The 139,438-nt window shown below is 38.6% G+C and overlaps 16 protein-coding genes and 2 long non-coding RNA genes across 49 annotated transcripts in view; 12 read left to right on the forward strand and 6 right to left on the reverse strand.

Annotated features, from left to right (window-relative positions):
* The first annotated feature begins 5,933 nt into the window (after nt 1-5,933).
* LOC140791648 (alcohol acyltransferase 9) lies at nt 5,934-8,673 on the forward strand. The gene is made up of 2 exons (XM_073142255.1): nt 5,934-6,594; nt 7,642-8,673. Exons 1-2 carry the CDS (start codon nt 6,157-6,159, stop codon nt 8,581-8,583), a joined length of 1,380 nt encoding a protein of 459 aa, XP_072998356.1. The 5' UTR covers nt 5,934-6,156; the 3' UTR covers nt 8,584-8,673.
* Nucleotides 8,674-10,147: 1,474 nt separating this feature from the next.
* On the forward strand, nt 10,148-18,704 carry LOC140792328 (uncharacterized). Of its 17 annotated transcripts, none has more exons than XM_073143253.1 (14): nt 10,148-10,373; nt 10,883-10,945; nt 11,032-11,336; nt 11,436-11,499; nt 11,662-11,864; nt 11,965-12,031; nt 12,805-13,052; nt 13,146-13,548; nt 13,668-13,768; nt 13,844-13,887; nt 16,454-16,649; nt 16,862-17,006; nt 18,084-18,202; nt 18,287-18,704. In XM_073143253.1, exons 2-14 carry the CDS (start codon nt 10,888-10,890, stop codon nt 18,467-18,469), a joined length of 2,136 nt encoding a protein of 711 aa, XP_072999354.1. In that variant the 5' UTR covers nt 10,148-10,373; nt 10,883-10,887; the 3' UTR covers nt 18,470-18,704. The 17 variants fall into 17 exon arrangements, with proteins under 17 accessions (XP_072999354.1, XP_072999357.1, XP_072999356.1 ...); XM_073143256.1 differs by having other exon boundaries at nt 16,457-16,649; XM_073143255.1 differs by having other exon boundaries at nt 10,188-10,498.
* Nucleotides 18,705-23,322: 4,618 nt separating this feature from the next.
* On the forward strand, nt 23,323-27,015 carry LOC140792431 (transcription factor bHLH110-like). Its single transcript, XM_073143430.1, has 7 exons — nt 23,323-23,855; nt 24,136-24,625; nt 25,312-25,434; nt 25,537-25,602; nt 25,831-25,896; nt 26,260-26,319; nt 26,618-27,015. The coding sequence occupies exons 1-7, from the start codon at nt 23,734-23,736 to the stop codon at nt 26,756-26,758; spliced, it is 1,068 nt and encodes a 355-aa protein (XP_072999531.1). The 5' UTR covers nt 23,323-23,733; the 3' UTR covers nt 26,759-27,015.
* A 589-nt stretch (nt 27,016-27,604) lies between these two features.
* On the forward strand, nt 27,605-28,630 carry LOC140792671 (uncharacterized). The gene is made up of 2 exons (XR_012109787.1): nt 27,605-27,880; nt 28,044-28,630. It is a non-coding gene; the product is annotated as an uncharacterized lncRNA (long non-coding RNA).
* A 2,569-nt stretch (nt 28,631-31,199) lies between these two features.
* LOC140791756 (uncharacterized) lies at nt 31,200-34,446 on the forward strand. The gene has a single exon (XM_073142402.1). The coding sequence runs from the start codon at nt 33,272-33,274 to the stop codon at nt 34,289-34,291; it is 1,020 nt and encodes a 339-aa protein (XP_072998503.1). The 5' UTR covers nt 31,200-33,271; the 3' UTR covers nt 34,292-34,446.
* Nucleotides 34,447-38,562: 4,116 nt separating this feature from the next.
* LOC140791690 (protein POOR HOMOLOGOUS SYNAPSIS 1) lies at nt 38,563-43,031 on the forward strand. The gene is made up of 10 exons (XM_073142303.1): nt 38,563-39,100; nt 39,536-39,652; nt 40,124-40,189; nt 41,586-41,689; nt 41,760-41,950; nt 42,059-42,105; nt 42,225-42,252; nt 42,350-42,405; nt 42,497-42,524; nt 42,773-43,031. Exons 1-10 carry the CDS (start codon nt 38,681-38,683, stop codon nt 42,829-42,831), a joined length of 1,116 nt encoding a protein of 371 aa, XP_072998404.1. The 5' UTR covers nt 38,563-38,680; the 3' UTR covers nt 42,832-43,031.
* A 6,189-nt stretch (nt 43,032-49,220) lies between these two features.
* Nucleotides 49,221-51,119, forward strand: LOC140792593 (LOB domain-containing protein 25). 2 transcript variants are annotated; one of them, XM_073143674.1, is made up of 3 exons: nt 49,221-49,269; nt 49,363-49,417; nt 50,092-51,119. In XM_073143674.1, the coding sequence occupies exon 3, from the start codon at nt 50,101-50,103 to the stop codon at nt 50,716-50,718; it is 618 nt and encodes a 205-aa protein (XP_072999775.1). In that variant the 5' UTR covers nt 49,221-49,269; nt 49,363-49,417; nt 50,092-50,100; the 3' UTR covers nt 50,719-51,119. The 2 variants fall into 2 exon arrangements, with proteins under 2 accessions (XP_072999775.1, XP_072999774.1); XM_073143673.1 differs by lacking the exon at nt 49,221-49,269 and having other exon boundaries at nt 49,279-49,417; nt 50,092-50,731; nt 50,934-51,119.
* Nucleotides 51,120-55,615: 4,496 nt separating this feature from the next.
* LOC140792592 (protein RST1) lies at nt 55,616-79,297 on the reverse strand. Of its 2 annotated transcripts, none has more exons than XM_073143672.1 (25): nt 78,609-79,297; nt 78,265-78,534; nt 78,096-78,179; nt 77,340-77,616; nt 74,838-75,073; nt 73,753-73,900; nt 73,425-73,612; nt 72,306-72,406; nt 70,583-70,658; nt 68,813-68,944; nt 68,653-68,734; nt 66,917-66,989; nt 65,199-65,367; nt 64,968-65,098; nt 64,793-64,884; nt 64,253-64,341; nt 63,928-64,143; nt 63,082-63,159; nt 62,253-62,435; nt 60,377-61,246; nt 59,755-60,048; nt 58,468-59,103; nt 58,193-58,343; nt 57,064-57,185; nt 55,616-56,107 (listed from the first exon to the last, which is right to left on the reverse strand). In XM_073143672.1, exons 1-25 carry the CDS (start codon nt 79,020-79,022, stop codon nt 55,745-55,747), a joined length of 5,475 nt encoding a protein of 1,824 aa, XP_072999773.1. In that variant the 5' UTR covers nt 79,023-79,297; the 3' UTR covers nt 55,616-55,744. The 2 variants fall into 2 exon arrangements, with proteins under 2 accessions (XP_072999773.1, XP_072999772.1); XM_073143671.1 differs by having other exon boundaries at nt 73,753-73,903.
* Nucleotides 79,298-81,105: 1,808 nt separating this feature from the next.
* Nucleotides 81,106-91,682, reverse strand: LOC140791831 (uncharacterized). The gene is made up of 7 exons (XM_073142494.1): nt 91,284-91,682; nt 89,276-89,554; nt 86,429-87,519; nt 82,963-83,266; nt 82,073-82,350; nt 81,676-81,983; nt 81,106-81,450 (listed from the first exon to the last, which is right to left on the reverse strand). The coding sequence occupies exons 1-7, from the start codon at nt 91,569-91,571 to the stop codon at nt 81,266-81,268; spliced, it is 2,733 nt and encodes a 910-aa protein (XP_072998595.1). The 5' UTR covers nt 91,572-91,682; the 3' UTR covers nt 81,106-81,265.
* A 651-nt stretch (nt 91,683-92,333) lies between these two features.
* LOC140792354 (galactinol--sucrose galactosyltransferase) lies at nt 92,334-95,476 on the reverse strand. Its single transcript, XM_073143305.1, has 3 exons — nt 94,099-95,476; nt 93,614-93,791; nt 92,334-93,513 (listed from the first exon to the last, which is right to left on the reverse strand). Exons 1-3 carry the CDS (start codon nt 95,317-95,319, stop codon nt 92,564-92,566), a joined length of 2,349 nt encoding a protein of 782 aa, XP_072999406.1. The 5' UTR covers nt 95,320-95,476; the 3' UTR covers nt 92,334-92,563.
* Nucleotides 95,477-98,686: 3,210 nt separating this feature from the next.
* Nucleotides 98,687-103,069, forward strand: LOC140791641 (uncharacterized). 5 transcript variants are annotated; one of them, XM_073142243.1, is made up of 11 exons: nt 98,687-98,861; nt 99,416-99,521; nt 99,634-99,700; nt 100,002-100,059; nt 100,138-100,229; nt 100,334-100,498; nt 100,664-100,936; nt 101,494-101,720; nt 101,913-102,137; nt 102,412-102,575; nt 102,660-103,069. In XM_073142243.1, the coding sequence occupies exons 1-10, from the start codon at nt 98,767-98,769 to the stop codon at nt 102,523-102,525; spliced, it is 1,422 nt and encodes a 473-aa protein (XP_072998344.1). In that variant the 5' UTR covers nt 98,687-98,766; the 3' UTR covers nt 102,526-102,575; nt 102,660-103,069. The 5 variants fall into 5 exon arrangements, with proteins under 5 accessions (XP_072998344.1, XP_072998348.1, XP_072998346.1 ...); XM_073142247.1 differs by having other exon boundaries at nt 98,694-98,861; nt 100,173-100,229; XM_073142245.1 differs by having other exon boundaries at nt 98,694-98,861; nt 99,634-99,696; nt 100,173-100,229.
* Nucleotides 103,070-106,548: 3,479 nt separating this feature from the next.
* Nucleotides 106,549-110,612, forward strand: LOC140792667 (uncharacterized). The gene is made up of 2 exons (XM_073143789.1): nt 106,549-109,632; nt 109,768-110,612. The coding sequence occupies exons 1-2, from the start codon at nt 106,767-106,769 to the stop codon at nt 110,187-110,189; spliced, it is 3,288 nt and encodes a 1,095-aa protein (XP_072999890.1). The 5' UTR covers nt 106,549-106,766; the 3' UTR covers nt 110,190-110,612.
* Nucleotides 110,613-111,890: 1,278 nt separating this feature from the next.
* LOC140791638 (protein neprosin-like) lies at nt 111,891-115,604 on the reverse strand. 2 transcript variants are annotated; one of them, XM_073142240.1, is made up of 8 exons: nt 115,474-115,604; nt 115,050-115,374; nt 114,863-114,949; nt 114,527-114,751; nt 113,704-113,865; nt 113,543-113,596; nt 113,292-113,438; nt 111,891-112,584 (listed from the first exon to the last, which is right to left on the reverse strand). In XM_073142240.1, the coding sequence occupies exons 2-8, from the start codon at nt 115,248-115,250 to the stop codon at nt 112,204-112,206; spliced, it is 1,257 nt and encodes a 418-aa protein (XP_072998341.1). In that variant the 5' UTR covers nt 115,251-115,374; nt 115,474-115,604; the 3' UTR covers nt 111,891-112,203. The 2 variants fall into 2 exon arrangements, with proteins under 2 accessions (XP_072998341.1, XP_072998339.1); XM_073142238.1 differs by having other exon boundaries at nt 115,050-115,573.
* A 3,580-nt stretch (nt 115,605-119,184) lies between these two features.
* Nucleotides 119,185-120,613, reverse strand: LOC140791899 (uncharacterized). Its single transcript, XR_012109648.1, has 2 exons — nt 120,481-120,613; nt 119,185-119,681 (listed from the first exon to the last, which is right to left on the reverse strand). It is a non-coding gene; the product is annotated as an uncharacterized lncRNA (long non-coding RNA).
* Nucleotides 120,402-125,648, forward strand: LOC140791896 (phosphatidylinositol transfer protein CSR1). 3 transcript variants are annotated; one of them, XM_073142616.1, is made up of 6 exons: nt 120,402-120,612; nt 123,754-123,906; nt 124,153-124,299; nt 124,716-124,868; nt 125,032-125,154; nt 125,260-125,648. In XM_073142616.1, exons 1-6 carry the CDS (start codon nt 120,484-120,486, stop codon nt 125,335-125,337), a joined length of 783 nt encoding a protein of 260 aa, XP_072998717.1. In that variant the 5' UTR covers nt 120,402-120,483; the 3' UTR covers nt 125,338-125,648. The 3 variants fall into 3 exon arrangements, 1 of the variants encoding a protein (XP_072998717.1); XR_012109646.1 differs by lacking the exons at nt 124,153-124,299; nt 124,716-124,868; nt 125,032-125,154; nt 125,260-125,648 and adding an exon at nt 120,763-123,208 and having other exon boundaries at nt 120,489-120,612; nt 123,754-123,892; XR_012109647.1 differs by lacking the exons at nt 124,153-124,299; nt 124,716-124,868; nt 125,032-125,154; nt 125,260-125,648 and adding an exon at nt 120,821-123,208 and having other exon boundaries at nt 120,492-120,612; nt 123,754-123,892.
* Nucleotides 125,649-125,874: 226 nt separating this feature from the next.
* On the forward strand, nt 125,875-128,062 carry LOC140791897 (uncharacterized). Its single transcript, XM_073142617.1, has one exon. The coding sequence runs from the start codon at nt 126,088-126,090 to the stop codon at nt 127,915-127,917; it is 1,830 nt and encodes a 609-aa protein (XP_072998718.1). The 5' UTR covers nt 125,875-126,087; the 3' UTR covers nt 127,918-128,062.
* Nucleotides 128,063-130,044: 1,982 nt separating this feature from the next.
* LOC140791900 (uncharacterized) lies at nt 130,045-133,500 on the forward strand. The gene is made up of 2 exons (XM_073142618.1): nt 130,045-130,187; nt 130,353-133,500. Exon 2 carries the CDS (start codon nt 130,433-130,435, stop codon nt 133,334-133,336), a length of 2,904 nt encoding a protein of 967 aa, XP_072998719.1. The 5' UTR covers nt 130,045-130,187; nt 130,353-130,432; the 3' UTR covers nt 133,337-133,500.
* A 102-nt stretch (nt 133,501-133,602) lies between these two features.
* The window catches only part of LOC140791901 (protein MICRORCHIDIA 6-like), a 10,991-nt gene continuing 5,155 nt past the window's right edge, over nt 133,603-139,438 (reverse strand). Inside the window, exons 8-20 of one of the 7 annotated variants that reach the window (XM_073142620.1) lie at nt 139,143-139,221; nt 138,882-139,016; nt 138,550-138,648; nt 138,042-138,143; nt 137,818-137,964; nt 136,667-136,759; nt 136,267-136,303; nt 136,021-136,132; nt 135,340-135,698; nt 135,142-135,254; nt 134,688-134,761; nt 134,294-134,336; nt 133,603-134,073 (exon numbers count right to left, since the gene is read on the reverse strand). In XM_073142620.1, the coding sequence (XP_072998721.1) occupies nt 133,963-134,073; nt 134,294-134,336; nt 134,688-134,761; nt 135,142-135,254; nt 135,340-135,698; nt 136,021-136,132; nt 136,267-136,303; nt 136,667-136,759; nt 137,818-137,964; nt 138,042-138,143; nt 138,550-138,648; nt 138,882-139,016; nt 139,143-139,221 (1,504 nt within the window). In that variant the 3' untranslated portion in view covers nt 133,603-133,962. Of the gene's footprint in view, nt 134,092-134,293; nt 134,337-134,687; nt 134,762-135,141; nt 135,255-135,339; nt 135,699-136,020; nt 136,148-136,266; nt 136,304-136,666; nt 136,760-137,817; nt 137,965-138,041; nt 138,144-138,549; nt 138,649-138,881; nt 139,017-139,142; nt 139,222-139,438 lie in introns of all 7 variants that reach the window. The other 6 variants (XM_073142619.1, XM_073142624.1, XM_073142623.1 and 3 more) reach the window with 6 other exon arrangements.

Genomic DNA, 139,438 nt, shown 5'->3' on the forward strand with positions numbered 1-139,438 from the left:
TCTCTTTTCTTATACTAGATGCATAATATTTATAAATATATTTTGCAGTTCGAATCATGCCCTGATATGAAGTTTTAAATAGCAGAGTCGAATTTTTCGATAATTTTTTTTTCTAAATTCGCCTTTTGTTGTTTCAGCTTTTTGTGTACTTAATACAAGTGCTGAATACATTTCGTGCTTACTACTCAAGAACAATATCTTCTAAGTCCACTACAGTAATCATCTAAAAGTGTTTATAAACCTCTTTATAATTTATCATCCTCGAATCTTTGTAACATTTGAAAGTAGATATATTTTCAGAGCAGGACAGTGAATCGAGGAAGTAATTATTGACCTATAATAAAAAAAAATATCATAGCCTGCACGGCTGGACCTGAACCATTGAATATTAAAACTTCTTTATGGAGTACTTGGTTCCATGTTAATGGTTATCAACAAAAGAAGCAACAAAAGAAGCACATCACAAGTACCTAAGACAATACACTATAACCAAAATCTTCCATGCTTGGGTTACCTATATCTGGCAATAAGCACTTACTTATTGTAATACATTAATCATAACAAGTACTAAAATTATGCTTTAGTATCTAAAACTTGTTGTTCAGATCAAAGTTCTCAAGTTAGTACTTTTAAGAAACTAATTAGATATAGGATCGTTAAGTAGTTTGATAACTTTTTACTCAATTGACCGACATCATCTAGTACTTTGTGTCACATATGGATGACAGTTTATAAAGTTTGCTAACTAAGCCATGCTATAATTTATTAGAACGTTGCCTAAACTTTTACAAAGTGATTCTCTGGCACATGTGATTAAGAAGCAAGCTATGAAGTACATATTGAAACATTGAGAGGCTTGGCTTTGCATCTAATGGAACAAAGTAACAAACTCATCTTTGGGAGACCAGTCATGGTAAAGGGGATGTTTCAAGATCAAATTTGAATTCTTCAATCAAACTGTAGTTGAATCTTACCAAGGTTACTCCAATAATCCAATTTGATTAGCTGGAGTGTACTATTAGATTATTTCATGCTTGGAATCTAAAGTTCAGTACTGAAAAGTGCAAGCCAATAGAAATTGGATCTAGTTGTCTGCCTGGCTAACCAGCACTCTCAAGAATGACAAGAAAGGAAGGAAACAGGATCTTATGGGCTTGTCCCTTTTGTAGTCAGTTCCCTCGTACAGAGGTGAAGAACATCTAGTGCTACAACAGCAAAGGACGTGAGCCATAAGTTTACAAAGGGGTAAAAAGTAGAGGACTGCCTAAGACTTGTGGGCTGTCCCAAAATTTGCACGTTTGCAATCCGCAGATATGCAGGGTTGCACTCATGACTGGTGAGCTGCAAATTACCCAAAGTTAAGGAAGGTTATACCCTCAATCTCCCAGTTGTCAAAGAAGGTTGCACACATAATCTCCCAGCTTTACTATAGTGCTCACAGCCCATATTCTAACAGCAAATCTGTAACAATCTAGCCCACAAAGGAGGAGTGTCTCTCTAAAACCTCTTGGGGTCTCTCAGGAGCAACTTAGTTACAACCAAGTTTATACTTTGACGCATCCAAAACACTTAGGTTTGGGTCAAAATTTGAAAGAGCCGTAACAAGCAGGGCGATAGACTATTCAGAGAAAACTTTATTTTGAAATTACTACATAATGGAAGAGAAATATTTGGGCAGAAATGAGCTAATAACCAATGTGTAGATATAGACTCGTACACTATCTAGTAGATCATGCAGGATTTCAACTCAAAGTCAGCATGTGTCAGTTGTCAACTTCATGTGATATTGCATTTATACTCTCTGAATTATTTCCTGAAGCACTACCCACCGCTACTACTCATTTGCTCTAGCTTCTCACCTACTGAAAGCAGTATCAGACAAGGCCCTTATTTGAAAAGGACTCAAAAACTCCTCCCCTTTCTCTTGCAGAGGAGAAAGACATGCATGGTATATAACATCAAGCCACACTCGTAAGATTTGGGTCTTAATATCTTTAAACTTTAGCAAGCACAACACATGTCCTAACCCCACTCCTCTTTCCATCTTCTACTGCCTTTCAAGTGGTGCAGTGGAGTTCATGTGACCAGACAGTGACTGAAGCCAGACTGGGATAGGAAACACTACTTTTATTACTCCCACAAAAGAAACTTAAAAGTCTCCTTGTGAGATGAGAAGACCTGGATGAAGAAAGGAAAGTATGATAGTGCAGTCTGATTATCTCAACTAGCAGCAGACGGATGAAGTAGGCCAGAAGCATAGGAAAGATAGAATTCATAAAGGCAATGAGACTGCAATAGGAAAGATAAAATTCATTGACAAACACATTGCCTGCTCAGATCTTCAATGCATGCCCTGGCCCTCCACACATGCTAGTGAGCAAAGGATAACATGGGAGAAAAAGAAGACACAAAGGAGTGGTCACAGCTCACAACCAGTCAATCTAACCCTGTAGAAGCAAATAGAATTTTCGATCAGATATTGGTGAAGTATTTTGTAGCAATAGCTCTGGATTTCTACTTTGATTAAAGTCACAGATTTTTACAAACTTAAATTTTTCAAACCAATAAAGTTCCAGAAACTAAACTCAAAGGCTAATGCCTCATAAAGGAAAAGTTAAATCCTTGTTGGTGGAGTTGCACATTAGGCTTGATCTCTCAAACTTGTTGGACCTGGCCCAAATTTAGACCCAGTCAGACCTCATTGGGCTCTCATTTCTTTTTCCTCCTGTATTGAAGAGGAGGGCTCTATTTCATTCTAATGTTTAGCTTTGAGTTGAATAAGATATGGAAAGAGTTTGCCTTCATATGTTCTTGATCCTTCAGGAACAAGAGTGATACTGTTTTTAAAATCTCTATAGGCTTAGCCTGATAGTCTTACCTTTGACCTGCTAGATTAATCTAAGGATGAAAGCAAAGGCAAGAAAATGGTTGCACGGATTGGGAGTAACACCAAGATACCATTTTGTGAATAGAATAACGCGACGAACAAGATTTAACCCTCATACCAAGTGACATGAAAGAAAATTTAAATTGTCTTGACCAACTCATTAATCTTTTCTGATATTAACTTTTATCTATCCATGACGCAGTAGGGAGAGAGATTGTTGAACAATTCTCTTCGAGGACAGGATAAGATAACCATATGGCATCTCATCAATCCAAATTCACACTTAAAATCTCTCTAAGTCAAGACACCTTATCTCAAATCTCTCACAATATGTAGGAAAAAAATTATTCAATAAAATTTGCATTTATCTCTAACACAAGGTTCTACATAGTTACAATTTCTCTCCATAGGTTATCAAATAAACAAAAAATAAACTCCTAATCTAAGACAACTCTAAATATATTTTCAACTTAGACTAAGAAAAATAAACCTGGCATAGACTTAAGAAGAAAAATCCAAACCCAATTTGTATGCGTCAATCCAATTCTAGCTAGCAAGCGAGTTTTGTCAAAGGAATAAATGCGTTACTTTGTCTCATTCAACCTGTTTACTTGGATCATCTTGACTAACTGCACATATCATTATTCGTTCTCTACCTAGACAGCCCTGCTCTTAAGTCTATTATAAGGACTAATCCAGGTCCCAGGTCCTCTAATTCTACCCTTGTGATGTCTCCCTAATCAGCATGTTCAGACAGAAATATAACTGAAAGTCTAGATTCCACGTAATAAGAGGATTGGACTAATTTTTCTTTGATCATGTGGTGAAGGACATGGTTCTTTCTTCGCTCAGAAGGATAGCTTGATAAGGTTGTAGTGCCAGTCCTGAGAGGAATCCAAAGACTAGCCTATAATGGTGACCTCAACTGAAATACTCGTTAGGCTTTTCTTTCTTGATACCATGACCATGAGAAGAGTAAATTATTTCTTGACAGGAATTAGATTCCATGTAAAAGTCAATCAATTTAGTAAGCTAACCTAGGCCAGTTATAAAACGTAGAGTGGCGCTTTGGCTTTGTTCATTAAAAAAAAAGTAAGATGCTTACCATATTATTTGGTAAAACTGCTCACTTTCTTGAGCCTATCTGAAGTCAAGAGGATTAAATACCATCTTTCTTTTTTCCCTCTCTCTTTCTCTCTCTTCTTCACAGTCCATTCCATAAGCCAAAGATGAAGTCGGCAGATGCCATTGTACTGGCCCTTTATGGTAGTAAATGGCTTATTGCACCCATTCTGAATTATTGCAGCAGTGCAGCAGTCAAGAGGAATAAAAGAAAGATTAGTGCTTCTAAGATTCAGCTTGTTGGCCAATTGCTGATTAAAAATAAACAAATGCCATATAACGATGGAATTAGGTATTCAACCCGATTGCTTGAATCTGGAAGGTTAGCTTTCCTCAAAAGCGTATGCGAATATACATTAAACTCCTGTTGATATGGCTCAAGTAATCAAGAGTCTTCTGATCGATAGGCATTTATATTCGTCCTATTTATGTACAGACAATTATGTTTAAAATAGTCTAACAGACATAAGAGCGCTTCGACTTGTCACTGTTATGTGGCTCAGATTTTATTTGCTACTTGCCAAACAGCATAATCTAGTGGGTATCCATTCGACAAGCAATAGATTTGAAGGGCTCTCATGCAACTACAAATACATAAGATGTGAAATGAAATGAAATGAAATGAACAACAAAGAGAGAGAGAGAGAGAGAGAGAGAGAGAGAGAGAGAGAGAGAGAGATAAGAGAGCAGTGCAACTGTGACATGGCTCCATTAATTTGGCTCCCAGAACTTTAGAGTGGTGACGAAAGGTGGATGTGTTGGTTTGCAAGAGAAGAGATCCTACGGGATATTTGCATGACGGGGAAAGGGAGGGTAGTGGCACGTGAAGCTTGAAAGACGACAAAAAGACATCACTGAGGAGTTATATAGATTTGATACCTCTGAAACGCATCCTTCTCCTCAGGTGATCATTGAATGAATGAAAGCAGATATCAACTTGGATTTTAGGAAGCTTTTTATCCTCCCCCCACCCTGCATCATGGCTTTTCTGAAAGTGGAATGTGGGCTATCTGGTCATTTGTTATATCTTTTACTTGCACAAACAAAAACGAGAAAAAAATTATTAAAAAAAATGTTATAACATCAAACGAGTTATTCGAGGCTCCTGCCAAGGTGGGCCAAATTTAATCCCATTATTGAAGAGGTTGTTTCAAATGCCGTACTTCTGGGGGCATGATTGCAATGAAACTTTTTATGGATGAAAGCTCTTGGATTGAGTGTCTTAAGCGCTAATGTGTTGGCCAGATTGAAGCTTGGAATAAGAGGGATGGTAAAATCACAGCTCACTCATTCTATAGGAGATGTGTACGAGCATGTGACATTAAACATGCGATGTTGCTTTCATTCAAAAGTCAAAAGATTCTTGCTGATATCATATATATTGAATGTCAATCCTTGTCATGGTTGTACTTGGTAACCATTGTAAGTTTGTAACCCATAAAATGTCTAGTCCATCTAATCCAATGCGTGCCATTTCTCTAACACCAATTTGAGTGGTCTAATACTCTATTTCTGCCATGGTAGGTTGAATCTCTTAACACCATAACCACATTTACTTCTTTTTTTCCTTCTTGTGGGTTCCTACGTGGCATGCAACAATTAAAGATTGGTAGATGTGATTCTATGCGTCTTTTCGATGGTCATCATATGAAAATTACAAGGTCTCAGAGCTACAAGGATGTCTGCTGGAATTACTCAATGAGCATTTATTAAGAAAAAAAAAAGCATATTCTGCTACATTTATTGTTAATGAGAATATGGTGAGGATAATAAAGATAATTTAATGTTAATTGTTCTTTTCCCAACTCGTTCTGAAGGCTTCAGCTCCTAATAAAAAGAACCACTGCTATCCACTGTCATCTTTCAACTTTCCCCAGGGAGGTAAAGAACTAGAATCTAATATTGCTGATCTCCAAATCCAACTGTCACTTACTCTCTCTCTCTCTCTCTCTCTCTCTCTCTCTCTCTCTCTCACACACACACACACACACACACACACACACACACACACACACACACACACACACATCTCTTTCTCGCCCACTTACCTTTCCTACCTCACCTCCCTCGCCTCTTTCTGAAACCTCTCCACTCTGGTTATCTCTTCCTATAAATATCACTCCCAGAGTCTATTTGGCCTCCAGTTTATGGAGGCCATGACAAAGTCTATAGAAATCCCGGACTGCTACTACCCAAAAGAGCCCACCTTGGTGTGTCCAAGCAGCAGCACACCAAGGCATACCCTCTACCTCTCCAACCTTGATGACCAAAAATTCCTGAGATTCTCCATCAAGTACCTTTATGTGTTCAAAAGACCAATTGTGGTGGAATCCTTGAAGGCTTCCCTCTCTAAGGCTCTGGTGGAGTACTACCCTCTTGCTGGGAGACTCAGAAGCAGTGAGGAGGATGAGGAGAAGCTTGAGGTGGACTGCAATGGTGAGGGTGCTCTTCTGGCAGAGGGCTATGTGGATCTCACTGCAGACGAGTTTCTTAAAGGTTCTGCAAAGCCCAACAGGTCTTGGAGGAAGCTCTTGTACAGGGTGGAAGCTCAGAACTTTGTGGGTGTCCCGCCTCTTATCATCCAAGTGAGCTCTCCTTCATGTCCATGCTTATGAACCCAAAAGGCTTGATGTTAATTAGATCATTTACATTTTTTATATTTCCTCTTGTTTTGTTCTGGTAGATTCTTTCAAATATTGGTATAATAATTTTAGAGAAGTAGGATTGATAAGGTTCAGCTAATTTCTTGGGCTTTGATTTGGACTGCTAGTATGCTTCCCAAAGATGGCAAAGTATATGTGATGGCTATGGATGTTGAACCTTGTGTCAAAAGCTTGTCTAGGGTGCATGCATATTGCTATATTCTTCTCTTATCCTACTCTTTTTAGGCGTGGTTTTGCTTTGTCTTGATATCATTCTTTCTTGGATTTAACTAAAGCATATGTCTGTACTCTCTGTATTCTTCCCCCTTTGTTTGCTTTTCTTTTTTCTCCATCACAATCCTCCCATCTTTAACAGCTAGAGCTAGGAGAAATTACACCTTTTGGCATTTTTATCTTCTTTAACTATTTATTCTTTTAATTTTCTCATTTAGATTATAAAATTTAGAGTTGCTTCCTTATTGTGATTTCTTGAACATGCCCAATTGTTTAGTGACACAAGTTTTGTTTCCCTTAACCTAGTATACCTAAAATTCTGATGACAGCGGTCTCGGTTGAAGATGACACTCACTTGTTATTTGGATACAAATTGCACCTATTGCTTTCGAGAAAATGACTCCTCCTCACCTTTTTCACTACTAGTTATCATGTTGGAGTTGGCTCTTTAACCACTGTCTCATGTTGGCCTACCAGTTGGGCTCTTCTATATCACAACGTTGACAGCATCGGTATCGATCAAATTATCGGGTTATCAATCTGAGTTGAATCAATTTCTTGTTTATGGCAATTTATTCAGAAATGCATGCGAGTTATAATTAAGGTTTCCAAATTTCTATGAGAAGTTATCTTATTCATGCGGTGCCTCATAGTATAGTATTTCTTTGAGATGATATAGATGATGCAGAGAGTGTAGGAATATGTAAGTTTAAAAGCAAAGCAATGCTTGATGATATCCTTTTTCCTTGTGCTCAGGTGACTCATCTAAGATGTGGAGGGATGATCCTCTGCACTGCCATCAACCACTGCCTCTGCGACGGGATTGGGACAGCTCAATTCCTCCATGCATGGGCACAGATCAACGCGAAGCCTAATTCGGACCTCATGATGATCACTCCTTTCCATGACCGGCATATGCTGAAACCTCGAATTCCACTCGAAATCAGCTTCTCCCATCCTGAATTTAATGGCCACCCAGCCCATGATCCCTCTTTCAATCTCCTCACACAGATCCTCCTCTCTCAACCTTTAGCCCCTGTCTCACTAACCTTCACACCCTCCCATGTACTCCACCTCAAGAAGCAATGTATCCCCTCACTAAAATGCACCTCCTTTGAGGCCCTCGCATCGCATGTTTGGCGTGCCTGGGTCAAGTCCTTGGACCTCCCTGCCTCTCTTCGAGTTAAGCTCCTATTTTCAGTTAATGTGCGCAAGAAGCTAAAGCCTGAGCTCCCGCGGGGCTACTATGGCAATGGCTTTGTTCTAGGATGCGCGGAGACGTCGGTGAACCAATTGGTCACGTCCAACGCGCACTATGGGGTGAAATTGGTGCAAGAGGCTAAAAATTGCATCGATGACAGTTACATACGGTCGATGATCGATCTCTTGGAGGAGAAGAGGATGAAACCGGACCTCTCCGCGAGCTTGGTGATCTCCTCGTGGTCGAAGCTTGGATTGGAAGACTTGGATTTTGGTGAAGGAAGGCCACTCCACATGGGCACTCTAGCGAGTGAGATCTACTGTCTGTTCTTGCCAGTGACCGGTGATCTGCATGCATTCAACGTGCTGATCTCGGTTCCTCAGGCTGTCGCAGAGCGGTTCGAGCATTATTGCCTCAAGGGTCTGGATAGCAGGGAAGAGAAGGAAGACATTGAGAAGGTGAATGGAGGAAGAGGCTATTGTTTAGATGTGGTGTAAAACTTTGAGATGATACTTTCTCTCTACTTTTCCCTCCAATGTTCAAAATTCAGTTATTAGTTTCTGAATGTTTTACCAGTTTACACAAAAGGCAGTGTCACTTTGATAGCCACAGAATTAGGACTTTAGGTTCAACCAACTCCACCAGAGAAAGATGGGTTAAAAAATAATTAAGTGCTCCAATTGCAACTCTAGTAACATTTTATTGGCCATCTACATTAATTATGGACATAGTAGAAATATCATCTCAAATATTTCAAAGCAGTCAAAAGAGTCCAGACAAGACTTTGCAAGTGTATGACAAACTAATATATCTGGTAATATTCCCATTCCTTGCCTCAAAAGATCGTGTTTGACTACAATCACGAGAGCTTTATTCTTGTGTAAATCTTGGATTATGCCATTTTGACCCTAATGAATGACGAGTTACATAACAAAAGAACTAAACTAGTAGGTGACGTACATTTAATCCTCAATTCCAGCGAAGCCACGTATATATATTTATATATTATTGTACAATAACGTGTTATCAAAATAAGGTAGTGGATGGCTCTTTACAACGACTAAGGTGCTCTTCTCTACTATTAGCAACTGATAAAGCTTCTTTATTATTATTATTATTTTTGTCAACCTATTAGTATAAACATAGATGGAGAAGATGACAGCGAGGAGGATAATAGGAAGAAGACGAATGATGATAATAATAATAAGTATAAAGAATACCAGTGCATTAGACATGCTGTCTCTAAATTAATCCAATCCTCTTTGTATCATATTCCGATTAGATTAGCTTAGCTTGCATGAATAAATAAATAAAATTATGGTTACCAAACATTTGGTCTCTCATGAATGGAATTCACTAGCTTTATTTTAAAAGCCCCAAATCTTCCATGCTCGCCCTTTGTTTATTGGCATGATCTCCCTCCCATATCTTCTTAGTTTTGCTCAAACCGTGGATCGTGCACGCTTGTCGGCGAGATGTTGCTTTATTTATGGGCGATCGAGTTTGGTTTTAATCTATTGCTCTACTCTACTCCCTGGTCAACTAAATAAATTGATTCTCATGTCTAGACAACATACACATTGCACATCAAGTATAAGTACATCTCTTTTTGGCTGGCAATGTTTGAGACTATGGGCTTTGGGATTATTATAAGTGTCATCGCCTTTTAATTCTTTTATTTAAATTCTAGGTAAATAGTGACATCTTGAAAGTTTATAACTTTGTGGGACCCGCATCCTACTAATCCTAGGTGAAGGTTTTTTTTTTTGTTATGATCATAGCAGCTCCATTTATAACTACAAAAATAGATTATTATTATTATTATCTATCTGAGATGGATGAAGTGCTTATTTAATGTTTATGATTCTAAATCATTAAATCGATCATTAAAGTCGAGCCGGCCCGGCCCGGCCCGGCCCGTTAGTTTATGGGTTCAGGCCAGGCCTGAAGCCCCGAACTGAGAGCGTTCCGGGTCGGGTCCTCGGCCCGAACTTAAAGCTTCGGATGTCGGATATAGTATCTTTGATATAAATCGGTCCGACCCGGATTCGATACCCAGTTACCCCAATTTAACCCTAACTCCTAGATAACATTTCCTTTTACCACTCCCAGGAGAGAGAGAGAGAGAGAGAGAGAGAGAGAGAGAGAGAGAGAGAGAGAGAGAAGAAGAAAACACACTACTTCCGTCACCTCGCCATCCGCTTCCATAGTCCGCTGCCTCCATCGCCGTCGTTCCACTTCTCCGTCGCCCCAATTTGGAATAAGAGGATTTCCGATTTGTTGGAAGGTGCATTGTTTTGGAGGAAGAATTAGGACTAGTATTTGGTTCGGAATAGGATTAGGAAAGGAACAGTCTGTCTCATCCCTCCCCTTAAACAATTCGCGGTTCTGCTACTTATCCCTCCTCGTCCAGTAATTTCTGGTCAACTTGATTTGCGCTTCCTTTTATGAGTAATTTTTCCTGATAATTCTAGCCGATTTCTGATTCCAATTTCTTGTGGCCTCATATATGTAATGTGATGTGTTGTTGCCCTACTATAGGTAGAGCTCTTCTTTGTTCTCCATATTTTTTAATCTTCTAGTTTTATTGCTTTGGTGGAGTTATCTTCTTTTTAATTATGTCTTGCAATCCCATGAACTAAATAAAGAAAGAGGAATTAGATTAAGTAGATCTGTGCTAGGATTGCTAAGAAATAGACAATAAAAGACTCAATTTGATTTTTTTTTTATTGTTGGATTCATTGTTTCATTGTGCCAAACTTATTCACCTATTTCTGATAATCTCTGTTTCTGCAGACTCCATGATCGATGATTTCGATTCCATCGATGATATCCTTCTCGGACCGAAGGAAACTACTGGTAATGGTCTACTAATTGCAAAATGATAATTTAGTTATATATTAATTGGCCATGAGGTTAACCACCATTGTTTTCTTCTTTGCCAGAACAAGCGCCGGGTCGGTTTCGACCCAAGTCACGTTCGAAAACCACTAAAATGATACCTGGGCCTTCCAAAGCTTCTGCTGCGGTGGAACCTCTTCCTCCCGCTGTCAAGCCTCAGAGTAGTGCTTCTGGTATTAAGCAGAAGGAGGAGGGGTCCAGTCTATCTTTTAGTGTTCTTGATTCCTGTACTATTGCCCCTGATCACCATGTAGTTCAAGAATCTGTTGATCAAACACAGAGCATTGATTCTGAATGTTTAACATCCACTGGTGACAATGAAAAAATTCTAGAGCCTCTCTCAAGTGAGGTATATGGAACAAGTAATTGTTTTTCACTTCTGTATGATTTACTTATCTTACTTTTGTATGAAGGCAAAGTCCTTTTAGTAAGTTGTTACAGTATTCAGGCTGCAGATGTGCTCTTTGGCGTGGACTCTGTTGATGATCTCATAAACCCTGTCTCAGCCCCTGGTAGTTCATGGATCAATGCACAATTGCTTCTAGCTTCCTTATTTTCTGATTTGTTTTCCTTTGCTTGTATAGTATCTAACTCATTGTAGGGTAGATTTAAGTCAAAAGCCAATATACAACCAAAAAGGAAAAAGCTTGTCACTCATCCTTCTTCTGTTTCAGGCGTAGTGGAATCAATGGAGGCTTCAACTATCAGTTCTAGTAGATCAGATCTGGATGTCATTTCCTCTGAACTTCATATAGCACATGCACCACAGCAACAAAAGGAAGAAGCGGTAATCCACATTGATGCTTCTCAGGATGGATTCCAAGTATCTGAGATCGACACTAAATTGCATCTAGATCCTGATAAGTTTGAAGCAGAGGTAATGATTTTTAGATCTCATTGGTTTGTGTATTATGTTTTCCTTTGGATATATTTTTTCTTCCATTTTTTCTTAATTTTATGAGAATGTCATTTATCAGGAAATATTGGAGTTTTGCAGCACAGAATCTCAGGAAGAGACACTTTTTCAGATTAGTGAAACCCAAGGTAAGTACTACTTTTATGACTATCTTTGCAGTAGAGTAGAACTTTGGGACAATTATGATTCAGTATTTATGACTATGTTCTGTTCACCCTCATATCATACTTTGGATTACCTGAAAAATGATTAATGTTGCAATTGTTTGAAGATTTTCCAATGCTATCACGTCTTTGATCTGATCACTTTGTACCTATGGGATTTGCTTCTTTATAGTTAACCATCCAACCTGAATCCAATTTTAGATCCCACTATTGATTTGGTTTCAGTTATATATTTAAGGTAACTGCATTTCATTTCAGTCCACTGCTACTGGTGGTGACTACCAAGTAGTGATGGCAACAAAATTGATTCCTTGTAATTATCTTCATTGCACTATGTGTGGATTATCATGGGAATTCTAATATGAATATACAAGAGGAGGTTATTCCTTTTTTATGCTTTTTCTGGGTTATTTGTAGGAAAAAAACTCTTAGATTTTACTAATAGCAAGATTAGACTCTTTAAACTGAATGCGTTCATTTTTATACTAAATGCATATTTTTTTATAATGAAATGCATATAATTTATACAAGAGATCAGCACAAGTGCGCACAAAGACCCATTTTTGCTATTTTAAAAACTAAAAGGCTTTTTTATGCATATACAAATACCCCGTTTTTTCTGCACTCTCTGTTTCCTGATTATTACTAGCATTTGATATCTGCAGTACCATATTTTAATTAATTTCTGTCAATAATCACATCTTTTGATATAAAGGGAATGTAAATTTTCTTAGCAGTTAAAAGCATTGGGAATTTCCAATGTAAACGACAGAAAGAGGGGAATGGTATCTCAGTATCTTTTGTTACTCCTGAAGCTTCTGAGGCTGCTTCTCCTGTGGAAACCTGCTCGCAGATGAGGGTTTCCAGTGGACTAGATCTTTCTGTCCAACCTATGACGAGTGATGAAAATTTGGACAACCCCCTGCAGTCATTGCCAACAATTGCTGATGGGAGTGGAAAACTCTGGCAGAGTTCAGGAGAACAGGTATTTTTACACCCACCATGTTAAGCTGAATGAATTATAAAATTTATGTTTATCTTATTGCATCCTTACTTTCTTGGTTTACTTTTGTTCCAGACTTTTCTTAGGGAAAGACAACATTTTAATGGAGGCAAAGATGTTGGTTGTGAAGTGCGGTCCCAAAATGTTGAAGATCTTGAAGATGTTGAAGATCTTGTAGGACCTAGGTCGGGAAACCTTGAAGATGTTGGAACTAGCAGACCATCCGATGATGATCTGGATATTGGAGACTCTAACATTTCTCAGATGGATGAAGACCTGAATGATGCTAGTGATGATGAATATAGGGCTGAAGATACAACCGAGCAGAAGAAAGTTCCTGGAAAGTCAAGGAAGAAAAAAAATGAAAATGAAAAACCAACTCAGAGGCACAAGAGAACCTCCAAGAAATCTGATATACCCCCGGAAGAATTACCTAAAGCCAAGTTTACCCACAGAGTACGTCGAAAGAGAAGGCTAGGTACTTCTGCAGCTGTTGTTTTCATCTATAGACAAGTTAATAGGCTTTATGTTTATTTCTAGACTGGACAAATGTACTTAATAAGTTAATATTGATAATTGTTGGGGCTCTAATTTCAGTGGACAAGATTTTGCTTGACACGCCTGAAAGCGAGATTGACCGCAGGCAAATTAGCATAAAGAATCTCATATTGCTAGCAGAGGCTAAGGAGCGAAATTGGGTAAGTTTGCTTCATTGCTGAGTAAAGTAATAGTCGGCCAATTCGTCTATCCTTATGTGTGCTAATATTTTGCAGAATAAAGAAGCAGAAGTATTGGGGAAACCCTCTTCCAATAAAAGGTATGGAAATTATGCAGGCAATTGTTAACAAGAAGAATAGTTTCTTATTTACGATTAGTATTATCGTCAACTTATGTAGGAATCTTTTAGCTTTTATGGCTTGATAATTTAGATGTTTTTCTAGAGAAGTTCTCTACCAAAATGTTGTTATTTGTCTCTTAGCATGCTTGGACTAATACACTGCAACTAATATTTTCTTATTAGAAGCCACATTGATGGATTAGGCTGAGTTATGCTTATTTAAATGGCATCTTTTCTCAGTATACTACAAGTACTATGGTTGAATCCACCAGAATCAAGTACGATACATTACAAAATTTTCTCCGATTTGAGCATTCCCCTCCAATTTTGCATGATATCCATATGAATTCCTTATTGCATGCAATTAAAAATTTTAAAGTTATTGAAGTTGCATTTAAATGTCTGAGGCCATTGGTTTCAAGTTTGTTTTGTATAATTCTAAATATCATTAATTAGTGCATGTCTAGACTTAGCTATAGTTTTTATTCAAATTTGAGGGATACATCATAATCATCTAAGAAAACTCAAGGCTTTATCTAATAGAACCATTTTTCTTTAATGTGGGGAGTATGAGCTATCAAGATGTCTCCGTAGCCCAAACTAAACTAGCCTTATTAAATTTAATGGTATGTCATAAGTATATAGGAATTAACATAACATCCTAACTTGCTTTATAAAAAGTCTACTTTCTAGGGGTAATATTGTGGACATTTAAGTTGTAGTTTGGCATATGGACTTTTTCAAGATCTTTTTTATTTTTTATGGATCATTCAAGAGCCTAAAGGCTAGATATAGACAAGGGTCAACCCTCTTAGGCCACACCAAGCTTTCACTAAGCTTTAGTCAATATACTAAGCCGCTTAGTTTAGGCTTCAAATCATATGCGTTGTTGAACTATTACTCCAAACTAACTATGGTCGTGCCACAGGCACGGATCGTGCTAACCACCGGCCGGCACGACACGTGCTGCGACACTTGCTGCCGTAAGAGAATGAGAGAAAGAGATACTCACATTTGCCATTGTAGTCGTTGTTGCCATCGCTCGCCGATCGCCGCCCGCTTTGTGCCCTAGCCCCCGAGAGAGAAGAGAGATCGAGACAGAGAGAGAGAGAGATCGGGAGAGGGTTAAAAACTTACTCTCTCTCGATCTCTTTGTCTCGATCTCTCTTCTCTCTTAGGGGCTAGGGCACGAAGCGGGCGGCAAGCAACGAGCGGCGGGTGGCGATTGGCGACGAGGTCGATGGTGAACGGCGATGCATTAGGAGGGGTGCCGTGCAGCACCCTCGTGCCACGTGCCGGTACGCTGCTGGCACGACAAGTGCCGACCGGCACGCCCCGTGCCGATTGGCACAGCCATTTTTGCTCCAAACTAAATGGTGCTGAGACATTGTTCCAAACCATCTCGTTATTGAGTTACTCCAAGCTAACCGCATCGTCAAGCTATCAACCGAGTAGAGTCTGAGCCAAGTCATTAAACCACTAAACAAATTTTTTTATAATAATTATTTGAGATTAGAGTCGATTCTACAATCTTCTTAGTCATAGGGAAGGGCACAACCAACTCTACTAGAGTTGGTTGATTCCTTTTCAAAATTTATCCAATATAATAATAAAAAGTGTAAAATGGGTGTTTCAAGATCTTCTATACTGTGAATTTTAGAATTTGTTGCATGATCCTTCCTCTCGTAATGATATGTTGTGCTTCAATGCCTAATTTTGATTTGTCACTTAAGCAATTTTTGTGTTCACTCTTTTAGATGAAAATGATGTATTATTTGTAAGTTCTTAATTTTATTTAATTCTCAATATAAAAGATGATCACAAAAATTTTAATGAAAGTAATTAGGGAATCGGTGAAAACAAGGTGGTCAGAATGATATCTTATTGACATGCAAAAGTACAGAACAAGAATGTATTCCAGTATTTGTTTATGTAGAATCTATAGTTTTTGTACATGTATGACTAATTGACTATATTCATATATTTACATGTAAGCATATGGATGGACAAGGAAATAAGTACCATGGAAGTAAATTGTCATCATGGTTTGTAATGCTTTTGTCGTGTCATAGAGGAATATTCTTTCAACAGTGAGTAACGTGTGCTATTGTTTCTTAGTAGCTTTCTTATACTTGTGGCCTTTCAATTTCTTATAGCATTAGATGGTGTTTGAATTGAGAACACTAGAGATTTCACATTTACTGATAAGAAGACAATGGAAGAGTATAGTTTGGATGGTTTGTTAAAGTCCAATATAGTTATAAATGGTGCCATCAGAAGAATCTCTTTTGTTGAGCTGTGGATTAAAATGGAGTAGGTGGTCTTACATGAAGTGAGGTATCACTGTTGCCATATTGTCTTTGTAGGATTGGTTGAGTTGTGACATGATAAGCCCTCTTATAGCTGTTTAAGATATTTAAAAAAAAACTTTGATGTAAAATCTGGAATTCAATTATATAAATTTATGATTCTATTTCTTAGGGGGTTATCTTCCCTCTGACATTAGTTATCGCTGTTATTTAGTAACTCATTGTTTCATGCGCAGCAGCACTAGTTCCCTTCCCAGAAAAAGAAATCTAGACGATTTTGATTTTTTTGGAGATCAAGAAGAAGAAAACCATGATAATGAGGAAACAAACCACCACATTCAGCAAAGTTCAAGGAAACTAAATTACCATTCATATATGAATAGATCACAGTCAGTGAGATGGTCAAAATCAGAAACAGAACTGTTTTACCAGGTATCTAATAAATTATTCCCATTTTATGCTATCTGCACGTTTACTCAAGATCACTAATGATGAGACTTATGGACAATTATGTTTGGTTAGTTTTTTTACCATCCATGTATATGGTTTGCAAACTTTTTTATCTGAGTTCTGACCATTCTATCTACGTTACTGTTTGATCTTGTGTATGAATTTTATCTATACTTTCATTGGATATGGTTCAGGCTATACGCCAATTTGGAACAGACTTTGCAATGATACAACAGCTATTCCCTAACCGTACACGTCATCAAGTGAAACTGAAATATAAAAATGAGGAGCGTAAGCATCCTTTGCAAGTCCATGATACTTTATTTCACCGCTCAAAAGGTGAGAACCTGCCTTTGCTGCTTTGCATTGAGTTTTTTTCTTTATGCTTGCTGTCTAAATTTTGAAATTCACATGACTAGAGAAGTGTTATATCAAAAGTGGCAAGTCTTCAGCTATTGGATATTTGATATTTCTATTGCTGCTGCATTCAAGAGTGAATTTACTCTCTCTAGCAAGTACCCGTATAATTCTGTCTACCTGAGCTTTGTTCAACCTCAATCAAAGGATGGCATATGTTCAATACAAGTTGAGATAATATTATGTCTTGTAATTTTACTACTGGATCTCTTTGTAGTTATAGGAGTTTATGCATACAGAGGAGTGTAACATGAGAATATGGCTCATTAAGTGAGGAAAGAATGAGCCAAAATTGATTGCTTTTATTCCTTCTTGTATACATGGTATGCAACCTTAAACTCGTAGAAGGAACTTCTAGCACTCTAGGGACTGTGTTACCAAACCTCCATTCAGCCTGCCTCTTCACTTTTCCCTTGTTAAAATTTGACCCTCAATAGGTTTAACCAAACAAGAGGAGGCAATATGAGTCGAGGTGATTAATGTTGTAAACTAATCAATGTATCGCAATCATTTTCTTCCTTTCTACCTATTATTCCTCTTGATTCCTTTTCTTAATATAAGCCTCTGTTGCTCAATGGAAAAATGTTTTCTTTAGCTTTGTGGGAAAGGTCTTAAGCTTTTTCTATGAACATTAGAACCAAAGAAGTAGCATGTGCATATAGTTTTATTGTTGCAAAGAAACAAAGTGGAGGGCTCCACCAACAGATATTGGCATTATCATCTTATTGTTTTACCTGCTTAAGTTTTTTGGTGAGAAGTTATATAGAATTTTTTTTTTCTTTTGATGATGATCATCCATTTATTGCTTTGTATGCCAACACTTCTGAAATGTGATTGATCTTGAGCATGCTGTAGAGCATTGAAAACTTCCTTATTATGTTTTATGTTTTTTTTACTTCAGGTTTATTTTGTTATTCTTTTTTTCCTTGCAAGCGGTTTTGTGTGTATTGATATGGCATACTCGTCAAAAATTGAACTTCATTTGTTCAATTTTCTCAGATCATTCACATTTTGAGAAAGTAATTCAACTGCTTCAAGTTCAAGCTGAGCAAGACCCTCTGAGAGATACATTCGAGAATCAGGAGACAGCATCACAGGATAACACTTGTCAAAATGAGGTTCCTCTCATACATTAGTGTTCCCATATTTTAATATTTCAATGAGTGTAGTCTGCTTTCTGATGATCTGTTTTATCATATCAGGAAATGATGGATAATAATAACAAAAAGGAGGAGGCCAGTGGTTGGGCAGATCAAGCACATAGTTCTATTAACTCTAATATTGGGATTCATGGAGATCAAAGTCCTGCAGAGGCCAATGATTTTGAAGGTTTGTTTGATTGGGACCTTGAAGATATGGAAAAAGACGTTTTCAACGCCACATAAAATGCAAAACTCGCTCATTCACTCCCACAGAAGAGTTTCCAAATTAATGAATGAGAAAGCTGGAAGGTGAAGTCTGTTCTCATGGGTTCCTTTTCTTTTTCTTCCTTTTTCTTTTTTTGACTTCTGTCAGAGTACCGTGTAAATGTCAGGTTTAATGAGCTAAAGTCATTTCACATTATTCATCTTTGTGAATACAATTGGTTATGTTATTATGTTTGGGCACTTCTTGAAACAATTTTGGCTGGATTATCCTGCTTATAATTGGGTATGTGCTATTGTATATATTTTGTTAGGCAAGTATGAGTCACACACAGTATTATTTAGTAAGTGATTTTTTTTTAAAAATTTATTATTGTATCAATATGTGTTTTGAGAAACAAATATATTATATCAATATGATGTTATAATATATGTGCTGGCTTTGTACGAGTACGACTTATCCTAAACCTTTTGCCTGTCGTTTTTATTTTCTTTAATTTTTTTGTTTTTTGTTTCTTCAGTGGAAGAGCTGAAATCTCAATTGAACATTGCATGACAAATTTTACCGATATTTCAGTTATATTAAAATGATTCAGAATGTAAAGGAGTATCAGCTTCCCAACAAAATGAAGGTTGTGTGTTTCAGCTTGAGTACTCTTCTCCAGGATTGTACCCATTGGAGTTTTACGGTTTGTCTATTATTGAGTACTTTGCCATTATGCTTTTCGTTAATTTTAATGGATTTAGTGGAGCGGCGTTGCATTTTTTTTAGCCTTGCATGTTTATCCATGAATGATGCCTCTACTGGATATCAAGTAATGTTTCTGGATTGTCTAATGAAATTATCTACATCCTTTCTTTTAGTTATGAAACAATAAATAAAACAGGAACCATTTGTGCCCCCTCCCGCTGGTAATGATTCATCACTGTGTTTGTAACGGGTGATAAGCTTAATTGGATCATCGGAAGCTCGAGAATTTTAGAGATGATATTATATTATAAGCTTTGTGAACCGTGTTTTCAAGCCTCCTGCTCAACTAAATTAGATGGAGGCAATCTAAAGCTGGTCAAACTTAGGAGAATCATCATTGAACGACTAGAAAGCTTGCTTTCAGCTGGTGGTGGACTGCCTGGTGGTCTCTTTTTCCAGAGCTTTTTGCACTCTCCTTGTTCTGTTTCATCCTTTTAATTCTACAGCCTTTGATAACACAGAGGACTGGGCGGACTGGGTGGCACCCCAGCTGCAACAGGATAGTCCTGTTTAAGAACACCTATCACTTTTTCTTCTGTTTGGGGGCACTCAATTGAGTAGTCTTTAGAAAGGTCACCTGTGACATGGAGAGGTTACATGCTTCTAGTCCATGCGTGCCGTAATACAAGGCCATGACACCAGGGTGATGCTGCTATTGTGTAATATTTACATGCTTTACCAAAACTTGCAGGTCAGTGCCACTCAAAATTAGAGTTGAACATCTACCATTGTTTCAGAAGAAAAAGAGTGTAACTAATTGTAGTTTTCTATTGAATGTATGGAATACTATATCAAACAACAAGCATGACAAAGCATCTAATTTTATAGCTGTTATGTATGCTTTATACGAATCTGTTGTACTCTCATGAAAAAGACCTTGAATACTATGTTTAACTAATCATAGATTTGATGATGCATTTCATTACTTGTGCAAGCTTCTACAACCAAGTTATACCAAGGAATGATGCAAAAGAGTAGCTTACATCTTGTGATCAAGGGTCAGGCGTGAAAGTTAAGGCTCTTTTTAGAACTATGTTATATAATGCTGTGAATTGTATCAGCTGCAGTCCTATTCTGTAAACCAATGTACTGCGTTTATTTGTACTATTCTTGGTAGGACTTCTATACATGACTCAAGACGAAATAGTAAGTATATAGAAGGAAAGAAAGCTATCTTCTTTTTACGTGCTATTTGCTCTTTTAGGACCAGGCTGTTTATTGAAATTGATGTAAATTAGTAAACTATGTTAGTCATCTAGGCAAACAGTCTGCAACTGAGAGTACTTTCTCTTGCTACTATATTGATGATTTGAGTAATATTTCTAGAATCTTTAGATGTTTCCTAGCTTGGAGAACCAAAGTGACTTGTAAGACATGTTAGGAATATTTGAACTTTTTTCTCTCTCCAACAAATTGTACATGTATCCGAATCTATATGTCTGTCTCAGATCTTTCATAGGGTCCCAATACAAGATGGTCGGTGTGGTGGTCCTCTTGACAGCACTCTGTTGTCTTCGAGTTAGGCAAAGATCCTCATAGATATCCAAGAGAACCATGAAGTTGTTCTCTCCTCAGTTTAGCTTCAGTTCCATGAGCAATCTATTCAGGTTGTGTGATAAAGAATTAGCTTTTTCTAATAAAAGATACTGCAACTTTTACTAACTTCATAAATGAGTAGGAATCATATGGGTTTGAAACTACTTAACTCTTCTCTTCAGGATGCAAGTGTTCATTAGGCATCAATTCATTCTCTTTTTTATCTTCTTTTTTTCTGTTGGGAAAAGGCAACCATTCATTCTTGTTGGGCCAGATTAGGATATATTGACAGCAATAATTTAGATGAAATTATGGAAGGAATGACAAATGATACCTCAAATGGAGGCGCAAACATTTATATTATCCAAGTCTTCTTTGAATCTCATTTCTAATATCTGCATTTTTTTACATTTCTATTTGCATCTACTGTACTACACTCATTATATTTGATATCTCTGATGTAATTATAACTGAGGTTCTGTCCCAAGTTCTTCTCAGAACCTAAGAAAAAAAAAACTGTTTGTTTGCCAAAGATATCGAATATGTAATTCTCATCAATAAGTTAGTAATATGTTATCATTTCAGCTGGCTACTCATAGTATAGTATGAAAAATTTCGTACCGGACAATGTATAGTTGCATTTGGGTCTTTATGCTTCAGTTTTAGTCCTACAGAGTATGGATCTGACTGTCTCAATCTTAAATTTGATACTTCGAGTCTCAGATGCCTAATAACTTCATCATGGATATATATATATATATATATATATATATATATATATATATATATGTCTGTATGTGTGTGTGTGTGGCAACACAGCGAACATCTATGGTTGGAGTTAGATGTATGAAAAGCAAAGACAGCCATGTCCCATGTGTTGGAATTCATGCCCTTTGAGGTTCTTAAAGTTATATATTCTCTTTCACTCCTTTGTCTTCTTCTTAAACACTTGTGTTAAATCACAAGCCCAGGACCTCTTTTTAAGGGGGCTAGTCATGGGTATAACTTTATTTTGCATTTGATCTTTGATCTCGGTAGCAAAAAGCTTATGGGCCAAAATAATTCCCCCACTATGTCTTATCCTATTAGATTGGTACCATACTTTGAAATATATAAGGTTTATCATGGTTTGTTAATCCCAAAACTCTATCAATCTCATTAAATAAATAGGAGAGAGAGAGATTAAGAATCTAAGTGGTTGATTAGGTTCATAGTGGGAGATAAATTATGCCGCTTAGCAGAGGATGAGATAAGAGTATAATGTGGGGGCATCTTGGAACAATAGTTTGATCAGCCAATATTGATTTGAGCATGATGAAGGGAATGGTCCTTAAAGTTGTCAATCATGGCATGAACTTCTTTAAGTCGTGCGATTGTAGAACCTTGTCAGTTAATCAAAGGTGATTCTCTTTTGTAAGGATATCTCATTTTAGTGTGAGAAAGAGTGCTTAAAGTGACTGGAAGAGATAGATTATAGTATTATCTTTCATGAATTGCCATTCTTTGTGCATCTAGAACCAAGTCTTTCTGGGCATTAATTCAGCAAAATTGCAAATAGAATCTTGATTTCATTCATGAACTCTTGATATGTTACACTTTTATGTATCCCTGCATGTATTTTATAAAAAGAAAAAGAAAGAGTTATTACTCATCAAGCAAAATTTGATTTTATTAAAGCTTTTGGATTAATAATTCAGTATCATCATTGCATGTCAAGGTCATCTAAATAAAGTATCTTTCAGTTGCCACCTGTCAATATTAGAAGAACAAATTTGTCATTTGAATTGCTCTGAGAATTTTACCACCAATGACCACACTTGTGCAGATCTGTGGTGTTAACAAAGACAGGGTCCATGTCTCCAGGCCTGGCTTTCTAAGAGTTATCTCACTCGATTATAAAATCGAATGTGTCTATAATTGGTAGAACCTAATGAAAGATGAGCAGTTGCTTGATGCATCTTGTTTGCAGAAAGATAAAAGGAATTGGAAGGGAAAGGTGAGGCATTGAGCAAAGGAAAGGGCCATTGCATAAAGAAGTCATGCTTTCTGGAACTTGATGTAGGTTTAGTGCCTATGCTTCTTGATCACTAGTGAGAGGAGAGATGCACAAAAAGGTAAAGGTATGCTTGCCCATACTCTTTCACATTCTCCTAGCCTTCTTTTCCCTGACAAGAAGGGATGTGGGTCTGAGCCTATTATATTAAGGTTTCTTCCTAACTTTCCATACATTAATGTAACTATTCATGTATGTCAGGGATCAAGTCAGGCTCGAGTCCATGTATGGGTTAGGATTCCAGTTGGGCAATCTCCGTTGGTTTTGAGTATTGTTCCTCGCCATAACCCATTTGATCTTGACACCTAGCTAGTTCCAGATACATATAGTTTACAATCGATGATGCCTCTTTTAACTTGATCATGTTTAGCAAGCAAAGATCCACCAGCTATATCATGATAGTAGATTATCATAATTCCTTATAATGGTCAATGATGCTCTAGCGAATGCTTCTCGAGGAAAACTACTGTGCAAGTATTGATGCCACACTTTAGATTCCATGTGATAGGATATAAGATATCTGGCCATATGTTTGTGTGTTCAGAGAGAGAGAGAGAGTAGCATGAGTGGTATCATTACCATCTCTTAGGGGAGGGGGGAGGTGTTGGAAGGAAAGCCTTGGGATCGAAGGCAGAGATTTTAATCATAGCAGAAGAGTTGTAATCATCTCCCTGTAATTGCCAGCAAGTGCAAAGCCTCATTCATTCAAGAGAAAGAAAAAGAGGGGGGGAGGGGAGAGAGAGCAGAGAGAGAGAGAGATCCCTTCCCTAGTTTTACTGACCCTGGATTTTGCTTGGATATGGTAAACAGGAAGGGCAGTAGGAAAAGCTAGAAAGGGGAGAAATTAAAGACTTATGGACATCAAACGTGAGATTCCAAAGCTCATATAGTCCTTTTCTCTTCCTCCTTTTCTTCATCTTGGGACTATCAAGCCTTAAAAGAACCATGATGGGTTCCTCAAACCTTGATAACCAGCACCTAGAAGAGCTCAATGCGTCCTCCTTAGCAGCAGCTCCATCTTTCCATGGTGTAGAAAGCAACCACGAATGGAGCCAACCTCTCATGTTGTAAGTTTGAGCATTGCTATATATGAGTTCTTCTTTCTTTTTTTGTATTCTTCCACTCTGAAATTTTATTTTCGAGTCAGGTATATAGTTAGTTCTCTCTGTCTATTCCTAGGTTTAGAAATTGTCTGTAACTGAGTTTGTTTGTTTTCTTCAGTTGTCATTATATAGACCTTGGGATTTGAAGACTACAATCATGACAAGCTACATATCCATTTAGCATAATGCCAACTTCTAAGCCTCTTAACGTTCCAAATTTTTGTTGCTTAATTGTGTCGCACAGGAACTATGGTGACTTCATTGCCAATGGCAATGAACTCCTCTCAAGCCATGGAGAGTTCAGCCCACTAGTTGTCCAGGACGTAGGGTTTCAGTGGGGTGGCAATGCAGGTAGCTTCATGAACCAAGCTGGCCACCAACTACACTTAGCAAGGATCAAAGATGAGTCGTTACTAGATACCTTTCCAAAGCTCACTGAGGCTGAGAACTACAAAATAGATTCGTTATTCGAACAATCGAATCTGGCTAACTTAGAAGGTGGAACAGGAAATTTCAGCATGGTTGATCTTCCAAGTGCTAATAATATTTCGAGACTTCCATGCTCCTTAGACATGGATCTTCAGGTTTTGGATCGAATGGCTTCGACTAGATTTGGTAGGAGATTCTACCAACCTTCTTCCAATATTGGCATGGCCTTGTTAAGGGGACAGGTACCTTATGATCCTGCCCTTCTTCAAGAAGCTCCTCAAGGACCATCCAGTAACCACCATAAGGTGGGTATAATCATCACTTGCTTCTCTTAAAATGAATAATATACTAATTATAACCTTAACAGCAACTATAGGAAAAGGAAGAGTAATCTGATGAGTGACATACACAATTTCTTAACTACGATCGAGCATGCAGTTATCATGGGATCTCAGATTGATTAAGCCTTTTCTGTTAAAAGGTTCATTAAAAGTGCTGCTGCTAAGCATTTACTATTAGTAATTATGTATGTACAACAACTAGTACCACTAGCACAACTAAGTTATTTATTATACCTTATTTACTAGTTAGCTAGATTTTAATTAGAACTGCATGCATAAATATTGTAGATATATAAAGCTCGAGTTACTCAAAAGGTCGCACCAGATGAATAGATATGATATCGCATGTAACTTATTTCGCTGTTTCACACTATTGGGCCTTTTGATCCATGGAAATGTAGGAACATTAAGTTTTAATCCGATACTTCTCTTCAACTCATTGCCCCCAGATTGGATGTGCTTCATTTTCCCCTTCTTTCAACTTAGACTAATGGAAAATTAAAGTTAGACTAATGAGGCCATAAAGTATATGTCTCTTTTCAGCTTTATGTGTGACATGTACATCATTTTTCACTAAGGAAGATGGATTTAAAAATATATGTCTCCAAGCATAGCTAACCTTTTTTCTTTTGTCTGTTGCTTCTTTGAAGATGCCATCTTTACGATGTGGAGTTAGAGAAGGAAGAGCCAACAACAGTTTGGAACATAAAGCAGCCCAAACAACACCTAGAAAATCTTGGCTTGATTCACGTTCTCCGATCTCTTCTTTCAAGGTATAAGTTTATAACTGTGCCACTAATTTCAGAAACATTCAACCTTGAGATTATCTTATTTTCTTAATTTTTCTTTATATGTTTGGGGATGCCGAAAAATAGGGGAGGAAGGAGAAACTTGGAGATAGGATTGCAGCTCTTCAGCAGTTGGTTGCACCCTTTGGAAAGGTAGACCTCGTGGCTTTCTTATGACTATTAATATCTATCTTGTTTCTTACTACTTCAGTAAGAAACAACACATTATTCTTTCTGAAAGAGGAAGAAATATAAAACAAATTTATCCAAAAAAAAAAGTAGTTCTGTTTAACAGTACTTGTTTGAAAGCAATATATTCTTCTTCCATTTTCCTTCCATTATTACCTTCATAAGATTTTCTTTCTGACTGGTGATGTGCAGACAGATACAGCTTCAGTTTTGATGGAGGCCATTGGATACATTAAGTTTCTTCAAGACCAAGTTGAGGTAACCATTGCTTTTGCAATTGAACGTCAATTAAAAAAGGATTCAATTGTAGCCAAAATACCAATAATTAAAAGCATATCTCTTGGTCAGCAAGCTAGCTATAGTTTATATTTCCTCTTCTTGTAGACATTGTATTTTGTTCTCTCTCTCAATAACTTTTGACGTATACTATGGATACCAAAATAAAACATAAATAACCTTTATTCATAGCAAAACCTATATGTCTAGCTCCTATCATGCATCTTATTATGTGAAACATATACATTGATAGCTATGAACACTAATTATTTAGGAAACTTTGCTAGTGTTATCTTGAATTTCTAAATTTTGATCAATAACCTTGTCTTGATTTCCTCTTTGCAGACACTAAGCGTACCTTACATGAGGTCATCCAAGAACAAGAAACTAAAGACTATAGAAGGGGTATATTATATCGTCTACAACCTTAAGAAACTAATTATTGTGGCATTTAAATTTTACTTTGTTCTTATTCTAAATAATATTTCGAAGTCCCTATTCGTATAGGTTCTGATTTGCGTGAAATATAATATTAGATAAATGATTGGTTATGATGATCGAAATATAACTTCATTTTTGGATTCCAAAGTTAGATCAAAACTAAACCAGGATAAATTATTAAATATCTTCATCAGGAACATTATCTTTTAGCTGATATTACCATGCTTACACTCGTCATTACCTTAGTTTATCTTCAATATAGGTATCAGAGGAGGAAAAGGGCGAAGCGAAGCCAGATCTAAGGAGCAGAGGGCTTTGTTTGGTGCCTTTGTCATGCACATCATACGTGACATGTGAAAATGGAGGAGCTTGGTTGCCGTCTAACTACAGGGGAAGTGCTTGAATTCAGTATGTACGTAGTTAAATGATTAAATAGAAAATGATGTACTCTCTCTTTGGTTTTACTATATTCTCAATCTTCAACAGTCGATCGTAACCTTAGGCTAGCAATCAGAAGATTAAGAAATAAAGGAGACTAGATTTTGACAGAGTGAATTTGATCCTTGTATTTAGTTTTAGTTAGAATGAGTTGCTCCTGTTGTTATGTAAAACCCTTACTTTTATTGGATTGGCTATAACATCACGGTTTATTACTATCAACTATAAATCTCTCTCTCTCACTCTCTCTCTCTCTCTCTTTCTCTCTCTCTCTCTCTCTCTCTCTCTCACACACACACACACACACACAAATATACACATGCATCTTTTTCTATGCATCAATATCTTTCGCATATTAAGGTAAGAGTTTAGTCTTTTAAGATCAATACATCGCAGTGGGATCCTCGTTAATGGGTCCCCGTTAACCTTAAATATATAACTAAAATAAAGTATAATGTCATCACTTATCAGGAGGCAATTTAGACCAAGTCCTCGTTAATTGACCAGCTCCGGTGGAGAGAAGAGAAAAGTATTTCAGCTTAATCTTTCGGGTATCATCGATGCATCCATTAATTCTTTTGTTGAAAATTATTATATATTCTGATTCTGAAAAGACAAAATATTGATTTGACTCAAGAGTGCTGAAACTAATAGAGACCTCGTGCTCATCTATCAACTATTAGTCAGGTCAATCCCGTGGGCTCAAAGGAACTCAAATTACTGGCTCACCTTGGGCACGTGAATAGGAAGCTTTGCTCTGACTGGTTCACATTTCACACTTGACTGAAATGGATTTTTTGGATACAGGAGTTGCTAGCTAACTTCTAGCTATAGTGTGTGTGTGTGTGTGTGTGTGTGTGTGTGTATCCAAAGATGCCTATACAACAAGTTGACTGGCATCTCATACAAGGCACTACTCTAAGTTTGTCTGGCCAGCTTCTCTCTCTCTCTCCCTCTCCCTCTCCCCCCTTAGTAATAGTAGTAGTAGTCGAAGAAGAAGGAATGGACTATAAATTTCATTCAAGGATTCTACCAGCAATCTTTCTCCTCTCACTCCTTTTCGCTCCTTGGGGAACTTTCGTACAAGGTATACAATTTAAAGACGTACGTATGAATCATGAGTTCTACTGTCTCCTTTTTTAAGACTCGAAGAAGATGGTTGTGTGTGTGTGTGTGTGTGTGTATATATATATATATATATCTGGTTTGACTAACTAAGCATGAATATGATGATGTAATTATATAACTAGGTGAAGTTCATGGAGACGACCTTACAGCTTCCTCAACGATGGGCCGAAGGCTTCTTTTCCAGGAGGAGTTTAAACCATCACCAAATCCACCACCACCACCACTTGGAAACCCTTCTCAAAGACCGACGGTCCGTCCTCTCGCGGCGCCCCCACCGCCGCTTTAGTTCCCGCCCGCCATAGTAGAAGTGACTCCAAATGTACTAGCAAAGGTACTGCTAACTATCATATATAAAATTTTACAAATAACTTCTGTGGAATAAGGAAATTAATCAATCATCATGTTGTGGTTTGCTAGAAGATTGTATTTTATTAGGAGAAGCATATATATATATATATATACATGAATACGTACATGTACTACCTCTGAAGCTTAAGAAGAGCATATCAAGATGAACTCACATATTTCTTGTCAAGTTGTAATTTTCTTTGTTTACTTTGTCTACTTCAATGTTTTAAGCCATACCTTGTATCTTTTCCCCTGTGTCAAAGTCCGGTTGGTTTTCCAATTAAAAGAAGAAAGTGAAAAACAAAAATTGGACTTCTGCGAAACAGAAAGAAATAACATTTTGCAAATTGTTCGCTCATCATTTCTTTATGGGTTAAATAGAAGACTTGCATAGGCGTTCGAATGCCGCTATGTTGTGTTTGAATGCTCTCGGAAACAATCATTCTAAGTATTGCAATATCATCTTGACGTTTTGTTCTCCAAAAATATTGTTCGTATGCCTACAGGGCCATTCAAACACCCTATGCTTCTTGATTAGTCTACATAGCCTAATAATCCCATTTAGAGACTAATTTAAGTTCTCAAATGTCTTGTAAAACCTAAGCCCTTAACATATACTTAGACTCAACCACTGGTGGTATCTAAACACCATCTTTAACTTAGAAGACCAATAAAAGTTAAGTTCATCTTTAGCTTCTCTGTGGTGATAATCTTTGTTAATATGTCGTCCGAATTCTAACTTATATGAATCTTTACTAATTTCAAGGCTCCATTATCTAGATATTGTCGTATGAAATGATATTTCACATCACTATGTTTCATTCTTAAATAAAATGTTGAATTTTTTACTAAGTGTATAGCACTTGAACTATCGCTATACAAGTTGCAATCTTCCTACTTAATCTTCAACGAGTCATTTGTGAATACAATGATATGTTCCAAGTCAAATAACTGACCAATGAAAATTAAATTTCTAGTTAGTTTAGCCAAATATCTCACATCCTGTAAATTTAGCTCTAACCCATTAGATGTCTCGACTTGCTCGCTATACATGGTTTCTTTATCACCAAGATATATCTTCTTAAATTTAGGCTGTATTCTCTGTCTTTGGCTTTACTATATTCTCAATCTTCAGCAATCAGAAGATTAAGAAATAGAATAGACTAAATTTTGAGAGAGTGAATCTGATCCTTGTATTTAGTTTTAGTTAGAATGAGTTGCTCCTGTTATTATGTAAAACCCTACTGGATTAGCTATATCATCATGGTTTATTACTATCAACTATAAATCTCTCTCTCTCACACACACACATATACGCATGCATCTTTTTCCATGCATCAATATCTTTTGCCGATTAAGGTGAGAGTTTTTCAGATCAATACATCGCAGTGTGATCCTCGTTAATGGGTCCCTTAAATATAGCTAAAATAAAGTATAATTTTATTACGTATCAGGATCGAGGCAATTAGACCAAGAAGTCCTCGTACGTTAATTGACCAGCTCCATAATATATTGAAGAGAAGAGAAAGATCATCGATCCTAGAAAATATTATACAACTAAATAACGTTATTTCATACCTTTACTGAATCTTATGGGTAGTATTGATGCATCCATTAATTCTTTGTGCAAATTACTATATACTCTGGTTCTTAAAAAAAGAGGTAATTAGACAAAATATTGATTTGACTCAAGTGTCAAAAGTACTCAAACTAATTAATAGAGACGTTGTGCTCATCTATATATCTATCAACAAGTAATTTAAGGTCAAGCCACGGGTCCATGGGAACTCAAATTACTCGCTCACACGTTGAATGGGATGGATCAAATAAAATTAATTAATTAATGCAGTGACCCACGAACACAGTATTGCCTATCAATACATATGGAGCTTATATAATTTCTGTTCGTCTTAATTGCTGACATATATATATATATATATATATATATATATATATATATATATATATATAGCCAACCGCGTAAGAATTAATCCTTGGGAAATTAATGAGTTTGGAAGTTTGGTCAATTATCCCGTGCAATGGAAGTTACTCCGTTGGTTCACGTTTCACACACTCTTGGCTAAAATGAATTGGATGGAATAGTAGCAAGCTTGTGATTTTTAAAGATGGCCTATAAAAATCCACTGCCTTCCCCTTAATTCCTTCATACAAGCTAAGTACTCTTAAGTTTGTCTAGCCACCTTCTCTTCTTTCTTCTTCCCTCTCTCATAGAAGAAGAAGAAGAAGAAGAAGAAGAAATGGAGTCTAAGTTTCATTCAAGGATTCTACTAGCAATCTTTCTCATCTCAGTACTCCTTATTGCTCCTTGTTTGGGAACTTCCGTACGAGGTATATAATGACCTATTTCATCAGTTTCTCTCTCTCTATAACTAAATTAAGAGTGAGCTCTCCTTGATTAATTTTATTTATTTGTAGTTGTTCATGCATGGTTGTGTCTGTTTTTAACTTATTAACCATGAACGTCATGTGATCATATAATTAGGTCAAGTTCATGGAGAACCAACTCCGTCAATGATCGGCCGGAGGCTTCTTTTGCCGGAGACCTTTAGAACATCATCGCATTCACCACCTCGTCCTATGGCAAACCGTGGTAAAAACAATATTGTGTTTTCACCCCCTCCACCTAACAAGTGAATGAAAATTGCAAGTACTTAGCAACGTATAGCTCATCGTCATATATAATATTTTTACAAATAAGGTTTGAGGAATAAGGATATCAAGTTGTCTTTTGTCATAAGATAATATTTTCTAAGGAAAAGCATATAGAGAGAGGCTGAACAAGAGCATATCAAGATGATCTCGCATATGTCTCATCAAAATTTGTAATGTAATTTTCTATGTTTCCTTTCTCTACTAAAAGAATTTTTGCGAAAAAGAAAGCAAGGGTGAATATAAAAGATATACATGAAAAATCTTCGGAAATCGCAAAGGCCACAATAGATTCATTATGCAATACTCGAGAAGGTATATATGTTAACTTAAATCACCTCATCTCCTCTTGAGGCAATTATGTCTCATGCATCCTGCTTATTTGATAACCTCCTAATTCAACTGGGAAATAAAAGGCTTTTATAACCAAAAGTTTCACTTGCTCTTTGAGACTCATAAGTCACATAAGATATCTTATCGACAACTCTCTCATGACCTATTTGATTTATTTTTATTTTTATAATTAAGTCGTATTTTAGCTGAAACAGGCAAAATGTACTTTTCTTTCTTAGATTTAGTATAATTTAATTCCAACTGCATACACTGAAATTTCAAAGCTATAGTGATTTAGAATACTTTCAAAATCCACGCAAGATTGGCCTATTATTATTCCCGGATCCAGCCAGAAGCTTTCAGATCGACATTTATTTCCTAGCTAGCAGCTAGTAGCAAGTTGATTTTGCTTCCAACCGTTACTGCCAACGGATATACCGTGATTCTCCCACAATTAGATCTGCTTGCAAAGCAGAGGAAAAGAATTAGGCCTTTAATTCTTGGCACAACCTATTTTGATTCTCTTTTCTCTGAGTTCAAATTGGAAGTTGTTATGTTTTTTTTATGAGTTTGCAGGTCGTCCTGGTTAGATATCAACAATGAACCTTTTACATGGAAACCTTAGCTTTCCCAGTTACGACACAACAGTAGCCTCTCTCAATCTACCTTAACCACTGTAATCTATCAAAAATACTTAATTTTCTTTCTATTGGAAACTTTAGTTTACATTATAATGTAGCATAGTACGTGCGTGGGGGGGTCCTCCTCCCAAGAGGAAACAAGCAAAAGGCAGAGCACTAAGACATAGTGGGAGCCGTTATAGTCAATTAGTCATGGGAGCGACGCACTTAGTATGTAGCATCGATAACAACATGTCGACATCCATGGCTGCTTTTGGCTACTTACTAACTTGGAACTTTTTATTTTCTTTCGTACAAAATGAGAAGCATGGAGAGATCAATCATAAGGAACTCACCAAATTGTTACACCATATAAGGGAATCAAATCAAAGGTACACTGGCCAATTTGTACACTTCTGTTAATTAACTTGTTACATGAGAGTTCTTCACCTACTTTGCTCTCTCCACTCGCCTTATGAAGACGGACTCCAAATCTGGCACGTTAAAGAACTCAATTCCCTCGACGTTGCACCTCAGAGAAGGCTTCGGCTTCTTTGGAGCAGGCGGGCAGAGTGATCTCTCCGGTATTATTGACTCTTTTCTTCGCGGCGTCAGATTTTCTTCTTCTTCTTCTTCTTCTTCTTCTTCCTCGGCGCAGAGTTGGGATGGTGTGGTCTTTATAGGCTGCAAAATAGTAGTTGTTAATGGCGTTCCGTCAATGACCCACGTGGTACCTTGTTCAGCTACTTGATTCTCTTGGACACCCATAGGGACGGAAAGGCTAACTGCTGAGAAATTGAACCTTTTTTTTTTTCCTTTTTTAAGCTAACAAGAAGAAGAAGAGAGTTTGAGAAGGATGAAGTAATGAATGGGGAGGGAGAAGGGAGAAGGGAGAGAGAGAGAGAGAGAGAGGAAGGAATGGGTGGGAGAGAAAGCTAGGCTTTTCCCTCGCTTTCTCCTTTTTAAGACGAAAGTTAATTATGGGTAATTGAAGAGAAAGAGGGAGAAGTGGGAGAGTGGTTGAGAGAGAAAAGGGGAGGGGAATTTGTTATGAACATGCGAGGGAACTCTTGTGAATGCGAAACCACACAGTAGTAAAGTAGGGTCTTTTGAGTTTTGAGGGGCTTAAGCTATAATTAGAGAATGATTATTGAGTCATAAATCTATCTCAATAAACCTTTTGTTCTATCAGCAATATTGCAAAAACAAACAGTAGAACAAAATAAGATCAGTTACTGGTGGAAGAGGACAAAAACCAAACAGGTGGTGGGCAAATGAGCACGACTAATCCCATCGTAAATGTGTGAGCTATTCCTCCTCATCTGCAATTCTACAACAGAGTGAGTAGAGACTAGAGAGAGCCGCAACTGTTGTAGGAAATGAACACCCTCCTCTCCCAGTCCTACCGCACTCGCCCGTCATTTTTCCCAAAACCATTCCAGACCACTCTCCCACCTCTCTACCACACTCCTCGAATCCTCCACCTTCCTCTCCAAACCCCACCTTGCTTTCTGCTCCAATCCACCAAAACCCAACACACCAATCCCTACACAGACCAAAACCAACCACCACTCGACGAAGAAGAGGAAGACGACGACGATGGGATCGCTTCCGAGGACGTCAAGATTTTAGCCAAATTCAAGTCCAGATACAATTACATCCGTGTGCTTGAAGTCTCCCGCCGCGCCGACCACGCCCTCGCTGGGTCCCGCCTCCTCCTCCTCGACTCCCCCGGTAACATCCACAGCATCTCCTTCCTCTTCAAATCGCTCACCTCCACCTACTTCGACGTCTTCGCCACCTTCCCCCCGATACTTCCCCCCGGACCCGTCGCAATTCTTGGCTTTGGCGCCGGCTCAGCCGCAAGGCTAATCCTCCACCTCTACCCGGATGCGGAAATCCACGGATGGGAGCTCGACCCATCGGTGATCTCGGTCGCGAGAGAGTATTTTGGTCTTTCCAAGCTCGAGAAACAAAACCCAGATAAGCTTTTAATCCACATTGGCGATGCTCTCCAAGCCGAGTCGAGAGACGGTTTCTCTGGTATCTTGGTCGATCTGTTCGCGAAGGGGAGTGTCATTCCCGAGCTCCAGGAGAAGACGACATGGGAGGAGCTGAAGAGGAGGTTAAGGAAGGGGGGTCGGATAATGGTGAACTGCGGAGGGAGCTGCGTGGAAGCGGAAGACCCGAGGAGAGATGGAGATTTGGTGATGGAGGAGACGGTGAAGGCGATGAGAGAAGTTTTTGCCGACCAGGTGTTTGTGTTAAATCTCGGGCAGAGGAAGGAGGATAGTTGTGTTGCTTTGACTGGGCCTCTTCCCGATTTGGACGCTTGGAAGCAGAGTTTGCCTTCGGCGCTGAGATGTTATGTTGATAAGTGGAAACGTTACTCGTTATAATTAATCGCAGTTACAATAGTTTGGTCTGGTAGTCATTTTCTTTTTCTTATACTTTTTTCGATCTACGTATGTAAGTCAATTTGCTGCTATCTGGATGGCAATTTTTTTATGTATGTATGTATGTACGTATGAAAATTGAGCATCATTATCATGCATCTAGATCTTCCTGAGCCAAAGATTATATACCAATGATACCAGTCGAGGATGTCAGATAATGTATATGTTCTCTGAATACTCGCATAGCTAAGCCATCCACATATTTGGGCCGAGATAGAGAGAGCTCTGAAAGTGGGCATTGTTCATCAGTTTGTAGTTGATGAATTGTATCTGTTTTAACTTTTTCAACTAAACATGAATATTGTCGTGTGATCATATTTCAAGGGCAAGTTCATGCCGATCGAACTGACTTCATTTTAATATAGAGCTAGCTATTGTTTATCTGCTTGCATGCATGATGTCTTGTAATTCTATCTCTACCATATATTTGATGTATTTGGTTCCACCTCTCTCTATAACTCTACCAAAGGTTGTGTGTTATGAACTAGCAAAACTTGATTATCTCCAAACTAGTGGAGCTTCGCTAGCTCTGCTAATCTGAGAAATAACAGAGCCCAAGAAGAGAACGAGACAGCAGTTTCTACAGTCCAAAAACAGGGCTTGGCTTCAGGATAATAAATCAACCACACCGTCGTCTATCAACTGTCAGCTATAATTAAGAATTACTGTATGAAACAAGATCACTGTGATCGATCTCACAATTAATAATTGTGAATATATTTAACAAACAAAGTACTAGCTAGCTATGAAGCAGGACAGGCTGCAATTATCCTACTCATTGCATGAGCCAATTGGAGGTCTCATTAAACTAAGTGGCTCGTTGTTCCACTACCAAGAATCAATGGACAGATACCTAATAAAAGAACCCACCTTCTTTTCAGAAGAAGCTCATACCTTTTTAAATACCATGGGCCAGCTGAAACCTGAAACATCCCCAAGAAGTTGCCTATTTAAATTCTTCTGCATTACTCAAACATGTAGACAAGACAATAGACAGACACTTCTCAAGGCCATGGGTTCTTCTCCCACAAAGTTCATGATGCTTATCCTCACCATCTTCCTTCTTCTCGCAGGCTATTTCACCACCAATTACGTGCAAAGAGTTGGCAAATGCATAGGATGTGAGAAGCATGGGATGTTCTCCGGTAACCGGCGCTCTCTTGGGAACCGGAAATCGGTGGCTCATCCAGCGCCGTCCGGGCACCAAACCTTCAGTTCGATCACTAATGAACCTCCGCTAGTAGCCACAAAGCCGACTGAATCAGCAGATTATTCTTCTCCTTCTCGTCCTCCTCCTCCTCCTCCTCCTCCTCCTCCTCCTCCTCTTCCTTCTCCTTCTCCTTCTCGTCCTCCTCTTCCTTCTCCTTCTCCTTCTCCTTCTCGTCCTCCTTCTCCTTCTCCTTCTCGTCCTCCTCCTCCTCCTCCTTCTCGTCCTCCTCTTCCTTCTCCTTCTCCTTCTCGTCGTCCTCCTCCTCCTCCTCCTCCTCGTCCTCCTCTCCCTTCTCCTTCTCCTTCTCCTTCTCGGTCACCTACATCTTGAAAGGCACTACTTACTGTTTACTTGATCCAAAGTGTACTCTAATGAGTGAAAACAAGAAGCTAGCTAGCTTTAGCTACTATGTTTTGTACACAATGTGCTGAATTTAATTTCCTGAGTCAATAAAAATGAACTCCATTCTACTCGCTGTGCTACGTTTCATATCTCCTCCCTTCTGCTTCATCTGCATCCCCAACTATTAGGAATTTCGTGCATTCTGGGTACCTTGCAGTTCATGAATTCGTAGGGAATCACAAGCTGGCAAACGTTAACAGATGTCTTCATCCTTGGTCGATATGTAGGAAGTTCATGCCGAACTGACTTCTTTGATGAATGGCCGACGGTTTCTTTTGCAGACTAGACGACCATTAACTACCACCAAGTCAACCTTCACCGCAGGCGTTAAATATATTTTTTTTGAGGAAGGATGGTGCATGGAATATATATATATATATATATATATATATATATGGAAATCAAAGTTAACTATTGTTTGTTATATGATTTTGTATTTTTCCACGAAAGCGTATTCTTCACGAAAGTCATACCTTCTTGAGACTTTTATGTTATCACATATCAACCTGAGTATTTGAGAACCATTATTTCTTTTCTTTCAAAACTAAAAAACTTGCAGATGACTTGTAATATAGATAAGAAAGTGTTATCATCAACTATTCGTCACGAATATAGTGAGACAAATCATGATATTGTGGATCAAATTGCCACTTTGGCTTGTGGTCCGGCTCATGCATGCATGGCGAAAGAAAATTTCATTTGTCACTGTAAACAACTATATTTGTTCTTAAATAATTGAATTTCTTTACCAGCAATATATATATATATATATATATATATATATATGCTATTTATGTACCTATCATTTATATATATTTATTTACTAGTGACATTAAATTGCTATTAAAAATATTATCTATTAGGCAATGAAAAAAATTATTCTATGATTATATTAGAATTTATTATTTTTCTATAGCCATTTTGTAAAAGTTAATACAATTAAACATTACAGTAATATATTTCCATATGCTCATAAGATATTTACATCCAAAATAAAAGCATCTCACACAATATGTCATACCTCCAAAATATAATTTATATTATAAATATTCAAAAATTCATATAGTGTATTAAGTTTAAATATCTAAATTATATACAGAAAAAAAGAAGATAACATAATATACTAAAAGTATTTTGTTTTTTTTTTTAATTTGGTAATACGTTTTAAAAGTTATGCATAATTACATAGTGTAAATTATAATAGTAAAAAAAAAAAGATTTGTGTTGTACTAACAATATCTTCCACCTCTTATATGCATTGCTTACTTTGGGCATTCTTACAATTTCTCCAACTATAGTATATGACTGAGCAAATAAGGTTATTTATATTAAAACCTCTGAACTACTTCACTAAGTAATCTCTTTCACTCTTTTTGACGGTGTTAATGAAAACATTAAATGATAATTTTATCTTTTAATTATTCTCTCTTTCTTTTAAAATAAAGAAAAAAATGATTAGCACAACATTTAAAATTGAGAGTAAAAATAATAATCAAACATTAACCATTAAAAACGTATCAGAAGTTTCCTTCCTTACGTGGCATTAATGGGCCAACTACCAAAACTCTTTATGCTTTTAATACAAAACAACAAAAATCTATCGGAGAGCGAAATTTTGCGGGATCACCTCAACTCATCTCATCTCTCCATATACTTACATTCCACACACACACACACACACACACACACACACACACACACACACACACCAGGGCTCCTTTAAGCCCACTACTTTCCTAACCCTTATTTTAATAATAAAAGTAATAATCACCGTGAGGGGATCACAAGGCATCGAGGAATTTATGAATTAAAAAATTGGGCCGTAGCAAAAGGACCATGGGAAGGGAACTTTGAGCTAGTTTTGGCTCCGAAAACTTTTAAAGAATTATTGTATCTGAATTTAGATTTGAGTTTACTTGAATTATATTCATCATTTTTAAAGTAGACTTATTTATTTTAGTTAAATATATTCACAATTAGTACTAGCTAGCTATGAAGCAGGACAGGCTGCAATTATCCTACTCATTGCATGAGCCAATTGGAGGTCTCGTTAAACTAAGTGGCTCGTTGTTCCACTACCAAGAATCGATGGACAGATACCTAATAAAAGAACCCACCTTCTTTTCGGAAGAAGCTCATACCTTTTTAAATAACATGGGCCAGCTGAAACCTGAAACATCCCCAAGAAGTTGCCTATTTAAATTCTTCTGCATTACTCAAACATGTAGACAAGACAATAGACAGACACACGTCTCAAGGCCATGGGTTCTTGTCCCACAAAAAAGTTCATGATGCTTATCCTCACCATCTTCCTTCTTCTCGCAGGCCAAAGAGTTGGCAATGAGAAGCATGGGATGTTCTCCGGTAACCGGCGCTCACTTGGGAACCGGAAATCGGTGGCTTATCCTTCTCCTTCTCCTTCCTACATCTTGAGAGGCACTACTGTTTACTTGATCCAAAGTGTACTCTAATGAGTGAAAACAAGAAGCTAGCTAGCTTTAGCTACTATGTTTTGTACACAATGTGCTGAATTTAATTTCCTGAGTCAATAAAATTATCTCCATTCTACTCGCTGTGCTACGTTTACTATTTCCTCCCTTTTGCATACCCAACTACAGGAATTTCCTGCATTCTGGGTGCCTCGCAGTTCATGAATTCGCACACAAGCAAAAAATTAACAGATGTCTTCATCCTTGGTAGATAGGAAGACAATTTCTTAAATGGCTCCTTGTACCAGATCCTACAAGTCTGCCCATCCTCTTACTATAAATAGCCTCCATCCGTACCAGTCCTTTGCTCTTGCGATGGTATTGCTAGTCTCGTCTCTTCATTTCCCAAAGAGAGACGACGATTACGATATAGGCATGGACAGAGGAATGGATCTGATTCCGAAATCACCTATCTCGACGACGGTGATGAGGGAGGAATGGGAGGTGGAGTTCTCGCGCTTCTTCAACTTCCCGAAGTGGAGCTCCTCGTCTTCCTCCTCCATCCCGGCGGGGCTCCGGCCGCTTCCGAGCGGGAAACGCCGATCGAAAGGCACGTGGCTGACGTCCTCCTCCGCCACCGTCCTCCGCCTCCTCAAGTTCACTCCCGCCTCTGTCCCCATCCTATCCGTCTCCGTCGACAAGGATGTCTACGTCCGTCCCCCTCTACCTTTTTCCCCGCGAAATCTTTAGGACCAGATTTGTTTGAAAACCTAGGACTTATTTAGTTCCTGTGATTGAAGAAAAACTTGATGGATTCTATCATTCTAGTTCGGGCATGTTCTTGGTTCTGCTCTCATTTCCGGCCGCATTTTTGTTGTTTGGTAGTTTCTGGTTGGATTTTTTTTTATTTGTTTTGGGTTTACGTGAGCAGAGGTTTAGGCTTTCTTCATTTTTCTTTGAGCATCGGTGATTTTAGGGTTTGGATTATTCAGAAGCAATTTTATGGATTTCAATATGTGTTTCAGCATAAGATACTGGAACGATTGAAGATATTTTAATTTGCTTAGTGATTCATATAGGGGTTTTGCCTACAAGTTCACCAATGTTTGGCATTCATTGACTTGTGGTATTGGTGTTTCTCACCAGGAAGAACACTTTGTCTCCAATCTCCACTTTTCATGGCCTCAAGTTGCGTGCGTCACTCAGAGTCCCATTAGAGGGAGTAGAGTGGTCTTCTTTAGTTACAGGGATAGCTCGAGCCAGGTAAAGGCGTTACTGTATCATTATTACAATGTCGCGGTTAATGCTGGTCCATGTTGAACCTGAAATGTAATGATTAATCTAACCAGAGAAAAGCTGTGAATTGTTATATATGCTTGTAGAGATCATTTGGCATTTTCCTGATTAGAGGTTTGCTTTATTTCATATATACTGGTGTCTCAGTTTGCTCAGTTATATTCAACTAAAATTTAAATTAAGCATGGGAAATTTTTTGTCCTTGAACAGCTATTGGTTAAGTCTTCTCTTGTTGGTAAGCATGACCAACTTCTTAATAGCGTGCGTCCTACCTTTTGTTCTTGCTTCATTTTCCTGATGATAAGCATGTAAAAGTAATAAGATCGTTATTCTTTTATTTATTGCAAAATATCCTTTCTTCGGACATGTAGTCATCCGCTTTGGATGATTTTGCATCTCCTGCTTCTTAATTGTAACATATGTTTCATCTTTGCACAGATTCAAAAATTTTCTGTGCGGTTCCCCTCATCCCGCAATGCGGAAACATTCTTAAATTGCGTGAAGGTGCATCCTCCCCTATTTCTTCCTCCTTATCTTTCCCTTTCAAATTTTATCCTAAATTTAGTCTTGTTATTTCTTGTTCTTCCACTAATTTCAGTCCATATTTATTCCTGCTGTTGGAAATCTTTACAAAGCATGGATTTTGTGAGGAACATGCATTTCAATCATTGAATCGGAAGTGGATATGTTGAGTGAGTTATAAGCGACAAGTATTTGTCTAAAGCTAGCCTTACGTAAGGAGGACTTTCCTGCATTCTAGGTTATACTTTATATCCAGAGTAAGAATAAATAACTATGTAAAGGGTGTTTTGTTTAAATTCTTGGTCCATTACTGCATGCCATTTTTCCCAGGCAAGATGCCCGATGTTATTACCCTTTGGTAGTTTGGAGTCAGTGTACTTTCTGTGATAATTGTAATCTGTGTTTTCTTGATTATGATGAATTGAAAATGAATACTCATGCCAGAAATGCAACTACATTAACTTTTTTTCTTTGTTCAGTTTGGTCTTATTGTCTCAAAAGAATGTTTTCTGCAGAATTATAGTAAACAAATTCAAGGCCTTGCAACATGAGTTGAACTGGCCAGTGTCTTAGATTAAATTGAAACATCAGAATTCATCAGGTTCAGATTCATGCTTATTGCAATTTGTGATGTACCAATGGAATATTTCGCCAGTCATTCAGAACTAGGCTGGAGCTTAAATGAAAAGTATTTAGCTTTTTCGCTGTTCTAAAAATGCAGTACACACACCAACATTTACTTTTGCTATCTCTTTGCAAAACCTGCATAAATTTTGAGGTGCATTCCTAGAACAATTCGTTTGCATAGTTGCACATTACTATTCCTATAGTCAAGTTTCCATATATGATCAAGCATATGATAGGTAGATCTAAGCAGGTTAGGCATGGAATACAGTTAGCTATCTCTATAAACAATTGATGTATGTACCATATCAATATACTTTTGAGCTGCAATATCTATGGAAAAGTAAAAACTTCAGTGAATTATTTAATCCATATTTCTTTCTATTTATCCTGTTTTTGTACTGCATCTTCCTGCAGGATAAATTGCAATTATTATGGGTGTATGCAAACTAGACTAAATTATTGTGGTATAGTATGTGAGCTACGGGATAAATTGGCCTCTGCAAACTGCTAGTGCTCTTCAGAGCATTGTACTCTTTACTACATTTCATCCAGTATAGTGCTGAACTGTTTTCGATGCACTTCTTTAACATTTAGCTAATCTGACATTCTGTAATATTAAAATTGATTGTATGTATATAGTTTTCGAATATGCAATTCTTATGATGGTGATATATAAGAGAAACACGCATCCCCCTCACTCTTATATGTAATATTTGTTAAATATATAATAAACATCTCTTGTCTGCTGAAGGAATGCTCAAGGGACACAATGGACATCGTACCTCCTGGAAGTGATTTTGTGTGTGAGGATTCCTCACTGTCTGAGTATATTGCTTCAAATTGTGATCATTACAGGTGAGTGTGTAACATTGTACTTTGATGCAGCATAGGTTGTTGAAAATAAAGAGACTGCTGTTGTATATAGGTTAGATAAGGAATCCAGCTTGAAAGAGCCAGTTGAAGTTTGTGCTGCAGAAATTCCACAACTGAGTTACAAGGAGCAAAATGAATGCTCCTATCAGCCTGTCCTTGCAAACAATATTAAAAACATTTTCTCAGGCTTTCCTCCTAGTTTCACTGAGCTTCTGAACAATTGCTCATCTGATAACGAGAAGGGTTTGTTCATAATTTCTCCTGGTCTAAGTTTTATAAGTCACCATTACTTGTGTGCTTAAACTTCACATGAGTAACTAATTTTTTTGTCTAAATTTGATCGGCACATAGAGCAACCAAATCTGAAGGGTGAGACTGATCTTGCTTTTCAGCAAAGGGTAATTTCACTTTTTCATTCTAATTGCTCCTATAGCATAGTTTTATGGATCGTGTGGCCTTTTCCATGTAACTGGTGCTTGTAGATGTGTTTTAATTTTACCTGAAAACTTTGTTGCAGGAATACATGATGGATTCTTCCTGTCATGGTATCACATTCAATATGTTGGGCATGCAAAAGTCTCTTATTAAACACTTCCATGTCATTTTCCTATCTGTACTGCTTAACCTTTACTGGAACTGCAGATGCTGACAAAGTAACAAGCATGATGGAGGAAAGTGATCTTAAGGCTCAAATAGCAGTATGTTTTCAACTGTTCTCTCTTGGTTAGCTCTTTATATACTAAGTCCTTGCATACTAATGAGTTTACCTCTTGCTTTTCTGGGCTAAAGAAGTATATGACAGATGCTTCCTTTCATGGTATGTTTTCCCCCTTTTGGTCGCATCTCTTAGATGCTTAATTCTTTTCAAATGCAATTCTTTTGTTGTGTTAACTTGGATTGCTTGATGAATAATCTAACTTGCTCATACTCACCTTAGAGATCAGTATAAACCATGTTCTGTTTTTAAATCAACATTTGCCGTAGTCACAGAAAATTTGAATCCTTTTATACCTGACAAATTTGTACATCACTTTGTTTTTCCCCCTTTGCTTTTTAATTTTACAGATATGCTGTTCAAATTAGAGAAAGTTATCGATGAACTGGGCGGTGATTTGGCACTTTAAATAGCTTGACTCTTTCATAATTGATGCTCTGTGTTTGGCCATTTTAATCTCTTCGATCTTAGTAATTCTGCAGTTACTGGTCCTTGTGAAAATTGTTTTTGGTTTTGTAAAGCCAGAATGCTAGAAATTGAGAAGATGCCAGTTTGTACATGTTGACACACACACGAACCTCAAGATATTAAAGAAAGCAAAATTTTATCTTTGAGCTTCTCATTTAAGTATATGCTCCTTGAAGGTGAAGTTGCATATATGTATGATTCTTATATATTTGCATATTTGCCCCTCGGAAAGAGTAGAAAGAGGAACGCTATGCCTTATCGTACTGCATTTAGACACAAAAAGATAACCAGGTTCCCTAGAACAATCCTTGTCTTTGTATTCAGACATCTGGCCCTTTCTTTTGTATTGGGCGAGTCAATTGGGCTTATTTGGGCTGACGGTTGAACCTATTTAGCTACTGTAAACCTTTCGACTAACAGAGAGAAGGTGGAATCTGCAAAGCTTGCCGCAGATGCTCAAGAATTTAAAAGGAATTTAAAATTAGTTGTTGTTGAGAAACTGATGAATGCCAAGCTTATAATAGGTAAAAAGAGACTGCTGATATAGCCCTAGATGAACTGTTTATGTAGGATTTCAGCCTTTGAAAAATAAGGCTGTCCCTAGTGGAACTTTTGTTACTAGACATCCCAAGATAAAGGGCAACAACTCTTTCTTAACTTTAGTTTCTAATCAAAAAAAAAAAAAAAAAAAAAAAAAAAAAAAACTTTAAAAACTTTAGTTTGTTGAACTCTTCATAAAGTGGTATAAGTAGAAGGCTTACATTCTCCCAATGGGAGGCTTGGGAGTTGCAGATGATTTATTAAGCAAAGGAAAGAAGGAACATTTTCCTTTTAGTATTAACCTATATATGCACCCTTCTTTTTGGAAAGAGAAACCTACCAATCTAAACCATCTTGGCCTAGTTCTTGTCAAATCTAAGGTAGATGCCACTTTCCGTAAGGGAGCCCCATATAGACCTACATGATCTACTAATTAATAAATGCCCTGCTAACCCCTTCAATAAAAGGACCCCCTACAGAGCCCAAAGCATCTGAATAGAGCCTCTTCCAGCCCTACAAACCTCTTATGTCAAAGCATGCATGCACTATTTATTAGATTTGCACAAAAGCCCGAGATATCTTATGATACTGAAAAGAAAAAAAAAAAGGATATCTTATGATATTGACTAAGCATGCCGCTCATTCTATTCTTCCAAAACAATCAAATTCATCATGTCCTTTCCTTCACTTTTCCTCTTTAATTTAACCTTAATCCTATCATAGCCTTCCACCTAAAGTGCACCTTCAGCACATGGAATGCAAAATCAGATCCCCCTAAAAGCTGCATTAGTTTATGTGCTCTTCCATTTCCTTTCCTTTCCTTTCCTTTCCTTTCCTTTTCTCCCCCCATCCACCTAATTAATCGAAGGTAATCAATGAGTTAGCTTGTTCTTTCCCGTTCAAGAGGAGGTAGCTCGGCTCGGTTTGGCTCGGCTCGACTCAGACTTTTGCTTAGAACCATACGCCGAATTATATAATGTAACGGCGAGAGCATGAATATGATAAATTATTATAATGTCATACTGTTTGGAATTAAATTCGATCCGAGCTGTTTTAGAGCTCCAGCCGATCTCGAGCTAAGCTAATTAAGCTGGAGTTCCTATTATAACAGGCTTTAAAGCAAACTTTATTTTCTGCGTAATAAATCAATCTGCACAAACAGCTTCATGTGACGAGAGATCAGAGGAACTGTTGGCGTATACAGTGGAATAAAAGCTTTCAGTACGGGGGGGCCCCATTGGCTTACTAAAGGAAAAGGTGCAGTTCTCTTCATCCAGTACTACTGGACCAGTAGCTTCTTTTTTAGAAAACAAGCAGGCCGAGTGGAAAGTACCAGGAGTTTGGATTTGACCTATCTTACCTTTAACCTTGGGCTAAGGCGTAAGGAGACCCTCTTTGAATGATCTTAGTTACAACTCAGAACTAGACCACATAGGAGATCGACGATGTTTGGTGATTCAGATAGCAACGACCCACTACTACAAGCATCCACAAGGGTCAGGGACGTCTAAGGTCTGGAAAGGCTACTTCCATGGTTCCTAACTTAGGCAACAATACAAGTACATAGTCCAGTTGGTAGGTTGTGATCAAATGTAACTAGATGCAATTAAGATGTACTGCCTACCAACCAATCTGGTGAAATACAAAAGATCAAAAGTTCCACTGTTTAATTTCTATGAACTTAAATGTTTGAAGAACATAAACATAGACCGGGAGGTCTTGAGTTTGAATCCTATTAGACATATACAGATCAGACTTTTTTTTTTCTAACAAATTAAGCTTTTAAAAGACGTGATTATCTCACACAATATTATGTCGCGATTTGCATGGAGGTGGGGTAATGTAGGAAATTTAATGACTTTGTAGGTGTTAAGATGCATGGCTATATGGGTTAGGGACAAGTGTACTAGGAATGTATCTTGGATCTCATGGACATCATGGTTTTTATCTTTAGGAGGGTGACCATGCTCTCTAAAAGCTAAAAGTTTCTATGTTTGTATGATTGATATTCCCCTTTTGATCATGTGCTATGTTTGGAGATATCATAAGCAAAAAAGAACCATTGCATGCAGCAGACTAGTGGAAACCCCTCAGTACTGCATGATATTTGTTTCACATGCTGTCAACTGGATTTCTATGACTTGCCATGGGAAAAGCTTTATTCAACCGTTAGGGGTTTATCATGAGATTCAATTGGATATCATATCGAGGAGGCAATCAGAAATCATTTCATGTCAGGTTAGGTTGGACCAGGGAAACAAACAAGGAAGTTGTCCCATTCCTTTTCATTGGCTAAATCTGATATACTCCTATAGTGACTTCATATTTGCCTATTTTCCCGCACCACATATACTTGGGCAAGACTGAATTCAGAGTTATGCAATTTGGATTATTTTAGTACACAAATACATTGCCCCTTGATAAGTATCAATATCGTTTAACACATAACGTGAAAAAAAAAAGAGCCAGGACTGATCCTATGATTAACTTTTAATCTAAATGTTTGTCATTTATCTCATTACTCTTGTTATATATGTACTTTAATTTGAATGGTCCTAAAATCAAGAACACTAACTAAGGCATAAGTGACGGATATTATATATATCAACGCATAAGTTAAAGATGACTGGAGAAATAATTCATATCCATATACTCATGGAGACGTAAGCATACGTAGAACCGTTGTGCTTGATCTGCACGCTCTCACCAACATATCCTTACAAAAGCGTAGAAGGCGACGGCGACAATGGCCTGCAGAGTCGAATGATGATATCCAAAAGCCTATTTGCTTTGGAGGGTTAGGCAGAATAGTTTTCTGGATTAGGTTCCAATGGTTAAGAATCAGGATATCTTTGATTGGTGGAGAATGATGCTTGAAACCACTATAGTTTTTCAATACAGCCCCCCTAGCTTAGGAGTACCTTTGACATGAAAGAATTAATTGTTTCTAAATATATTGCTTTGCAAAATCTTCCACTTCTATTCAATAGCTTGCATTGAGGAGGTATGTGGGGGCATCATGATTTATTCTGCTCTCTCCTAAAGAAAATCCTGGTATGCATGAAGGAATGTAAGAGAACTTATATATATATATATCATAAGCAATTTGAAGTTGATCACGGGTAATAAATCATATTTAATTTCTGCGGTGCTTGGTATTTAAACTGTCACTTATCATAGGCATACCACTTATGTAGTCACAGACATAGCGATGAAGCTAGAGACGTGGACTGCTTCTTCTCCTTTCTGTCAACCCTCAGGTACAATAAAATCCCTTTAGTTCATGTATATCTCTCATTATACGTCTAAATTGTATAATTATATTTTCATTGGAATACGAAGACTCCAGAGTTCAACTTGCTCGTCAAAGGGCAACTTTAGTCGCCGACCATATCCTGATAGAGAAAATTTGGGTGGCGAATTACCTCTTTTTGATGATGAGAGGTAAAGCACAGATGCACTCTTACCGGTATATATTGTTTGCTGTATGAATCACAATTGCTATAACTCCTAGATGAATCTTAATGGTTCTTCAAAAAATATGGAAAAAAGAAGATCAAAATTTGTTATTTCCTGATCAGTGCCATGTGTAGATGATCGATGGACTTTATTTTATGAGCATTCTGATCATAAATCTGTTGAGTTTCATCTCCATGGTTAGGCAAAATATATGCATGCATCTCCACCTTCCTAGGATGCTGCAGTTTTAGTAACCAAAAATATATATATATATATATATATTATCTATTTACATTTTTGTTAGCTCATTGTTAGTTTTGCTATATTCTGGATTCTCGATGCCGTTCTCTTTAAGAGTAATTTACTTTAGTTATAGACCTTACGAATGGAGCTATTTATGCTACTGAAATTAGCAGAAAGGCGTTATCCATAAAACTTAACTACAAGGACTTGGATATATTTTTCCTGTGTAGTTTAGCTATAGAAGGGTAGTCAATGCATTAGGATAACCAGTATATTATGTTGTAAGAAACAATTTTTCACTAAGAATTATTGGTAGCACTTAGTACGTAATACACTAATTATCACTGAATCATTCTTCAATATTTATATTGGGCACTAGTTCATGAACTGCATCTTGGGGAGAATATAAACTATGTATCCTGCAGATCTATTCTGATCATCACATGTAAATCATCTGCGTATAATTATGAGTTCTCCAGTATTTCTCATCTTATGTTGTTGGAATGTAGTGACTGAGTATATTTGAACTCTAATATCAGCTGAACTTTTCTTTCCTCGTCAAGCATGTTTAAAAGCTGTTCTTTTTATCAAACCATGCCTTTGTTGGAGAGGTATATCCACTTTAATGTTTTTCTTTTTATGATCTTATTTCTAAGTTTCAGCTTGCAAGATGTGGAATTCCACATGGATTCTGAGTACTCATATCCTTCTTATGCGTTCAGATGCAACATGGCATATACACATGGATGCGATAAAAAAAAACTTCTGCATATATGGATAAGGCTACTACTGAATTATCAAAATACATCATTTGATTTCGCAGAAAATATTTTTTCAGGTGTTTAGTGACTTTGAGATATGATAAAGTAAGGTTTCGATCTCCCTTCCAATTAAGTTATGGGATCACTAGGTAGCTATAGAGTCGTAAAGAAATACTTATAATGATTATAGCTAATAGGATTGCTTAGCAATTAAGTGGTGGTTAAAGTGTTGAATTTATCATTAATGAGGGCCATGTACGTGGCAATTGCTTGAAAGAGCTAAAATAACTACTCATTTCATATATTTAGCTTGTCCATGGAGGACTCTTTTGAGTGATATGGGAGGCATAATTCCCTTTTTCAAGTGTGTTCTCAAAAGCACCAAATTGGCCTGCTTTAGAAGTTGCGGCTAAGTTTCAGTTGGGAAAAAAAAATTCAGTACTAATATCCTCTAATTTGCACCGAATCATCTTTAACACCATGCTAAGCATTATCATGCATATTTAAATAATATAATAATTTTTCCGGATTAAGTCAAATGATTGTCTTGCAATTGTTTCTTAAAGTATAGTTGCAACTTGGGCAACATAGTTAACTAAAACAAATAGAGTGAGATCACAGGAAAGCTAATGATATTCATCAAGAATCTGTAAACTGATGGGGGCATACAAATGGCTAAGGCAGCAGATGCTGTGTGATGTAATTATTACAACTCAATGCTTATTTCAATACTTTTAATTAGGAAAAGAATTCTTCAAAGTTAATTATTACATAATATTCCAACGGTGATGACGTTCTATACTTAGGAAAAAAATTATAAAAACATGATGAATAACGAGTGAACCAATAAACCAGAACAAAAATTAATTTTATTAAATAACCACCACAATCATCATAAGAGCAACGTATCCTAATCAAAGCAGCTCATTTTAATAGATGTACTCTGGAAAAGTTTTGCCTACGGACTTTATTGTTTTCAATATGTGATCTCTGATCTACATATTATTAGATGATATTCCTGGTTACTTATTTCTCAACAAAAAAAAAAAAAAAAAAAACATAATTTATTTGAGTTATTTATACATACCGAGACATTTGTATCTAGAGACCGTGGATTTACATGTCTAATTAATTACAACATTTAGGATGAGATGAGCCGATCCCTGTGCAAGATACTGTTATGGGTGCAGCGTCCCAGTCATCCTTTTGAGTGTACTGCCATTTATTACAATTGGCTATATTATTTCTTTATTTTTTTTTATTTTTTTTTCATTTGGCCCTTCCATGTCTTCTGGTCTCACTAAATGCTCTTTGCTCACAACCTTACCTTTCCTTTGCTGCAGTGTTTACAGCTTTCCTCAGCAGACAAAAGTTCGGTAGTCTCTCTGAAGCTCCCTTCTTCAATTCAGTGCTCAAACACCCAACAGAAATAAAATCTCAGAAATCCCATTGTTCTTTTCTGACTACAGCTTCTCTTGGAATAAACTGAGCAGTTGCAGCTGGAGGAGAGCAAGCTTGACCAAGGTAAAGAGTTGCTCATCTTTTTCCTCTCATCACACCAACTTCTCAGATCTCAAAAAGGTATACCTAATAAATACCTGCATCTCCCTCACTATGCAAAGATTTGTGTGTCTAGAAATTAAGAAGAAAGAGATTGTGATCTGGGGTTTAATTTGCTGTATAAACTTTGTTTTAGTAAGGTCAAATATATATATATATATATATATATTGTTCTTTTTTTTTCTCTCATAGTTAATGGAGTACAATAATAGAGAACACTACCACAGGAGCAAGAGCAGTACTCATCTGACCATTCCTGAGGTAGCTGTGACAATCTACCTTGCCATGTGTACATGGTGCAACTTGACTGGCTGAGATCAAGGATTTTCTGTTTTATGATTCTTTCTTTTTTTTCCCGTGCTTGATTCCTTTTCTGTTAAGGAAATGAGCAAAAGCTGCAAAAAGATGATCATCAACTGGAAAACTTGATTGGTTCAGGGCCTTTTCCCCTCAAGTAAAAGAAAGAAATCAGATGATGAGCACCGTCATCTCTTCAAACCCTAACCCTAACATGTAATGAATTGAATTATTTGGAAGAGATGTTGTAGAGCAACTCTAGAACATAATATATCTATATAGAGAGAGATTTAACAAGAATATATATAGTATTTTTCATATATTTAAATTTCTTGGTGCAGTAAGTAGTGATGGCATCCTCCAGCTCTTCTTCATCTTCTTCTTCCTCCAACTCTCCCTGCGCCGCCTGCAAGTTCCTGAGAAGAAAGTGCATGCCTGGCTGCATCTTTGCACCCTACTTCCCACCTGAGGAACCCCAGAAGTTTGTCAACGTCCACAAGATCTTCGGTGCCAGCAATGTGACCAAGCTACTCAACGAACTCCACCCGAACCAGCGCGAGGACGCCGTGAACTCCTTAGCCTATGAGGCGGAGGCTCGTGTTAAGGATCCAGTCTATGGCTGCGTCGGAGTCATCTCAGTGCTCCAAAGACAAGTCCAGAGGCTGCAAAAGGAGCTCGATGCCGCCAACGCCGACTTGCTTCGCTACGCCTGCAGTGAGATCCAAACCGGGCTGCCCCTCCCACCACCGATGCTCGTCGGGCCAGCGTCGACGCGAAGCTACACGAGGCTCGAGTATGGGAGGAGGCCAGGTGGCAATGCAGCAGTAGGGGGGGCTTTCTACCAGGCTCATGGATCGTCTGTGCCTTATTCTCCTCCTACATGGACTAGTAACAACCTTTCAGGAGAGACCAACCCTCCTACAGCAAATATGGATCAGAGGGAAGGAGGGGAGAGAAGTACTATGTGAACTAACTAGTATAGTAAGTATTGCCATATTCAAATGATGCCTAGATCGATTTAGGATTTTTGATCTCTATTGTTGGGGATGCATGGTAGCTAGCTTATTGTGTGACTGTATTTTGCTAGCTAGAGAAATCTATCTATATCACTATATGTATCGTGGAACTAATTTCCTTCAGTTTTGTCTTCACTGATGTCTACCTCACAATTTGGGGTCTGCAGTGAGCTGCATAGCAAGAGCTTCTGGATCTTAGGTGAAGCGATCGAGTAATCCAAGTGGAGTTGGAGAACTATATTTATATCCTTTTCTTTTGCATGCTTTTAGAAGAAAGATCTATTAATTAAGAAACATTGTAGATTTTTGATGTCTCTCTTTTTTATTTAATAACTCATGTCACATTGTAGGAATATCTGAGTGTTTCATGCTAGTTGTATATGCACATTCACTCAGTATCATATTACGACTCAAGATCTTGATATTCTCTTTTGCAATATATCATATTGCAGGACCACTCATATTTACAAAAGCGAAAACTAAGAATGTACTAGAGTAGTGCTTGATAAACCTCTATGATGTTTATTTATAGTTAGAATTAAATGTTCTTCTGACTTCTATCATATATCGATCGTAGGCTTGCCAGCCTAGGTTTCAAGACAATCATTTGTAAAGACTCAGTTGAGAGAGAGAGAGAGAGAGAGAGAGAGAGAGAGAGAGGGGCAGGAAGAGAAGCAAATTCCTTATCAGACTTGTTTGATATCTGTAGTTAGGATACAACCAAAGCATGATCACTTAAACTAGTATTGGTCATCATAAATGGTTCTTGGTTATTAATAATCTCCTTATTATGGCTCATAGGTGCATGAATATTTACTGACCATGCTGCAGTGACCAAACTATCTTGTAGTTTGGATCTTCCTTGTCTATTTACAATAATATTCTCCAAGTAATCATCGGTCACATCTAACTGTTTGATGGTCTTAGCTGCTAGAGATGCTGCGATGTATATGATTTATGGGTTTCGAACCCCATAAGCTATAACTATTTGGCTTCTCGATATCGTGTAGTCAACATCCATCTCGGTCACTTTTTTGTTTCTATATTTATCAATACTAACATATATGGTTAACTCCTGATCCATCGATCAATCCTACGACTAAGCATTTAACGTATCTTTTCTTTTAGAAATTAATGCATCCTATATCATATGTGGCAACTAAACGATGTAACTTTTTTTATTATTCTTAATTTTTCCTATCACATTCATGCTTGAAACCTTTGACATCAGACCAGTCATTCCTTCGTGCTTAGGTGGTGAAATCTGAATGAAGACGAGTCCGCCAAGTTTGTTATCCCCCGGAAAGGTAGATAAATAGGAATGAGAAATACCCAATCCTCGGGCATCATGAGTGCTTCTTCACCTTCCATTGTGAATTTTCTATTATCACCATGTCGTGTACGTATGTGATAACTTCTTGTTACTTTGTTGACTGCTATATGCTGATGATTGATTGGACACGCAGCTTACAGCTTTATTGACCACCAGAGGTAAGGGTAAGGAAACAGTGGCAAAGGTGATTGGAAAGTTTTTCATAGATTGAGGTCTACAAATTAAGGAAGGAATGGAGAGCACGTGATATTTTTTTTTTTCTTTTTCTTTTTTGTTTTTTAGGTAGATAGAGAGGTTAATACTCCCGGATATTTAGGTTGAAAGAATTAGACTAAGAAGCTCCTTGAAATAACAATCCATAATAAGTTTAAACTATGTAAATAAAATGCTTCAATAAAAAGTTCATAAAATAACAATAATCCGTATGTGTTCATAGGAGGAGTTGGTAAGATCTTCGATGTGTGTTTATAAGGGAATCAAATTCATAATTTTCCTCACGAGTTGGTAAGATCTCTCTACCATATGCATATATATATATATATATATATATAAGCCTTATGTCTTATGAGGGAATCAAACTCATAACCTTCGGTGAGACCTAACTATAAGATTTATCTTCTGACAATGAATGATTAATGAAATGAGTATTTTGAAGGTTTGGGTTGAGTGAGGCAGAATAAATGAGTCAATCCGTGTAAAAATGGGCAATGGTTGATCTAGGTATACTTATCCCGATAATTTTCTTCAACTAGTACCCTGACTGCAACAATTTCCTGCAGGCATATTTGTGATCTGACTCAAATGTAATTAAGGCTCGTATCTAGCTCCAAAAAACGTGTCGGAAAACTAGTAATATCCATCGTATATATGATAATATGACGAAAGTAATGCATGGTAGGAGAAGGTTTTGGGGGAACTTTAAAAAGTAAATACACTTGACAGCTTCCGGTGATTTAGAGAGCTCCCAATGGTAAGCTAACATCACTTTAGGCTTCTTCAGTTGATCCCTGGAGAGAAATCCTAGTGATGTATATATATGTAGAGAGAGAGAGAGAGAGAGAGAGAGAGAGTAAACTTCAGTTTCCAGAATTCAGCAAAGCAGATGTAAACTTCCTGTCAGATCAGAAACAAGCTCAGTGGCTTCCACCATCTTCATCATCATTATTATTATTATTATCATTCCCGTCATTATCAACATTATCATCTCATGGAAGGAGGAAAAAAATCTGGCAAGCACGCGTGCAAGCGAAGACACTTTCTACGACTAGCTTAGAAACAAATCATTCTTTCCCAACAATGGTCACGTACCATATCTGATATGGATGGGGGCCGGGCTTGGGATCTCTCTCCTGCAATTCATCTTGGCTCAAGTTAATGGAACAACTAATTGAAAAGGCCATCATGGTGACATGTACCACTTCAAGTTTATCTTCCATCTCGTGGATAAGAAAAGACCCCACGTTCTTCTCAAAGGCACTTATCCAAGGATAAACAGTACATGCAAAGAGAATGCTATACCCTCTCTCATCACCTATACTTCCACCACCTGGTCATCATATTGGACAAAAAAAAAAAAAAAAAAGAGGCTACCATACATGCACCACTTTCAAGTCTATCTTCCTCCTTAAAGGAAATTAAAGATTACGCTCTTGCCTTCACTTCAGCTTGGTAAAATAGAACCCAAGAGTTGATCGTGTCATGTGTGTGTATATATATATATATATATATCTTCAAATAATCCAAATTTACTTATATAGAAAATTAAATAATATGCAACATGGAGTAGTTTTTCTACTCAACTTGTTCATGCTTAATTAGTGCATTCATACGTATTTACATGATCCTAAAAACTAGCCAAACAAACTTAATTTTTGAAGAGAATTATTCATGATTTCTGGTTGCATTAACTATTGCTGATATTTATGGTAAGTACTAGCATCACTGTTTATGTGCATAGTATATATAGTACGCAAGGTCTGTTAGATTTGACATGTCAATAAACATATGCACAAGTTGTAATTTTCCAGGTACTACTTGTGTAAGTAACTAAATAAAAATAAATAAAAAACACAAACGCTTGGTTGCTTGTTCTCCTCCTCGATCGTCCTCTAGCGTTGTCGGGTGTGACATCTATTCCACGCCAATTCCTCGGCATGTCTCTTCGAGAGATCGTCCTCGCAACAGCGATTAAATCTCCTGCGACATCTGAACTGAAGATCTTGTCACCTTGTTAGAGGTCCGGTGAAATTAATTAATTAAGGACAATCACCGTTAATTATTTATCGACTTAAAAACTTTATTTTGGATCGATCGATTTTAGAGGCACAGCACGTATATATGCATTGAATTAATTATATTTGTTGTTTCGTACTTTGTCAACCTACTACTTATCATTAGTGGAGATGGATACGTTTTAACTTTTCCCTCGCCTTAATTATTAGCAATTTTTTTGGAGCTAATCTTCTCATAAGTGGGATTTGTCAAGTCCTTTTATGTCAAACAACATGAGGAGGACTCAGAAAGATTAAATAAGGAACGAAGTGCCTCATGGTAACGGGTTAAATTTCCTTTATTACACTGTACTCCACCCGTAAAGGAAGAAGCTACAATAGCAACAGAAAGAGATGTTCTCCTTTTCTTAGCTTGAGGCCTAAAGTTAAGTAGCCTTGTGGTTAATACCGTCAACGAATGTTATGAAGCCCCTTCACCCATTCCGAATATTATATATATAGAGAGAATATAATAGGACAGAGCCCATTTTGATTAGCATAAGCAACTTTTGTAACGAGGAGTTGAGTACGTCTACCCTTCCCCTGTGAGATTGGCAGCTCCAATTTTAATAAAAAGAGGAGAAAGAAATTAAAAAATAAATAAATAAAACTTTAAGAAGGGCAGGGTGAGGGTGAGAATACTAGAATCTCGTGCATTGTAGCGGAGCAGTATCATCAGCTATACACTGGACAATCCTGACATATACCTACCCTTCTATTTGTTTACATATGCATTAGAAATATGAAAAAGTTCAATGCATATATACTAGAGCCAATCAAACCAGGCTAAGGCTACAAAGCACTTGGGGGTTTAGTACTTAAAAAGTAAGAAATCTCAGGAGCATTACCTGTAAAGAGATGAGAACAGATTCAGCCGAAAAGCAAGATCTATGTCTGAGACCCCAAAGTTAATTCGAGTTAAGATAACCCAACATCCAACTTAACCATGAACCATGTGTACCTGATAACTTGTTTTCAGTCCATATCCAAAATATCAACTGTTTAATCAAATGAAGCTTGACTACGTTATTATGATTGGCACCACCAAATCTTTTTCTGCTTGCATTTCCTTGATGTTCCAAAGTTAATGATCGAGGAAAGATTACATGTAGATTTGGCAGGATTACCTAAATAACTCCAGTCATAATATATATATATATATATATATATATATATATATATATATATATATATATATAGCTAAAACTATTAATGTACAGAATTTGCACGATCGTGCATCACAGGGTTAAGAACATAAAAGGATTGCATTTTCTTGAACCTAAATATATTTACAGCACAAAAATAATTTTAACTTATGGACAACTGTTTTTGCCAGACAATTCATGTGAAACATACAAGCGGTAAGCTTTTGATTTCACGGTACCGCAAAATTAGCAAGTCTTAGCTGTTTCTCAAATGACAAGAAATCCTTCAAAGAGATGCATGCCTGATGCATTATACGTGCCAAGAGAAGAGACATGTCCGCTTCACTTCCATGAATGTGGTCTTGGCTCACAAAGCCATCTCCATACTTCAAATTTTTGGCCCACGTACAGATACGATTGGTGGACAACCAGAGCTTGTCAGCCAGAGAATTCATGACAGTGCTCCACATGCTGTCTGAGAGAAGGGAAGGAAGCGTGACAGGCAAGTGACTCAAAACGGTGGTCGGATCTATGACCAGAAGCGGCATATATATACAGCAGCCACCAGATAGCAAGCCAACAAAACGCAATGCCTGAAGGAAAAAAGTTTAGTTAAGATTAGAGTGCATCATCATGCTCTTGTTCTAGTTAAGAATGAGAAGCCAAAAATGCCCCTCCTTCGTAAATTAGACCTTAAAAATATAACTGGGCATAGCACACTTTTCCCAGAAAGAAGAATGAAAAGCCAAACAAGGTACAAAGACAGATGAAGATAGGATCCACATGTATTCACATTGAGACTACAAAATTTATTACATGCCGCATGCAACAGATTCCTGACATTTTATTAACAATTAAACATATCAGCTAGTTTCTACCATTTGGAACCGTATCTAATATACTGGGACCAGTGCATGTTATAATGATATAATTCTCTAAGATTCTTCACACTGCAGATAGTGGAACAGCAGAGGTTTCAGAACATAAATGAATATTTTAAAACTGAGAGTGGAAACTGAGAAGAGGAGTCCCAAAAGACAAAACATGATGGATGTAAAGACCACAAGCTTATAGAAGCTGTGAAGCCCATCTCACAAACCATCACGTATGGAACAGGATCTTGCTGCAAGTCTTTAGTACATGAATTAATCATTTCACAGCTACAGCTAAATAGGCAATGTACTTCCTGTGATATGTTGAGAAGGCATGCTTCCACTTACCCTGGTAAGTAGTAATGCATATACCACTATTCCGAAATATGGGGCTAAGAATTTAGAAAATTATTTACTTATGTATCCATATTCTATCATATACCTAGCTTCTATAGACAAAATTTGTGTCGTTCTTCATATGGAAATCAAGCCTGCATGCATATACTTATCTAATGACGACGAAACTGAGCAGTAGTTCATTCAAAATATAAAACGATGAACATATAAATTCAAAAGCAGGTAGTGTATGTTGACTGTTATGAGATATGCTGAGAGAATCAATATTAATTCAATGTACTAAAGATTTGTATATCTTAAGCATGGAATGTTCTACTGACCGTTGAAGGGTACTCCGCTACGCAACTGATCTCTAATGCATCAAGAAGCCACTGTCTTTTTATACTGCCCTCTGCAGTGGATACTGCTGCAGCAACTTCAACAAGAACATTCCACCAGATTCCTGGAGTTGCTTATGATTTATCAGCTGCTCACTTCCATAAATACAACTTAAAGAGATGAATCATATCTTATGAAGTGGAAAAACGTAGACTAGGGTGGACGATATAATATCTTCCTTTTTTGTAGTTTAATGAAAAATATTTAAGAGAAAAAGTGGAGAATTATGACTAGATGATGTGAGTTTCATGAATTATACCAGGAGATAGTCTGTCTCCACATTATTATCAACAATAATCACCTCCTATGCAACATTACCAGAGTCTAAATTATTTTATAAGTAGTACTTCATGGGCACTTTATCCATCCACAACATTGCTAGGCCACCTCCATTCAAGAAGACCTCGCCATTTTATACATGCTTAGGGCGGCATTAAGTAATTCTCTTATTAAGACAGCTGATTCTATGGATGAATTATCTTGACAAGAAGTTATAATGACTTAGTTGTTGCATGTACACTACATGGAAGAGGATCTATTCAGAGTTTAACCAACTAAATATCTACTAAACAAGTAAATAATACATTTTCTTATATTGATGGTCTCAAGTACAACAACAGAGAAGAAACTCTATCATGGTGCGTAATTTTCTTTATTCTTTTGACCTCTTTCATTTCCTCAAGCACCAACAGATCCCTAATATTTATTCACATACCTCTGTTCTGTTGAGGGTGCAACTTAGTCTGACAGTAAAGTTTGCCACCATGAACCATGTTTGTCACAGGATCAATCCACAGAGACAATCGCCCAGCAGTAGGGGTAACTTTGCTCACATTCGTTCCCTTACAGACCCCATATTGGCAATAGCCTCGTGACTTTGACACCTAGTTTATATGCTCTTTTGCATGTTCTTTCATGTTTGTCAGGAAGTTAAATTTCTAAGGGAAGCATATTTATGATAGCCTAGTATTTTCCCCAAGGAAACACGACGACAGCTAACAAGTAGGATATAATGTGAAGATCTAAATAATAACTAACACATACACAACTGAACTAAGAAATAGAATCAACCTTCTGTTCTTGCATTCAGTATACAGGTCTTTAGCTTCTCCAGCTCTGAAGCTGATATGCAACCAATCCTAACTAGCCTAGCTTTGACTACCATCAGCTTTCCAGCTTCAGCAGAACTGTTTCCACCATGAAATAAATGTGCAGCAGAAACCTGCATGAAAAATATAAGCAATTCTCTCTGTCAAAAAGGAATTTCAAGACCACAGCAGAACATATCGAAGTCTCAAATTCTCAATAAGCATGTAGAATCAACAACTAATAAAAACTCTATATACCTGAAGCACATCCATTAGCCAATTGTGACGAGCCACCGACAAGCATTTGATAGCATCTGACCACTCTAGTTCAGCTTGTCCACTATCACCAACAAAAATAGGCAGTAAACGTAACAAACACTCCATGCACTTCTCCAATTTTGAAGAATCCTCAGATTCTTTAGATGCCTCTATGAGGGACTGGTGAAGACCTCTCCAAAATGACATTCTCAATATGCTTCTTTGTTCCAGTTTGTAAATCAAGTCTGATGAGGCTAACGAACTGAAGTATTCAATCAAATCTTCATATAACTTCTCCAATCTTGAACCAGAGAATAGTTTCAATAGGTATGACAGATGTTGGAGCAATGTAGATTGCAAATGTAGCTTGAGTGTCCTGAATCTGGATAAGTCAGTTAGATCATCCAAAAGATGCAAAAGGGGACTGATATGACTTGCATGAGTTAGTGAAAAATATAAACTTTCTTCTCGAAGCGACTTTGGAATTAGTTCGATTGTTGGCTCAACAGAAAATTGTGCTTCATATCTCATGCAGCGTCTGATGATAACACCCCAATCCATAGATGGCAGTCTAGGAGCCTTTGACAGACATCTTAAAGCAGTTGCAACTGTGCTTGCATGTGGCAAATCACTTCTCTGTAAATCAGAAAATAATTAGGTACTTTTGAAAGAGAACTGGAAAGATGATCCTGAAAGATTATTGATAAAAAAGAATTAACTAAAGGATGTAATGAGCTGATGCAATAGATACACAACACATTTTAAGTAAGAGTAACGAGATAGACACTAAAATCCCTTCCTCATATATCAACACTATATGACCCTTCCTAATTGACCGCAGTCCATTTAATACTGTGGCTCTTATAGAAGAAAGGAGTGCATAGTAAATATATTCATGTCACCAAGGATTTCTATGATGGAACTACTATCAATGTGAGGGTAATCTAAGGAGAGACAGATGAATTTCCTGTAATCCTAGAGTCGCATCAGGGTTCAACACCAAATATAAATATATATGAACATAACTATCACATTGAATTATCTGTGTCTCATAGTCAAAGACTCCATCTAATGAAAAGACAAAAGGATAAAACATGCAAAATGCAACAATGTTGTGAGGCGCGTGGCAAAACCTGCAAAATACTAATGTGGACTCATTATCTTCAGAATCACCTAAGAGTATGGTGCATGCAAAATGATAGTGTATTAGCATATATTCTCTTCAAGCACAGTCGGTAAATTGTTCAGAACAATGCAGATAAAAATGATGATAGATTAGAAGCAAACCTTATTAAAATCAGTATCTCTTAACCACAAGCTGAGCTTCCAAACTAAGCTTTCTTCAGCAATATTTTGAGAAGATGACTCAAAACCAACAGAACTGCTTTGCAAAACATTCACGTTACCAGGTTCCTTTGGCAACCACTGATTTCTAAGAATTGAAATCGCCCATGCAGCAAAGCTTTGTATTTGCTGATCCTTAGAGTCCTTCGCAACCAGAAACATTTCTTGAATCATTGACACAGAAATGGTCTCACAAGTAGGACTTGTAAGTATGGGTCCCCTGATAAAAGATGGCTCCTGCTTATAAAAATGAAAGCTTAGTCAGAAAAGAAAAGTATTATATATATATATATACATGAGTTTATATACTAATTTTATCTCAAATATTTGTAGATTCAACAACTTCTTAGCCATTGGTTGCACATCCAGATTGTAGAGAACATATACCAAGGTGCAGAGAGAGAGAGACTTATACAACTTGGTATAAGTGTTCTTGGATACTAATGCATATTCAATAGCTACAAAAGTATGAGATCTTTTTACACAGATTTAATGTAAAGTTTCAGGTCTAGCTATATATATAATCTCTGTGTGTGTGTATGTGCAGAGCTAAAGAAAAAGAGACCTGCTCATAATTAGTCTTCAAGGTGATGGGTTGCGGGGACATGTGAGTGAGATCTCCAGCACCTGCACCAAGGGCGTTGACGACTCCAAACATCGCACCCAAGTGGACAGAAGGAGGATAAGAGTGAGTATAAATATGCCTAAGAGAGTCCAGAAGGTGCTTCACATCATCAAATCTCAAAGAGTGTATCCCACCATTCATTATGCAAGAAAGGAATGATCCAGCACCAATACTGGATGCCATCAAAAGATTCTGATGTAGAGTTGTAGATTTCTTCAAATTCAGAAGTTCAGAAACTAGAGAAATATAGCGAGCAAAGAGAATATCCAACTCATCATCAATTAGTTCAACTCTCTGGCAAAAAGCTGTAACAGTGGGGAGAACAAGGCAAGAGCCAATATATAGTGGTATATTAATTGTTTCATTAAACCATGTGGAGTTGTGAATGTCTGGTATCCATGACTTCAAAATGTTCTTTATATTAATGACAGCATCATAAGCTCCAATCCTATATAGAGCAACAACAGAATTTCCCAAACCAAGGACAAGTCCTGCAACACCCCAAACATCTTCTTCCAGGTTATCAAAGTTTTCAAGTGTCTCTTTTGAAGTGCTTACCCCATTTCTGTCCGGTGGAAAGATATCATTAAGGATTCTGAAAGAATCAGATGCAGGAGGACATAGTTGGGATATCATTGCTGACAAAGTGCCAACAATATTTTTAACTAATGTGGTTTCATCAAATCTGATAGTTCCTTCTCCATTTGGTTCATCTGCAATTTCCACCCTGGTAAGAAGGTTTTGACAAGCATAACCTAGTCCGACTCCACAGGCGCCTCTGACGAGATGGCTTTCACTGCTATAGGATACCTGACATCATAAATGAGTCAATGAAAAAGAGCAGAAACATGACAATATAGTAACAGATATAGGAACTTCCACCCATTTGCAGAGTCAAAAGCTAAAGATACATATCACAGTTTCTTGCATGGAATAACATCTTGAACAAGTTCATGAAAGTTAGACTTCAACACATGTTGCACAAGTTTTCTCCATTGAAGCAGTTTACTGGTTACATACTATGAAAAAGTTAATAGAATATTAGAATCAACTACATGAACCAGTTCCATACATTTGAATTGAATTGCAAGAACTGATGAATAAGGGAATGAACTGTCTTAGAAGTATTACAATAGAATCAAATACATGAAAACCAATCACTTTTATGTTTAAAGTTCATGAATAAGGAACGGAATGAACTTCGATCAATTAGACTGAAGGTCGGCTTTTCAAGTAATAGAAACAGCCTACTAAGGGAAAAGAGTGCACTGTATCCTCCCGACAATCTACATTGCTAGGGGCCTAATGCATGGACACGGCCTTATCTATAGAAGACTAGTTGTTTCATGACTCGACACTTCAGGAATATTGCTAAACTTATAACCGTAGGAAAATCAGAAGAGAGTCTCTCTCTATTAAATCTTTAAAGGTTCTGTGATAGGAAGAGTTATCCACCTCATGTGTAGCAGTTCATACTCATGCAGCTAAGGGAATTGCACATGAGAAACAAGAGGAAAGGTTTCATTTAGTCCAGAATTTAATTATTAAAGTAAAGCATTCAGTTCTCTATTATCTTGATCCAACATTTCTAGTAGTTCAGCTTATGAGTAGACCAATTGCACCTTTTGTGCACCATCAAAGGTTCTCTCTGTAGGATGTAACTTTCAATGAAGAGAGAAAGAGGGATGAAGGATGCTTTAAAAGGATTCCTTACTGCCTTGACCACTTTGTCACCCTAAGGAACAATCTTCCAGTGATGCACCCATGTAAAATAACTGACTTTATAGTTTACAGGAAAAAGAGAACGATAATGTACCTTAAGAATTGCACTTATGACTTCAAACTTTTGCCTTTTATCTGTAGCATGAAAACTATTAGATACTAATCCCAAAGAAATCGCGGCCGACCATTGTTTGTGTTCATGCTCGTACTCAAACAACCATTTCAACAGAAAGTCTGATGCCGCAGAAATTACTAAATGTGCTGACGGAGGAACAACCTGATAAAAGTAGAGTTATATAGATAAGTGCTAGAATTAACATGGGAAGAAAAGTAGCACAAAGGTCTACTTAGTATTTAGTAGGTAAATAGTTAACAGGTTTTTTTTAAGATAAGATTCAATTTTTTTTTACAATAGAAGAAAAGAGACATCAGTGCAATACCATGAAAAAATGGCATCTCTTTTCTTCAATCAACAGCAAAAGGAAGGCAGGGCAATTAAAGTAAGGTGCAAAAGGAGGGCAGGGCAATTAAAGTAAGCTTTGGAACATCTTAAATGTACATTTAGTTCTGATTTCCGAAGTACAGGATAAAACTGATATCTCTTTGGTCTCCTTCACTCTCTTTTTCTATTTTCAATTCTTCAATATTCACCCTTGATTTATTCTCAAATTATCCTTCCCGTTTCAAATTTGCTTCTCTAAACAAAAGTTTGTTACTTTGTGATTCCCAACTAGCTGATTAGATCTATCATATAACTTCTTTATTTCCTCTTCTTCTCTTGATCTTTCAATGAGATCCATTTCACCCTACATCTGAGAAAAATAAGTCCTATTCAATGAAGCCTCCAAATAATTGAGCTGAAATTTTCTTCATTGTTTTCTGGTCTCTACATCACATATGAATAGAAGAATCACAGATCTTACCAAACAAAGTGCACCAATAGCAAGGGCAATGTTTACAGCAACACGAGGAATAGATTCTGCTGCAATTTTACCCATTATCTACAAAGACCAAATTGGAAAATACATGAGAATGATGCCCTTATGGCATAAAAATCAGATAGATGCATGCACTGGAGGAAAATAAACTTCAGAAAAAGATACAAAAATCGGGTATGACAAAGAGGTACACAAGTCATTTAGCTTCTCCTTAAAATTTCACCAGCAAATTATGTACTAGTATTGGAGAATGAGAATCTTTACTTCATTATTGGAGATTGGCTAATTCTGGATATGATATATGAAAACTAATTCACATAATTAGTTTATAATTTGGAACTATTAATCTTTCATTCAAGTCAATCCAGCTTTCTCAAACGTGTCAAAACCAGAGCATGCAATAAGCTAGTGATTGCATTTGTTTTATTGATTCAAACAAAAACTGTAAGTCATAAAAACACCAAATCAAATCATTGATCAAGTATTAACCAGAATGCGTATGCAAGAAACTATATGTGCATAAGTAGAAGTGTCTTAGCTAGATAACCGACCTTCATATCTATTAAATTTTCAACTTATTTTACCTAATTGCAATCAAGTACATGCTGAACTATACACACCATGGTCTATTGGTGACAGGTCGTTAATTACTTAATTCATTATACTTATACCCTAGTCCTTCAAATCCATATTTAAATTCTCACCATGCCAACTGCCAACAGTTATTTCAGCTCACAAGAAGAGCAAATTTTACAGCCTAATATGTAGAATTTGTCAAGCTAACAAAAGGAACAAGCAGGAAATGATGGGGAAAAGGTTGTCAGTATGGACCTTAAAGATATTGTTGGCTGCCTTTGAGCTTTCATCCAACACATTAGAAGGACCTTTTGCCTCAGCCAACATAACTACTGCTTTCATCCAACGATCAATGAAACACTTCCATGATTGCAGAGCAAGAAGTGCAAGCACTATATTTCTCGATGTGTGCAAAGATTCAGCTATCTCTACTAGGGCTTTTTCATATGCAGCATGTACTCTAGGCAAATCCTGTAAAAGAGAAACTATATTGGAAGAGAACAAATGATTGAAAATTTGTAAATTAGCAGTGTGCTCTACTGTAGAAGTATCATCTACAAGGTAGTCAATTGATTCTTGCCTTTGACATTCCTTCACCAATTAAATCTTTTGGGGTGAAATTGAGGGATACAAGTGCTGCACCAGGAAGCTCCACATAATTTGACTTCCCTGATATTTCGAACATTATATTCAATTAAAAAATTATAATTCCATTGGTATTGATTAGTTATTCTTTTGTTCTGAAAAGGAGATGGGAAAAAGATATTCATGGATAGCTCTTCATGAATAAATGTTTCAAACTAGGAAAACATTTTAAATAGTAAGAATCAGTTTATCTAGAACATATGAAAATATGAGAAAAAATAAACAACTTCTTTTGGTGATGTTACCAAGGATAATCCAATGATTGCAATAACATCAAAAATGTTTTACTAACAGCAATCAATGGAATGTAAGTCATTGATGAAAACTGCAACTGACTCACAAAAAACATGTGTATACTGCTAGCATAACTTTTCAACTACAGACCTTCAATAGTTCAATGGCATGGCAACATATGAAAACTTTACTTCAAGAAGCCGAATTTCAGTTTCAGTTCTATCAGCAAGGTGCCAAATACCTGTAGGAAACATAACCTGCGGAAAAACATAGAACAACTTCTCAATTTTGTGCACCATGATCTGTTTCTCTTTAATCACTCTACGCCGATTTCTGCATCAATATGCCAAACAAAGTTATGGATCTTCCTTAAGTATGAGGACATACAAGTTATAATCAACGATAATGATAACAACATGTGCTCAAATTTGATAATCTCAACTTCAAGATCCTCCATGGCTATTAGTACTTCTGGATTATCTTCATAAATAAAAACCTCAAAATTTCTTCTCTTAAAATCAGGAATACATTCCTGAACAAGCATAACCTGTAAAAGTATGGAAATGCTTAAAAATGTACAACAGGAAAGTTTTCTCTTGCTACAATTTATGTTGTAAAAGAAAACAATGAAGTGGCATCAGCATGACCTTATAGTGGGACAATGAGTTGAAAGCAGCAGCTCGTGCTTTTGACCACAAATATTCAGAATTATGTTTCTTAGAGGTTGCAATACCCCACAAAACTTCTATGATGTTCTTTGAAGCTTCATAATAAGCCTCAGCATCCAGGGTTCCCCATCTTAATAGAGTGCACAATCTGCACAATAATGGAGAGCCAACAGCAATCAAAGTTGATCAAGTAAATGACTAACTCCATAAGTACAAGATAGCCATGATTATCCATTCAGAATATTAAATTTTATTCATGAAAAAAAGAATTGCAATAATGACACACAAGCTTGGGTTGATAAATATTAAAACTTAAAACATCTTATCAACTATGTCAATATTAAACGGCATCTCATACTTGAAGTCAAATATTAAAGCCTTATAAAAAAAAGGCATCATGAAAAGTGAACTAGAAGCCCAAGTTCATAACCATATGCATATTTACCACTTGAATAATTCATGCAAGAAATCAGGATTCCAAGTATAAAGCATGATTTTCATTTCTCACCCAAATCAACTTCAAATATCTGAGTGGCAACTAAACGAGATAAATTTCCTCTGAAAACCAAACTACCCTAGATGAAGTCAAAAAGTCTCCAACAATTTGGACAAGACACATATATAATAGTAAAACATAAGGACAAGAAAATCTGAAGATAAATATCAGTTCTTGATTATCAAATAAAAAATAATGGAAAAAATAGGTCACAATAACGAAGTTTCCAAGGAAAACCAAGTGAATAGCAAACAAAGTGAAACAAGTCATAATTTCTAGTTTTGTAGGTAGCTAGAATTTGCTTAAGGAATGTCAAGAAAACAATTCCAATCTAAGTCAACTTATATAATAATTTGGAAATATATCAAGAACCAAAAACAAACTCAAAAAGGACACGATTGAATCACATATGAAACACAGTTTCAGCAAAGAGAGAAACTTTCTGCTAACCATTTAGTCCACAAAGTTGTTTATCTTCTAATATTTTATTAATTAAAGAAACTTGCCTATATGTTGTGAAATTAATTATTATGATATATGACTGCATTTCAATGTTATAAATTAAAGTCATTATACTAATGACTACATAGAGTGAGACCACTCACTGGGCTAAAGTTGTCTCGGATATGAAAATGTTATTTAAAAAATTTTGGGAGGAGAAGAGCACATAGGATTGGATTCTTGAGACATGGCATTAGCCAGTGCAACCTCCACTTGAGGGCTTTTATCCAAGTTATCTTGTATAGTTTTTTATTTTATGCTTGTCCGTTTATGAATTTTGTCTAGATATATTGAAGGTTATGATTGCCCAAGTACTCTTTTATGGCTTTATCATGACAGAGTATGCATATTTGTTGTGTTAGTATATCTATATATAGTTTTTTATATGGCAATCTTAAGAAGAAAAAGAGGCTTCATGATTCTCGGCATCTGTCCCAAGATTAGCAGTCGGCCATGATCTAAAATCGGTTCACATTGATTAAGGTTGCCACTTGGACAAGATTTAATTATTTAAAGAGAAAGATAATTGCTTAGATAAGTTTGTAAATAAATCTGCCTTTCAGAAGCTTAAATTAGTGAAGTAAACTTTTTGAATAGTTACAACAAGTATGTTCTATGACTCTGCTACTAGGCAACAGAGAAACACTAAAGAGGAGAGGCCAACTTTGACAATCACATATATTACCATAGTAATTCTTACCCATATGCAACAGTAGGTTCTACAGAATAATCAAGCAAATGCTTCAAAATAATGTTCCAAGCTGTGTAAAAATCTGCGAAGAAGATCAAATGACATAAGACTTGGAAACTTGCAGGGACTGTAATATCATAAAGTAACAATAGCAATATAAATATGTTTTCAGCGGAATGGTAACAAAATAATTTCCTGGCATTAAGTATAAATTCCTACATGATTTGAGAAAGGAGCCAGGAAAGAACTAAAAATCCAATTGAATCAGGACTCCCGCCAACTAGAAATTCAAAGAGTTAGTTACCATGGTAGTAGGCTCATAGCGAAATTTGAATTGAAACCCTATTCCTTGTAGCCACTTACTCACTTGACATATATTTCTAACCTAATGGTTTGTCGAATGTCTAGACCTAGTCTATCTGGATAACCCACACCAGGTTTACTCAAATACTAATTCAAATCGAATTATATATTGAAGTCTACATGAATCTCCCTAGGTGGGAAAGATCTTTGGCTTAGGCGGGAGTCTCCAACCATTGATGTAAAGCCTTCATCAAGTCTAGAATCAATCATTAAATCTCCATTAGTTCATCCAGCCTTCAATGTCAGATCTCTTCCTATTGATCAATGCTCAATGATGCCCGGACAAACCACTTGATGACGTCATTTGAAAAATTGACAAATCTAGATAGTGTTCCCATATGACATTTTCAGCCATGAATATTGTTATTATGCATCACCACTTCCACAGGCAAATTTCCTCGATGTCAACGATAATGCCAATCTTTGATGCAATCATGTAACCACTGTTCTGGAAAAAGTCATGATGATTGCAAGGCAGTTTTAAATCTCCGCTACTATGGTATGTACTTTGGCCGTCTTGAATGCTATTTTAGGTCAAGGCAGGTGTTACATTAAATAAAATATCAGCTATCAGTTCAATGTCTTGGATTACAGGGTGTTGTCAACATGGCAAACTACTGGGTTTATTGGTATTGTCTTTATAAGCAGGTTTTGCTTCCCTTACGTGTTTGTCATTATATACTTTCTTTATCAGGTAAGCTTTCTCAGCTGCTAACTTTTCTGGCTCACAGTACTCTTTATACTTGTCTTATTTTACTCCAAGCTGATATTGTTGATATATTTTAGTCATCTTCTACTTGGTTATTTATTATTTACCCATGCAGTTAGCGATAAACACTTTCAGAGAATATGATGTTATATAGAGGACTTAAAACTTCAGAAGCCCTTTAGGCTCGAGGCACCCACAATGTCATCTGCCATCAGCTAAGTGCCATAAACCCTATCAGACCTGGGCACTGACCGTTTTACAAAAAAGATAGTACTTCCATCTATAAGTATGCATGTTTTAATGCTTACATCACTGAGTACAATCTCACACTAGACAAGTCAACCACTAAATCAGCCATAATTTTCTATCATTGTAAATGAACTTCCAATATTCTATAGTAGAACCATATATTATATGCTTCCCACGGTAATATCTTTTCTTCCAAGAATATCCTGCATCCACAAAGCCCAGATCCTAGTAACAAACAATCAAAATAATGTAAACATGATAAAATTGCCAGTTATGTCCAATAGTTTTAACTAAAAATGATCAAGCTCATAAACCAGTCATTATATATATATATATAAGCTTATCTGATGATGCTATATTTAAGATAAAACACAAAACCTCACAAGAGTTGACACATTTTAATCTAAATGCAGGCATGGCATACCTACTACATCTTCCTCACAGAGATGGGCGAGGCTCTCAAGACCAAGAGCTTGGACCACAGAATCCCGGCTTTCAATACATGACTGTCAACAGAAAATTAAGATTGAGCATCATTTGATAAAGCAGAGGAGAAGAAAAAAAAAGTGTTCCAATATACTTACAGAAACAGAGAGTATAAGGTCAACACCCCTATCAGGGTTGTGCTTACAAACATCACGTACTGAAGCAGCAATACTAATTGAAATTTCTCTCCCAGAGATGAGCTCAGGAAATGTTTTGGGGTCCAAAATTCCCTGAGTTGCAATAAAGCAATATCAATTAGCAAGAAAGATTCACTTTTCTGGCAAATTTAAGCCTTCTTCCAGAAGAGGAAAATACTAACAGCAGAAAACGCAAGCAAAGGGCATTCTTATTGATCAATGATAGCCAGGTATTGTTCTGCTTTGATTGTGAGTGCAATATAGCATGCACACTTAGAAACCTTTGAGGATAATGAGAAAAGATTCAGCTTTCCTGTGACGCAACTGTTAGTTGTAAAACTCTCCAAAATGAACCGGTCACCTTCACTAAATCTACTTGCTGTTCAGGGAAGGGAAAATCCAAGGACAGCCTTATCATTCAACACTCTCTGTGCCAACCAGCACTTGTTGTACAAATAAAGTATCGGCACTTGGCACAGGTTGTACCAACGGCGTAGTCCTATGCTGAGGTTTGCCAAGCCGTGTTCGGTAAACACAAGTGTGTGCCGCATCGACACTGCCTTGTGTCCCCTGCCGGTTAGCACAATTTTTTTTGTTTTACATTTTAAAAACAAATTTGAGATCTACAATAATAAATCTAAACTTAATTTTGCTAGATCTTTTATTTGCAATGGTCTTTCTACATAGACCTAGCGTTTTAGTGCTAGATCTATTTAAAATGTAGGTACCAAAGGGAAATTTTCATTTCCCGCAAAATTTCCAATAAATTTCAAAAAAAGCCAAAATTAATGTCAAATTTAGTCAAAATTAGTATATGAACATATTAGATTAACTCCATATGAGTTGATTTGAATCCAAATTTTATAACTTTTAGCTTAATTTTTGGCATGATTAAATTTCCCTCATTTTTTAAAATTTTGAAAAAATCCAAAATTAATGTCAAATTCATTCACATTGGGTAAAATTGATATAGAAACGTGTTAAATTAACTACGTTCAGCTAGATTTGATTTTAATAATTGAACCATTGTCAATTAAGTAATGTATTCAATCATATCATGTGTTAAATCATGTTTCCACTTGACTTTTGCTAATATCTTTAATAAAAATAGGTTATTTAGAACATTATCTAAGGAAAAAAGACTAACGTAGGTTTTAATACGTATATTCACACCAAAAAGTCAAAAACATATATAAAGATTCAAACAAATATATTAGAGGTGTGTCACAAGCACATAGGGGCGTGCCGACGGGGTATCGGCACAACCATCCTTGGGAAGTTCTACAACAATGTTCTCCCAAATGATTATGTTGAATCATGACCAAGGGTATCGGCAAGACCATCCTTGGGAAGTTCTACAACAATGTTCTCCCAAATGATTATGTTGACCCATGACCAATGTCAAAAGGACTTTCTAACTGTAAACACAAATAGACAGGGATTGATCCAGAAATACAAAACTGCAAGCTTCCAACAATAAAATCTCATAGTTAGTGTGTTAGACACAACTCTTCCTAAACAATTATAGGTATTCATAATATGATATGGAAAAGATTCCCGCTTTGCTCTTGTGATCACTACTTCACACATTTCATGGGCAATTTAAATCTAGCATAGTTTCATGATATTCCTGACACTCACACTAATCAAATTATACATATGACTAACAAAAGAGAGAAATAAACATATATTAGCATTTACTAGCATGGTAAAGGGAACAAATTTTCTTACTTGCAAAGTTGCAAATGCCCGATCTGTGACAACCCATATCTTACAAAGCAAACGGACAGCAATAGCATAGAGCACACTGAAAGTACAAATTGGAAAAAAGTGTAACTCTGGTGCTTTCTTCACCTTACACAGATAAAATAATAGAAAAGGCAAATATGACTAACAAGCATGATAGCATCTGTAAAAACCAGGACATTATGTCATAAGCATCGTGAAATCAGCTTCAAGCCTGCAAGCATATTGATGGAGGAAAAAAGGCAATTCTGGTCTACCCAAAGGATCTAAGATTGAAACCTAATCTGCCGATCTATTCAAAATATAATGATCATAAATCAAATCTTATGGAGATATATACATTGGAAAGAAAAGAAAATTTACTTTGAATAAGAAAGCAAGTTGTGACGATTTCAAAATTGAACAAGATCGGTATTCCAAAGAAAAACATTATTCTGATCAAGACTCATCACAAACCAAAGGTTGTGATGAGTTATGACAAAGGAGGATTTCAGCCAAATTCCTTCATTAGGCCTCGAATCAGCAATTTTATCATTTTAGGAATTTTCTTTTTTCTTTTTCTTTTCTTTTTTTTGTGCTTATATATATTTATGTAAAACTTGGAGTTCAATTTTGTTTATTCCAGTGCGTTCAGTGTGAGTTAAATTAGGTTTTATGAGTAAGTCTTCTGTTAGGTTATATATAGTCATGTAGGCCAGTGACCAAAAGGTGGAGTTCAGTTCACTTTAATTTCTTATTGAAATTTTGAGATTTTTCTCAATCTTCCAACTTTTTTGTTTCTTCAATAGTTGATGCCTTTGATCTATGCATGAGAATCAACAAATTAAGAAAGAGTTTCCTTGCTGTATTGTGTTCACAAATCAACGGATTGAAATTATTTATCTTATTCAACAGTTCCCTGCATTATTTATTAATTTATTGTGGACCTCAAGATTCAAGAACCAGACTTGCTTTAAGATATGTCAACAAATCCATTCAAACTCTTAACATTGGATCAGAAGGCAGACATGTGGATATTGAAAAAAATATTACACTTATATTGATAACTAAGATATCCTGTTAGCCGACATTATAGGCACACATATAGAACTTGACATCTCAAAGGCAGTTAATAAAAACTGATAAGTACTTTCTTGGAGACTTAATCGCATTTGCAAATATGTGCACCTCTATTTTGCAAAAAGGCTTTGAAGATGATGATGACAATGAGGTCTATTTTTTGGCCATATTTCATTCAACTTAACCATAATCCAATATGAACATCAACTTAACCATAATCCAATCTGAACATACACAAGGTATTAAAGCAGCACAAAATCACACAACGGCCATGAGATGATAGCATGTCTTGTATCTCTTGTTTCCACTAGAGGAAACCCTTAGGTAAGCGGAATTCACCACACAGTAAAATAATAAAGTATACACAATTAAATATTACTTTGTTTACCTATTTATAACCCCATAAACGTTACCTCACAAAGCAAGCAAATATTGAGCAAGGAGTGCAAACAAATGGTAGTATATAAATAGACAAAAATCTCGCTGCATTTTCTTTCCTTAAATGTAAAGTCCAGATGTTATCTGCTGTATTTATATGAAAAGTTTCAATTGTGACATAGAAAAGTCAAATTAAATTAGCAATACAGTTAATTGAATGCACAAATATAGCAAGATATAACAAAGTGGTAAATGGGATACAGTCACATACGGTTTTGCTTCTTTGTGAAGCATTGGCAAAATTGTTTGCATAATAAGTGGAACCATCATAGAATTTGTAGCAAGTGATGGAAGTGTTTCCAGTAGTCTGAGCTGCAAGTAGACAGAACCAATGTTTAGAAATAACTTCATCAAACTAAAGATGGTAAATTCATTCCCATCTTAGATTAACAGAAAAGTTATATTAATGATGTGACAAGATATAGTGGTAAACGGAATGCACTTAGAGGACTAGAGACTTCCCCCCAATCTCAGTATAAAATTAAAGAGAAGAAAAACTAAGAAACTACAATAAAAACTAAAAAGTTGTAAAGAAAATTATGCAGTTGCAATGTGCCAGCTGGATGATAACCAAAGAGCCACCATTGTATGCTAGAACTACCATTGGTGGTGCGTCAGTGGAAAATGACAGTGGAATATGTAAGAGAAAAAAATTGGTGTAGGTGTGGCAATGATGGCAGAGGTTACAGGATTAGCATCATCAAAAATCACAGTGCCAACTGACAACAATACTACTAACGGTGATGACAATGGCTTCGACATGACAGTAAGCCAATAAAAAAGGGTTGGTCAACTACAGTGGCATGATGATCATAAAAGTTTAGTGCCACTAGCACCAAATTTATGGTCGCTCTGACTTCTGAGAGAAATAATATGTAGGAAATTAGTTCTAACTGTTTGTTCTGGATGTGGCAATGATGATGGTTCTGAAAGAATGGTGACAACAGGAAGCAAATATACTGTTGGTCAAACCATATTAGTAAAGGTAGTAGAGTTAGTTATAGTGATGGTGATTAGGCAAATGGGAGTTCTGTTAGTCATTGAAATAAAATTTGATCTAACTGGTACAAAAGGTTGGCAACACTATGCATGTTGACAACAATGCCCTGCCTAGTGTATGAGGTTTATGGATCCCCTCCCGTTTTTTTCAGTCTTTATTTTCCAAAGTTACTATCTACATACCATGGGGATGCTATTTCTTCTTTTGTAATATATTTCCTTCTCTAACCCTGACTTCAATGAATAGAAGGAAATTGGATTCTCTTTTTACTTTCAACTCTTACATTACTGCAGTCAAATACAACTTGAAAATGCAAAATTGACAACTTACCAGTGTTTCTGGTCCACTACCTCCCTTGTTGCAGAGTATCTTACTGTAGAAAAGAATGATTAGGAACACAGGCATACCCAGTTTAGGGTCTGTTGCACTAAGAGCACCCAAAGATTCCATAGCAGAAGCCCCCAGTCTCGTGTGCATAAGTAAAATTGATGCTACAGAGCTTAACAGAAAAGATATTCCTACAATAAGTGATGAACTTATTTAGAATATACTAAATGAACAACTACTTGCCACTTAGAAGGGTAGCATAAAAGATGGCAACATTAGTCAGGTTATCATATGCAAGGGGAAGTACATAATGACGAACAGGATGGCATACCTTCTGGAGATTTTTGTCTTCCAAAGTTGGATAAATACACCCTCAATTGAGATGCCCACCTCTTTTCTTCCTTCCACTTCCTTTCAGGCACAGAGACATTATTGCTAATGAAGAACTCCATGAAAAAGGAACTTGTAAAAGAAGATTCCTGCTGAAATAAGATTAAAAAACAGATAATTTGAGTGTGCAATTTATATTAACTTTCAACAAAAAGTGCACAAACCTAATCCCAGGTACCCATCACCCATCCAAGTAATTCAAGAATTACAGCAGTAATGTGACCAATAAATAAATTCTGGATAACCAAGGTTCTCTAGAATCCTTGGACCTTTTGACAAACAAAATGATACGTGCCAAAGCTCAAGAGCAAATAAGACAATCAAACTACACAAATGAATGTATAATCTGGTAGACTGCAGCTTCTTATAATTAGTAATTCAACAGAAAGAAACTTAAAAATCCCAAAATACTCAATCTACTGGAGCAACAAAGATAATGTAATCATATGGAAAGTAGAAATGGCATACAAAAATACAGTTACAGAGAGTCCTGACAAGAATTGAACTGACATTGTGCAGAGGAAATAAGTACAAATAATATACCAGTTGGGACGGACAGTCAATTATAGTAAACAATAACCATATCCAAAAATGCGAACATAATTCTACAATCTAGTCAAGCATCACTACTCTTCCCTGGTTACTACAAATTCCTCATATGTTAAATACAATTCTCAAAATAAGTATAGAAACTTTTTCTTCTGCTTGTAAAACTATATCCAAAAGTTTTTTTTTTCTGGATGAGAAAAACTTTCAGCATTGGAAAATCAAAAGATCGAGAGAATTGAAACAAAATAGTTCACAAGCATAAACTCCCTCAATTCTGCCACTATCTTACCAGCTTCTCAAAAGCAAAATATATACAAACAATTTATTTGTTAGCAATGACAAGAAGCAAGTGCTGCATTAGGAAAGAGAATTATCACTAGAAATATATTTCAGCTGTAGGGAACAGAGAAAGAATCAACAGTCACATCTCAAAAAGGTACATCATAAAATTGACTACAAAAGAAGATACGAGACAACCTCAAACCACAGGCAATGAAGGAGCTTAAGAATAATGGATGCAGGCGTGCTTATAAATGGAAGACGAGCATCGGATATTTGTTCCCTTGTACAAGTAACTGGCAAAGCTAAAGGAAGAATATCAATTCTTGAAAGAAGATCAGCTGCCGCAGCTTTAACAGATTTAGATGGAGATATCATGAGGATTATAACAGGGAATACACACAGAAGCTCCTCACTGAAGTAGCATTCAGATCCTGATATAGGAAGAAGAACATTAAATTGCAACTTTCCGTAGGCAATTATCAAATACCCAAAGAGACATCAAGCAGAAAAGGACACCTTTCAACTTTCAAGTAGTTTTCCTAGAGTAAGAATTAAGCACCAAAGTACACAAATAAAAAAGTTAAATCATGGTTGAAAGATACAAACGGCAATTGTTTGAATTATCCGGATTGATTGTTCAATAGAAAAGGAAAAGATTGAAAATGTTATTATAAATAAAAGGGATAATTATATTTTGACCCCCTCAACTATCACTCCATATTACTTTCACCCCTCTAAAAAAAGGGGACATATATAGCCTTTGAATCATCTAATTGTATTACTAAGCTCCCTCCATTAGAAATTCTGTTAGAGAAAATATAAAAAAAAAATTGGCTAATTAATTAGATGGGCAAAAATGCCCTCATTTTCTCTCTCCTTTTGTTAGAAGTAGATTTTTTGAAGAAATAAGTGAAGATCATATGGATTTTATTATTTAAAAAAATTGCCATAAAGACCACTAAAGAAGAAGATGGAAGAATATGGGAGACAGGACCATCTATTAAGTTAATCAAATTTTTAAAATTATTTCTATCAGCATTTCTAATGAAATATTATCAAATGAGGCTTAGTAGTACATTTAAATAGTTTCGAGGGTATATTTATGTCCACTTCTTTCTTAGAGGAGTGAAAGTGATATAGAACGATAATTAAGGCCTTGAGGGGGGCAAGATGTAATTAACCATAAATAATCTTAAAGTAGGATTGTTAAAGTGAAGCATTTTTGTTGTGTGATAGTCAAAATGATAATATCTATATATCACTATTTTGAAAAGCTGTAATGGCGAGCGCCAATGTGGCCTGCCAAAGGCGGGCAGGCCGCATTGGCGCTCGGGAAGGGCCACTTTGGCATCTGGCGGCCCGCCTTATTGGTAGATGTGGGTCGGGTCGATAGACACGGATCGAGTCAGTAGATGCGAGTCAGGTTCTAGCTAACTTAAGAAAAAAAATTGTGATCAATCTCTTCATCTCTCTCACTCGATTCCTCTATTCTGCCCTAAATCCATCTCCCTCGATCCTCCTCTCTTGAGCAGCAGTGTCGACAAGCCCTTGCCACAACAATGGCAACGGCAGCGGCAGCACGAGCAATAACGGTAGCGGCGGCACGAGCGGCAGCGGCAAGCCTTCTCTCCCTGTCCGACGACACTGAGATGCAAATCTCTCTCGATCTCTCTGCTTTTCTCTTTTCAAGTTTTTTTTCCTACATATCCAATTTTGCCCCTGCTACAAATGGATGACAGGCTGACATTTGAGAGTAGTACTGAAGGGTAGTATGGGGATTTTTCAATTTTCTAATTTTTTAGAATCTCAATATTTGTTAAAGGAGAAAAAAAATTAGTCATAATTCTAAATTTTTAGCTACTTGCAATCTTAGTGTTAATTTTTAGCTATATTAAAAGATATTATATATCATATATAATTATTTTTAATTTTTATATACTAAAATACTACACTGCCTTGGCGCCCGCCTTCCACTTAGGCACTAGGCAGTGGGGTAACCGCCCACAATCCACGGCCGCTTTTCAATACATTGCTATATATTAAATTAAAAGAGAAAACTTTAAAAAACAACATAGGGCAATCACTACTTTATGGCTTTGAATGTCTCATATTAGATAACAAAAGTACAAACATTCAGAGAAGATCATTTCTTTCGCTAGAAAAGATAGAACAAGAAACAACAATAGTTATGACAAGATGGGATGAGAACAATTCAAGAGAAATGCACCACAAAGGGAGTGACTCAACCCAAGCAAAAGGCACCATAAGAGGGAGACAAAGCACAAATCATACTATATAGCACATTCTCACTCTTAACTATTTGCCTATTCTATTTGATGATGGTATTTCAGCAGAAAAGGTAGAGTTAAGCTCTTGTTCAGTGTAAGGCAACATAAAGAAAAAAATATGAAATGAAGAAGGAAAGTTTAGTTCGACTAAATGAGTCAGTTATTGGCTTATTGCTTTATGAAATGAACTTAAATTAGGAACCTGAATCATATAAGTTTCAAACCAAAGAACAATAACATTAAGAACATACTGTAGCACTACAAGTAAAAATTACAAATAAACAGTGAACCTCTTTGGTCTCTCTGATAAAGTTCTGTGACTCATGAGGTTCTTACTAATTTGTAACATGAATTAGGTAATGAGCAGGAGAAAATTTAGATGAAATATAGAATACAAATGAAAACGGACCATTTTCAGATTTCCATTCTGTTAACAGAATTAGAAGTTTCAGGCACGACAAATGTTCATGTTCAAACTCCACCTGGCTAAGAATAACAGAAATAGAGACAAAAGCATTGACGAAGTCAGACAAATAATGTAGGCCGAGCTCCTTCTGGGCTGTCAATAGACGCTTTGACAACTCAAGAACAACGTCTATTACTCCCAGAGGTTTATGTTGATCTGAGCAGAAGGAAAAGAGAGTCTCCAGTAGTTCCATGCTGCATACTTGAGCATTAGCTGTTGACTGTTGAAAGAAGTAAGTTAAAAATAAACAACAAAGATAATCATGCAAATCATATCAACGACAGATAATAAGAACACAGAGTTACATTAGCTAGTCAGTCCAAATAGCAAATAACAATTTAACAAACAAATAAGTTACAAATCTCAAGTTGAAGAAACTCCAATATTATATGCAAAATCACGTCAATGGATGATTGACTGGAGGAAGCTTTCTGTTAAAAATTATTCGATTCCTTTTTAATCATCAATATGAACTTTCATAGTTAGTTGTCAGGATAAGTGATCTGGTAATAGTGATGGCTACATTATAGGTATGTTGCTTATAAGAAAGAAATAGGATAAGAGAAATCAATTTGAAGCTAACTAGTATGTGCAATTCATATTAAGGAAGCAAGGAGTCTTTCTTCAGGATAATAACACATAACACCTCTCGAAAAGTTAAACAAGAAAAAACAGGATTAGTAGACAAAGAAGAAGTACCATGCCATTGTGAGCCATATGCTTCAGGACGATCACATATGCATCAACCAGGTATTCAGCAGAACTAAGCAGGCATCCCACCTCCTGTACAAATAAGGAATTCGAGTCAAGTACTTCCTAGATTCTGAAGATTCAAGAAAAGGATCACACAAAAGGCAACAATTTTTACCTCTTCATTGTTGCGAGGGAAGTACCTCAATCCGTCCGTGAGGAGCTTTAGAATGCAGGTGGCCTCGTTAGGGAAAGAGCAAGCCACCGACGCTACCGACGCCACCAAATCTTTCACAAAGCCGGGAGAACGCTTCTGAAGAATGGAGAACATCAGAAACGGCCTCAAGAACCCTACGACCGCCTCCATCCTCACCGACCTATTCTGCACCAGGAACAGAGCAACTTGCCGAATCAACTCCACCTGCACCTCCCCCGGGCTTGAAAGCACCTAAAAACAATTGAATCCGTCATAAATGTTAATAATTCTTCATTATTGATAGTAGATATAGGGTTTTGACGGACCTTGACGAAGGGGTGGAGCTCGAGGGGATCGAAGCGGAGGCCCCAGGAGGGATCGGAGCGGAAGGCGAAGCGGGAAACAAAGCCGATGGCTTTGACAAAGAGGGAGGCGAGGCGGCGGTCCGCGCATCCGTCGAGGGCGGCGTGGAGCTCGAGGAGGGCGGAAGAGGACGTGAGGAGCGAGTCGAGGACGAGGCGGAGGAGCTCGCGGACGGATTGGTCGGCGACGGAGAAGGAAGAGGAGTGGAGGCATTGGGCAAGGGCATCGCGGCCGGGAGAGGAGTCGACGGCGAGTTGAGAAGGATCGGAGCGGAGGTTCTTAAATAGGAAGACGACGGCGTGGCGTTGGAATGAGGGTTCGGGAATACGGGTACGAGAGAGGAGGTGGGCATAGGAAGACGAAGACAAGGAATCCATATCCTCGGGGGGAGAGAAGAAGGGAAGTGGAGTTACGAGAGTTTCTTTGGAGGACGGAGGAGAGGAGAGGAGAGGAGAGAGAGAAGAGCATACGAAGCGGTATCAAGGGTGAAGCATCCGAGCGGCTCTTAACTTTAGCGTTGCCTTGTGTGCGGCGCAGGCGCTCCTTAGTGAAGTCGGCTTAACAGTTAACATTGCCGACCGTCGACCGTCGACCGGAACCTCCTCTATGATGCTTGGCTGCTTGCTAGTATAAACTTTATTATTCATCACTGTTTCTGTTTCTCCTATGAAATAGTTATTGGATTATTAGAGAATATATGATAAGGGATAAGAAGAACCTGTCTAGATTTCCATCATTACTGTGTTCATGGGTTACTGTTTGCATTCTAATATCCACCAAGTATTACTTTTACCAAAGATAGTTCATCACAAAAATGCTGAATAGCATAATTCACATGCTAAGCTAAGGAAGGATATTGAAATTTGCCACTGACTTCTAAATATATGACATCCAAATTTGAATAATTTGACATATTTCTCAAAAAAATATCTGAATAATTTGACACCAAGCAAAGTCTTTGGAATAACGCCATGAGTTACATGTACCTCATGCACAAATATTTGATGTAAGTAACGCATGCGTTTCATATTCGTTATGCATAGATGTTCGATATAAGTAACGCATGCGTTGCATGTACATTTTGTACAGATATTTAATATAAGTAACGGATGCGTTACATATACGTTTTATTTAGATGTTGGACATAAGTAACGCAAGCGTTACATATATGTTATACATTTTGTAGAGATGTTTAATATAAGTAACGGATGCATTACATATACGTTTTATATAGATGTTGAATATAAGTAACGCAAGCGTTACGTATACGTTATACCTAATATGTTTGATATAAGTTAATGCATTCGTTACATATATGTTATGCACAAATATTTGATATAAGTAACGCATGCATGTACGTTACATGTAGATGTTCGTTATATGTAACACATGTGTCGCATATATGTTATATCTAATATGTTCGATGCAAGTAACACATGTGTTACTATACCTGATGCATGAACGTTCGTCATATGTAACGCAAGCGTTACATGTACATTATGCACAGATCTTCGATATAAGTAATGCATGCGTTACAAAAAAAGTCAATATGACTTATCGACTTGTACATTACGACTAATTTTATCGGGTTAATTTCCTTCGTCTATAAAAAGGTTATTTCTCTCGCAATTCTTTGTATAAAAAATGAATCTTAATCTTTGTAAATCCTTCCTCTGTTGAAGTCTCCCTTCTTTCCATTTCTTTCCTCAGAACCATCTTCTCCTCTTGTTATTCTTCTTTGCAATGAGAGATGCTAAATTTCTATACAACCTCCTCTTCTTGCTCTGTGCCCTTCTACTGCTAGTATGTTTGAATAACACAATCTCTGCTGCTTTTGGGATGGGTGGTATAGGAAATATTGAGAGGGTTAAGGATCTTCAGATTCTCTTCAAGTTGAACTTAATTGTTCAGCTTGGCAAGAGATGATCCAAAAGTCCAAGTGCCGAAACCCTCAGGTTTGTTCTTGCCATAATTTCATATCAGTACTCATAAGATGGCAAATTTCATGTGCTTGTTTTCTTGAAGTAGCATACAGGATATCCTATAATTTCTCTGTGTCTAGCGCTGAGTAATGCCCTCTTGCCATAAATTTCATTCACACACAGGGGAAACCACATTATATGTTTTGATTGTGACAATCAATATAATAGGCACTAATTTTCAGATCAAACATGTCAGATGATCATTTTTAAATTATTATGAGCTCTCACTAGCCATAAGTTACTACTACTATATTTGACACAAGGTGAATGTTTATTTGCATTCCAGTTGATAGAGGTGAAGTTATTCAACACCTTAGACAGAGATAGGCAAATACCTTAGACAGGGATAGTCAAACACCTTAGACAGGGCTAGTCAAACACCTTAGAGTATTATATCCAGCACTGACCATGTCCTTCAAAGTCCATGATATTAAGAGAAGTGCACACAAGAGAGGGGAGGGAACAGAGAGAAGACACATGCTTGTAAACAATTTTTGGATTAAAATTTTCAGTTCCAAACACGGGCAAGAGCCCAAGAGAGAAAAAAAAGAAAGAAGAAGATTAAAACTGGATATTTGGGTAAAGATTTTGTTCTCCTATAACATTCTTCTCCCAATTCAGGAGATCAAGCTGAGGTTTCAGCCAAGGGATGAGATCCTCTTGATGAAGAGGTCGAAGGTCTCATCCCTGTCAAGCATGCTAACTCGAACGTAGTTAGTTCCAGCCCCAAAATGTTTGCCGCTTCGAGTTAGAATCTTTAGGCTCCTCAGAAAGCTCTCGCAGTCTTTGATCTCCTCCTCCTCGCATTTCATCCAAGCAAAAGCTGCCAGAACCAGAAAATGAGAGAGAGTAAAAACAAGTGCAGGTAAATGAAATAATAATAATAATAAATTCTATCCCTAATCTGTCAAACTTATATGTCTATTAGCAAAATGCATATTTATACTCAGGCATCCATCCATGCATGCATTACATTGAGATAAATTAATTTGGTAATAAACTTAAATAATTTTCAGCAGTTTTTTTTTTGTTTTTTTGGAATATTTACCGGGATATATCCCCGCCTTTTCTTTGCTGAAGTTGCATGTCATCTCAGGAGGGAAATGGGGCAAGCTAAATATGCCCGAGGCGTTGACAGCCTCGTTCAACCTGCCCCACCGTGCGGCCATGAGACGTCGACCAAAGTCAAAGAGCCTGTCCATACCCTGAGGGAGGTTCGTGAGCTCGTAGCCATCTGAGACTACTTTAAGGATCTTCGCAGCGCGGAGCTGCGAATCCTTAGACACCCCGATGGTATTCAGCTCAATGAACTTGATCATCTTTCGAGCCACGTCCCTGTCCTTCACTAGAGCCCACCTGTACACAGACATCCAAATCTTAGTACAGAGTGCTCAGGGCTTAGTGCTTATTGTCTTAATATAAATGGAAAGGGATCAAAGACATACCCAAGTCTTGTTCCTGCATGGCCAGTGCTCTTGGAGACTGTGAAGAGCATGATCTCATGGTCCGCTTGACCAATGATTGGAGTATACTGAGGCCAGTAGTAAGCTAAGTCGTGGATCGTCTTCCCGGCCTCGGATTTCAGCACTGCCTCTCTGATCAAGCCGTCAGGGTTGTTAGGAGAACAGACTAACTCAATATAGGCCTCCCCCTCGAAGCCATGAGCGTCCCCGCCCCACCGGAAAAGCCCTGACCGGAGATAGTCCGTCACCAGCGGATACGACTGCCATAATTAATTACAAGGTCAGTTAAAGTTACACTCTGCTCCTGCTCCTGGTCCTATAGATTAGATTGCCTCCCATTTGGAGCACTTATGTGATTAGATAATATACTGAAAAAAAGAAGAAAGAGAATTGATATTCTAGACCAGTCAGGGCATATGGGTTGGAAAAGAAAGAAAGAAAGAAAGAAAGAAAATAAATAAATAAATAAATAAAAGATCACATGACTCCCACTATAGGTGGGAATCATGGATACTGCTTGGCATGTTACCCAGCAACATATGCAGGTGTTTAATAAACAGTTTGGTTTCTTTGACTTGGAGACTGCATCTAGTATTATTCTTCAAAAACCAATAAATGGTAAGGGCACAAGAAGGTGAGAGCATAATTGTGAGGAAATTAAATGGGAATGTCACATGAACTTGGGGACAAAGAGGCAAGGCCGAGACAGAACATGTCATATGCTCTTCTTACTGTTTACTAGGAATCATATATTCAAATAACTTCAAAGATTAAATTTTAGAAGCAAAACTGTGGAGAAATCTACGTTAGTAGAAGCTAGCTTATCTCTCTCTTATTGTTGATTACATGATTCGATGCAATGTGATACTTACCGAATAATACGGCGCAGCGGACACGACGGTTGTCGGCTCGCGGGAATCGGGCGGCGACAGGGCGTAGAGGGCAGCCTGGAAGAGTTGGGTCGACCCGGTGCCGACCACAATGTGGTGGTCTTCGGCGGCGGCATTGCCGACGAGGCGGTGGATGCGGCGCACCTCGCGGGCAAAGTCGGCCTCGAGGAACCAGCATAGTTCGGTCGGGTCCGAGAAGTAGCTCATGGTCTGCCACCCCGGAATCACGACCGTCGCCTTCTCCCCCATCCTCTTCCAGAACGACTCGAACATGGTCGGATCACCACTGCAGAATTATCGACATCAAAAGAAATCGGTGACGGGATCTGACGGAAAGCAAAGAGTACTACTCACTGGTCGAGGTTGATGACGGAGTCGGGGGTCAAAGCGGGTCGGGTCGCGACCATCTTCTCCTCCTCGCCCGTCTCCTCCACGGGGCAACTCGGGGTCGACTCGGTCGGCGTCTCCAACCGAGCGAGTCGGCCCTTGTATAAACCGTTTACGAGGAGGGTGAGCAGGAGTAGGTTCAGGGCTAGCGACGCAAGGATCGCGAGCCAAAATATACGGTGAGGATTCACGTGGGTCCTCTTATTCTGGGCGCGGGCGCTGCTGCTGCTGCTGCTTTCCTTTCTTGTCTTAGCCATCGTGCTCGTGCCGCGTCGAAGTGGTTGGAGTCGGAGTCGGAGTCGGAGTCGGAGTCGGAATCGAAATCGAGCAAGTTGGGACGAGTAGGGCTGAGTCGAACTGGGTTGGTGAAAGGCTTGGCTCCCCTGGTGCAAATTTATAGGTGGAAAAGGGGATGACGAGCTCAATAAATGCGGCGAAGACGACGAGGGAGAGCGCAACGAAAACATTTAGAGTGGATTCGCTCTGAGGAGGAAATCTTTGCCAACTCAGAGCTCTACTGTTGGGCTCTGTAACTGGGTTTCGTAACCGAAGCTCTGCTTGTCGCCTTCGCCTCGTGCTTCGAGTATGCGTTTCTGATTGCTTAGAAGATGGCCATGTGTGTAGAGATACTCTGTTCCACTGCTAAAAGTTTCTCCTTTTTGCCGAGAACGTTTCTCCCTTTCCTGTTTTCACTTCTTCGTTTGTTCCTCCACGGATTTCATGATCTATCTCCCTTGGATTACGGAGACTGCAACATAAAAAAAAAACCCCCCCCAATTCTAATCTATCTGTATCTGACGTGTGGATGGAAGCCCAGTAGAGTAGAGGAGAGAGAGAGCCCCCAAAATCGCAGCTTTCTGCTTCGAAACCGCTCAAAGGAGCCTCATTTCCAAAACACACATTGTAACCCCCCCTTCTCTGCAGGGATGACGCAAAGCGGCAAAAAGGAGCTACCTTTTTCCTTATGCGTTCTTTTTTTCTCTGGATATATATATATTTAGAGAGAGAGAGAGAGAGAGAGAGAGAGAGCTCGGAATATGCCACTTCGTCGACCCTCGTGAATACTTTTAAAAGCTTTGCACTTCCAATGATGAGATCTTTTGTTCCCTTCTCTTCAAATTTTTTCTATTGGCGTTACAGAATACAGAGTAAACCCACTTACATATAAACACAGTTACTGCAGCCAAGCACGCGAAAGAAGCACACAGATAGGGGCGGCGGGTTCATGGAATCCTTTCAAACCTTTATGCAGCTTTATTGAAGTATGCAACTGGAATCCTTTTAATCATCTTACTAATATATCAAGCCCTCCTTTCAACCATGTCGACAGCAACTAAAGCTAGAGTGGTTCTTCCCATTTTATCAGGAAAAGGAGTGTTGTAATTGTCTACTGGTAATCTATGCAATCGTAGGCTTCCGGCCCAGCCTTAACTTAGAAAACTCTTCACCATAATAATTTATTGACAGGCGGTGATCTAGGAGAGATATCTATCAAGATTTGATGGTTGTCTGGAAATGCCAATTCTTACGCTGTCAGTAACAGCAAAACTGAATACTGCAACTAAAATAATGACAAGGAAAATGATTAGGATCTAAGCACCAGAAATATTCTAAGGTCCCATTGATTGGATGGTTAGGATCTTGCTGGGTCGACTGGACCTACCACGAGCAAAAGGGTAGCAGCTAAAGGCTAAAAGCAACGGTAGATCAAAATTCACTTGACGAAAGGAAGACCCACATATACCACCAAACCACAGAGACAGAGTCGTGGTGGTGGACCCTAAAAGGAGTTGACTGCACCAAGTAGCTCCAACAGTGAATGGTAATTATCAAGAAGATACTCTTACCACCAAGGGAGAGGAAGGGAGAAGGGAATGGGGGCTGGGGGAACTTTCTCTTTGGTTGAATAGGTCGGTCACCAAAGAGGAGAGCATGCAGTTGGGAGACATGGAAGACCTACCAATTTGCTTCCCATCTCCTGATAGTGTTCATGATTTCAAAGGCCAAAGGCTAAAGGGGGAGGAGAAGAAGAAATCCTTTTGGAGCCATGTGGAAAGATAAGAGAGAAGCATCAAGAAGGGCAAGGACCACATATCCACAAGGAGGGGGGGAGGGTGTAGTAGGCATAATCATTAGATTGGGACCACTGGGTATTGGCAATACTTCACATTCTTTCAATTTATTCTCATTGTGAGCAAGTGCTTGAGGAATAGTCCACCAAGAGTGGGACTACATAGTTAACGTTACCATGCCAATCCATCTCTTTCGCTGTTGGAGTGATACAGCTGCTGCTCTCTTAAGGGAACGAATATATAACTATATTCCATATTATTGGCATTGGCAAAGGTATATATATATATATATATATATATATATGATAGAAGATTCCTAACTTTATGTAGTGCATAGAGTTTATTTTATTTTTTTGAACTCGTAGTAGGATATAGCTACTTTTGGGATTTGCTCTGAAGGGTAGAATATTCCTTTCTTTTCTTTCTTTCTTTCTTTCTTTCTTTCTTTCTTTTATCTTCTAGTTTCTGGCAAAAGAAAGAGCTTCTGCGAGTCATTCGAGGCCATGAACACTGCGTAACCTTTTGATTTCTGCTGGTAATATTATAGCCCAGAACTCATCGTTCCTTAGCATTAGTACAGATTGTAGGCTTAAAAGTTTCATCACAAACTAAACCCACTGCAAGGCATACCAAACTATGAGAAGATATCAGAATTAACTCTACTGAATGATTATAAATAATACAACTGCAACAAATAAGTAGGCATGCAACGTGTCAAGCAATCAACTGTAAAGCAACGAGAATGGCACTATAGGATGATAAGAGAACAGGAGGATCTCAGCATAATCAACAGATGTCACAATTATTCCATAAAAACAACCAAGAGCTTCTAAAAACATCAAAGACCTATATGCACTTGAAAAGCAAACAAGAGAACCCGGTCCAGTTTTTCCACACACCAATCAGAAATTACATGAGGGAATAGGTTCATAGTAGTATAATATACATTGATATTGTAGAAAGCTTGGGTCTAATTTTACCGCCCAAACCAAGCTTTTGGTGGCTGGACCTCTCCATCATTCATAAGCTTATCCAGTACAACATTCAGATCAACAGACTGCCCATTTTCCGTCAGCCTCCTCACTGTTGCCCTGACCTGATCTCTTGAGAAACCCATAGTTGCAACTTTGTCAACCACATCATCAATTGGCAGCCTATTACCTGAGGAGCCACCTGAGGTAGACCCAGTTGGCAGTGCCTGAGGTAATAGCTGGGCGGTGGGAAGCCGAGTGTAATTGCTGCTTCCACCAGATGAGGACCCAGAGGAAGCAAAAGGTGAGGGTTTCGGTGCAGAGCCGCTGCGGTGAGAAGGTGACCCACTATAAGCATAAGGATCGGAGAAGTTACCACCTGCAGGTGGGCCATAGCCAGCAGGATAGGGTGGCTGCCCTGAGCTAGGTCTGCTTGCAGGCGGTTCATACATGCCTGGGTTTGGGCCATAGAATTGTTGCGGTGGAGGCCCACCTGGTGGTGGAACAAAAGGGGCAGGCTGGCGGATGCTTGGAGGGTAGGTTTGAGGTGGAGGCATATAAGGCACGTTCTCTTCGGGCTGCTGGGGCAAGGGAGGCTGGAGTTGGGATGAAGGGTTGACAGTTGCAGGCTGTGGTGGTTGAGAATACTGGGGAGGAAGCTGAGGCGGGGGTTGATAGAGTTGTGGTGGCAGTGGCTGATGCGGCTGAACAGGGGCTTGGTATTGTTGCTGTGCGATATCTGCTGACTGAACCGATGGGGTGAAGTACTGTTCTCGTGGTAAAGATGGAACAGAGGGAATTTGCTGCTGAGGTAAATGAGCAGAAAATTGAGATGTGGGTGGGTTTTGAAGTGGCGGGGGTGGTGGAGGCACATTTGGAGCAGGTAAAGCAGGAAGCATGGTTGGTTGTGGTGGAAGAGTTGGGTTTTGATGTTGCGGTTGAATGGTCTGTTGTTGTGGAGGCATCTGTTGCTGCCGAGAGTCTGACTGCCCAGAGTTTGCATTTTCTGAAGGCTGGGGGTCTACTTTAGATGCTTGCAGCTTTGCTAGTTGCAGCTGAGTCTCCATGATATCTTGCTTGTCACGCAAAACCTGCACACCAGTTTGAACCTGCATGGAGCCAATATACAATTAACACGTTGCCTCTGACAATATGAATCTGTAACCTTCCAGTCAATGATAATGTCTCTTTCCACTAATAACTAATTATTAAGAAAATATTTCAATATTTCAACATACTTATATGTAAGACAGGAATCACAGTCAGGATAGGAGCTCACAAATAATAAAAGAAAGTGGCAGAACATATTTGCAGCAAGATGACAAAAAAAACTGTGAGATACTGTTAATAAAATAATATTGCGAGATGCACAACGTAATCTGAGAAATAACAGATAGCCTATATAGTAAACCACAATTTTCATGATCCTACACACAAAATAGATATTTAAGAATCAAGATATATCTAGAAGAGCACAAAGACAAGCCTGCATTTAACTGACCTTGCAGAGACAGATCACCTGGCGTGATTATTTAATTTTTTGGGGGAAGGAAGGAAAAGGAGAAATAAGTACATAGATGTAAACATATAATTAAGAAGATAGGAGAAAATAATCACATGATAAAAGCAATTATTTTGAATGAACTGATTTCTTACAATTCTTGAGTTTATTTGACATTTCGCCTCAGTCCTCATGCCCACTTATGTATACTATATTAATGAAGTTAGAAGTTAAAGAATCATTCCCCAAGCTACAATATTAGGAATTTAATCACGGGTACATTTGAACTACAATGGAGGAGCTATTTTGATAAATAAACTTTAGGGAAACAGTATCATCAACTATTAACTTACAATGAAATAAAATAAAAAGTTAAAACCTGCCGCATGGTCAAGATATGCTCATTTTTACCTCATGTAAGTCATTTTCTGAAGATTAAATCACAAACTGAAGAAAAATAAATGAAAGATTAATATAATAAATAATGCCTCAAGGATGTCAGGTTATTATTCTGTGCCCAAGGGGACAATTTCTAGGAGTGGAACTATTTGAGAGGAGCATAAGAATTCTGACACAGATGTATTGCTTTCGTATAATCAGAGAGCAGAAAATAGCACTTCACAACAAGAATAAACATCAGCACAAGTAATAAAGTTTCCAGAAAACAGGAAGTAGTGAAGGACAATTCAGATGATATGGGTGTGTGCAATGAAGGTCTCTTCCAAGACTTGCATATTAAAAAAGTGAAAAACAACAGCCTTAAGCATATAATAGCAAAATTTAGAAACCAACCGGTACAGTTGGCATTTCATCTGTAATGTACTATCAGTTGATATGTGGTTACAACTTGGAAGAATACAATATAACAAATAAAGAGTAATCAGAAATTAAATAAACTGCTAAGTAACCAACTGAATTAAAGGAAGTCTCTTAGCAATCGAGACCCAAGAAAGTCCATGTTTTTGACACTCGTAAAACCAGCGGACGTCAATGAGGGGAAAAACCATGTGGCTCTTGTCAATTGATGGCATCAATTATGCACTGCCTAGACACTCAAGTTAGCAATAGCATAGTTCCACGAGACTATATGAATTGTGTGGAGAACATGAGCATCACTTAGGAATCCAGAGGGAGACAATATCAATTTTTCATGGACAAAACTTTTTGCAGTGATCACTCGATTATAGAAACAATCTACTTAAAGGAAACGTAATCCTATGCTTCATATTGGATCTAAGATCGAAGAGAATACTGCATTTGTAACTATTAAATGTAATTGAAGTCGTGAGCAAATCAAATTAAAAATACACAAGAAAATGAACAGATGGTGCCATTGATCAAAAGAAAAGTTAAGAAATGCAGACCTCTCGCAGAACATTCTCAAACTGTCTCAATTTTCCATCTGTGCTGCCATTGTGATTCCCAATGACTACCTTCAGATCATCCACAGAGGACTCAAGGTGGCGTGTTCTACTTTCCATCTGTGAAAGCCTTGAGCTTACACCTTCCAAAGCATGTAGCAGATTATCAGCATATTTCTTCACTGTGCGATCAATCTCAGCCACAGTAGCTGCACTGAATGCACCCCTATCTTCTTCATGGCTAACTTTTGTAAATTCATGAGGATCCAATATGCCAGCATTCTTAAGAAAAAAAATGGCAGAGATTATCAATGAATATAACACAGAATAACAACAGGTATCAATCATAAAAAGAAATTTAATGCCCCAAAACAACAATACAGCATTATATACAAATATATTTTCACTTGCAAGTTACACTAACAAATTTATAATTTATAGACTATGGTAAGAAATGCCTCTTTTAACCTGATATAAAATGTATTAAATGATCATCTTCTACCCCCCTAGTGAAAAAAACAATATAGCATGTGCCTAGAAAAATTTCAGCAACAAAAACGAGGTAGAAACTTGTTACTGGTAAAAGGTCATACTAACACAATAGTTGAACTTGACATAGTACATAGACGCGATTAGCAAATATCATATTTCATCGTGCGATCAACAATGATATTATGCATAATAAAGATCTGTATCCTATATATATATATATATATATATATATATATATATATATATATATATATAGTTCTTTATTCAGATTGAAGGATAAGATTCACAAGCTTTAGCCTTTGTAGACATTAATCTCAGGATGATAATATTCTGGCAACATGTCACATGTGCTCAAATGCTTCATGCTCCAACACTTGTAAAAACTCCATACTTAATTTTCATATTCATATGAATCTGAGATAGTGAGATCTTAAACACATGAAAGGCATAAGGGTAGACATGTTCATCCACTTTATATATCCAGTATGGAGTCACTTGACTTTCAATAGCTTAAGCTGCACGAGTAACAATTTTACAATCTGTGAGGTGCGGTGGTTGAGAGCTCTCTATTCTCTACGAGTCAAGCTCAAACTCCACATGGTGGGTAAGGTAGACATTTTGATCGATGGGTTAATAAGGTGAAGTAGAAAGAGAAAATGATAATCTCCACTGTAGTATAGTACAGTTATAGCAAAATAAAAAAGAGTAATTATCCAGAAAGAAGTATTTCCCTCACGCTAAATGTATGGATGGAGATTATAAATATATACTTGTCGAGTGCGTGTATGTATGGAGATTTTGAGAAAGAGATTCGAATTTTCCAACATATGGAGATTTTGATCTACTTGTCGTGAATGTTTCAGATATGAACAGCTAAAAGTTACGGAAAGAAAGCTGTCAAAGCTAAGGGATAAATAAACAATTCTAGAGGGAACCATCGAGCTTAGAGAAAATCATGATAATATTCAAAATGATTCAACATACACTATTAAACAGCAGGTTGGAAAGATTCTCTACTAGATGATAGTACTTTTCTGAGTGAAATTAGACACATCTTTAACAGTTTTCTAGAAATCACAATTCAGTTCACCAAATACATGAGTTCCAATATGGCATTCTTAAATAAAAGAGAAAAGTAAGTTAGAGATAATGTACTAAAACAAATAACACGCAATATGACTATATTTAATCATCCACTTTTCTTTAATACGTGAAATTTCTTATAAGTACAAATCCACCTTTTTGTGAAGAAGATGATATATTCCATATGTCACACATTATCAGAAGCTCATAAAACTTCATTATAACAACCCATGATGTAATTGGTCTAGCAAATACCCGTTAGAATACTACAAACATAATTTCCCCAATTACGACAATAACCGAAAATAAAAAATATTAATAATCTCCAGTCTCCACGATGGATGATCTCCCATCGCACAAACCTACTACAGGCAAAAGAATTATAATTCAAAGAATTTACCATAAAATCTGATTCCGAAACCAATGAAGACCTTACTTTGAGATTCGAGGAAGCGATCTTCGAATCGATGGATCCCCGTGAGGATCTCGGGCCGTCGGCGCTGCTGGTCGGGCCCGATGATCCGGACCGTCTGATCGGCTGGAAATCGTAGTTCGGGAGGATATCATCCTTCTTTACACCTCCTCCTCCGGCGGCGGCTCCCCCGCCGTTGATCTCCTCTTGGGGGTTCATCAGATCGAACAATTCCGCGCCGCCGCTGACAGAGGAAGGCTGCGGCACCGAGAGACCTAGGATCTGCTTGTCCATGAACTGCGATGAGCTCATCAGAGAATTGAAGAAGACGAAGTGTTAGAATCCTAGGGTTTAGCGATCTTTGAGAGAGAGAGAGAGAGAGAGAGAAGAGAGAGAGAGAGAGATTGGAACCTTGCGGTATTATGCAACCTCCCTCTATCATATCAAATCTGCATAGGAGTTGTAGTATGATCACCCGCGGAGAAGAATAAATAAGTGGGTCCTGCTTCGAATGCAACCATTGCTACAGTAAAACAAATTCGAATTTATTCTAAAACTTATTATACCGTCAGCCAGCTATCAAATAAAAAATTGCTGTCTGAGATATTAATTTTTTGATAATAATGAAAAAACATCATTTTTGTTCGAAAATAATTACTCTTCCAATAAACACTAGAGAGATTTATGTAATTCGATCCCGTGAGAATGATTTTATTCATAAAAAATAATAATTTTATTATATTAGGAAATTGATAAAAAAAACAATTTATATAATGCTGAGCTTAAAATAATTATACTAGTTTAGAATAAGTTTAAGCAGCGTTTTTTGTACTAATAATAAAAAAAATAATTTCCGCCGGAAGACTTTGCTCAAAAACTCTTTAGAATTATGGTATACCTTGGTCCTAAAGTAATTCGTAGTGGGCTTTAGAGCGTGGGCCTGTTTTAAGCTCAATATTGAGATGGGCCGGGAGAGTAGCACTGCGGCCCCATCTTATTTCAATCTGTTAGCAGGCTCTTTCTTAATTGCTAAATTATTTAGTATAGTATTATGGAGGTTCACGTCTCTTGTTGTAGTCTAAGTGCAGATCCAATAATATAGAATAGATGAATCAATGGCGCTAGCTCATTCTAAAGTGCAAAGCGCCAATTAGCACCTGACAATTTTATCACATTCAACACACACATAATATATATATATATATATATATATATGTCAGAAAGAACCAACGCGAAGCAACACTAATACGTACGTTCTAATTGTCATGGCTAGCTAGCTATCTGGCTTTTTCTACGAGCTGATATCAATACAAATAGTCGATATGGCGTGGCTTTGAAGAAGAGCCAGACCATGGTACTTGCAGTGTCACCATGCTCTCCTCATACACAAAGCTCACTTCTTCTCCATCGATCTTGCACGCCTTTGGCCTCACAGATGAGTAGGCCTTCAACTCTCCTGCTCCCTTCACTGCAACCTTGGCCATAAAGTAGTCTCTAGCCTCATCTTTGAACTCAAACATTTCAATCGCTCCCCCGGAGTTGAGCATGTTGACAAGGCCGATTGGAGCGAACAGGACCTTCTTCTCCGAGTTCAAGGCCTTGTGCACAGGAGAAACAACGAGGAGCTCATAGTTGAACGGATCCAAAGTGATCTCCACCTCCTCTTCTGGCTTGAGGAGGAGTAGATTCCTAGCTTGCAGCAAGTAGACGGCAAAGAGATGTACTCCCTTGATCGAGATCGGTTTCCTCCCGCTCTTCCACTCGATGTCGGCGGCGCGAGCAGTGGCAGTGAGGGGACGAGAGAAGTCAGCGAAGCATTCGTTTCTCCGGGCTTCAGGGCTCCATCCTCCTCCTTGGCAATTGAAAGCTCCAATAACTCCAGTGACCTTGTTGAGGTTCCAGATCTTGAGCATGGTCTTGCCATCGTGCAGAGGATCCTTGAAGAGGCAGTCTCTGGTGGGGAGGGCGTAGTGGTCGCATCGTAAGATCGTGCCATCGGGTAACGATAGGCGCTTGAGGAGATGGAAATCGTGCTGGCCTACCGAGTCACTGACGTAGATGGGACCCCCAGAGATGGAGCGAGAGGCGGCGTGGAAGGCAGCGCATGGATGGGTGGATTGGAACATGTCCCAGTCGGGGTGGATGAAATTACCCATCCATAGGCTATTATAAGCACAGTGCACCATGTGACACCCTTGAAGCCAGTACGTGCCGTTCGGATCACCCGAGGGATCGGTGCACCAGAAGTCATCACCTATATTTAATACACGCATTAATTAAATTAAATTAAATTGGGGACACACCTTCTCCTTTTGTTTTAGTTACATATATTACACATATACGTACGTACATACCAACTCGACCCAGGGAGATGGTCTCGGTGCCGAGGAGCATGAAGTCGTTGCAGTGTTCCATACTAGCGATGACTCCATTCCCCTTGAAGTGCTTCTTGACTGAGTCAGTGAGTGCTCTGTAGTAGGACTTGGCCAGCTCCACCCGTCCACCGTGCTCCTCGCAAAGCATCTCTAACAGCTGTAAATATAGACAAATTCATGTCAACTTTAAAGACTTCGAGGACACCAAATACCCCTGCTGCAGCAAATTTCCTGCATCAGAGAGTGCTGAGAATCCCTTAAAAGAGAAAGGTCGACCAAGTTGCTCCACCTGTCCGATTTGGTGAGGTGCAATGAACTACACCTGTCCACTTACTTTTGCGAAGAGGATAACTAGTAACCCCCTACGTTATCTGACACAGTGACACCCTACCGATTTAATCCATATCACCACAAATGCAAGCTTCTTCAAACTGACAGATCTAAGAGAAGAAAAAACAACTTACGTGTATGACGTCAACCTTGACCCCATCGATCCCGGATGCCTGCAGGTGCGAGTGCAACCCCTCGTACAATTCACCGGCTCTCTCCGGCGCCACCAACCCGACTCCGTTATTAACGATCTTGTCGACCGCCAAGTCCTCCATGGTCGTCTTAAGCCCAGGAGACAGCTCGGGCTTGATAACTCTGGCGTCCGGCAACCCAGGCACGTTCGGCCGTAGCCCACCCCAATACCCACACAAAGCGTGCCAAACGTACACGTGCTCGACGCTCGGGAACGCACCTTTCATGTCCCTCACGAACGCCCCCAGTCCAGTACTGGAGGAGCCTGTGCCATTCTTACTGCTCTTGCTCTTGTAGTCACGAAATTTGTAGTTCTCCTGGAACTTGATTAGTCTGCATGGCATTTGTTCTCCGGCGGCCGTACGATTCATCCCTTCCTGCTCGGTGATGGGGTCGTCGTCGTCGTGGCAAATCGACTGCCATCCGTCGTCGATCAGGACGAGCCCGGGGGGGCATCCGCCGTCTGATAGTCCCTTCACCCCTTCCCATATGCCCTCGGGGTGAACGTTCAGGTAGAAGGCATCCCACGTGCACCAACCAAATTTGTCCACGATGGCAGGTGGGGTCTTCTCGTCCAGTAGCCTGAAGGTGTTAAGATGCGAGCGGACCACCCTCATGGCGTCCTTTATGAGGACGAAGGGGTCGTCGCCCGCATGTATGTAGAGGGAGCTCCGGAAGTAGGAGGATTTTACAGACGTGGAGCCGCTCTCCACGCAGATGTCCACGAAGTCGTGCTCCCCGGGCTGGAGCGAAGCACGGAAGGGACCCTCGATGAGCGGGAGGAGGAGGACGTAGGGTCGACCCGAGAGGGACCGGTCGAGGACGACGAGCTGGGTCTCGTGCTCCAGTTGGCTTCCGTTGGAACCCACCCAGTGCGTGGTCCACCAAACCTTGAACCGGAATATGCTCATGAACTTTATCGCCACCAGCCTCCCCATGTGCGCCACGTGGCGGCTCTCCGACTCAGGCGAGTCGAACCCCAGGAAGGCTCCGCACGTGTCGGTGTGGGCCTTCGAGGGCGGTGTGAGGTGGACGTTGGCAGGGACGTCGAGTAGGATGGAGTGGCCGTGCACCATCAGATTCCCAGCCTTGATGGAAAAGGCCGACGGCTGGCGGCCGTCGTCGATCCCTGTGAGGTTGTCGGTGGGGTTATAAGGAGCCATTAATGGATAATGGATTTGCTGGAAGCTAAAGTTATTACTTGAGAGCACTACGACTACTACTACTTGTGACAAATGTTATGATTAGGGACCAATGGGGCTGGCTCTATTTATAAGGATACACAGGGAGGAGGGCCCACTTCGAAGTTTCCTTGCACTCTCCTAGCCTTAATCTCATCTCGTTTTTATATGCAGTAACCTCGATCATCAAATCCAATCCCGAGATGGGCGATTAAGAATGGCCGGTGGTTGACATGCGTCAGTACTGGAGATTTATTTCTGAAAGATGTAAAACGTTCCAAATGTTTTGGTGAAGCTGACTCTTCTCCAACGGTCTGAAGATTATTGTCTTCGTGCAGTCACGTCCAAGGAATTGTCTTCTGCCCTCAAATCAATCCTTGCACATTATCAAACTAACTATATGAATTTTATTTCAATATTTATATATCATCTCTTTATTTTCTTTTCCTTTTGGCAGCAACTTGCGTACGTGCCGACATAATTTTTAATAGCACAATCGTTCTTATCCGGCCCTCTCTCCTAATTAAAAAGACAAGCAACTCCATGCAATCTGACTGGATTATTCTTTATTCGTTGAACTAAATAGATGCGCACCAAGTAATTTAGTACTTGATTTGAGGAATAATTGAAAAACTTAAGTGGCAAATAAATTCTCATATTTATTTTTTTACACACACACACACATATATATATATATATATACACTAAAACAACATTGACAACAGGATCTATATATATTAAAGCCTCGTTTGTTTTAAAGATAATTTTATGCCCATATCTTAAATTGTAAAAAATTTGGAACATCCTAACACCCACTCGACTGTTTGCTATCATACTGATACTGTGCATTGAGTTGCTACTGGAGTTGCCAAATAAGTATGGGTGGATCTAAGGCTCAACAAAATAAGCCATTAACGAGGCTTGGTTCGAGTAAGTTCCAGCAAAAATCCACAAAGGTACTTATTGCGCATGCTGCACCTTCGAATGCTAGATCATGCTATGCTAATGAGTATTTAAATGCCATGTCATATGCATCTGTAAGATTAGGGTAAGGATACTGTGAGATATCTTAAGCATTTATATTCTAGAGAATTAAATAATGTTGTTTCATAGGCATATTGTCCTTTGTGCTGGAGAGAGGGAGTATGATATATATTTTTAACACCTTGAATATTCATGATGCTCGTTATACTATTGGTGGACATCTAGGACATCGTTACACTATTTCCATAAGGGACTTTTTTTCGTGTATTGGCTTGGTATCCATGGACGTCTATTACCTTGTGAGATAATATGTGCACATTATGACATACTTTTGGCATATTTTGTTGATCTCCTAGAGGCGTCGTATAAAGTATAATTGGTCTCGTAAGTGACATTTATGTCATGTTGATTCATCACTATGTTAGGAGGCTAAAAGTTAGTGTCACTACTTTGATTTACATTCCTATGGTCATGATATATTATGGGACTGGATGAGTGTATTTTGTGAAAGCAGTTAATTTGATGTTTTTCTGATATAATTTGAATGAGAATGATCAATTGAAATTTCATATTAACTTGATTAATGTATTTTGATCGAGTCTTCCTCTATCTACATCAAAGATTTTGGCCACATCGACATCATATCTTCTAACAAATCAGCAAAATATTCTACATTCGTTGCATCAATATCATATCTTTTTAACTCTAGAATCAGTGGAGCACAAGATAAGGGTGGAACGGTCTTTGTTGCCCTGAAACCTAACGGGGGCCTCTTAGTTTTATAGGTAACCATTGTGGGAAGTCTAAATTAACTCTTTTGACTGAAGTAATGATATGATTGATGCTCTTCAAGCCATTATGCAAATTTTAGTGAACTGGGTCTGGATTAAAATGAACTCCTTACTTCTTGTCAATATGCTGCACAGGATTACGTTCATCCTCTTACTAAAAAATACCAAGATTATAAAATATCTCATGTGTCCGCGAGACCAATAGAGCATTAGATTGGTTCACAAATCTTAGCTTTTCTCAAGGCTTTACATTTTTGTGCCTAATATCTCAATAGGATTTTTTTTGTAACGGTGAAAACTAGTCTTAAATAAAAAAAAAATTCTTTTTTAAAAAAAAATTTACATCCTTCCTACTATATTGATTAAATCTCCGATGAAGGAGTGCTGAGCTATTTTAAGAGTCTTTGAGAGGTGTATAATCTCTTATATTTATATAGGTAGAAACAGGGTGGCCAATTGTGCTACCAAGGCAAGTTAGTGTCTAAGATGTTTTGCACCGGAGACAATGGAGGAGGAGCTCCATAAGCTTTATGAGTTTTGACCTATCTGGTGTAAGCAAGCTGATAGGTGTTACTTTAGCTGCTTGCAACTCCTTGATATTGAAAAAAATGAATTATTATTATTATTATTATTAACCAGGACCTTGCTGGTTGTTGTCAGTTAATTTCTAATGACTCGTAGACGGATTAGTTTGCTGCATTGGGGTACTTGGCAGCGCCTTACTGGTTAGCTAAATTATTTAATACTGATGTGGCACCAAGAAATTGAGATTAGATATAGCATAGAAGTAAATAATCCTAATAAATCTTGGTAAGGATACTAATAATATTGGTAAAGTTAGAAGAAGTCGGTCAATATTCTGTGACTCATTGAAGTGTTTAGATATAGACTTTAGACAACATGGAAGCATCGTTGTTAGGTTTGAATGGTCGTTTACGGATAGAGGAGGTAATCTAAGATACAGTGTTTGTTGACGGAGCAATGGGGTGTAAGACTACAGCGTTTAACTAAGAATGTCGGTTGTCGAAACTAGGCACCGACGGTGATAATGATTTGGATAAGAGATTTTATCCCGACTTTCTTTCTTAGCAGTTATACTTAACTAGTTAGTCTTGGGTTGGTACTCGGCGGTAGATATGACTTCCAACTATACTTTCTCGATAGCTTATTCGTGAAGCAACACAATTTCCCATAGAATCTTGGAATATCTTCTTCTTCTTTTTTAAATAAAAATAAATAAATAAAAACTATCGCCAAGCTTCTAGTATAGAATAGAAGAGGAAAAGCAGCTGCAATCTGAGCGAATAATTCTCTCTCTATTCATGGATAGAGAATGGAATGGAATGGAATGGAATAATAAAAGTAAAGTAAATTGGTCATGGTCAAAAGTTTAGAACATCCTAGCACCCACTCGACTGCATCCAGTAGCTACCATACTCTTCGTTGAGTTGGACCTTGGACTTGCCAAATGGGTCTGGCCCAACCAAATAGCCCATTGATTAGGGCTCGGTTCGAGTACGGTCCGGCCCACGTCAGACAGTTAGAAGTCCAATTGAATGGTAGATCCTTGTATCATTCTCCAGCATAGCAAACTATATGCGAACTTGGTCCCAAAGTTTATGAGGTGTCGTCTCTCCGGCGAACTGTTAAACCAATGATGGCGGGAAGCGGCGATCTCGAGATGAAGCGAGAAGAAGATGGGAGCGGATTCGAGTGGGACGACGAGTCGAAGCTCTACTTCCACGCGAGGTACGGAAGAATAAATTACTCTTAACTCAATTCCTCCGTCGAAACCTAGGGTTCCTTTTGTGGTCTGTAGTCATAATTAAATTTATGATGGATGGGAGTTTTAGCCGTCCTTTAGGCGATCTCATAAGCATCTATTCTCAAATTCTTGCTGTGTGTTTGTATCAGTTCTCCCTCCAATGTGGGATTTTTCGCCTTCATGTAGTGGTTTATCCTTGGTCATAATCTTTCGCTAATTCTTGTCCATAAACTCAATAGTAATTGTATGCTGGCTGTAGAACTTGTTCTTTATATCTATTTATTGAGTGAACTTGCGAAAGCTGCTGCATTTGCGGTTCCTGTAAGCCTTTTTAAAAATAAATAAATTATTGACCGATCTTTTCAACTGTAAAAATATTGTTTTTCATGTCATTGCAAGGAAGTACATTCCTCGAAGCATCTAATTTAGTATCTGGTCTTGCCTTTTCTCTTCTTTTTATATGCACAATTTTTTCTTGCTGACTAATTTTTTTTAATGTTAGCTTCCGTATTTTTACCCTTGATTAAATGGTCTTCAGTACTGGATTTTATCATGATCCTGTAGCTGGATGGTACTACAGCAGTAGAGATGGTCTCTATTACGTGTTTGAGAGTGGAAACTATGTGCCCTTGACATGCGATAAGGTACGTAATAATACTTCGTGATGGTTTTTATTATTTTCCTCTCATTTTTTATGATCAATATTTATGATAAACACTGTCTAAAAAATACAATCTTCTATCTTTATGCAAACAGAATGAAGAACTTGAAGCCGCACCATGTATAAAATCATCTGCTAATGAGCTTGTTCAAGAAAAGGCATGTATGTGCTACATATGAGCAATATTTCATTTTGAGGTCTTAGAATTATATATGCTTTTCTTCCTTTTTAATAGCTTTTCTTTTCTGCTGCAGTTTATATCCATGTCTAGCATAGAATAACATCTTAGTCTTTTCATGCCACTTTAAATTGAAACCACCAGTTTGAAAACCATTTAATTTTATAGTCCATAGCAGGTGTGCATAATCTTGTGTTGGTCATGAGATCGAACTAGTCATCCAGTCAAGACAGACTGAATCACCAGCGATTTGATTTACCACCTCTTCTCTTTGTTTCGTACTAGGTCTGCAAGAGAATTCTGTTATTGATGGGAGTGAACAACAGTGCCCACCATCAGGATGGTGAGCAATTGAAAGCCTTATATATGTTAAGTTGGTCGTTTTCTTTTTGGCTTATTTCGTCAACATCTTTTTTTACAGGTTAGAGGACACGCTAATTAATCTGTATCTGTCAGGTTATTCCAACTCAGAAATCAATACTGAGAGCTCACCAAGGGATATGGAAACAAATGGTGAGTAGAACATTAACATGTCAAATCTTTCTTCACTTTATTATCTTTTCCCGGGGGACTGGGCAAAACTTGGTGTAAACAGCTTATCTAGTCTTATTAACCAGGGGAAGAGATACATGGGGTCTGTTCTGAAAGACTGCTTGATAATTTAGCTTCAGATAGGTCACTTGGTTGTCAAGATGACATTATGTCTCAGCAAACTGAAGGTGAAAGGACTCCTGAAAATGTCCAAGATGTACTCGAGTCAAGCAATGGAGTCCCGGAGGAAGGTGATTATGTCAATTTCCATCTTTTCCCAATTCTATTGTTATATATATATATTACTGAAGCAAAACCTTGGCTCATGAATTTTGCTATATTAACATCATTTGGCTTGATGCTGCATATGGCCAATGATAATCTGATATGCCCATTTTATTGTTTTTTTTTTTCAGCAAATGTTTCTTCAGAGGAAGAGAGCTGGCTAGCTCAGTATGGTCAGGTTGCAAGACTAAATAACGAGATTCCAATATCTTTTCCGACAGTTGATCTGTGGGATTGGGAAAAGGTCACGGGACCTGTCAAAAGGAGGAATCAAGAGGCTAGGTTGGTTGGAAGGTTGGTCAGGCGTTCTACCAAATTACATCCTTGTTTGCCTGCTGGTGGTGGTCTTCTAAAGACTGCTGCTATTACTGAAGTTCATCTTGATCTTGTGCGCGTTGCATCAGGTAAACAACTGTTGTAAGTACTTACTCAATGGGCATATATGCCCATCTTTTAAACATAAAATTGCTTCAGGAATCAACCGATCAACCTTTCTTTGATATGAAGGAACCCTAGTTTATCGCCCTTCTTTGTGGTAAAAGTATATACATAATATTGCATCAGATCACATGAGGGTCATTTAGTGTTTATCTGAAACCACCATTTGACCTGACTATCAGGTAGGATGATGTAGCTCACTGCAAAATTTGACCCAAGCATCGCATTATATCATTATTCGTCATAACAATTTTATATATTTCCTATATTATCAGGACCTCCATTAGTTTTACAGCTATTATTGATCATTGACTGCTGATCTGATATTTGGAGTGGCGTTTTCTCCATTGTCTTATTCTCTTGCTTCTTTATTTGTTTATCAATAATAAAAGAATGCTGTTATTTGTACCGGGTCCCAATGTTTTACTCCTGAGATTTCTACATTTTATGTGTTACTATTGCTTTTCTTTTCTTTTATGGAATGACATTATGCACAGTGGACTTGGCAATTTTCTGTTTTCAGGGAAAGTCTACAGGCTGAGGAGCCCTAGCAAAAAATTCTTAGCTTCTTTATCAGCATTCGACTCTTCCAACCCCACCAAAGACTGGGGCTTTCCTGATATCTATAACAGCTTGCAAAGTACTGTGCTAGATACAAAAGAGTCACACTGTGAAGCTGAAGTTGCAAATACCATCTTCAATGATAATGTATCATTTAACATCGCTGAAATTCCTGCTGAAGTTGGCGAGGTGGTTATATTGTTATCTACTTAACTTCTCTTCTCTTACCTTGTGATTATGTGTATCGATGCTTTGTCCACCAATATAATATCCTATCCTTTTTTTGCTTTAAATGTACTTCTCAGGTGTATTTCAATTGGAAATGTGTTTTAGATACTACTACCGTTGTTCACAATGTTTTTAATGTCTTAACTCCTGCAGTATCAGAACATTACTTACAGAGATAGAGCAGCTGAGAGGAGAAGATTACATGGTGGCTCTGGAATAGGTCCAGGACAGAAAGATGTAACAAATAATGACTTCTGTGAGACCGGAACATCTGGGCAATCTTTTGATTCAAAAGAAGCTGCAGCAGAAGCCATGAACTTGTCCTTTGGGAGTGGAAGCTATGCCAGAAGAATTATGGAAAGCATGGGTTGGAAGGATGTAAATTTTTTTTTCTCATAATGGTTTAATTTTAACTTCCTGCATGTGTCATTCCTAACTGGAAACCATGATTGCTCTACCTTCTTTTTTTTTTTACTCTGAAAATATTAATTCTTTTCTCTTCTATGAACTTTTGTTTACTTTGAATTGTCTTCTAGACAATTCTACGTTGTTGGGAGAAAGTTGTGCATGGCAAATTACGACGAGTTATTTCTTTTACAAAGATACTTTTGTCAGCTGCATTGATTTGCTTCTCTTTTGTGATATTATTTAGGGGGAGGCCCTAGGGAGCACTGCAAAGGGTATTCTGGAACCACTGCAACCTGTCGGGAACAAAGGCTATGCTGGTTTGGGATGGAATGAAACCAGATGGAAATCTTTAACATAATCTCTATTCCTTCAAGAAAATCAATGTCATGCTTAATATGCCATTCTCAGGTATTTACAGATTTAATAGATCTGTAGGAAGCAAGAAACTCTTATCTTACGACTGAAACTGTAGTTTCTATGGATGTCGGGCAGCCATTTTTGCAGATAATGTTGCTCATCATCAATATCTTAGTAGGCAGCAATGGCAGCACATCTTGTCGTACCGATGTTGACTCTGAAGGGCTGTTAATAGTGGAATTTTCTTTAGTTTATGGATTTTGACTCGATCAAACCTGGAATCCATTGAGTAAATTGTGGAGCTTGGACAGTTCAGGACCTTCCTTGGAGGATTGAAGTTGGAGTTGGATGCATATTCAGATATGCAATTACTCAATGTTTTGTCATCGGGATACCAGTACTTAATATAAGTATTTACAACATTGCTGAGGGGATCTTTATATCAAAGGTAGAAATGAAAGAGTCGATACTTGTAATGTATTGCTATGGTTCTGGAAAAGCTCATTTTAGGAGCTAATAATATCATTTCCTAAATGTTTGTTTCAGTTCTATTTCTTTGTCTTCTCTTTGTATACACCTGATTGTCTGACCTAATCTCAAAATTTTAAGATATCGCAAGCACGTTGAAATTTAAGTCTGGCTAAAGTTGGGTCTATGGCAGACTTACCCAATAAGCAGAGTTCCAAATAGATTATTAAGCTTAATGTATTTGAATAGAGCTAGGCGATTACCGATAGGTAATCGAATATCTTTATATTTAGCGAGAAACTAAAACACTGTCAAGGAAATCTACTGTGTGCTTAGTGTTATGCACAAGCTTCTCTAGCAAATACATATTATAATAAAACAGAGCTCATAGTGGAGACATCCTTTTGTCTATTTAAAAACTCTAATGTTAGGTAGAAAGTTAAACTAAACATGAGTAAGCATGGAGAGCAAGGAATGCACTAGTTGCGATAAAGGGCAGTGAGATCATGAGAAAGAAAGAAAGAAAGAAAAAGAACATAATTATCTTATAAATTCTTTACTCTATAATGCTCTTTAGTGCCGAAAGAAACAAAAAAAAGAAAGAGAGGGTAATTCCACTAGCCTTAAAATCCGGGGAAGTACACCCACGAGAGACTCATTTAATTGTCTTGTATTTATTTCTAGTGCATGCTCACTGAAGTAAACAACTCCAAATTGACTTTGAACAAAATTATATATTTGAGCTGAGGGTTAGTTCGATCCAATTATTTGGACCATGGCAGTGATGCATGGGCCAGTGCATGGATTGATGAGGGGTTGTGCTTCTTAATATCAGATGAGCTAGTAGATAAGCATATCAAGTACCAAGGAGATTTTTGAGGCTCTAAACTTTGTGAATCCTTTTAAATGAATACGTCCTTTTTATTATGTGGTCCAAAGATCAAAAAGCAATTAGGGAGTGCACTTTCGAGGCTTGAAAGGGGCTTCTCTTGTTTCTTTCTTCTCCTATCTCCAGATATATCTATCTATCAATCAAACGGACGGGTCCCTCATGTAATTAATGAACGACAATATATTTTTACATAAACTTAATGACCAACCTAATTAATTCCTCTCTTTAGTTTAACTGCTAAAAGAAATCAATCGTTGTCTGTGGCTTACTGTTTATTGTCTGAGAGAGAGAGATACAAAATGCAACCTCATGATTGGTTGTATTATAATTCGTATATATGTACTTCAGCTTGGTTAATAAAATTAAAGTTTAACGTACGTAGATCTATCTACATATAATACTAAATCTAACGCGAATATTATACAAAATTTTCCACTCTAATATGCTTGAAGAAAAAGCGGCAGATCCGTAGCCATAAAGAAAATAAGTTCCGGACACTCTCCACTTTATATAATAATTAATCTCTTTATACACTAATTTATACACTAAGTATATCTTTCTCTTCTTCTTCTTCTTTTTTTTTTTGTTGTTGTGTATATTCCCTCTCACCTACTACTGCCTGCATGCAATCCATAATCTACAACGGTCGCATCTGGATCCAAAATTATCCACTTGCATCTGGATCTACAACGTTTCTTAATTAATGAAACAAAACGGTCCATTAATTAATCACTTTCTTAATCAACTCCACTAGAGATAGCGGTAATCCGATCGAGTTTTATCAAAGTAATAAGATCAATTAGGTTAATTAGTTGGAAGGGCATGAGCAACGACGTCAATGGGGTCTTCTTCTCGCCTTTTGATGGAGGGGGTGGGTTTGTTTGTCTCCTTCGCCTCGCCAATCGACAAAAAATTCCCCACTATAAGCTGTCCATGGCTCGTTTGGCTCTTCCTCTCATCACAACTAGTAATAATTTATATATAGACATACAAAAGGAGGTTTAATTAGGTTAAGAAGATTAAATTAAGAAAAATATCCATGCATGAGCATGAGCATGAGCATGATGAATCCACCATCTCTTGCTCACATGTCTGCTCTTATTAACTTATTGTTTCTTGTCACTCCAACCCATGTGCCCTACCATCCCTCGTGCTTAGATTCTTTAAAACTTTACTACCTCCTTCATTGTACCTATTATTAATTATACCCATCATTAATTAATATTTTTAATCTTAAACTCACTACATCTTCTTCCTTTTCAACATCATGTATATATATATATATATGAAAAATAGATAGGGTGAGATGCTATGGGAGCAAATTTAAGTGTTCACAAACTCACGTGATAGCTAGAGGGATAACATTTTGAATTAGTTGATTCCTTTTTCTTCTAGCTGGTGTTATTGTGAAATATTAAAATATTTTAATACAAGATGGCATCTATCACATGACTTCACCAAAGTTGCAAGCTTAGATATATATATATATATATATAAAATGGAAGCGTGAATAGAGAAAATAACAGTAGCTAGCTTAGATAGAGTGGGAGTAATCGCTATGTGAAAAACTTTGAGAAGGGCCGTGGTTGAATGATTGGGCATTTAAATTGTCTCAGAGGTTATAAGTTAATCGCTTCATATTATAAAACCAGCCGCGCTTCTAATTAATGATCATCATCATACATGGTTGTAAACAATATTATTGCACAACTTTTAAAACCCAATCTTTGTCGACTAGAGAGTAGAGATGGATCCAATCTCCGTAACAATTCAAATGATCAAATGACTTAATTTACAAGAGATCATTAATTACATTTATATATATATATATATATATATATATATATATATATATATAATGTACTTGCCTATATGATGATGATGATGATCATGATCATGATCATGATCAGTAATTATATATTTACAAGTGGAATTAATGGTAGATCTAGATCTGTGATGTACCAGGTGCATGGCCTTGACGAAGTATTCACAGCCCATAATAGAGAATTAATGGCGGCTTCCTAGCAGCAAAAAAGTACAGGCAAGGCAGGTTAGTACATAATTAATTAAACAAGAAAAGAAAGGGGGGTAGATTAGAGCATTTACAAAGAGAAACAAATGCACAACTCTACTTGATGCTGCCTGCTTAATTTGTTAATTTCACTCTTTCGTCAAACTGGGGGTAGATCTGGGTGTGACCATTGGGAGCAGTAGTAGTGAATTAAATAAGTAGCTACAGAGCATCATTTATTATTATTATTTTATTTATTTGTAGCAGAACTCTTTTATCTTATGTGTGTGTGTGTATGCGTTTTTTATTTTTATTTTTATTTTTATTTTTTATGCCAAACCCGTAGGACCAAGTTACCTAATTTTATCTGTGTGTAAATGTAATGAGTGAGCTATAGAAGGTGTGGAGATCATGTTACTCTACTTATCCAACTCATAAAGCTGCTTCATGCTATATATATAGTCTACAAACTAGTCTGCTGTACTAATTAATTAAGCTGCTCTTCCATGTATAATGATCTATTAAACAAATTTATATGCAAAATTAATATTGAGAATTCCAATTTCTCTCAAAGTCTGAAGCAGCATGATGATGGCCTACCTGGTGCTCGGTCTTGGATCCGGAGATTCTGGGACTTTGAAGTCCCCATATAAACCCATTCTCTTTATTCTTTTTTTTCTTTCTTTCTTTCTTTTTTTTTTTAAAGAAAAATAAAATTATTGTGTGAGCCATGGTTGTCCCTCCCTCTCCTCACTTCTCACTTCTTCTTCTTCTCTCTCTACCCGAAATTAAACTTCACAAATTGAGAGCAAACTGTAGATAGACAAAGTGATAAAGCCGACGACGACGACGACGACGATTACTACTAGTAATGCCTATAGTAGGAGTCGGTCCCCAATGGAGGATTCTACTATTACTACTAGTAATGGCGTTCCTCTCTTTAGATGCTTCCCTTGCCATCGACGCGCAGGGAGAGGCGCTGCTTTCCTGGAAGCGGACACTCAGCGGCTCTTCAGTCGACAGGCTCTCGGATTGGGTGGCGACCGCACCCAACCCTTGCCGGTGGTTCGGCGTGTCCTGCGACTCCGGAGGACGGGTGGTGGAGCTCCATTTGGAGTACGTCGACCTCCTCGGCGGCGTGCCGCCTAATCTGACCGTGATGGCTGGGTCGCTGACGAAGCTCGTGCTGACGGGGACGAATCTATCCGGGCCAATCCCGGCCCAGCTTGGCGACTTGTCGCAACTCACCTACCTCGATCTGAGTGGCAACTCGCTCACGGGCACGATCCCGAGCGGGGTGTGCCGCAGCGGGAGCCGACTCGAGAGGCTCTACCTGAACTCAAACCGCCTCGAAGGGCCCATCCCTGACGCCATTGGGAATTTGTTATTCCTCAAGGAGTTGATTGTGTACGACAACCAGCTCGCGGGAGCCATCCCGGCCGCCATTGGTAGGCTCACCGCCTTGGAGGTGGTCCGAGCGGGCGGGAACAAGAACCTGGAAGGCCCGCTGCCTCCCGAGATCGGTAACTGCACCAGTCTCATCATGCTCGGACTCGCCGAGACCAGCGTCTCCGGTCCCCTGCCCTCCAGCTTGGGGAAACTCAAGAATCTCCAGACTTTGGCGATCTACACGGCGTTGCTCTCCGGCCCCATCCCGCCCGAGCTCGGCCAATGCGGCGACCTCCAGAACATCTACTTGTACGAGAACGCGCTCTCCGGTTCCATTCCTCCCCAATTAGGTGGGCTCAAGAAGCTCAAGAATCTGCTGCTCTGGCAGAACGACTTGGTCGGCGTCATACCGCCGGAGTTGGGTGGGTGCCTTCAGCTGGAGGTGGTCGACCTCTCGATGAATGGGTTGACCGGCCGGATACCGTCGTCCGTCGGTAATCTCACCACCCTCCAGGAGCTCCAGCTCAGCGTCAACCAGGTCTCCGGCACGATCCCTCCTGAGCTCGCCGGATGCGGCAACCTGACCGACCTCGAGCTCGACAACAACCAAATCTCCGGCGCCATCCCGGCAGAGCTCGGCCATCTCCGGAATCTCCGGATGCTCTACCTGTGGGCCAACCGGCTGACTGGGACCATCCCGCCGGAGATCGGCGAGTGCGTTAATCTAGAGGCCGTGGACCTCTCGCAGAACGGCCTCACGGGATCCATCCCGAGGGGGATCTTTCGGCTGCCGAGGCTCGCCAAGTTGCTGCTCCTCGACAACGACCTCGCAGGGGAGATCGCGCCGGAGATCGGGAACTGCACATCGCTAATCCGCTTCCGCGCTGGGGGCAACCGGATCGCGGGGGCGATTCCGCCGGAGATCGGGACGCTGAGGAACCTCAGCTTCCTCGACCTCGGGGAGAATCGCCTCTCCGGCGCCATCCCGCCGGAGATCGCGGGGTGCCGTAACCTCACTTTCGTCGACCTGCACGGCAACGCAATCGGCGGTGTCTTGCCGGAGGGACTCTTCGAGGGTCTCGTCTCCCTCCAATTCCTCGATCTCTCCAACAATTCCATCGGCGGCGCGTTGCCCTCGGATGTCGGCCTCCTCACCTCGCTCACCAAACTAGTCCTCAATGGAAACCGGTTCGCCGGGCAGATCCCAACGGACATCGGCTCGTGCTCCCGCCTCCAACTACTGGATCTCGGCGGGAACGCATTTTCTGGAGAGATTCCGGCCAGCATTGGGAAGATCCCAGCGTTGGAGATCACCTTGAATCTGAGCTGCAACGACTTCTCGGGCAAGATCCCGTCGGAGTTCGCCGGCCTCGCTAGACTCGGCGTCCTCGACCTCTCCCATAACCAGCTCTCCGGTGACCTCCAGCCTCTCTCCGGCCTGGAGAACCTTGTCGCCCTCAACATCTCCTTCAATAACTTCACCGGCCGCGTCCCCGAGACCGCCTTCTTCTCCAAGCTCCCGATCGCCGACCTCGAGGGCAACTCCGCCCTCTGCCTTGCCCGCTGCTCCGGAGGCGGCTACGGGGACCGCGACAAGATGTACGCCCGACGCGCCGCTCGCATTGCCACGGCGGTGCTCCTCTCCGCTGCCGTCATCCTTCTCGCAGCGGCGGCGCTCATCCTCCTCGGCCGTCGTCGGCGATCTCTCCAAGGCGGCGGATGCGAGGACCGGGAGAAGGAAGGGGACATGTCGCCGCCGTGGGAGGTGACTCTGTACCAGAAGCTCGAGATCAGTGTAGGCGACGTAGCACGGAGCCTGACGCCGGCAAACGTGATAGGCCGCGGATGGTCAGGCACGGTGTACCGCGCCCGGATCCTATCGACCGGCTTAACGATTGCCGTCAAGAAGTTCGGTGGGTGCGACGAGGCTTCCACGGCGGCATTTGCGAGCGAGATCGGAGCCCTGGCGCGCGTGCGGCACCGGAACATTGTGCGCCTCCTAGGCTGGGCAGCGAACCGCCGAACCCGGCTCCTGTTCTACGACTACCTCCCAAACGGGACATTAGGGAGTCTCCTCCACGGCCACCGGGGAGAGAGGGCAGCCTCGGGAGTCGTGGTGGAGTGGGAGGTGAGGTTGGGGATCGCGGTGGGGATAGCGGAAGGCCTCGCCTACCTCCACCACGACTGCGTCCCCGGCATCCTCCACCGCGACGTGAAGTCGGACAACGTCCTCCTGGGTGAGCGGTACGAGGCGTGCCTCGCCGACTTTGGCCTTGCCCGCGTCGCCGAGGACAGCGCCGACTCCACACCGACCCCGTTCGCTGGATCGTACGGCTACATCGCCCCAGGTACGTTCGTACATAGATATATGTACGGCAATCGCTCTAATTTGTTTTGTTTTGTTTTGTTTTGTTTTGTTTTGTTTTGTTTTGTTTTTGGTATGGAATGGATGATCGATTTTATTTATGACTGGTACGTAACAGAGTACGGGTGTATGAGGAGGATTACGAAGAAGAGCGACGTGTATAGCTTCGGGGTGGTATTGCTGGAGATGATAACAGGGAGGAGGCCGGTGGAGGCAGTGTTCGGCGAGGGGCAGAACGTGGTGCAGTGGGTGCGGGAGCACCTGCGGAGCAAGCGAGACCCGGTGGAGGTGGTGGACCCCAGGCTGCAAGGAAGGCCTGATACTCAGGTCCAGGAGATGCTCCAGGCCCTCGGGATCGCCCTGCTCTGCGCCAGCACGCGCCCCGACGACCGGCCCACCATGAAAGACGTCGCCGCTCTCCTCCGCGAGATCCGACACGACGATGACGACGCCTCCGGAGGAGCAGACCAGCCGCGCAAGCACAACTCCAGCTCTGCTCATCTCTCTTCCCCTGCAGCCGCCGCCGCCGCCCGACATTAACTTCAACAACAAGTCATGAGCTAAACTCCCTAGCTCGTTTCGTTCTCCTCCCGCTCCCCGTCTCCCTTGTTTCCGGGGCGTCAAGATTCGTGCTGATATATGATTTAATGATCCAAGGTGGGCCAACCGACACGAGGAATGCACAGGGATCAGGGAGATTGCCTGGATTGTTAATTGAATGGGAATAAGTGTCGGGGCTGGTGAAAAAGGGAGGTGAGGACGAGGATATGGTGGAAGGAAAAAAGGTACGTCGTTGTGTGTGATTGATTGAGATTGGTCTGTTGTAATATGTAATGATGTGTCTCCATCTCTCTGTCTGTCTGTGTGAATATTGGATTTGATTGATAGCTTAGTTAATTTTTATTGGTCCGCTGTGTCACGTTATTGTCAAAAATATGACACATCCTCCGTAATCGCTCACAAGCCTGCTGTTTGTTGGTATTGACTCCAATATATAGAATAAACTCATTGCTGCTCTCTCTCAGCAAAAATTATTAGCTAGCCCAGCCCAGCCCAGCCCAGCCCAGCCCAGCTTGTCATCATGCCTGCTAAAATGCTAATGCTCCGTAATGAGTAGTGGTGTGGCGGCTTGCGTTCAGTCCATTTCCTTCATACGAGTGGGTCCATATATACATATCCAAGTGTGAATTTATGCACTATGTGCAGTTAATAATTACCCATTAATTTGTGGCTTATTCTGCTACTGCAATAGTGGAATTCCCATCTGGAACGCTGACATTTCGTTTCATATAATGCTATTCATGCACTGATCGATACAAAATTCTCAAAATTGTAGAAATTCAATTGCCCCGGGATACATTATATATACAGTTAATTACGTAACTTTTGTTGATTCTATCTAATATTCTTCTTCTTCTTCTTCTTCTTCTTCTTTCTCGTGTTCTTCCGATAAGGATCTATATTCCACCACTGAGCAAGATCCAGTATGTGATGTTTGGCAGGCATGGAGTAACCCCAGTAGTCAACTAAGAAACAACCTAACTAGTCATAGAAGGGCCATTAATTCCTAAAACCCTACCTCTTATGGGCCTATCAAAGAAGGATCATATATCACCTACCTCTTATGGGCTGGGCCGATATGCCGAGTATCCAAGCTTTCTTAGAGGCAATTCCCACGAGGAAAATGACGCAGATTTATTATGGGTTGGATATTGGACCCAAAGTGTTGGGATCTTTTGGGACGTCCTATTCAATGGTCATGTGCTCTGTTACCCTCCTCATGTAGCAATCCACAGATGCCTAAATCCTCTCTCTCTCTCTCTCTCTCTCTCTCTGAACATGAATGAGTGAATGCACTAGTACATTTATCATTAATTACCGATGCAATATATATATATGTGTGTGTACGTTTACCTTTCCCTTTTTTTTTTAATCTGCAGTACTATTTAATGCTCCTAGTATTGACCGCATTTATAGCTTAGAAGGAAATGGCACCCAGATCACTCCTTTCACCTCATAAATTTACTTTATCTTATCCATTCTCCTGATCGATCGTAGAAAGAATGCTGTGCAAATTATCCATTCTCTCTCTCTCTCTCTCTCTCTTCCTCTCAAGCTCAGGATCAGGGTCCAAAATAAGTGAAAATTCCACCAGATACTACTTGGTTGATGCTCCTTCCAGCCTTGTAACTGTGAATTAGAAAGATGAAGTACATATATATAAATACATGCATGCACAAATTAACAAAACATAGTGTAGCCTTGTTATCTATATTACTCGTATGATTTTCTGAATGTACACCGCCCTCGGAACCTCAATTACACATATGATGAGCAAGCTAAACTAGGAAACCATAAATATATAAGTAATTATATCTAGGGAAAACCTAATGAAAAATGAAAAGAAAAGAAAAAAAAAAACCACCAGAAACAACAAACCGTATCATGATCATGATCGACCACCTAAGAGAAGAAACTTTTGTTGGGTAAGAAGAAGAAGAAGAAGAAGAAGAAGAAGAAGAAAAAGAAAACAAAAGGAAAAATCCAAACGTAGCTAGGGACATCTCACATTTCTTCCTGGACCACCATAATAGAAGTAGTTGCCCCAGGCTCTATTCGACCCACCTCTTATGTCATAGCAATTGGGATGGTCAGCCAAAAGATGCAGGTTATTGGATATGGGGATCAAATTATTATCCCAATCAACTATCTGCAAGTTTCGAAAATACGCAGCTCGATTGAATCCTTCTCCGGCGAAATGGCCACTGCCCATCTGTGTCGGCGTGTGGAACCCTGAGGGTCTGGTGTTAACGATCTCTCCTCCAAACTGCACCATGCTCGCGTGCGTCCTTAGATGACTGAATAGGAATGACGGCCAGTAGCCCACCAGAATCCCTGATCCAAATTCCAGCCACCAATGTCCATGCTTTGGATCCTATATACCATCACATTACGTACGTACAATTTTACTAACTTGGCTAGCTCGTAATATAACTACACTAATACTGTGTACATTTGAAAAAGGCTGGTGGAGGGATGCAGTGCAATGTGTCAGGTGTTAATTAGGATTGGTACGTATAAGAGAGAGAGAGAGAGAGAGAGAGAGAGAGAGAGAGAGAGGAGGAAAAGCAAAAGGCAATCGATTTCATCAGGCCTTTCTTTTTTGACCACCAGACATGCATACTTGTTTCTCACTGCAACTAACAAAGGGAAGATGAAGAAGTTACAAAAAAGTGAAATAATTTTTGCTACGTAGGATAACAAATTAATGGTTAATAGGTAGAGGTGTCGTGATGACTGTTGCATAGTGATGATAGTGTGAGGCCAAGGGAGTACGGAGGAACAGAAAAGGTCCCAATGGAGAGATGAATTTGGTACGAAGTGGGATTTAATATATTCCGAAGACAATATGAGTGAGTGCGAAGTGACATAGCTGTCCATGAATCAATGATCTAACTACTATTTTGAATTTATAATAGCTAGCAAAGAGTGGGGTCAAAACAAAAGTGATACGGAGAAGGTCCACCTCAACTCGATCAGTGTGTGGGGTTAAGTTGGATTGAATTGGTTTATTAATATATATTAAGTAAATAGACTTAGTACGGTTGCAGTAAACTCCAATTATAATTTTGGAGAAATTACCTTCCATATTAGTAGACTAATGTCGAATTGCCTTCCATTATAGATGGATGTTGGTGAAATGGCTGCTCCAATTGCAATCTTGTTATTTGTTTGGACAAATCCGGCACAGAAGAGATTGTAGCATCCTGTCTCTTGATACGCATCAGTCTGCAATGTATTATTACAAACAATTTAAGACTCTCATAGTTGTTTTCATTAATTTTAAATATGAATGAGCTGTGCTTTCCAAGGTTTTAAAGAGTACTACTTACAGTCCAGTAGGTAAAAAATCTCGGGGAACCATCCCCATAGAGCTGAGGGCTTATCTGACAGAAAAAGAAAGGTAAATATACATGTATTAATTATTCAAAATGGTTTTGGTTTAACTAATATCCAATTATATATATATATATATATCCATAGAGATTTCTACCTGCCATCCAGCTTCGATGGTGTTGAGATCATTGCCGAAGGATCCGGAGATTAGCCAAATCTGGGACAAGCTGAACTCAGAAGGACTGGTCACTCTTGGTGACCACACATTTAAGCTAGCTTTAGCACCATACTGCTCTCCCATTACATACCCAACTGCATGCTGCAATCATGAGAGGTACATACAGCTATTAATCTCAGTACGTACGTACTCGAGGTATCAAATGCTCTTACTTACTTCAACTGCATCAAGGTTTCCTGATAATTGAAATATGTGAATCTAACTAATCTGCAATAAAGAATCCAATCGATATGAGAGCCTTGGTCCTCGATGTGTTGTTATTTTTTTTAAAGTCCTACATTGTGATGAATACTATACAATAAGACAATTTCTTGCAGAAAGATTAATACTAATTTAGTCAAATGCCTCTTCTTGGTTTCCTTTCTGAAGCTTCTTCTGTAGATGCACATGGCAATATCTTATTCCAACCTTAATTTCCGGGTCGTGTATATCATCGATTACACTGTTTGAAGTCACTATTGCAAGAACCGAGGTCTATTGCTTCTTCCAATGCAGCTCAAAACCAAAAAAAAGAAAAAGAAAAAAAACAATAGGGAGGAAGTCTCTGTTCTCAAAATTTTCAGATTATATAATTTGATTTTTGACTAATGCAAGGAAGGTAGAGTAACGGTGAACAGATGATATATATATATGTCTGAACTTGGATTCTCTAGCCATTTGTTTGTTTGTTTGTTTGTTTGTTTGTTTTCAAGAACAACTTTAAGAGATGGAATCTGCATTAATTGAGAGTTGAATAGCTAACCTCGTGGCCGCTGCTGGTCGAATCGCGGCGCACTCTTCCGGCCGGCTTCATCCCAAATCTTCGGACGGAGCTTGCTCTCAGTATGTCCTCTTCTTTGGTTCTTCGAATAGGCACGCTTCCATCCGGGCAAGACTCACCCGAATCTCTCCATGCCTGGAACAGGAAGAATGCGTCGTCTATTGTGCTACTACTCGAGTTCTGGCCTTTGGGCCTCTCAGGTGGATCCTGCAACCCAGGTAGAAATGAACAAGCTCTCATCTCAAATCGCAGCCTCTAATTAGCCATACATGTCACAAAATTTATAAAACAGAAGAGATAAGTATGTAAAAAATGTACCGATGGGTTTTGACCTTTCAGCATTGGATGATCAAATGCTGGTTGGAGATGACAAGGAACGCAGTCAATCAAATCACCATCAGGACTCTGGTACAACATCAAGATCGGCTAATTAGTCGCACACACACGCACATATATATATATAAGACGATCAAAAAGAGATGGAAACTGGGTAATGCATGCATGCCTTGATAGTTTTCAGAGAAGGTTTGTTCAGCTTCTTCAAATGAGCTTTAACCCTTTTGTATCGTAACATCTTTTCACTGGGTTGAAGAGTGCTGTTCCCTGGGGAAGCCGAGAAGACCCGAGTGATAGGAGCAAAGAGTAGGAAGGCAACAAAACAAATGGCAATGATTGGGGAAGGTTTGTAGTTGCAGCTAGAAGCCATCCCAGGGGAATTTAATTTGGTGGTAGTATCTTAATTTCTTGTTCTCCTCTTTCTTCTTCTTCTTCTTCTTCTTCTTCTTCTTCTCCTTCTCCTTCTCCTTCTCCTTCTCCTTCTTCTTCTAGAGCTGCGCTGTTTGTATCCGTGCACATCAGTTTGGTTGTCTTCTTCCTTCGATCATATTGACCCCTTTGCCTATAAAGAGAAAGAGTAAAAAAATACTAGCCTTGGGTTGTCCAGATCAGGAGCACAACTCCCACTAGCGAGCAGACCCTCCCGACCAAACGTATTCATGGAATTCAGTCAACTAGATAGCTATGGGCGGGCTCTCCACTAATTCCAATGCCCACCCACTAATATATTAACATCAAAACCATCCATCCCTTGCTTGCCTTTTGAATACAATTCTTTCTTTTCGCATTTCTTTCTTCAATATTTGAACCATGGGAGTAGTGGGGTGTGGGCACTGGCTGGCAGAACTTTCAAGCGTGAGGTAATAAAGAGAAAAGTTATAAATGGGTGGGGTTCTCTCAGGGATCAGGTGCGGTGCTCCTCATGTGGGCAAGGAACGAACAATGGAGGACAAGTGGTAATCTAAGTGGGTATCGTCCATAGAGACACTAGTAAAATTTTCCTTTCCTTTTGTTTTAATCTTTTTATTTTTATTTTTTTATTTTAAGCTATTCCCTATTCATGATTTCATTGGTAGGACTAGACGGACAGAATGAGGGGTTTCCGACTCCCAAAATAGCTTACAAAGCCAGCAAACTTTAGCTTTCTCTTCTTTTCAGTTACTTCCTGATGGGATTTTATATATGTCCTTGTGGTTCTTTCTCCAATTCTTGCCTCTAAGTGGGAAACTAGACATGATACTGGGTTCCACCTTCTCTTTCTCTAGCCTCTCTTTACTCACTTATACATGTTGTGCTAATTTATTGCAGACGGTCTTTTTCAAATATATATATATAAATATATATATTGCAGTGCAGACGCTTCGTTAAAATTTACAAGCCAAAGCTAAATCACTTTTACTTCTTATTGATCAATAAATACTAGTTTTAATTATTCCTTTTAGAGAGAGAGAGAGAGAGAGAGATTTAGAGAGATTTCAAAAGATTCTTTACTACTCCTAGAGGTTGAAGCAGTTTTCAATAGGAAAAGGCCGATCGACATTATAATAAAAGATGGTCCGTACGCATAGTAACATCCAATCCATTAATTATCAGATAAAAGTTTCAGCTGGAATATGCAAAGAGTAGTTGGTTGCACTAAAATTATGATCAACTATACCCCTAATAAGTTAACAAGTTAATCCATTTAGAAAAAAAATAGTAAATTATCCAAATAATCTCAAATCACATGTCTCCTCCACTAAACCCATGTTGATCACCTCGTTGGAGTACTTCAATGGAGGCGACGATCCAATTATTGTTGATTCGACATGTAACCTTCCCATCGAAGCCTCGCCATCACTGCTCTTCAGAAACCTGATTAGCTTAGACGGAGTGTTGCTATTGTCATCAGACTCCTCTCCATTTGTCGAGTCGGCATAGCTCCTGAATCCAAAAGTAAATGAGGCTACTCGACTTCTCACCGATGAATATGCGCGCCTTGCTCTCAGCGGTGTAGCGATCGAGCGTCTTCACAAGCCGTGAGACGACGAGCCTGGCTCGCCGAAAGACGAACCCGAGAAGATTGAAGGGGATTGCCATGAGCAGTGGCGGACGTTGGCGGAGATCTTGTAGGAGAGCTCGGTAAATGGAACGAAGAGGATGAAGTGGCCGATCAAGAAGTTGGTGAAGAAGCCGAACCCAAATGACTTGGCCAGCTCAGCCCTTGCCCTTATCCTCACCGTGGGCGAAAGCTCCTCCTTAAAATTGGCGGATGGATTCGTCGGTGTTGCCCCTTGCCAATGTTGCTGATGGTGAGATAGGGAAAGGGAGAGAGGGCAAGGTGGGGGATTGTTTGTCTTAGCCGGCTGGTGCCTGACTATAGCAATCTGGGACAGGGAGGCGATGTTGGCGGCTAACGATGGTGAAGGGATGACTGATGATGGTGAAAGTGAGGAGTTTGTGATGGTGGATGGGGAGAGGAAGACGATAAATTTTAATAATAAATTAAATTTAATTATATGTATATATATCCTTTTATTTTAATTTAATTAAATAGTTTATGAGGGCATCTAAGTTATTTTAGAGTTAATTAATTATTGCATAAGCTAACTAGCCCAACTTTTCTGATGGTAGATTAACGGAAGAGTCACATTGAAATTTGCTAAAAGTTTAGGGGCAATATTGTAACATAAAAAAGTTTACGAGGGCTCCGTAAAAATCGGGTATAGTTTAGGGAGTGTTAGTATAATTAATCCTAAAAGTTTTACTAATCGTGTTATTGATTAGCTTGCTAATTATGTTAGGATCATAGGTTGTAGTTGTACTTGGATAGAGAATTTTCTTGTGATTTTCTACCATCGGATTGAAACTTTTTATAACAAAAAAAAAAAAAATTTATAATATATATTTAAAAAATAATGAAAGTATTTTAAACACATGGGTCAAGGCATTTTGTGGGCCTCTCTAATTAGCATCTCTTTTTTGAGAGCTAGCTCTGGCAATTATGTTTGCCACTTCCTTAGCAGTACACTTTTCTACTCTTTGGGTTTCCCACAAAATTAAGCCCATTCACTGTTCAGGCACTGTTGGAAAAGGAGCTCTGAGACTTATTAGTGACCACTATCTTTTGTCATATGGGGGTAAAAGATTAGGATATCTCAGTGCGAACAATGCTTGCCAGAGTTAGGCTACAGATACGATTCTATCTCCACTAACGAGAAGAAATTATATATTTGCCCATCTATGCCATACTCGATCATATATATTCCGCCTATGTCAGCATGTTAGGCTTTGGCAAACTGTTCTTATGCCATCGATCGCTAATTATCTAGAATCTAGATGGAGAAGTTGAGATGACATTTATCTCGATATCTACATTTGTTAATATTAGGTATTATATATATATATATATATATATATATATATATGTAATTAAATTTGCATGTCAAAATAAGTGAGCAGATTGCAGCCCGCAGTATGCATAAGAACGTGTGATTATTCGCTTTCACAGGCGTGCAATACGGAAATAGATATATATATATTTATATATATATATTCAGCATCCTACTTATCCGAGTGCAGTGGATCATGTGGACCAGTTAGCAAACACATCCAGCTACCCACATTATGAACTATATATAAGAAATTGTTTTAAGATCAAATCCAACTCCTACATTTTTAGTTTGAAGGAGTTATTGGATACTACAGCACATGACTAACCTTTTCTTTGATACATCTAAAATAACACTGGAATAAGTCAACCACCACAACTAATTACTAAAATTTCCTAGTTTATACTTCACAATATATTTGACTTCAAGTGCATTGATCATGCAGTTAGGTAGGAGGTGTCAATAGATCAATTAGCTCTCATGCTGCATGATTTCTTAATAGATAGAATTTATTTATATATATTGAAGACAGTTAGTTAGCTAGCTAGCTACAACTGGGCCGGGGCATTCAAAGAGTTTTAAACATGTATAACAGCACACCCACAATTAATTAGCTGGTCGGATGAATGTTTAAATTGCATGGCTTGGAATTAGTTGCTATAGAATAGTTGGAATTCTCAAGATGCTTTTAAGGCATTAAATTAGCTGACAGTCGGCAACCAAATTAGTTGCACTGTGCGTGGACTATTTTATGTACACTACAACACCATAGATCTACGTCCAGGAAGTTGAGTATTAATTTGAATGCTTGTGAGGATTTTAATAAGAGATAGAGAATGAAATATCCAACAATCGATGCAGTAACTGTTCTGCTGTTCAGATATGAAATTGGCTGAAAACGATGTGGAATCTTGGCATAAATCATAAATAGAGTTGAATGAATTAAAGCAGAATTACTTTGAAGAAATTATTTCCAGCTACAGAAATATTATAAACATTCTATTACTAGCACCTTCATATTTTAATTTAGCTTTTTAATGGCAACTCCATCGATCACTGGATGGGGAACTTCGTACAGAAAAAAGAAAGGCAGCATCGATCTTTATCACAAAGCAAAAGGTAAAAAAGTATGAGTCGTAAAGCTAGCTCGTTGCTTATATTAACGGATGCTTGCAAGCTTTTTCACATTGGCGAGGGGATTCACCTACTTGGGGTGTAGCAATTAAATCGATAAAAGATCAAGAAGCCTACCATACCACCGTGCTCCTGCTTGGAAAGAAGAGAACATAGTTTGAAAAGTTGAATAGCTAGTGGCAACCATAATGGAAGCTGCAGCCATAATGTAGGTAGTACGTATAAAAACTCTTCCTCCCTCAGTCGATGACCCTCTTTATCAAGAGACTGAACAGTTTGTCTATTTGTCGAAGCACCTGCAAAACCATTAAAGATAGATAGAGTTGTGAATCATCACTGCCATGCATGCCGGCCTGGCCAGGGCCCAGGTGTCTGTCTGCCTTCATTCCTCTACCTCTATTAGTTTAATTAGTACATTTCATAAAAATAAAATAAAAAGGAAATAAGTGAAACAACCATGCAGAGTTCATGTGCCTTGACATAAATAACCATCATCAGCTAGCTTCACAGTGGTAACTAAAGGTAGGTATATATATATATATATATATATATATATGTACATGTGAAAGGAAGAAGAATCAATTCATAGTATGAGTGTTCCCACACTAAAGGGAAAAGTGCATGTTTGTTTCGAAATCTCACTATATACAACCTCGTCAGTCATGATAGATATAGTTCATCATCTTCGTCACAAGACACTCGGATCCCCCTTAACATTACGTACCATGGCTTGCATGCAAATAATCATTACGTATCCCAGTTTCATCCTAGGAAGAGCATCATCATCCATCATGCGATCGCCAATAATATATATAAACTTGGTCTAATAGTAATAATCTAACTCGACTCCAAAATGATTCACATTGGATATAGATCATGAAGCTGGATTTTAAGGCCCATCCCATTCAGACCTGAGGCCCAATTAAAAAAAAAAAGGGTAAAATAAATAAATAAAAATTAGATAGCTCGATATGAATAAACCTATATCTGATGACGAATCAAGACATGATGGACGAACTACAGTTAATTAAGGATCCGAACCTAATCCAAGAAACACTTCAATTTATTAACAAGAGGAGGCCCAAGTTTTGTTACCTCATGGCTCTGCGGTTGTGCCACTCGCTTCGTCTTCCTCCCCCTTCATCGACCCCATCATCCTTACGCAGCCGGATCTTGAGATGCTCCGCAGAGTACCAGTCCCTCCGCCAATCCCTCGACACAAGAAAGGTATCCCTATCTCTTGCTTCCTCTCCCAATTCCCTAGTATCATTCTGCTAGCTCGGCTTCCTCTTTCTCCATTACCTTCTATAATTTTTTTTTTATGACTTGGGTATCCTTAGCAATTCAATAATTAGAATTCATGATGCTGTTCACTAGTTCCCAAGTTGCGTTAGGCATTGATTTGGTTGTTCGTGACGTGATTGGAGACTCTCAGGCCAATTTTGGGCGGACATCTTTATCGATACATTTATTTGGATTTCTAGAATTTTGACATGAGGAAGGTGAGGTAAAAGATGGATTTGATGCCACGCGAGGAACGACCAAAACAACGTCGGTCTCGTTACGATGAAGCAAATCTCAGACATAGGACAATTGCCTCGTTCCTCCCTTTGTTAGACAAATGTCAAACCGCGAGAGACTTGAAGCACCTACTTGCACCATTGATCGTTGTCGGGCTTTTGAAGGATGCTGCAGCATTGCGCAAGGTGGTGACTTTGTGCTCAATTTCACGGATAGCGAGGTTGGACTGGGCGGCTACGTTCTTGAGGCATGCTGACCATCCTCAACCTTTCACATGGAACACTGTCATTAGGAGTTACGAGCAAAATCACGAGCCGTTGAAAGCAATTAAGTTGTATAAGGAGATGTCGTGCAGGGATGTATACCTTGACAAGTTCACCTTCCCTTTTGTACTCAGAGCGTGTGCTAGTATCCGGGCGCTTAAGGAAGGAGAGCAGATTCATAGTCGAGTTCTAAAGGGTCCATTGAGTGTAGACTTATTTGTACAAGGGTCATTGATTTTTATGTATGCCCATTGTGGAAAGATGGGAGAGGCAGAAGTTGCTTTTGATGCTATGCCTCACAAAAATTTGATAAGTTGGAATATGATGATCAGTGGGTATGTTAAAAATGGAAATGTCGATTATGCATTGAAAATGTTTGATAAAATGCCCGAACGTGATCTGTTCTCCTGGAATTTGATGATTGACGGGCTTTCAAGAGATGGGAAAATTGAATCTGCTAGGCAGTTATTTGACGAAATGCCTGCGAGAGATGTTATTTCATGGAATTCAATGATTGATGGCTATGCAAAATGTGGAAATATGACATCTGCGAGGGAGTTATTTGATCAGGTTCCAATTAAAGATGAAGTCACCTGGGGCATCATGCTCAACGGATATGCTAATAATGATCAAATAATAATTGCTCATAATTGGTTCGAGAAAATGCCCTATAAAAATCTTATAACTTGGAATTGTTTGATCAGTGGGTATGCTAAATCCGATAATATCACTGTAGCACAAAAATTGTTTGAATCAATGCCTAAGAGGAATTTGACTTCTTGGAATGCCATGCTTGATGCATTTGCAAAGCATGGGAAGTTAGACCTCGCATTCCAATTATTTAATGCAATGCCAATCAAGGATGTTGTTTCTTGGAACATTTTGGTTGACGCACATGCTAGATTTGGGCAGGTGGAAGTAGCTCAGAAGCTTTTTGATGATATGCCATATAAGGATGTGGTCTCATGGAATGCAATGATTGCTGCCTACAAAGAAAATGGACTATCAAAAGAGGCAATTGGCTTGTTTTTTGATATGCATTTGCTTGGGGAGACACTTGATTGCTCTACTTTAGCTATTGTTCTCTCTGCTATAGCTGATTTAGGTCTTATTGTCCAAGGTAGATGGCTTCACGCTTATGCTGATAGGAACAAGTTCCCGCTGGATGGTGCCATTGGTGTTGCTCTCATAGATATGTACTCCAAGTGTGGGCATGCTAATATTGCCAGGAAGATCTTTGATGGCATCCATGTAAAAAGTAGGGATCATTGGAATGCAATGATATCGGGGCTTGCATTTCATGGATGCGGATATAGTGTTGTCTCCTTATTTGAAGATATGGAGAGATCGCTGGTAAAACCAGATGATATAACATTTATTGGTCTATTGAGTGCTTGTAGTCATGCAGGCTTAGTATTTGAGGGTCATCAGTATTTTAGACTTATGAGCCTCAAGTATGGATTAACTCCCAAGATCCAACACTATGGATGTATGGTGGACCTTCTAAGCCGTGCAGGATTTCTAGAAGCTGCAGTTGTTTTAGTGAATTCTATGCCAATGAAGCCCAATGATATTGTTTGGAGAGCACTTCTTGGTGCTTCTAGAAACCGTAGGAACATTGAAATTGCGGAGTATGCGGCAAGGCACCTCATTGAACTAGTGCCTTATGATAGTAGTTCCTTTGTGCTACTGTCTAACATATATGTTTATAAAGGTCAGTATGAAAATGCTAAGGACATATGGAAGATTATGAAGGAGAATAGGGTATTAAAAAACCCTGGTTGTAGTTGCATTGAGTTACATGGTTCCCTTCATGAATTTTCAGCAGGTGACACTTCACATCCACAGTTTGTGGAGATTTATCTATTACTCAAAGATATGATGACAGGATTTGAGTCAGCAGGCTATGTACCAGATGTAGAGCAATCACTCTTTTGACTCTTTGGACTAGGAATTCTGTTCCTTATAACCTATCCTGGAGTTAGTTACTGTCTATACCATCTATATACAACCACGCAATATAGAATCTTTTGCCACTGGTAAGCGACACTAATCTCCATTTTTAGCTTGAAAAGTTCAATCACTTGGTACTTGTCTGCAAATTCATTTACTGGAATCCTTTTTTTTTTCTGGTAATTAGTACTTGTTGAAATTTAGAACTCTGCAGAGTTTTTTCTGGTAATTAGTACTTGTTGAAATTTAGAACTCTGCAGATTTTTCTTGGTTACTCAATGACAATAATGAGCTTAGCCCATGATATTGATTTGTTACCTTTCTTTCTTCTATTGCTAAGCTTTACATTGCATTCTTGTACTTTGCTAGTAGCACTGCAGACCCATTCTGACACTTCACATTTATTTGCACCACTCTATCTAACTTCCTGTTGCTACATAATATTTGGATAATCGTAGCTTCAGACCACTCTTTCAGAGTATACCATTTGCTGCGTTTCTTTCAAATTTCTGTTCACATGGAGACTTATCGTGTTTTTGACCTGTTGTTTCCTCAAATGCCTGTTTATGTGTACAGAGAGTTGTTACATGTAGCTTGAATAATGTCTTATTTTTGGTTTGTCAATCTGCAGTTTGTGTTGGAAGTGAAAGAAAAACTTGAGAGAGAGCATTCTGAGCTCCCAATAGGCAAAAATGGAAGAGATGATGAAGACATGATCCTTTGGTTCTTGAAGGACAGGAAGTTTTCTGTGGAAGATGCTGTCACAAAATTGAGCATAGCCATTGTATCCAAACACTGCATTCAAGTTCCTAAAACAATGTTGTTAGCCATTTGTGAATTGTCATAAAAGAACATACATATCAGTGAAGATGTTTTTCCAGGGTGAGCTCTGATGACCAACTTTTATTAGTTCTTTTCTTTCATCTGTGAACACCAATGTTAACAGTTATCTCACCTTTTAAGGGTTTTTAAAGTTACGAATTTATACTAGAAACTTTGTTCTGTATTGGAATCCTTTCATCTTATTCAGAAATGGCGTCAGGATTTTGGCGTGTCAGAATTATCAGAAGAGTCTGTGAGTAACTTATATGGAACAGGCAAAGCTTATGTGCATGACTTTTTAGATGTTCATGGAAGACCTGTGCTACTGGTCGTGGCATCCAAGCATTTTCCTGGAGTAAGTTTCTTTATGCTTCTCAGTCAATAACTTTGGAGATAGTCCTCTTTCATGATGAGTTGTTTATACTTTTTTACTTAAACAGCTCGACACTTTTTTACATAGTAAATAACAAAGAAGAAATGACTGAAAGATGAAGATGCTGAAAGTTTCTAAGAGCACACATATTTCAGAATAGCTCATTAATCATTTGATGCATCTTTGTCATACTCAGAACTGGATGTAATTTTTTGTATGCTGAGGTTGTTGTTTCTATGCACTTACCCACTGGAAGTGAAGTATATTATACTTATCACTACATAGTATGATTACATCACTAGCTTATCATGTTGAACTTTTTGATGTATCTACCTCTGTGTTTCCACTGTTATCGTTGGAGCATTTTCACTGATATACCCGTAACAATATGGTTACAGAAGCAGGATCCTGTTGAGAATGAGAAGCTCTGTGTCCTTTTGCTAGAGAGAGCATTGAGTAAACTTCCTTCTGGAACAGAAGATATACTAGGGATTTTTGATCTTCGAGGCTTTCGTACAGAAAATGGGGACGTCCTCTTCTTAAAGTTTTTGGTAATATTTTGCAACTACTTGCTGCCTTATTTGATATACTTGAACCTGCTGTGTTTTTCTTCCCTGTTTTAGCAAGTGATATGACAGCAACGATGAAATTTGAATGGTTTACAAGTTAAGTTTCACTTTATAGTATGATATTCCATTTCTCTTGTCCTTCTAGATCGACGTTTTCTATTATTACTACCCTAAGCGACTTGGTGAAGTCCTATTTGTAGATGCTCCTTTCATGTTTCAACCTATTTGGCAGCTTGTCAAACCTTTGTTGAAATCGTACGCCTCCCTGGTAAGTCACAAGGCCACAGTCAATATATCGGATCCACATTTCTTATTTGTTGTAAGTTTCGAGCTTTTTACGTTTACCCTTATCTTTTTTTTTTTTCTTCTCAAGGTGAGATTCTGTGATGCTGGGACTGTGAGGAAGGAATACTTCACAGAGGAGACTGTGCCAGCCGACTTCCGGGGTTGACTCTCTCTCTCTCTCTCTCACCATGTAGATATCATGGGGGCTACGGGATTTGGAAAAAAAGAAGTTGGCAAAAGACTTGAGAAACTGTGGGCGTCCACTATCTGTTACAGCTTTATGTTGCTCTTTTACACAATATAAATGTTATAACTAGAAGAGAGTAATCTGATGTGAATCCTCAAGTCACCTGTGCCATGTAAAGTAAATGAAAAAAGAATGCAGCAATTTGTATTGATGGGATGGGATACATGGGCGAAAGAAATTATGTTGAGAAGAATCTCTCTTTCAATACTATCTTTTAGAAAGAGGCATAAGCTTAGCTGTTGGACGAATAGGCTCGACTTTTTGGAAAGTGAGACACTTAGATCTTCGAGAATTTTGTATATTAGATGACTTAGATTGCATTATCTTGTCCATCCATCATCATCATCAGCATGATTACATAATGGGCCGGCCTAGTTATGCTACAAGTACAACTCTGAAGAATATAACAGGTCTATTGGGCTGGGCCGGTATTCGAATGAACAACTTCGGACTATAAGCCATCGTCTTCTTCCCCGAAGATTGGGGAACCCTAATCTTTGGATTCAATGCTTGCATGCGTCTTCTCTGAGAATGTTTTTCGATTCCCCCCTACCTCTTTTCAGAAAGGTGTTATTATATGTACAACCGAAAAAAGTGTCTTGGAAAGAGATTATAGTCCAGAAAATTAGAGAGAGAGAAAAAAAAAATGAGAGTTTTTGATGGGTTTTAATGATCCCGGGATTTGCTTTGGTCCTTCACTCTGGGGCGGAACCAGGACATGAGGGGAGGTTAACTAAGGTTATCTCCCTCGACCTCGACTCATTCCCATGTAAACATCCCGTCCTCCTTATGAACGCGACTCTCGCTCGAAAAGCTCGCGGCATTGCCTGCCTCCTCCGACCTTTTTGCAAATCCCTCACTACTCGTATATTAGAAAGCCCTTCTACTTCCTCCCGCTCAGCCCACATAGCCGACTTCCTCAGAAGAGGTGGAGCAAATTGGGATTCCCTAAGCACCACATTCGCATCCATACAACTAACCCACTCCCTTGTCGAGGACGTCCTTCTCGATCTTAAGGTACCTGACGCCAAAAAGGCGTTAACTTTCTTCCATTGGTCCTCCCAGAAGCACAATTTCCTTCATGGGCTTCGCTCCTATTGCTTGCTCGTCCACATCCTCGTCCGCGCGGGACTTCTTCTCGACGCCCGGGCATTGCTCGAGTCGGCTATAGAGAACCATTTGACATCTGAGTCCTCGAGTTCTTCCCTTGTTGAGATGCTCTGGAGCACTTACGAAGCCGTTCTTCCGGGTTCGCGTGTTTTTGATCTTTTGGTGCAAACTTACTCGAAGGTGAGGATGGTCGAGCTGGCTTTCGATGCTTGCAGATACTTCAGCGATCGTGGGTTCTCGTCCAGTCTCATCAGTTTCAATGCGGTGCTGCATGCGGCACACAAATCCGGTCGGACTGAATTGGCCTGGAAGGTGTTTGAGTATATGCTCGGGAAGAGAGTGTACCCGAATCAGGCTACTGTCGAGACCATGATTAGTTTGATGTGTAAGGAGGGGACTTTGCAGAAGATGATTAGCACTGTCGACAGAATTCATGGAAAGAGATGCGCACCGGGAACGATTGTCAATGCGTCACTTGCTTTTAGGATTTTTGAGGAGGGGAGAGCTGAAGAAGGGATTTTACTGTTGAAGAGAATGCTGCAGAAGAATCTGGTTTTCGATGATATCGTCTACTCTTTGATTATATTTGCTTATTGCAGGATGGGTAAATTGAAACTAGCATATGAGCAGCGTGATGATATGATCAACAGAAGTTGTAATTTGAATGTCTTCATTTATACTTGCTTTATTAGAGCTCATTGTGATGAAGGTGACATGGAAGAGTCCATAAGATTGATGCAGGAAATGCTATCCATGGGCTTGAACCTGTATGACGACACTTACAATTATCTTATAGCGGGTTGTTCTAAAACAGGGAGATTGGAGGAGTCCTTGGCCTACTGTGAGAACATGCTCAAAGATGGTTTTTTGCCTAACTGTGCCACTTGCAACGAGATGTTGAGCACGCTTTGTGTGTCTGGCCAAGTTAAGAAGGGAAATGAATTACTCACCCTGTTGATGGATAAAGGGTTTATTCCGAATGAAGTGACATACTTAAAGCTTATTGATGGGTATGGAAGGATAAAAAATGCTCAAGGGATTCTTAACATTTACTATGAGATGGAACATAGAGGTATGAACCCCGGTCTTGAAGTTCTTACTTCATTGATTCAAAATCTCTGCGAGTGTGGTAAGTTGAAGGAAGCTGAAAAAATCTTGATTGTAATGCGAGGGAAATCGCTGATCCCCACTAGTTGTATATACGACACATTGATAACAAAGTACTGTGAGAAGGGTGATAAGAAAAGCGCACTTTGGTTCTATGATGAGATGATGAGAAACAAGCTGATTCCCTCTGCTTATACTTTCATGATACTAGTGAGGAGAATAATTGTAGGAAAACATTTTCAGTATGACAGGCACAGCCAGGAAGTAGATATTCTCAAATAAATGTAACTGTGGACATCTGCCGATGGTAAAGCATGCATTCCTTAGTTGACTGAGCTGCTGTTATTTTGAAACTTGTGTTACCACGCACAAATTCAAAGTTGTTAGATAAAAAAATATAAAAAAAAAATTGCAGTCTTTCTGTGGACGCTCATCTTAGCAAACTTCTTTTAAGGGGTGTCTAAGCTGAGTTCCATTCTGCTAAATAACTTGTTTGCTTCTTTGACCTGCAAGGGTGTGCAAGACTAGAAAAATCTCGATTCAATTGGCGTGAATGTTTTTTACAGTCGTCAAGAATAGAATGAGTTGATATTACATTCTTTCTTTCTCCTACCTTGTCCAATGTTTGAAGGGTTTAGGATTATTCCTAACTCTGCTGGCCCATTTACTTCTGATGTTCTAACCAGTTTTTAGAGTAGAGTCTTAAAATCTCATCTTGCTGTACCGTTGCTCATGAATTCTTTAAATTGAAAGAAAGAAAGAAAGAAAGAAAGTGCATCCAGCTGACGCCAAGCTCGAGTTTTTGTTTATTATTCTCTCTTTTCCCCAAATCTAGCTGCATAATTTAATGCTCAACCTAATCTACAGTAGAGAGTTGGCTAGCAATATCTACTCAATGGATAATTGGCCAAAGTTAGGCTACCGAAGTCAAAACCGGTTCAATCGGGTGGTAGGAAAATACCAGTATTAAACTGTTTCCAAGTCAAAAAAGTGAACATCGAAAGAGGAGATGACTCATCTGCTGTACATCGCAGAATCTCATTGTCCTCGTCTCACCAAACCAGAGGGTAGGTGAATTTATTGTCTGTAGCTTACATCCACATTACCATAACTCCAGTTTTCTAATGCCATTCAGATTCTCTTGAGTAACAAACCAAATAGATGGATGAAGGTCCAGTAATTAATAATAACTCGTCGTATAAAATAATCTTTCATTCCTATCACCATTATTGCATACTCTCGTTGATGATCCCTACCTTCTCCTTTGTCATCTTTTGCTTCTACGATTGCATTCCACCCCTCTGCTCCAATACTATAATCTCAAGTAACTTCATCTCCACGTTTCTAAGATCTAGAGCAGATAGTAATTAAATTTTGTGCTGCAACGGCTGTCTAGTTTCCAGGCTTCTCTTTCTAGCTATTGCGATGAAAAAAAAATCAAGTTCTGCTGAGCTGAGAGAAAGATATTATCTTCTGGCTATCATTCTCCAATGAGCACTAGAAATTTGTATGTACATGATGAGAAAACGAAAGCTAGGTGCAGTCCTAACATCTGGTCCACAGGCTATTCCTCGTTTCCTTGTCATGGGATCTTGACGGGATTCATGATTCATCTTCGTATATCTATCATACATACCTTGATTGCTATAAAAATGGGGCAAGGGTTGCCAAACCAAAGGAGAGTGACAAAAAAGGACTGGGCAGTGAAAAGCTAAAGCTAAATGGGGGGTTTTTTTTTTTTGGCTAGAAAGATACCAGAACCAGTGACATGATAGCATTCTGTCTCTATTTGTTTAGAGCTCTCTCAGGATAGGAATCTCAGTTAATTACAAGGGCCGGTAAAAGGGACCATGCATGTTCAGCTCCAGGAACCCATTGGATCCCCATGTTCCTCTTCATTTACAAAGATGAACATGGAGCACACTTGAGACTAGAGTTGGTTTGCACTGCATGGTGTGGTAGTTATGCGTCCTTTGTTTTCTTGTGCTAATAATTCTGCAGTAGGTGGGCTTAGGTTGAGAAAATTGAGGGAAAATCTTCAGAATCCACTGGACCACGAATCGGTCGCTTGTATCCTCGAGATCCTAAAGCATACTGTAATCGAGCAATCATTCAGATATCATGACAACAGAATTACATCAAATAAATCATTGCACTGTTAGAAGTGTTTTCGTTTCAACTTCTAAGATTTATGAGTTTAATTTCCCAGACACATTGAGATTCGATATTTAATGAATTATTTTTATTAGAGCATTATATTGTAAGAGCTGATGTGGTCGTCCAATTTATAAAATAGGATCTTATAATCAATAAAAATAAAAACCTTCAAGACCCACATATTGAGTTACCCAGTAGCTAGCTACAAGTTGGTCTATTTAACCCTTTGAGCATGCATAAACTCGGAATCTTGTCTGAAAACAGTCTTCCCTACCTCACAAGCTGCCTGAAATCTTTTTTGTGTTCCTTGTGAAAGCAAGGCAGCACTTTACAAGTCACCCAAAGGAAGAGAGAGAGAGAGAGCAGACATACTATAAAATCATGCTCTTGAAAAGGTACCCAACACTTTCCAGTTGCTTTTTACCACCCTCCTAGTGAAATATTTGTAAGGTTGGAGTTGCTTGCTTGAAAGCTATAACCATTAACCAATTACTCATGAGATGGTAGTATGGTACCCATCGAGATACTAATATCTTGCTTGGGTGCTTCTTTTTCCCCAGTTGTCTTGTGTTCGTTCATGGCGCGTTAGCAATATGCTGTAAGTGCATTCTGCTCCAATTCACTTGTTACGTATTTTGAGATGGATAGCATGCAGAAGTACTCCATCGTGCTTCTTCTATCAATATTCAGCACTATACATATCTTTGCAAGTGTAGCCACATCCACAAACTCTGATTCACTCGTTCAAATAAAGTCCAATTTCATTGATCCTGAAAGATTTCTCACTAACTGGTCTTCCGGAGCTGATGTCTGTACCTGGAATGGAGTTACATGTACGGCGAGACAGGGCCATGTCTTGGGTCTCAATTTGTCGGGCTACGGGCTCTCAGGCTCAATATCGCCGGCTATCGGAGACCTTGTCTTCCTCGAGTTTCTTGATTTGTCTTCCAACTCGATATCCGGCCCGATCCCTCCTGAGCTCGGTGTGCTGCAAAACCTGAGGGTTCTTCTTCTCTACTCGAACTCTTTATCTGGATTGATCCCTCCAGAGCTCGGCCTTCTGAGGAACATCAGGGTCCTAAGGATAGGCGACAACATGTTATCAGGAGAGATCCCTCCACAACTTGGCAACTGCACTTATTTGGAGACCCTGGGTCTTGCCTCGTGCCAGTTAAATGGAAGCATTCCTATCCAGATTGGTAACCTGAGGCAACTGAAGATTCTCAACTTGCAGAATAACAGCCTCAGTGGCCCAATACCTGAAGAGCTCATCAGCAACTGCAGAGACCTTCAAGTTGTATCAGCAGCAGATAACAGGCTAGAGGGAGACATTCCTTCATCCATTGGAAGACTGGACTCTCTGCAAACTCTCAATCTGGCGAATAACCGACTGTCGGGGCCAATTCCGGTGGAGGTCGGAAGTCTTCCAAGCTTGACGTACCTAAATCTGCTGGGAAACAGACTGAGTGGCTTCATTCCTCCTGAATTGAACCAGCTGAGGCATCTGGAGATATTGGACTTGTCAAAGAACAACCTATCTGGAACCATCCAACTCTCCACGACACAGCTGAAGAATCTGAAGTATCTTGTTCTTTCGAATAATTTCCTGGAGGGTGGCATCTCCGAAAACCTCTGCCCTGAGAAGTCAAGTCTGCAGAACTTGTTCCTTGCGGAAAACAATCTGATAGGAACCATTGATGGTCTGCTAAATTGCACTTCTCTACAATCTCTGGACCTCTCAAACAACAGCCTGAGCGGAAGGATTCCATCCGGCGTAGACCGCCTAACGAACCTCGTCAACCTTGTACTGCACAACAACAGCTTGGTGGGCTCACTGCCGCGGGAGATTGGAAATTTGAGCAACTTGGAGATGTTATCTCTCTTCCATAACAGTCTCACCGGTGAAATTCCCGCTGAAATTGGGATGCTAGAAAGAATGACAGTCTTCTTCCTATACGAGAACCAGATGACAGGGATGATACCTCAGGAGCTGACCAACTGTTCGAGCTTAGAGGAGATAGATTTCTTCGGCAACCACTTCTCGGGGCTGATTCCTGATAACATTGGGAGGCTCAAGAACCTGGTTTTGCTCCAATTGCGCCAGAATGATCTCTCAGGCCCCATTCCTCCAAGCATGGGCTATTGCAGCAAGCTCCAGGCATTAGCATTGGCTGATAACAGGCTCTCAGGGACTCTTCCACACTCTTTTGGATTCCTCACTGCACTCAGGCTCATCACATTGTATAACAACTCACTTGAGGGTCCTCTCCCACATTCACTCTTTGCTCTCCAGAATCTCTCAATCATCAACTTCTCCCACAATAGATTCACTGGAAGCATCCTTCCCCTCCTTGGCTCAACCTCTCTCACTTTGTTAGACCTGACCAACAATAGCTTCTCCGGCGTGATTCCCTCGGCAATTGGAAATTCAAGGAACCTGACTCGTCTCCGACTAGCCTGCAACCAATTGCGCGGTGGAATTCCCTCTGAATTAGGCCTGCTTGAGGGGCTAGACTTCCTTGATCTATCATCCAACAGTCTCTCTGGCGGCATTCCAAATGAGCTCTCAAACTGTAAGCAGCTGACTCATCTCCTTCTCAGTGGAAACAGATTGGTGGGCAGGGTCCCTTCCTGGCTGGGAAGCTTGCAATACCTTGGAGAGCTTGATCTCTCATCCAATAACTTGCTCGGAGACATACCAGTAGAGCTAGGCAGCTGCTCAGGACTACTTAAGCTCTCACTCCATGACAACAATCTCTCAGGAATCATCCCTCCTGAGATTGGAAGGCTCACATCACTCAATGTTCTTAATCTGCAGAGCAACAATCTGTCGGGCTCAATACCTTCCACAATTCAGCATTGTAACAAGCTCTACGAGTTGAGGCTTTCCATGAACTCATTCACAGGATCCATTCCACCAGAGTTGGGACAACTGACTGAGCTGCAAGTGATACTGGATTTGAGTGGCAATCATTTATCTGGAGACATCCCTCTTTCTCTTGGAAACCTTGTCAAATTAGAGAGACTTAACCTTTCTGTCAATCAACTCCAAGGACAGATACCTCCTTCTCTGCAGAGACTGACCAGTCTCCATCGACTAAATCTATCAAGCAATCTTCTCCATGGTCCAATCCCTGCTGCGTTGTCGAGCTTCCCCATGAGCTCATTTCTGGATAACCAACTGTGTGGACCACCTCTGGAATCATGCATGCGCTCGTCCGCGACGAAGCCTCTGTCGGGAGCAGCAGTGGCGGGCATCATCGTAGCAATAGTGTCCATTTCAGCAGCAGTTTGCTTGGTGTTATTGTACATAATGGTTAGGATGTGGAGCAATTGGAGAGAAGTGTCTATTTCAAATGCAGACGGTGAGGAGTACGTAGACAAGAAAGATAACAAATGGATGGGAGACAGCAGCAAAGGTATTGGAAAGTACTGGAAGGTGGATTCCATGTCTTCAGTTGCTTCCCCAGATAAGCAACATAGCTCTGCATCTGAGACGACCATTCTGCAACTGAAGATGGACCTGGGTAACATGGAGAGTTGATTGGTTCTTAACGCAAATCATTCTGTCCCTCCCTCTCTTTTTTTTGTTATTTTCTTTTTACATCATGTCCTTTTCTTTCATGTTGCTTTTTTTTTTTTTCTCTGGTGAAGCTGCTCTTTGTGAACCTTCCTTCTTGGCAGAGAATGTTATTAATTCTTTCTTTATCGATTATGGCACGCCCACGCCCTAGAAGGCATCACAAGACAGAAAAGAAATATACAGGCAAAGAAAAGGTAAGGATTGAAATTTTAAGTTTTCATGAAAACATAAGTAAAGAGAGTTCTTTCAACCAAATATTCTATGCGACTAAAATGCGACTTCAAGAAGACAATACATTATGTAGTCTGAATTGAGGGGGAAACAACTTTCTTGAAACTTCTGTGAGGAAACTAGACGAGAAAGGCACCTCATACCGTTTCCATTTTAATGCCTGTGGTATCACAGATTTACATGTATCCTATAGATCATTTACAATGTAACAAAAATAAGAGTTTTTTTTTTTTTTGTGTGTGTGGCTGAAAGGGGTCAGAAAAATCTTCTGCGAGGACCTCCCTACTCAACTTTCTGATGATCCAGTATTTAGAAAGCTTGCAGGGACACGAGAACTTTAAGAAGCAAATTGTGGACTACCTTTTTAACAAACTCTCCAGCTTTACCTCGTCAATATGTTTTAGATCAGCCATTAGGCCTTCGAATAGCTGATGAGCTTCTTGGAGCTCTTCTTTAAGCTTTAGTGCCTGTTCAATGAAGTACATCTTCAATAAGAAGTGATTAGAAAAAAAATGGCATAAACAAGAAGCTTTTGCAAATTGAGAGTATCTAGTAGATGCAGTATAATTTAACATATGTTCCCTAAAAAATAGAACAGAGAAAGAGGAACTTTGTTCAATGTAAGTAAACTTTGACCACATGCAAGATAAATATCTAAAAGAGCAACGGATTCTTGGTTAAAGTTACCTTAAGAAGAAGTTGCTTCTCTGCCGTTTCATATTCCAAGCACCTGAGAGATCAAACGTAGGAGCAGAAGTTACACTGTTTCAAAACTGAGTAGAGACAAGAGTTTCTTTAAATTTTACACTAATAGTAAGATAGCAAGCACTGGGAGATAAGGCATTATATTGATGGCTGAGAACATTAGGTGTTTAGCATCATTCTGGGAAAATAGTAGCTTTAGATGAATATCGATCCTCAGAAAATAAGTTTTAAACTATACGAAATAGGATCTAAAATATCAAACATGTATTACTGCAATAGGTCTGTGTCTCATTATAAATCAAGATACAAAGAGTAAATCCTATGACTACTCTGACCAGGATGGAAAAGTTTGATTATTTAAGCTAGATTTACTCACTCAGTATGCAGCTTCTTATTCGCATGCAACATGATCATGAACTCTTGTATTTGCCCATGTCCATCGTGCTCATGCTAACCACACAAAGGGAGAAAAGAAGAAATTAGGAGAAAGATACTCGGCTTATAAACCCACCCCTTATAACCCACCCTTGACCATTTATAATTCTAATTAATATACAGTAATGAACCTAGAAAATTGCAAACAGTCATTCCATACGGTCCTCTTCCATCTTGAATACCTAGGCACCTGCTAATCTAATAAATAACTGTATGCAGTATAGGGTCCAATCTCTGTATGGTCTAATCTCCCAAGGTTCTCTTCAAGTTTGTCCTATTGAAAAGAGCATTGGGTGCATTGGAGACTTCATAGCACAATAAGGAATATGCTAGCATGATATCCTTGAACAGGCCTTAAATGGTAGTCAATGCATTAAGGAGTTTTCATTTCAAACCTGAACCGTTTGATTGCCTCCGAGCTCACTTATAAGTCCACTGGATGCAGTCTGCCTCTTTGGTGCTTCTGTTGCAATGAAATGATTCTCATATTTCCTTTTATCAAAAACTCCTGCTTTTTTTAAATCATACTAAGGAATGAGATTAAATAACTACAAGAATTTCGTCATGCTGAAGAATATGGTATCAAAGGCAACCTGTTGGTGAACAGAGGTTAGAATCATTGGAAAACCTCACTGGTGTTTCTATATTTAGTGCAGTCACCACTCTTTTGCCAGTTGGAATGTGAACAGAAGTGCCTATAGGATCTTGCAGAACACCAGCACTGTAAGACTTCTCTGAGTTATCAACATTCAGCAAAGAATGTAGGTTTTCTCGTCTTGTAACATTGCTAGTCTCACAGGGAGGATCTGGCGCACCATGGTTAGTTGTGACATCTTCTATCCAGTTGATTGTTTCTCGGTGAGGCATGTGCTGAGCAAAACCTATAGCTGCAGTAGGTGTTGAAGGGTACTTTCTCTTAGTTGAGTAACCAACCAAATGACAATGATATCTCCTGCAGAAATAAAACTCATCAGGTGTAATACCCAATCTTGGATTGCAAGCTGATTAATTTATCAAAATGATTGACAATAATAACGAAGAAAATAATGACCCCTAATAGGTGACCAATATATTGGAGTGGAGTAATCCCCAGCAAGGATTTGGTTAGAAGTAGGAGAAAATAAAATAATGGATAGCATTTATCTGCAAGTCTCTGAGGAGAATTATATACAGAAAAAGTTATGACAAAGATTACATATGACCAAAAGAAAGGAGATATATAGAGGAGGAGGAAGAAATATTAATGGTCTCATTCAACTTAGAGTAGCACTCACCAATACTCTACTGTCATCTCTCTTAATCGGGCTTCAAGCTTCTGAAAAAGGGTTGACTTCTCAAAATCTTGCTTATCATGTGTAGGTTTAATAAAGTTTGCTTCCAATACTCCTGAAAGTAATTTAACTAATAAAAAATGATTCAAGTGCAGTAGTAAGCCTTGGAGACTCGACCTCAAGAGCAAGATAAAAAGAAGAAACAATGCAAAATTTGTGGTAAGGGAAAGTGGTCTGACGGTTTCTTACCAGCAACACCTTTACCTTTGCTGTTGTTACACGTAGGCTGAAGGAATAAAAATAGGATAAATGAATGCCAAAGTTCTGAAATAGATTTTGCTAAAGTTCATCAATAGAAGTATTTTTTTGATCCAATAGACGCAAGAGGAAATTTAAGAGAGTAAATAAATTTGACCGTGGAAGTTAGTTGTAACAATATAAACCCAACCAATTCTTTCCCACCATTTAACCAGATCATATCATCAGTAGCCTAAAGCAATGTTTGTCAATCTGTCATACCTAAATTTAACATGGGTTCCTATATATAACACAGTAGAAACTATAAACAGCTAGAGCATGCTGTAAATGTTAAACTACTAAATCTAAAAGGAAATGGTAAGCCAATAATGAGCTGTGTTCTTATTTCTACCAGAATAAGACGGTTCCTGTGGTACACATTAAATCCATGAACATTCAGATTTGGTGCACCTTCTAAGAATCCAATGGTGGTGATGACTTCAGCCTAAGATGATAAATCAAAAGAAGATGTGTCAACCATTAGTGCACAAAATTAAAATCACAGAGGAAAGAAAATTTCTCATGAAATAAGGTGAGTAGAGAAGACTAAAATTTTCTAGATTTGAGGTAGAGTCTGATGTTGTTGTATGAATTCATCAATTACTCTAAAAGCTGATAGAAAAAGATAAATGCTTATATTTTTCTATTCTAATTCTTCCTGCCTTTGGCCTCTAGGCTTTTAGGCCCAAGATTACAATAGACGCTCTTTTTCTAACTTCCCATGAAAGATGGGCCGGAGCAGTTTGAACTCAAAAACTGCTTCACTAATACCACGTGAAGTTATTGATATTGTTTTTGAATACCAAGAGCATATAAAAATCTTTTATAAGAAAGGTCGACTTGCTTCAGTCATTTGATATCTGACGTAGCATGCTTTCTTGTTACGTATAATCAACTGATTAAAACTAGTAATAGGTCAAACTTTTTGCTGAAGAAGAACACCATACAATATTAAGAAGCTGTTCAGATGACACTTTTCAATTTCTCAACTATCAAAATTTCTAGAATCACTGAAAAAGCTCTAGTGGACCCCTTTCCTGAGAAACTATTTAATGATTGCTGACATGTTTGGAGAAGATATACTGTAGAGGTACCATCTGGAGAGACTAAAGACACTAGTCGAAGTAATTCACTAATTCTCAGCAAACTTGCAAACTTCTGGTATGTAGATAGATGATATTCAAGCTTTGGAAATTTTAGAAATTTGGTATCGCTTTCACAAATTCCTGACCATCTAGTGTCATTTTAGAAATTTTCTGCTCCAATTATTGTTCCCCATAGATCGTCCAATGAGACTTTGTCCAATCAAAGTACAAAATATATTGTTAAAAGTTAAAATACTATGAATACTATTACAGGTACGGAATATTTCAAGAAACACATTACAGAATATAGATATTGTATTAATCTTTTTATAGAACAGCAAATTATGAGCATGTATGTCATGAGTAGAACTTCATCTCTCTACAATTAGTAATATTTTGAGCTGCTACAAGAACAAACCTCTATGCTCGCCCCAACATTTGGTTTATATTTGATGCATTGACGATATTTGAGATCATTAACTATGTGGTGGGGATCAACAATTCGTCCACACAAGATTATCTTAAAATTTTCTGGTAAATGAAGATACAAAATAGAAGCATAGACCTGTGTAAACTGGAATTCATCAAACTCAAGAAGAGCACATATGTGAAGAAAACATAAAGAAAGAGCTCATAACATACTCGAAGAGAATAACGGAATCTATTTGCTATGTGTTTTTGGTTTAGCGTCTTCACCCCAGTACAAGTTTTGGCAAATTGAGGTGCTCCTCTAATCACAATGTCCTACAAGCAGCAGGCAGAAAGAACCATAAGAACAGGCATGACATTCTTAAAATATAAAATTATTAATAATTAAATCACTATGACATTTAAGTCCCCTCATGAAGGTCATTATCTTCCACATCTCTGTTTTAGTAAAGCAATAAAAGGCTTCAAGGTGAAGGTAGTAGAATACTTTCGTTAGTGTATTTCATTTTCAAGACAAAGGTTCCAAATGTCTGGAGACTTCCCAATGAAAGCTACAAGAACAAGAGACCCATAAATCTCTGTATAATTAGTTAATTGCTGAGGAATAATGTTAACAACCAAGACCAACACAGCCAGTTACGCTGTACAAGTTCAGAATGAAAAAACACAAAATTGTAGCAGCAATAGTGACCAAAAAAAGAAGAAGAGAGAGTTAATTTACCTCTACATCAGAGGTAAAATCAAGTTCCAATTCCCCAGTGTCACTTAACCATAAATTGAACACGATAATTTTTGTTCCATGATACCCTATGTCATTAAACTGCTCATCATACCAATAACAACAGTGAGTTTCAACTTTCAAGTTCCCAAAACATGATATAACTTGAGAAAACAAAAAAACGGAAGAGAAGCAATAGGGATTCAATTTATATAAGGAACTTTATAGTCTGCCGTTTTCTAAATTCACTAAGCTAACAGCCCTAACTTACAAGTGCGCGGTGAATACACATCCTGAAAGATAAAAATTGATCAATGCAAGTCTTAACAGCTTACTTGCTTCATCAGTTCAACTTCTGTAGCAAAAGGAGTCCATTTTAAAAGAACAGACAAATTAGAAGAAAAATGTCTTTGACCATGCCAGAATAACCTCTTAAATACACCACTTGATGGATCAAACTCATAGTCGGCCTACAACAAGTGAAAGAGTAAGTACCATAGCAAAAGCATCAGAGTAGTAGATTTGATTACAAGAAAGAGTTCTTTAATACCACCACACGATAGATAAAATTGAAGTCCTCTTATAACTGAACTTACCATTGGTACTATTATATCATCACATCCAGTTTTTCTTAGAAAGGTGTAAGAAAGGAGTCCAACACTTTGAGTTAATGTTCTGAGCAGACAGACAAATGCGATGAGGGTGAGAAAAAATCAGTCAATGAAACATTTATGAGTTCTGAAAATCAAACAGCCACTAACTGGGAATAATTGACAATCAGCAAATACATATAAGCCTAGAAAAAGCAAAATAGCAGTACAACTTACATGTGTATATAGTAAGATAGGTTGACAAGGTGCATTTAAGACGACTTAAAGAATAGTATAAATGT

This window comes from Typha latifolia, chromosome 7 (genome assembly GCF_019914945.1).
Source record: "Typha latifolia isolate L0001 chromosome 7, TyphaL0001v2, whole genome shotgun sequence".
In the NCBI taxonomy this organism is placed as follows: domain Eukaryota; kingdom Viridiplantae; phylum Streptophyta; class Magnoliopsida; order Poales; family Typhaceae; genus Typha; species Typha latifolia.

Bases quoted from the DNA above. Each gene is read 5' to 3' on its own strand.
- LOC140791831 (XM_073142494.1), bottom strand. From the start codon at position 91,571: ATGAGCTCATCGCAGTTCATGGACAAGCAGATCCTAGGTCTCTCGGTG. The intron at 89,555-91,283 runs GTAAGGTCTTCA...TTTTTTCTTAAG, and splicing joins TCGCTTCCTCGAATCTCAAA to AATGCTGGCATATTGGATCC. The intron at 87,520-89,275 runs GTCTGCATTTCT...GGCTCCATGCAG, and splicing joins TTGAGAATGTTCTGCGAGAG to GTTCAAACTGGTGTGCAGGT.
- LOC140791900 (XM_073142618.1), top strand. From the start codon at position 130,433: ATGGATAGCATGCAGAAGTACTCCATCGTGCTTCTTCTATCAATATTC.
- LOC140791648 (XM_073142255.1), top strand. From the start codon at position 6,157: ATGGAGGCCATGACAAAGTCTATAGAAATCCCGGACTGCTACTACCCA. The intron at 6,595-7,641 runs GTGAGCTCTCCT...CCTTGTGCTCAG, and splicing joins TCCCGCCTCTTATCATCCAA to GTGACTCATCTAAGATGTGG.
- LOC140792354 (XM_073143305.1), bottom strand. From the start codon at position 95,319: ATGGCTCCTTATAACCCCACCGACAACCTCACAGGGATCGACGACGGC. The intron at 93,792-94,098 runs GTAAGTTGTTTT...CTATATTTACAG, and splicing joins TCAAGGTTGACGTCATACAC to CTGTTAGAGATGCTTTGCGA. The intron at 93,514-93,613 runs GTATGTACGTAC...TATTAAATATAG, and splicing joins CATCTCCCTGGGTCGAGTTG to GTGATGACTTCTGGTGCACC.
- LOC140791638 (XM_073142240.1), bottom strand. From the start codon at position 115,250: ATGGCTTCTAGCTGCAACTACAAACCTTCCCCAATCATTGCCATTTGT. The intron at 114,950-115,049 runs GCATGCATGCAT...ATGTTGTACCAG, and splicing joins CTTCTCTGAAAACTATCAAG to AGTCCTGATGGTGATTTGAT. The intron at 112,585-113,291 runs GTAATTTCTCCA...GATGGTATATAG, and splicing joins TTAGTCTACTAATATGGAAG to GATCCAAAGCATGGACATTG.
- LOC140791896 (XM_073142616.1), top strand. From the start codon at position 120,484: ATGGCTCTGCGGTTGTGCCACTCGCTTCGTCTTCCTCCCCCTTCATCG. The intron at 120,613-123,753 runs GTATCCCTATCT...GTCAATCTGCAG, and splicing joins AATCCCTCGACACAAGAAAG to TTTGTGTTGGAAGTGAAAGA. The intron at 124,300-124,715 runs GTAAGTTTCTTT...ATATGGTTACAG, and splicing joins CATCCAAGCATTTTCCTGGA to AAGCAGGATCCTGTTGAGAA.
- LOC140791897 (XM_073142617.1), top strand. From the start codon at position 126,088: ATGATCCCGGGATTTGCTTTGGTCCTTCACTCTGGGGCGGAACCAGGA.
- LOC140792592 (XM_073143671.1), bottom strand. From the start codon at position 79,022: ATGGATTCCTTGTCTTCGTCTTCCTATGCCCACCTCCTCTCTCGTACC. The intron at 64,342-64,792 runs GTATTTGGCACC...TCGAAATATCAG, and splicing joins GCAGGTTATGTTTCCTACAG to GGAAGTCAAATTATGTGGAG. The intron at 64,144-64,252 runs GCAAGAATCAAT...TCTCTTTTACAG, and splicing joins TTGGTGAAGGAATGTCAAAG to GATTTGCCTAGAGTACATGC.
- LOC140792667 (XM_073143789.1), top strand. From the start codon at position 106,767: ATGCCTATAGTAGGAGTCGGTCCCCAATGGAGGATTCTACTATTACTA. The intron at 109,633-109,767 runs GTACGTTCGTAC...GGTACGTAACAG, and splicing joins GTACGGCTACATCGCCCCAG to AGTACGGGTGTATGAGGAGG.
- LOC140792431 (XM_073143430.1), top strand. From the start codon at position 23,734: ATGATGGGTTCCTCAAACCTTGATAACCAGCACCTAGAAGAGCTCAAT. The intron at 24,626-25,311 runs GTGGGTATAATC...GCTTCTTTGAAG, and splicing joins CATCCAGTAACCACCATAAG to ATGCCATCTTTACGATGTGG. The intron at 25,897-26,259 runs GTAACCATTGCT...TCCTCTTTGCAG, and splicing joins TTCTTCAAGACCAAGTTGAG to ACACTAAGCGTACCTTACAT.
- LOC140792328 (XM_073143261.1), top strand. From the start codon at position 10,888: ATGATCGATGATTTCGATTCCATCGATGATATCCTTCTCGGACCGAAG. The intron at 10,946-11,031 runs GTAATGGTCTAC...CTTCTTTGCCAG, and splicing joins CGGACCGAAGGAAACTACTG to AACAAGCGCCGGGTCGGTTT. The intron at 18,203-18,286 runs GTTCCTCTCATA...TTATCATATCAG, and splicing joins ATAACACTTGTCAAAATGAG to GAAATGATGGATAATAATAA.
- LOC140791690 (XM_073142303.1), top strand. From the start codon at position 38,681: ATGGCTCCTTGTACCAGATCCTACAAGTCTGCCCATCCTCTTACTATA. The intron at 41,951-42,058 runs GTTTGTTCATAA...ATCGGCACATAG, and splicing joins CTCATCTGATAACGAGAAGG to AGCAACCAAATCTGAAGGGT. The intron at 42,106-42,224 runs GTAATTTCACTT...ACTTTGTTGCAG, and splicing joins ATCTTGCTTTTCAGCAAAGG to GAATACATGATGGATTCTTC.
- LOC140792593 (XM_073143674.1), top strand. From the start codon at position 50,101: ATGGCATCCTCCAGCTCTTCTTCATCTTCTTCTTCCTCCAACTCTCCC.
- LOC140791641 (XM_073142243.1), top strand. From the start codon at position 98,767: ATGATGGCGGGAAGCGGCGATCTCGAGATGAAGCGAGAAGAAGATGGG. The intron at 100,060-100,137 runs GTGAGCAATTGA...CTTTTTTTACAG, and splicing joins CAGTGCCCACCATCAGGATG to GTTAGAGGACACGCTAATTA. The intron at 100,937-101,493 runs GTAAACAACTGT...TTCTGTTTTCAG, and splicing joins TCTTGTGCGCGTTGCATCAG to GGAAAGTCTACAGGCTGAGG.
- LOC140791756 (XM_073142402.1), top strand. From the start codon at position 33,272: ATGAACACCCTCCTCTCCCAGTCCTACCGCACTCGCCCGTCATTTTTC.